This window comes from Leptodactylus fuscus, chromosome 8 (assembly GCF_031893055.1).
Source record: "Leptodactylus fuscus isolate aLepFus1 chromosome 8, aLepFus1.hap2, whole genome shotgun sequence".
In the NCBI taxonomy this organism is placed as follows: Eukaryota; Metazoa; Chordata; class Amphibia; order Anura; family Leptodactylidae; genus Leptodactylus; species Leptodactylus fuscus.
In genome coordinates this window covers 87,832,966-87,977,144 of record NC_134272.1, presented here as the reverse complement: position 1 = coordinate 87,977,144, position 144,179 = coordinate 87,832,966, and the positions used below count along the sequence as shown (strand labels likewise).

Here is a 144,179-nt window from a genome sequence, read left to right as displayed (position 1 = left end):
CTGCGGCAACTGTGTGATGCCATCATGTCAATATGGACCAAAATCTCTGAGGAATGCTTCCAGCACCTTGTTGTATCTATGCCACGAAGAATTGAGGCAGTTCTGAAGGCAAAAGGGGGTCCAACCCGTTACTAGCATGGTGTACCTAATAAAGTGGCCGGTGAGTGTATATAAACATACATATACACATATATACATTCATATACACAGTCCAGTTATTAGATGATCTCAGATCTGATCACAAGAACTACAGGGGGTCCAGGGATCTCGTTCCAGATTATTTGGCAGTGTTCTGAGTTGGAAACAAGTGCTGGATTATCCGATTTTCTGGATTATGAGGTTAATGGGATCTGCCAGTGTTTGGTGACACGGCTTCATCTATTATTGCTGATGTTCTAGTATTATATTGTCATGATAATTGTTGTTCTCCGCTCTTTGTTGTGTGGCCCTCGCCCGCTGCCATGCTATCTGCCCGCTCTTGTGGGCTCTCACCATAGCGATGCATTGTGGTCTGTGTACATGAGGTGTTGAATGTCGCCGTCTGTAGCCGCTGCTTTGTCACCGGTGACTAGTGTAAACACTGCCCTGGAAACAATGTAACTCTTTGTGATTGAGAAGCGTTGGTTGCTACGGGAGATTGTAAACAAAGTCAGGTGGTGGATACAGCCCCGTACAGAGTATGGAGAGGTGTGTATACAGGAGGGGGCACAGCTATAATAAAAATGTGACCCCTTTCAGCAGCTACCTGACACCAACACAAATAACAGGAAGTCCTGATACCTCCAGCCCCGCACTGGCCTCCTCCACTGCTAAATACTATTTGGGTGGGGGTCTGACTGCTGAGACCCCAACCTATTGCCAGAATATGGGACCCCTGTACTACCAGCTAGGAAGAATTTAACTTAACATATGTCACGCCACTCTATTCAAACTACTGAGCATGGGGTCGTCCCCCCCCCCCCCCCCATTATGAGGGTCCCAGCAGTTGTACAACCAATGATCTAGCATTCATCCCTGATCCAGTGAATAGGAGACATGTGTTTTACATAGGAATACCCATATGATGTGGAGAGGGGTGATACTGACCCACCAGTGGGTTAATAGTGGTCCGGGGATTTGGCACCTATTTATTCGAAACAAATCCCAAATTCTTTACAGAGGTCAGAGACACAAAGCTACAAATCCTCTGCTTTCCTTTACATAGCCTTGCAGTTCAAAGAATTTTCCATCCTCATAAGATTTTTAACTAGCGGTTTACATGAGACCATTACGAGACCATGAACAAGGCTGAACAAGGCTCAAATAAAAGGAGCCATTGAGAGAGGCAGAGAGCGGTACATGGAGGAATGGAGAAGCGCAATCAATAACTCCAAGAAACTCACCATGTAAAAGGGACTACACCATGGCCACCTACCTGGAGAGAATACGCCACCCCAAACACAGACAGACCCTGAGCCGGTACAGACTGAGCGCCCACAACCTAGAGATAGAGACGGGGGCGGCACAGGCAGACATACAAGCCACGGGAGAACAGACTGTGCCAGCACTGGGACCAGGGGGCCCTAGAAGACCAGACCCACTTCCTGCTACACTGCACCAAATACTCAGCTGTGAGGGCCATCTACTACCAAAGACTCTCTGCCCACATCCCAGACGAGAAGAGGAAACTCTACATCCTACTGGGAGAAGAAGAGGCCACTGTGGAGATCGTTGCCCAATACGTGTCCAGCTGTCACCAAACAAGAGGAAGATGAGACTCCACGGACTGTTATACCCCAAACCACCCACCCCACCTCCCCATATAGCAGTCACCAACTAAGAGGAAGATGAGACTCCATGGACTGTTATACCCCAAATCACCCCCCCCCCCCCATATAGCGGTCACCAACTAAGAGGAAGATTGTTTGATTGATTTATTGACCATGGTTAGTGTAAGTGGCGAGGCGAGGTGACGCCTAATGTTACTTTACAACAAATTAAATGGGGTTGGACAATCCCTTTAAGTGAGAACAATCAGTCTGCCTACAAATACCTTCAGGCTCAGGGATTTATACAGTCCCTCTGCAATTCAATGGTGAATTCCTATGCAGTGAGCACCCCCTGGTGGCAGCAGAAAGAATTTACTCATTTAATGGAGTAGCTTTAGAAAACGTTTGACATATCACAGTGAGATGTCTGCTTTTCTTTAGTAGGGGTTTGGGTACTAAAACCTCCATTGAACTCTGAAACAGAGGGGCAGAGGCGCTTCGTTTACCTCTTTGCCCTCTTCAGCTGTGTTTAACTCTGCCTGGCTGATCCATAGATGTGAACAGAGCCGTGTACAGACTCATATAAATGTTACACTGCTAACCAAATCAATATGGAGTGTGCTCCCCCTAGTGGTGGCTGGAGGCAGTTAGAATTTTTAATCATTTGAAAGAGTTTTCCAGGACTTACGGTATCTTTTGGTGATGTACCCTTACAATAGGTCATCAATATATGATGGGTCTGACACTCGGGACGTACCAAAGGTCAGCTGGTTGAAGAGACTGCCACCAAGCACAGCGCCATACATTATATAGTGGCCGTATTTGGTATTGAAGCTCAACCATATTCACTTAAATGGGACTGAGCCGTTGCTATATCATGTGACATTAATGGCCTCTTAAAACAGCTGTCCCAGGTGACAGACCCCCTACTGATCACATATTGATGAGCTATTCTAAGGATAAGCTATCAATACGTAAACTCTGGAGAACCCCTTTAATTTCATGTCAGTATGCACTGAGCTCCCTCTAGTGGTGCCTGCAGGCAGGTAGAATTTTATCATTTACATGGGATTTCTGGGACTTATATAGTGATGATCCATCCTATATATGACTATGTGAAAAAAAGCATTGCATTTAGAGCATCAGAATAAGAAAGGGATCTCGGACGTCGACTGTACAAAGATATAAGAATTCCCTTAAAATAATCCACCATACACCCCTGACCTGATTTATTCCAGACTGGAGCAATGGGGCATACCATACCATTAGATAATATGGCCAGGGTGGAAGAAACAACAACAACAAAAACCATCCACAGACTCCTAAGTATGTGACCCCCTAATCTGCCCTAATAAAGAATGGCGCACTTGATTTGTCTACCCTTTATATAAACAAGGCAGAGACGCCGGTTGTCAGGCTGTAGCGGCTGCCATGGGCAGACAATGGCAGCCGCTATGTGACGCTGATAACAATTGTTACTACACTGCCAGACATTTCCTCTATGAGATATATGACAAGTGGCTGCAGATGGATTCATACACTGGATCAGGCCGGGCCCATAGTAAAGTCATATAGGCTAGAGTTCATGTAAGGGGTGACTCTGCAGTCAGTATCATATCTAGGTACAGCGCCATCTTATGTGCAGTGGATGTAGTGCAGGGTCACTGCAGGTGAAGTAAGGAGGGATTTGTATGGGAGCGAGCGCAGAATTAGAGCGAGGTTATTAGAGTTATATTATATATGTTCCATAGGTTATGCAGTCAGATCCATAAGGGCACACACAGCTCATCATCTCATACAGTTACACACATTATACTCCATCCAGCATATTACACTCTGACCTTACTCTGCGGCTCGCTGAGGTCAGATGTACCACCATTATTAACAGGCTCCTAATAATATGGGTGCACACGAGAAGTCCCTGCAAGGTGCTATTAGAGATGAGCGAGTACTGTTGGGATCAGCCGATCCGAACAGCACGCTCCATAGAAATGAATGGATGCACCTGGTACTTCCGCGTTGACGGCGGCCGGCCGCTTAACCCCCCGCGTGCCAGCTACGTCCATTCATTTCTATGTGAGCGTGCTGTTCGGATCGGCTGATCCCAACAGTACTCGCTCATCTCTAGGTGCTATGTATTATGTAGGCCAGTCTGGAGTAGGTAATCTTAGAAATCTCACCCTCCCTGTCTATGTTATAAATAGATACATAGAGAAAAAGGTTCTAGTTTGAGGGACTGAAGCGGCGCCTATCTTGGAATAAAACCAAGATAGATAGATAGGAGATAGATAGATAGTTAGAGAGATAGATAGATAGATAGATAGATAGATAGATAGATAAATAGGAGATAGATAGATAGATAGATAGATAGATAGATAGATAGATAGGAGATAGATAGATAGATAGATAGATAGATAGATAGATAGATACATAGATTGGAGATAGATAGATAGATAGATAGATACATAGATAGGAGATAGATAGATAGATAGATAGATAGATAGATAGGAGATAGAGAGATAGATAGATAGATAGGAGATAGAGAGATAGATAGATAGATAGATAGATAGATAGATAGATAGGCGATACATAGACCAGACAGCTAGCATACATAACACATAATGACCTGTGTCACATCTAATGCACAGAATAAGACTGGCATATAAAATGTTGCTCTTACTGAATGTCCCCCATTATTCTTTATTCCTATAGCGCCATACACTGCCATAGCGAAGTACACAGACAAATGGAAGGTTATGTTACAGGGAGTCATTGATGGTAATTCATTGGATTGTAGTTTATTAATTCACCATTTCATAGAAGCACAATTGTAATTTTCATCAGACTCATACGATCTCTGTGTTATTCCTTCCCTGGAGACTGATCTATTCCCTGCAGGGTTTCACCTCCCACTATAGTTATGGTCACCAGTTTCTTCTTCAGATCACTGTGGTCAATACTTGGGTGTTTGGGCGAGGAACCTTCCTTCGGCTACATCTGAATCCTTCCCCCTTTGCCAGATCACTGAATAACAAGAATATTGAAAAAAAATCTAAATTTTATTTTTAGGCAATTGCCCAGTCCTAGTTACAGGATCCATTCCTAATGAAACCTTATACTTTACATAGAGGTATAGATAGGCTGTGTAACCCCAAGTAAACCACTAGGAGGTGCTGTATGACAGCAAAACAGCTTCCAGTACTGAGTACAGCGATGTCTGCAGCTCTCTATTGACTGATATTTAGTAACATTTCATATCCACTCAATATAGAGCCAACAGAACCAGGAATGTAGTTATAACATGTGCCAAATGCAACAACCATGAGATAGCAGCGGTAGAGCAATCACTCACCTTCTTAGTGTCTCCATACTGTATCTTATTCCACATCTGCATGATTAGGTTTTAGATGTTTAGATTTATAGGACAATTAAGAGTTAAACAATTTCCCAAATAAAATGAATTAAACATTTTGCAGAATTTTATAGATTTTCTCTATCTTAGTGGTGACTTCTCTTGTCTGGATCAGCTGCCAATGGATTTAAACAGGAATGCAGGAACTTTCCATGATCTTGTTAGCAGCCCAGCCATATGATACAGTAAGAAGATACTAAGAATATGCGTGATTTTCAGTTCTGTACGGCGCCTTGGAACACTCTTTGCAATAAGAAGGTACAGCAGTAAGTTGCAAGCTTGCTCCCCGGATGCCCCAAACCATGGCACCGATCAGGGGAGACCCGAAATATTAGGACATTGTGGTCTCGGGGTGGTAGGCAGGCACTAGACGGTAAGTAGGTGTCAAAGTTGCAGGCTGGCGCTATGGATATAGGACTGGTAATGTAGTAGGAGCGTGCAACATATTCTGTTGTAAGGTCTTATGTCTGATATGGAGGCGTCATGGCTGGCAGTAATATGGGGGCACTGCACTTGACTACTATGTGCATCCATAGACAAGACACTGCTATATACCATGCAGGTACACACTGGGGACATGTATATATCCACAGTTTACAAGATAATCCTGTATTCCCTGTCGTCCCTACCAGCGGCACAATGTGGGGTATTTCGTGCCCCTGTGTGCTGGTAGGACAGGCGGAGTTTTAATTAGCCATGTATTAATTTCACATGGCTCGTTCCCTTTAAGAGGGCACAGATACCTCCCCCCTGTGTGTTTTTTTCTGTCCTGTGTAAAGGATCGGACAGGTGGAGAGGACTCTGTGTCCTCCTAAAGAGAAAGAAGGAAGAAGTTTTAAGTTGCAGGTTCTCACCTGTTCAAATCATCTTCAGTGAAGCACTCCGGCCTGCTGGACTTCTGTGTCAGTCCTGCAGGGAGAAGAGGGGTAAGTTTAAAGGCTCCTTTATATCTTCATATATCCCTGCCTCCCTCCCACAATGTTTGCCTCATGTATCCCCGGCAGTCCCATCTTGTTTGGGCTTTGTGGAACCGCGCACTGCTGGCGTGTACGCGCGGCTCCAGGAAGGGGAACTTCCGTTTTTGCAGAACCTTCTCTGTCTAGGAGGTTCCTGGCCGGACGCTCATAGAGGTGACACCGGCACTTCCGGTTTCGGCATCCGCTGCTCCGGGGCCACGCAGACAGCGGTGCAGTGCGGCTATAGAGGCAAGGTATGTGCCAAGGGTCTGTTGGCTAGGGAGGGAGCAACTCATAAGGCCTGAGAGTGCTCTCAGGAGGGCAAGGAACAGAGCTCACATATTTTTTTGTTAAGCCACGCCCCTTTCTGGATACAGGGCTGTAAACAGGGGCATGGCTGCTTCCCTCATTGCCTGCTAGTTTAATCCACTAGCTGGTTCCGTGTTGTGGCTCGTGTTACTGCTTCAACTACACTTGTTCTAGTGCAAACTCGACTGAAGTTTGGTAAGTTGTCTGACTGAAGCTGGGTGAGTCTCCTTATATGGTTCCTTGAACGTACTCCTTTATGTTCCGTATCCTATGCTTAGGTATCACTGAAAGCTAGTTTCTTTGTCATGTCTTCGTCTTCCACCCCTCCGGGGATCAAGTGAGACGGATGAAGTCTTCAAAAGGAGACATCTGGCTTGTATTGAATGTGACGTTCTACTACCTGATAGTAGGTGCGGTCTTTTTCGTCTGCTAATTCTCCCAATGGTGGGAGTATCCTGAATGTCATTTTTTGCCTCTAGGCTATGACTGGTCATGCTGCCAGCAATGCAGGGGACCTCTGCGGGAGGAACCCGTTACCAGTGATATGGTAGCATAGGTCAAGGAGTACATGGTGAGTACGTTAGCCGCTAAAAGGGGTAGGGTCCCCACTGGCTTCTAAGTATCCTTGTTTTTGCAGGATGATTCCTTAAAGGATATCCGTACATCACTGGCTCAGCTCACCAAGAAACAGTGCATGAGAGGCGTTCTGTTTCGCTGCCCTCCCTGGAGTACCTCCAGGTGGAGGATGAGTCCATATCATCGGACGACCAGTCCTCCTGTTCCAGCAGACCCATTTTTTCATCGTGAGAAGACTAACAAGCTGCTGAAGGCCATCTGGTCGTGGGACCAGATTGGCGAGGGGGAAGCCTCTGCGTCCACCTCTGAAAAGCGGAGGGTTTTTCAAGTGGACGCCTCCATGGCCAGTTTAATGGAACTAGAGTGGAAGCAGCCGGAGGAAGCTTATGTCACCACCAGGGCTTTCAAAGCAGTATATCCAATTGATTCCTCCCAGCTGGATCGCTGGGGTCCTCTGCCCAAGGTGGATTTGGCCATCTCAAAGCTCTCCCGTCGCACTGTCGTGCCTATCGATGATGGGTCAAACCTCCAAGATTTGCTCGATAGGAGAGTGGATTCAACACTCAAGAAGGCGTATTCGTCTGCTTCAGCCCAGATGGCAGTGGGCATCGCCTCCACAGAAGTAGCTGATAAGCTTCAAGCCCGGTTGGACCGTCTGGAGCGGGACATCGACTCCGGGGCCAACAGGGATGTCATCCTGGCGTCCATGGGGGAATTCCGTCTCGCTACGGATTTCCTGAGAGAGTGAGCAAGACAGAAGGTGAAACTGGCTTCCAAGACCATGGCTCTGAATACCGCTGCCAGGAGGCCCTTGTGGCTCAATCCTTGGCGGGCTGATGTCACCTCCAAATTTTCTTTATGCTCCCTCCCCTTTCAACCAGGGAAGATTTTCGGCCAGGGGCTGGACGACCTGATGGAGGGGCTGGCTGAAGGTAAAGGCAGGTCGCTACCACAAGCGACCAGAAGAAGAAGGCTTTCCCCTTCTAGGGGTCGAGAGTCTACATCCCAATACAGGCCTCAGCAAGGTAACCAGAGACGCTCCAGATACCGCCCAAAGGGGCGGGGCAAGGGGTCCCCAAGGAAGACCCTAAGAAGAAGGGGTTTTGAGGAGGCTTCGCTCTCTGTGTCCAGCTCTCCCGTAGGAGGGCGCCTTTCCAAATTTTTCCGTGGCGTGGCATCTTCACATTTTGGATCCATGGGCCCTTCAGTTCGTTCAGCGGGGGTACGCAATAGAGTTCTCACACCCTCCTGTGGACCGGTTCATCACTACGCGGGTTTTACCAGCTCTACAACAGGTCTGCCTGGAGGCTTCCGTGGCAGAATATTTTGCAAAGGGGGACCTGGAAAGGGTCCCTCCCTCAGAAGTGGGATAAGGAGTTTATTCACCCGTATTCCTGGTTACAAAGTCCACAGGAGGGTGGCGGATGATTATAGATCTTCGGTTCCTCAACCTTTTCATAAAGGGAAAGCCATTCAGGATGAAGTCCATAGACTCAGTAACCAACTTTCTATTGCGCGACGAGGTCATGGTCACCCTGGACCTGAAGGATGCCTACTTACATATCCCCACCTTCCCGCCACACAAGAAGTATCTACGCATAGCCATTCTTATGGCTGGTCACAGAGAGCACCTACAGTTCACTGCTCTGCCATTCGGCATATCGTCAGCCCCGTACATATTCACCAAGATGGTCGCACCAGTTACCGCCACCCTCAGACTGCAAGGCCTCTTCGTGGTTCCCTACCTCGACGACTGGCTTATAAAAGCTCAGTCTACTTCAATTCTCCATCACCACCTCCAGATAGCCATCTCCTTCCTCCAGGAGTTGGGTTGGCTGATCAATTGGGAGAAGTCAGAAATAGTGCCATCCACCCGGAAGAAATTCCTAGGGTTTATTCTGGATTCCCAGAGCATGCAGATTTTCCTATCCCGTCCAAGGCGAGCGAAAATAGAAGCTTCAGTGCAGGGCCTTTTTCCGGACCCGGCAGGTCACCATCCGCACCGCCATGCGGGTCCTAGGCCTAATGTCGTCTTCAGCCAAGGTGGTCCCTTGGGCTTCATGGCATTTGCGTCCCCTTCAGATGGAGGTGTTGAGAGCCTGGAACAGATCTCCACGGGGACTGCACAGGAAGATCTGCCTTTCTCCCGGTACCCGTCTTTCCCTCAGATGGTGGAGACACCTGAAAGACGGAAGGTCCTCGGTCCAACCTCGTTGGACCCTGTTGACAACAGATGCGTCCCATACGGGATGGGGAGCCCACCTAGACGGCGGGACCGTCCAGGGTCTGTGGAGGAATCCAAAGGTAGGAACCTCCAACCTGAAGGAGCTAAAAGCAGTCTATCTGGTGCTGAAGTACTTTGCCCCTTTTCTCGAAGGGAAGGCAGTCAAGGTCCGGTCAGACAACATGACGACGGTAGTATACTTGAACAAGCAAGGCGGCACCAGGGTTCCAGCCCTACTGAGAGAGGCGAACTTGATTTTCACGTGGGCAGGGAAGAATCTGTCCCACATATCCGCTGTTCACATCAAGGGCTCCCTGAACATAGTAGCGGATCAGTTGAGTCGGGGTATCCCTGTATCAGGAGAATGGTCTCTCAATCAAGACAGATTCCAACAGATTGTCCAAGCATGGGGCCTTCCAGACGTCGACCTCATGGCAACCTGACTCAACGCCAAGGTGGAAACCTTCTGTTCTCTGTACCAGGAGGACAATGCCTTGGCAGTGGATGCCCTGTCCATCCCATGGAGGTTCAGGCTGATATACATTTTCCCTCCAGTTTCCATCATACCCAAGGTATTGATGAAAATCAGACAGGACCAAGTCTCGGGAGTTGCCATAATCCCGTTCTGGCCGAAAAGGACTTGGTTTGCCCAGCTCATGTGGATGAGTCAAGGCAGGTATTGGAGGCTTCCCCCCTCCCAGATCTGGTGACACAAGGAGAGCTGAGACACCACGATCTGAGGAGATTCAATCTGACAGCCTGGAGGTTGACCAGTCCCTATTAAGGAATAGAGGACTGTCTGAAGGCGTCCTAAGGACTTTAGCCAGCGCCAGGGCCAACTCTACCAATAAGAATTACCGTAGGGTCGGTAATATTTTCCAGGCCTGGTGCACGGATCACAAAGTGGACTCCTCCGATCCCCCTGTGAGGGCGATCCTGGATTTCCTTCAGGACGGCCTAGACAGAGGGCTTGCAGCTTCTACCCTGAAGGTACATGTGGCCGCTCTGTCCGCCTATCTGGGGAGGCGGTTGTCTCAAGATCCTTTAGTGAGCACCTTTATCAAAGGGGCAACTAGGCTGAGACCAGCAGTATCTGCTCCTGTCCATCAATGGGACCTCAACATGGTCCTAAAGGCACTTTGTGTTGCTCCATTCGAACCCCTGGAGGAGGTGGATCTAAAGTGGCTGACCTATAAGGTATCTTTTCTCCTCGCTGTCACCTCGGCAAAAAGAGTAGGGGAGCTTCAAGCACTCTCATCGGAAGCTCCTTACATTGCCTTCTTTGAAGACCGTGTTCAGTTAAGATTTCTGCCAGGGTTCAGGCCTAAGGTTTCTTCTAGGGCAAATGTGTGTCAGCTCATTTGCCTGCCAACCTTTTCCAGTACCCACTTCCCCTGAGGAGGAGAGGTGGCATACTCTGGATTTAGTCCAGAACCTGCAGATTTATCTTCAGCGCATGCGCGCTTTCAGGAGATCTGAAAACTTATTAATAAATTATGTAGTTTGCCATAAAGGCCGCAAGGCTTCTAAAGCAACCATCTCCCGCTGGGTGAAGGAAGCAATCAAGTTGGCGTTTGTGAAACAGAACTTACCTCCGCCCACTGTCCTAAGGGCCCACTGGACACGGGCAGTGTCGACCTCTTGGGCGGAAATCAAGGCTCTTGCCTTGGATTAGATTTGTGCAGCAGCATCCTGGTCTTCAGAATCGACTTTTGTGAAGCACTACCGACTTGATCGGTATAGCTCAGAAGCTACTGCCTTCGGGCGCACTGTATTACATTCTGCTTGTGTTTAATGTCCCACCCTTATGGGGATTACTTGCTATTTCCCCACATTGTGCCGCTGGTAGGGACGACAGGGAACGAAGGATTATGTAGATAATCTTGTTTCCCTTAGTCCTAACAGCGGCACAAGGATTCCCCCCCTATTGTTGTTTATTTGAAATGTATGTATTATTACTTGTTATTTACACACAGGGGGGAGGTATCTGTGCCCTCTTAAAGGGAACGAGCCATGTGAAATTAATACATGGCTAATTAAAACTCCGCCTGTCCTACCAGCACACAGGGGCACGAAATACCCCACATTGTGCCGCTGTTAGGACTAAGGGAAACAAGATTATCTACATAATCCTTCGATATCATTGATCTTGGCTTCCTCATCACATGCTCCTAGTTAATCATTAATCGCCCCTCACAGGTCATATTGTGTCCCAGCAAATCCTAGTCAAATATGGCCATTCAAATACTGCTGCAGAATGCCCCTCATTTCCATACAACCTTTATCCTCTCATTGTGGGCGCAGACACCAGAGGAGAATAGCTCGGATTGCAGTCAGGAGCGACAAATGAGGTCACCGCTCTGAGATCTCGTCAAATCCTATAGGACGACGCAGGCAAATTTACGCAGACAGCTGCGGCATTACAGACCGAGCAGGCCAGGTGTGACGTTGACACCTCTGAGCAATGGTGGATTTCTTCTTACATCTGCCTTAGGTGACAGGGACCATCCAAGATGACAGCTGAATAAGCGCCTAATCCAGAGCTGGCTCCCAGTGTTTGCAGGCCCTTGGGTTACACGTAGGCCTCAGGCCTGGCCAAAGCTTGGTCTGATAAGCATCAAGCTTCCATCTGAACCTAAGGGATCGGGCCTAATGTGGCACACGTAAGGGATCATGGGACTTGGAGGATCTATGAGGTAGACATGAGGCCCTAGGGTCTGACACAAATCCAATAACTGTGCACTCTATATATGGCGCCGATACATATACAGCTATACCGGCCCTTTTACAGATTCACAGGGACCATATCTACAAGATATGGTGATGTAAATATGGCTGACATTACTGCTTGCTCTGGAGGTTGCCATGACTAACTGTGCATCCACTTCCTGTCATATGACCTTCACTTATCTATGTATTCATAGAAGTGAGGTCACATGACAGGAAGTCCAGTCCAGCAGTTAGTCTGTTGAGGCTGCCATGGCAACCCCAGAGCAGGCAAAAAAAAAATGTAGGAGACTGCAAATAAAATATAAAATGTATTATCCTGGTATAGATGGGTGAGGGTGCAGTGCCCCAAAGATCCACCACATCCTCATTCTGCACCTCGCTCACCACTTTCTGTGAAACTGGGCGGGAACGTCTTGGCCCAAAATGATTTACTATAAGTCATGTCAGCATACTGGTTCCTGAGTGGCCTAGATATTGAATCTGGTGCACAGTCGTATGCTCGATTTATTAAGATTTTGGAGTCTCACAATGACTTGGTAGCGCTAGATGAACTGTAAGGGGTTAAGTGCCAGCGCGCGTCCACTCCTGGTTCATTCCTATGGAGCCAGGTATTCGAAACTGCAGTTTCGAATACTATTCCCTCATCTCTAGTGGCGACATAAAAATAATGATAGAAATTTGTCATCTCCATAATCGTCCTGACCCATAGATTACAGGTGATGTCTTTTTGGCTGCACAAAGCCCGTAATAAAATCACGCAAATGCAGTTTTTCTCTAATTCTACCTGATTCTGATTTTTTCCCCAGCTTTCCGGGACATTGTATGAAATATTATAGGGTACCATTACAAAGTACAACTTGTCCCACAAAAATGAAGCCCTTATAGGACTATGTACATGGAAAAAATTTAAAAGTTATGTCTTTTGCAAGGAGGGGAGCGAAAAACAAAACAAAAATGGCTGCAGCAGGAAGGGGTTAATTTTACTGTTTGTTGTTTTTTTTTTTTTTTTTTTTTTTTTTTTTAATGACACCCCTTGTAACAGGCCATAACATTTGCCGCCGCTCCTGAAGACACGCGGCGTATATGTCATGGAATATAGGACACGACGGGTTATAATAATCCTTATTACAGTCTCTGAAGGAAGCTTTGTTTAGCTTTACGCAACTTTTTTAGGAGTCGACAGAGGCCAAAGAAAATATTTCACACGTGATGGGGGGAAGGAAAGGGAACCACGGGCAGCTGCCAGGATCCCGAACACACACACACCTCCCCTTATGGCGCACTACAAGGTCAGCCTGTGTATAGCATGAGGCTGCTGTTAGGTTAGTGGGGTCGGGACAAATTTTTGCATTACATTCTCTCCAAGCCCCAAGACCGTAAGACCATGGTGGAATTTATCACGTGCAGAATTTTTGGGATTCCATTTTCATGTAGCCAATGTTGATAAATTTTGTCACAACTTGAAGTTGTTTCTCCAATTCTTACCCCACCCGTGTCCTGGACTGAGATTTCTCCAGAATATTAGCAATTTTTGAAAAAGTTGAAAATACAATAATAAATGTGACCCAAAAAACAAATCGACCCCAGACATTAGCCAGAAAGAATGTGTCGGGCCCTCACCGGCCATCCGCAACTACACTGGTCATGAGGGTCGTCTTCACACTGATGAAGGTATTTGGGGGCCCCCACAGCAAGTGCAGGGGAGAGGCAGAACTAGAGAACCATGACAGCGACCAGCAAGTGAGCGCAGGGTCAGGGCCCTCGGCCCCCTCCGTCTGTAACCTCGCTCTTCCAGTTTCACACCCCTCCCACCTCTCCAAAACCCGGGAAATTTTGTCACACCCAACTTTCTGCAGGTAACAGGGCGTGAACATTTTTACCTTTTGCTTTGCCGGCAGTTCCTGTCCTGTCGGTTAATTTTGAACTGTGGGCGTACATTTCTATTTATAACACATTGAGGGCCGCGGAGGGGAGACTAGGGGCCCGTACATAGTAGATTAGCAGATTTGACTATATTGAGCCTTCCTCCATTGCCCCATGGTCCAGTTCTGATGCCCATGCACCCGCTGTAGGCACTATTACTAGTAGACAGGGGGCAGTATGGACGCTCTGACCAGTTGGCGTATACACGGTCCCATATACCACAATATACACCTTTCTATCACAGCTAGCAGCAACTTTTTCAGCAATTTGCTTGACAGTAATTCTTCTGTTGGATCAGACCCGGCTAGTCTTCGCACATCCATAACTGTTCACTGGCCTGGACCACTTTTGACCCTTTGTAGCACCTGCACCCCACCAGATCAGCCATTTTGGAGATATTCTGACCCATTATTTGGTCCTCCTTCCGCTTGCTCATAATTTCTGCTTCCACATCAGCTTCAAGTACTTGTTCACTTACTAATACCTCCCACCCTGACAGAGGCCATTACCACCAGATAATCCACATCAGTCACTTTTAATGTCTATACATTATATTTATAGGGGAATCCTTCACTCCTCTGCAAAGGCCCCATGAGTGGGCGTGCCCAGGGTGTCCTAGCCCCTCCTCTGCCCCGCCCATCCCCACGTACACCAAGTATAAAGATCATGCTGCAGGCCCTGCCCAGCTTTATGAATATTCCACTCGGTAGGCGTGTCCTCATTCCCTAACCACGCCTTCTACTTGCCTACTTTATTATAATTTCAGCCGCAGGGCGTGGCCACACCTTACAGCTCCTGCTTCGTATCGTTCACACTGCATTGGGTTTATACTCCGCCCATTAGCAGTTTGTTTTCGCAGCTGCGTTCCCTGATTGGTTAACATTGAAGCTAGAAGGCGTGTCTCCATTTACATAGCCCTGCCCCGTCCCAGGCCTCTCGCTGTACAAACACGGCGCAGGCTCCGCCTCTGGGCGTGACGCTTTGGCTCCTGGCGCCGCCCCCTTATATAAGGCTGCTGGCTGCGCAATTGACAGGTCACTTCTTCTCACAGAGATCCGTCACCCAGGCTCCGGTGAGAATTTTACCCACTGCCAGCTTTTTACCCGACCCCCTGCCGCTCCGACAACATGGTGAGTGTGACGAGTCGCCCTGTCCCTTCCCTCTCTCCATGCTGCAGCCTGTTCTATTGCAGAGGTAGTCTTGCCCTTTAATGTTTTTTGGGGGGTGTCCAGCTGCCCCCCTTCTCCTGCCCCTGGCCCTGCTTTTTCTGCAGCTACTGACTATTACTCGTCTGCACTTCTGCAGCCCCTATCATGTCAGTGCCACAAAAATCTCAGATTTGGTAAAACCGACCCCTGGACGGGGCGAGAACTCGCTGGAGGGAAAGATCCGGGGCGACGGAATCATTCGTAAGGTTAATTCTGTTAACCCTTTATAGTCTCGCCAATGAATAGACATTTCCCTAATTTTATTTGCCGCTATGGCCACGTGGTATTTTTTGGGGACTCTCACTATGACTGTGTGATATGTGAGACTGTAGCAGCTGGCGGGATCACGTAGCGCAAGGATCGGCGCCATCACCCCCCAGCAGGCGCTGCAGGATTTCATCATAGCGGGTTACAACACAGCCTGCTACATCCTCTTCTGCTTCTACGTACTGTGTAATGTCAGGGGAGATGTAGCAGAGCTCAGTGTGTCACTTTCATATTTTAGGAGTACGGTATAGTTTTAGCTGGCGCAGATGCCGGGACCCCCGTCTGGACATTATGGTAAAGGGGTGCACGTAGGTCAGAGCTCCATAGGTGCCCCATGTAAAGAATCCCATATATGAGCCAAAGGTGCATCGTGCATAGCCCCTTCGTTCTAGTGACGGTCACACCTATGCCTCTGCCGAATCTTCCAATATGACATAGTGAAGGGACAGGTAACCCGTTGCAATATCATCGAGGCGGTGACAAACTCAGCACTGCTACACAGACGTGTCATTTTACAAGCAGGAAATTCAAATTCCCCTCCTCTCGCTGTGAGACGTTATCTGCAGGGTATATACGCGCCATTTATGGCAGCCTGGGCGTCATCCAGCAGATTTACGGAACTTTCCTCTGTATTAGTGGGTATTCACACGGAGCAGATTCATTGCCGATATTTCATGTAAATCTGCCGTGTGTGAATTATCTTCCAAAATTATTTTAGAAGTCGCATTGCCTTGGCGCCAGTTAAAATTTATTTTCTAGTTGTAGCTAATCCTGGGAAAGCTGGGTGACCAAGATGGCCATCATTAGACATCTCCTTTGGTCTACGCTAGTTAATACGTTTGCAAAGCTGGGTGAATGGAGTCAGATTGGTGCTGTCCAAAGTTGCCAAGTAGCCCCAGCCTAATGGTTACCCTATTGTGGGTCACCCAGCTTTCCTAGAAACAGATGGACCTCAGAAACGACTTTAAAAACCAAAGATGGCTCAATGGTTTATATGGACAAAGTTTGTGTCACTCGTTATTTGCATTGGATCGGATATGATGTCAGCTTTCTGGTTTGTGAAGGGTTAAAGTCCGTGGCCAGGGGGTTCACATTCTGCAGGGTGTCTGTCTGCTGCAGGGTGAGCACTGGATGACACGTGGAGTCACCTGTCACTGAGGGGCTTCTAGGGTCTCACCGCCCAACCCCCTTCCTTAGGGTCCCAGCTGCTGGGGGTCGTCCCAGGATCCTTTCCTAACTAGGTAATTGTAGTAGTGCCCCCGCCGGAGGATTCTTCATGGGGCCTGTTTATCTTTGGCTTGTCACATGGAGAATTCCCAGCACCTGCCGGACACAGATCCTATATATACCCCCTTCCCCCTGACACATCAGGGGAGCGAGGCCCTGGGCAGCACACAGGGGTATCTAGTATCTGCCGCAGTCTGGGAATTTAAAGGGAACCGTTCACCACCTCTGCCAACGTTGCACCCTTTAATAGGTGCCTCTCTACTGATTCCGGTGCAGTTGGAATTTTTTCTCTACCCCCACCGTTCCTGAGCAATCACCTACTGTTAGGTGGGCAGCCCCTGACTATCTACTCCAGCGCAGGACCGCCCATCTGATAGTAAAGAGCCTATTTAGCATATTTGGTACTGAAACTGCGCCAGAATCAGCGTAGGGGCACCTGTTGAAGGAATTGGGGGTGGTGAAAGGTTCTCTTTAAAGGGGTCCTCTTCTATGTAGATGTATTCTGAGTATTTAAAGGGGTTCTCCAACTTGTGGAAAAATTCTAATACACTTTGCACTTCAATTCTGCACCATGGTCAAGATCTCTGTTTGCTGTCAGTGAGTGGGCATCTTCCCATGTACTGTAAATACTGTAATAGCTCTCTGGTTGGTGGGGCCCGACTGCTAGGACCCCCACCCATCAGGAGTACGGGGGTCCCGTGTGCAGCAATGGATCTCCCCTTAGATCTGAATGGAGCAGATGTTTCCCCGGCCGCACCATTCATATGGGGCACATGGTTCCTTGTGACATTGGTGACAATGGTCAAAGCACCCCAATCTTATAAGTAATTCTGGGGGCTGATGGTTTGCCACAATTGTATCCAGTGTAATTGCTGAAACATTTTACCTGCACTGATACATTGTAGCGAACCAGTGACAGATCTCTGGATTTCCAGCCACATCTAAACCTACTCTTGCAGGTGTATTAAATGGACATTCTGTGCTGGTGAATGGAATCTGTTGTCCTCTGTTATCAGCCATTTCAGGCAAGGAATGGGCTGACCCTTGTGATGACTGACAGGTAGTGCAGAGACGGTGACTACAGATACAGTTGCTTATTACACTGCTGCACTACTATAACTTTCTACGAGTTCCCCTTTAACACCAGGACGCCCTGCACATCTGAATTATGTATCCTGTACAATATAAGGTCATGCATGCCTGGACTCCTAAAAACTGTGGGCCGGCGGGCCTCACACCTCATCAGAATGTAAATGAGATGTGGGCACTGGAGCATAGCGCCCTCACCCACCCCGTTCTGGCATTTCAGTTTCGCCAGCCTCTACTCTGACAAGGGGGGGTGAAGACAATCATAGAGGAGACTCCCAGCCTTGTGACATCACCGTTTGGCTTGTTGACTTAAGAAAGGTCAGAATTTCTGTTTTACAAGGAACATTGTCACTTCATTCATCCATGCCTTGCTACGGTTTAAGGGGAACTCCACCCAAAAGTAGAAAAATAAGCTTTAAAAATAATGTCAGCTGGCTGCAAAACCCACTTTATTTTCATATACCCATGGACATACCCTTTAATTAAGCCTATATAATAGCTAGGGCTACTGTATAGGTTTAATGGTAGTGACCTGGAAACTTCTATCCAAATTGTACAAGGACAAGGGACTGTCCCTGTGAATTAATGTGGAGTTGCCCTTTAAGTCGCGGCGAAGCCAGGACTGGCGTTTGTGTAGTCAGCGCTTACACCTGGCAGCAGTGAGTATGCCGTGTCAGAGCACTATATTACGTTATTACGTAGTCAGTCTAATTATATCCCGTAGTGCCGGAATTGGGAGCGGCCGCTGCCCCATCGGTTGCTGATTTCTTATCACGTGTGAAGTTTTTAGAATCTACACGGACTCTGCCTATCTTTATTTGTTCCCTTGATATTGATAAGATTTAAAAAATTCAGTTTATATAAAGCCGGTCATGTCCATAAACCACTCCATCCATAATGTAACTCAAGCTGCACTACCAGATATAGCCATTGACAAGGGTGGCGCTGTTTCTATTGGAAGAGTAGAATGGCATCATTTTCCGAACTCAGAAATCCCCTTTAATACCAGACTGCTGGGAATTCTCGTTTTACTCCAGCAAAGGGCGCATGGCGGACATATCACACCCCCGATTGTCGTCTTCTAAAATACCGGTCACTCTAATGTGACATCTCGTGTTGCGGCACTGGTGCTGTCACAGTTTATTAATAGAGAGTAGGATCATCCCCTGCTCAGTGTCACATGTCCCGGCTTCGGCTAATACTATACTGAATAGAGGAGTTTCTAAATACAGTAAATGAGAACGCGACCGCCAGGCGTGAGCGAAATGTGGGAAGTGAGCGCGATAAATTAAGGAAGGGGGGGGGGGTTTCTGCTGGATAAGAGGGGGCTCTTAAAAAGACAGGGAGGTCACAAACTGAAGGTACATGTTATAAACTGCCCTTCCACAGCAGCACAGAGTATTTAAGGAGACTGACCACTGATGTTAGGCCCTATACATGTGACCATAGTGAGTATGGATCCATATTTAGTATACAGACCCATTCATTCTGTGGCCCCATAAACGCACCCATAGTTTTTACGGATCAGTGACCAGATTGTAGAAACCATTCGCAAAATGTGGAGCCGCTCCTATTCCTGACAGCCATACAAGCCTATGGGATTGGATCTATGAATACGGGTGACATAGGGATGTGCGATGGACATGGTTGTGATATAGGGGTGCACTATGGACATAGCTGAGGGGTGTTAGTCAGGACAGGGATGCATGTTACGAGAGAAGAGTCGATTTAAGATGGGCATCATGGAACCTAATGTGGTACCTATATAAAATGTATGGGCCTGTACTGTGCCTCTTATCTCAGTCACAGGACTCGCCTTGTGGTCGCCTTGTACCTCAGGATTTGAGGCGCTCACAGGACTTGTCTTATGGCCGCCATGTTCTTCAGGTTGTGAGGTGTTCACAGGACTTGTCTTATGGCCACTCTCTACCTCAGGTCTTATGGTCACCCTGTACCTCAGGTTTTGAGGAGCTCACAGGCCTCGTCTTATGGCCGCCCTGTACCTCAGGTCTTATGGCCGCTCTCTACCTCAGGTCTTATGGCCGCTCTGTACCTCAGGCTTTGAAGCTCTCACAGGCCTCATCTTATGGCCGCTCTGTACCTCAGGCTTTGAAGCTCTCACAGGCCTCTGTCTTATGGCCGCCCTGTACTACAGGTCTTATGATCGCCCTGTACCTCAGGTCTTATGGCCGCTCTGTACCTCAGGTTTTGAGGCTCTCACAGACCTCATCTTATGGCCGCCATGTTGTTCAGGTTTTGAGGCTCTCACAGGCCTCATCTTATGGCCGCTCTCTACCTCAGGTCTTATGGCCGCTCTGTACCTCAGGTCTTATGGCCGCTCTGTACCTCAGGTCTTATGGCCGCTCCGTACCTCAGGTCTTATGGCCGCTCCGTACCTCAGGTTTGGAGGCTCTCACAGGCCTCATCTTATGGCCGCCATGTTCTTCAGGTTTTGAGGCTCTCACAGGCCTGGTCTTATGGCCGCCCTGTTCTTCAGGTGTTACCATTATCTTATTTACATAAGAGCGAGGCCGCGCCGCCCTGCATTCCACATGGAGAGATTATTCCTGCTAATCCCGCTGCGCAGAGCAAGGTTATTAAAAGTTCCAAGTCCAAGTGTTTGCTGTGACTATGGCTTCATTCAGTCGGGTGCAATGGCCTCGGCCAGACAGCTCTGCCCGGTCACAGGTCACTGGCGCCAAACTGAAAAGACCTGTAAAGAACTGGTGACCTTTTCATACTAAAACGAAAGGTCCGGGTTCCTAATAAAAAATCTATAAAGACCCCTTATCTGCCATTATGCGTTTACGTCCATCTTTCTTCATCATGGACATATGGACAAGGGTTGTTTTAATAGGACTACCCCTTTAAGGGCAAAGCATCGGATGCCCTAGCAGCAGAATATTACACCTTTTGGGATAGCGCTGCACGGCGACTTCTCTGTGAGTCACGGTAAAATTGTGGCGTCAGCAAACATCTGACCTATAGGTTTCAGTATGGGGAAACGGAGTTCCTTTATGGTGAAATCGATCTGCGTGGAGCCTCACTTAATAGTAGCGCCTACGCAGGTTGTTTTATAGTCTGACCATATGTTTTGCTTTTTCTGATCTTTAGGGCGAGACCTAGAATGGCGGGTGCAATTATCACTGTTGCCCTAAGGAGAGGGTGTGCAGTCTTGTTTTTGCAAGTTTTGCAGGTTTGACATGGAGGTATACCTGTGTCAATAAACCAGCAGGCAATATAAATACTGTATATCACCCATCTATAGATCTCCCTCACTATATGTGTGTGCTCATGTGTGTGTGTGTGTATATATATATATATATATATATATATATATATATATATATATAGTCCAGACTTTGGTAAATTCCTGTCACACGTGCTGCCCTGTGGAATCTTTCATATGTTCTCTGTGGAGCTTAGTAGTTCATGTATTTGAATACTGGTATGTTTCTTCCAGTTTTCTCTTAAAGGGTGTGTCCATCCCTGAGCATAATTTTACTGCTCATACACAAATAATAATCTTCATAAAAGGTACAGTCACTGTGTACATATTGCATTAGTTATCCTGTACTGATCCTGAGTTACATCCTGTATTATACTCCAGAGCTGCGCTCACTATTCTGCTGGTGCAGTCACTGTGTACATACATTACATTACTTATCCTGTATTATACTCCAGAGCTGCGCTCACTATTCTGCTGGTACAGTCACTGTGTACATACATTACATTACTTATCCTGTATTATACTCCAGAGCTGCGCTCACTATTCTGCTGGTGCAGTCACTGTGTACATACATTACATTACTTATCCTGTATTATACTCCAGAGCTGCGCTCACTATTCTGCTGGTGCAGTCACTGTGTACATACATTACATTACTTATCCTGTATTATACTCCAGAGCCGCGCTCACTATTCTGCTGGTACAGTCACTGTGTACATACATTACATTACTTATCCTGTATTATACTCCAGAGCTGCGCTCACTATTCTGCTGGTGCAGTCACTGTGTACATACATTACATTACTTATCCTGTATTATACTCCAGAGCTGCGCTCACTATTCTGCTGGTGCAGTCACTGTGTACATACATTACATTACTTATCCTGTATTATACTCCAGAGGCGCGCTCACTATTCTGCTGGTGCAGTCACTGTGTACATACATTACATTACTTATCCTGTATTATACTCCAGAGCTGTGCTCACTATTCTGCTGGTGCAGTCACTGTGTACATACATTACATTACTTCTCCTGTATTATACTCCAGAGCTGCGCTCACTATTCTGCTGGTACAGTCACTGTGTACATACATTACATTACTTATCCTGTATTATACTCCAGAGCTGCGCTCACTATTCTGCTGGTGCAGTCACTGTGTACATACATTACATTACTTCTCCTGTATTATACTCCAGAGCTGCGCTCACTATTCTGCTGGTACAGTCACTGTGTACATACATTACATTACTTATCCTGTATTATACTCCAGAGCTGCGCTCACTATTCTGCTGGTACAGTCACTATGTACATACATTACTTTACTTATCCTGTATTATACTCCAGAGCTGTACTCACTATTCTGCTGGTGCAGTCACTGTGTACATACATTACATTACTTCTCCTGTATTATACTCCAGAGCTGTGCTCACTATTCTGCTGGTGCAGTCACTGTGTACATACATTACATTACTTCTCCTGTACTGATCCTGAGTTACATCCTTCAGAGCTGTATTTACAGTACACCTCGTTGTTCTAGAAACAGTCAGTATTGTCAGCCACTCCTTGAGAACCTCGTTGCGCTCCTATAATTTAGTGTGAGAGTTTTTCATACATCAGATGACATTTCCCAGAACGTAAATAGATGATTTGTACAAGTCTGAACAAGTGGATTATTCTGGGAGATTTTAGTTCTGAAGATGAAATATAAGAAGTTATTTGCTATCATAAGTCTATTGTCTTCTCTGGGTGTCTTCTGGTTTCTTCACTGTCCATGTTTTTACTGCCCATCCTCCATTTACTGTCTAGTGTAGACCATATGGACTATATGATGGCCATGAAGTGGAGGTCGGCCCTTGTCTTCCACTTTACCAAACGAGTGAGAAATTTCCCCACTGTGGGACTAGTAAAGGATTATCTTATCTTATATGACCCAGAAACTTAGAACTCCTTTCTTAAGATATTTTTCTTTATTTTATAGAGGGAATGCATCTCAGTCCACGTTGGCCAGGCTGGAGTCCAGATGGGCAATGCCTGCTGGGAGTTGTACTGCCTGGAACATGGAATCCAACCAGATGGACAGATGCCCAGTGACAAGACCATCGGTGGAGGAGACGATTCTTTCACTACATTCTTCAGTGAGACGGGGGCTGGAAAACATGTCCCCCGAGCTGTGTTTGTGGACCTGGAGCCCACTGTGATCGGTGAGTATCTTGAGAAGAGCTGCTTCTAAGACATTGTTTCTCATAATTGCTCTTCAGCTTCCAGTTAGATGGGGACCGTAGAAAAACTTAGAGCACTTCATTTGATATTTGACCATTATATACCATCATGGAGCCCTTATATATTGTCCTATTTAGTATCATAGATCTGCTGATCTTGGGTTGCAAAGTTCCCGAGAAATTCACGTTCCAAAGTCTCAATGTCTCCCCTCCTTCTTTCTAGATGAGGTCAGGTCTGGTACCTACCGCCAGCTTTTTCACCCAGAACAGCTTATCAGTGGCAAGGAAGATGCAGCCAACAACTACGCCCGAGGCCATTATACCATAGGCAAGGAGATCATTGACCCTGTTCTGGACAGAATACGCAAGCTGGTGAGTATAGTTCATTGATGGTCATTTTCCTTTCATGCCATTGACCATGCCCAGTGGTTAATCGTGTGTTCTCTATTCCTACAGGCCGATCAGTGCACAGGTTTGCAAGGATTTTTGGTTTTCCACAGTTTCGGTGGTGGCACTGGGTCCGGCTTCACCTCCCTCTTGATGGAACGTCTCTCTGTTGATTATGGCAAGAAGTCCAAACTTGAGTTCTCCATCTATCCAGCACCTCAAGTTTCCACCGCTGTGGTTGAACCATACAACTCCATCCTCACCACACACACCACCCTGGAGCACTCAGACTGCGCCTTCATGGTGGACAATGAGGCCATCTATGACATCTGCCGCAGAAACCTGGACATTGAGCGCCCAACCTACACTAACCTGAACCGACTTATTAGTCAGATCGTGTCCTCCATCACAGCCTCTCTCAGATTTGATGGTGCTCTGAATGTGGACTTGACAGAGTTCCAGACCAACTTGGTGCCCTACCCCCGTATCCACTTCCCCCTGGCCACCTATGCCCCTGTCATCTCTGCAGAGAAGGCTTACCATGAGCAGCTCTCTGTATCTGAGATCACCAACGCTTGCTTTGAGCCGGCCAACCAGATGGTGAAATGTGACCCCAGACATGGCAAGTACATGGCCTGCTGCCTGCTGTACCGTGGTGACGTTGTCCCCAAGGACGTCAATGCCGCTATTGCTGCCATAAAGACCAAGCGCACCATCCAGTTTGTGGACTGGTGTCCAACAGGGTTCAAGGTTGGTATCAATTACCAACCACCAACTGCGGTTCCTGGTGGAGACCTGGCCAAGGTGCAACGCGCTGTGTGCATGCTGAGTAACACCACCGCCATTGCTGAGGCCTGGGCTCGCCTGGACCACAAGTTTGACCTGATGTATGCCAAGCGTGCCTTTGTGCACTGGTATGTGGGCGAGGGTATGGAGGAAGGAGAGTTCTCTGAGGCTCGGGAGGACATGGCCGCCCTGGAGAAGGATTATGAAGAGGTTGGGATAGACTCTTACGAAGATGAGGATGAAGGAGAGGAATGAAAATTGTCCTAGTCCATGTCTGTAAATGTCCCTCAGCAATAAATATCAGTTGAAAAACATCACATTGTAATTCTTATTATTTCACCTTTATTCTCCTTGTTTGGAGACTTTCTTTTTATGCCCCAAAGTCTAAAAATATTCTCACTCTGATGACATGACGTCAGCTACAATGTAAGACCCGAGAACATGGAATCCAGTACACACAGGAGTTAAAGAATTCTATAAGAATTTTTGAGATTTTTTTTTTCTTTTTCTATGGTATCTGTTGTTTCCTGTTATTAGCAATATGAGGCAGGGGCGCGCTCCAAGACCGAGAACCTTCACTATCCATATACTGTATATGAAGGATATTAGCAGCTCAGCTTATAACTTGCCCTTTAAGGGTTAAGAGTGGCCCCTGGGCAGAAGCAAATCCCATAATGTCTTTTAGAGGTCACATATGACAACTAGACGGAAGGAATGTGCAAGGGAAGAATTAAGGGGATATCATCACTCCTTAGGGAGAGACCACCATTTAGGTGTGTGGAGTCTTATTAAGCTCCACTGTGCAAAGGAACATGGGAAGAATATGCAAATCTGTCTTCCATGATGTAATTAGGAAGACAGTGCCTCAGTCATGCAGCCCAATAGAGGGCGCTCCCTTTAACATCATGCCCGACCTTCCCAGAGGCCTTTGCTGCAATGCAATGATGTGGGATTTTACCAAATACAGTCTCAGCTGAGGACAGCTGTTTTGATCTGATTGGATCTCTTCAGCCCGGCGCAGAGAAGACTGACTAGGCAAAGGTGAGAGGCTTGCAGGACAGGTCATTTCTGCAATGGGGTCTTTACATTTGGCTGTAAAATCAGGGTCATCTGCAATGAGATGTAGGTCTGAGGACTGAGAGGTGAGGAGCAGGTGACGGCCCCATCTTAGAGCCTGCGGGGTCTTACAGGGTCTCACCTGCCCGCTCAGATTCCAGGTCATCCAGTAGTAATTGTAGTAGATGTCATTTCAGCTTCCACTACAGTCAGTTGTTGCCTATGGCGGACAGAATTCCACAAATACTCAGCAGAGAGGAATTCAGATTCATTGAGGAACACGGAGATACAAAGGTGAAGGGAAAATATTAGAGATACGTTTTGTTATGCCTAGTGCAGGGCTGTGGTTTGTAATGCACATTGTGGACCATCATTTTGGAATAACATTAAGCCCCAGAATCTGTATGTAATATATTAGAGTTGGTGAACAGGTCAGGACCATCTGCTGCACCAGATCTACTGCACAACCTGCCGGTGCCCGAAGTGTCGTCATAAACCACCATTTCCTGTGTTAGCACAGACAGTTTACTTATATGCTGTTGGTGGATCCTGTCTTGTGTAACCCGAAGACCCTGCGCCCAGATGTACAGTCTCTATTAGGGCCCCCACGTGCTCCTTCCATAGTGGTGCTGTCCCTCTATGGCCACAGGAGCCAATGGACCACGTCAGGCGCTAGGACCCAGGTGCAGTTTAGTCTCTGAACCCTCAGTTATTGCCCTTACCGTGTGGCTCCGAGTCACCAAGCCTGCTCTGAGGATGTGAGGATTCCTAGTTGTGGCACCAAGATGAAATAGAACTCAAGCAGAATAGTGAGCGCAGCTCTGGAGTATAATACAGGATAAGTAATGTAATGTATGTATACAGTGACTGTACCAGCAGAATAGTGAGCGCAGCTCTACAGTATAATACAGGATAAGTAATGTAATGTATGTGCACAGTGACTGTACCAGCAGAATAGTGAGCGCAGCTCTGGAGTATAATACAGGATAAGTAATGTATGTACACAGTGACTGCACCAGCAGAATAGTGAGCGCAGCTCTGGAGTATAATACAGGATAAGTAATGTATGTACACAGTGACTGCACCAGCAGAATAGTGAGCGCAGCTCTGGAGTATAATACAGGATAAGTAATGTAATGTATGTACACAGTGACTGCACCAGCAGAATAGTGAGCGCAGCTCTGGAGTATAATACAGGATAAGTAATGTAATGTATGTACACAGTGACTGCACCAGCAGAATAGTGAGCGCAGCTCTGGAGTATAATACAGGATAAGTAATGTAATGTATGTATACAGTGACTGTACCAGCAGAATAGTGAGCGCAGCTCTACAGTATAATACAGGATAAGTAATGTAATGTATGTGCACAGTGACTGTACCAGCAGAATAGTGAGCGCAGCTCTGGAGTATAATACAGGATAAGTAATGTATGTACACAGTGACTGCACCAGCAGAATAGTGAGCGCAGCTCTGGAGTATAATACAGGATAAGTAATGTAATGTATGTACACAGTGACTGCACCAGCAGAATAGTGAGCGCAGCTCTGGAGTATAATACAGGATAAGTAATGTAATGTATATACAGTGACTGTACCAGCAGAATAGTGAGCGCAGCTCTGGAGTATAATACAGGATAAGTAATGTAATGTATGTACACAGTGACTGCACCAGCAGAATAGTGAGCGCAGCTCTGGAGGTCTCCATTGTTCTGCAGTCTCTGCAGTTCAGGAGTTACTTTGGTGAATCAGATGCCTGCACATTTTTTGGGTGCGCTGGCCCTTTAACAAGGTGATTTCTGCAGCCTTTAATAACATAGATACCGTATTCACACTGCAGTCCCCACCCATGGGGGATTTGTGAACTTTTGCTTTAAGAGTACAGGGTGTGCTCAGTAGGGGAAGAGTCACAACTGTAAAAAAAAGAAAACAGGATGTCGATCAGGTTAAACAGTAAGCGATTGTGGTAAAAGCTTGTGCTGGTCTGTTTGCTTGTTCATGTGTAGCAGCCCCTCTGCTGTGAGAAGTCAGACCTACCCCAGTTATACTTAGACATATGACAGCTGTGCCGCTTGCTCTGGGGAATGACATTTTCTGGGTTGGGGGGGGAGGGGGTCGGCTTTCTATTTGCAGGCACAAGCTGGTAAAACTATTTTAGCTTCCAGCCATGTCCTGTAGGGACTCCTCAGTGACACCGCTGGCCGTGCCTGGAATAGCAACTCACCAATTAATTTTTTTTTTTTTTGCATAATACTGACTACCGATCCTAAACAAATCTACAGCTATGGCCAAGGGGTTATCGGAAATTTCTGATTAATTTACTTTGGCTGGTGGTGTCTTCATGCAGGACCTGGGGGTCCCCAGTTGGTTCCGACCCTGAGGCGAGTGATCAGAACCAGCCCATGTCCCCAGGTATCTACCTGTATTATAAGGGCTGGCCCCCACAGTACAGGTGAATGCCAGAGAAAGCAGGAGAGGAGGGAGGAAGCGGAGTGACCTGGGGGAAAAGGACTGGTTCTGATCACAAGCTTCAGGGTTGGAAACAGCCCGGGACCCCCAGGCCCTGCATGAAACTCTACCGGCCAAAGTTAAAGGGATTGTCCGGAGTTAAGGAGAGTGACAACAGTCCCTTGAATTCATGTACAAAGCCAACTCCAGCGCCCATCATACAGGGCCAGAAATAGAAATCTCCGCTGTATATACACCATCAATGAAGATCAGCACCTCCGTAGAGTTGATGGGTCGGGGTCTTTATCGGCAATCCTAAGGATAATCCATGGAAAGCTTAACCTTGTACAACCCCTTTAAGGGCCCTTTTACATGGTCGTCTTCAGGCCAAGAAATAGGATCCATTTGCATCAAAAGTTGCAATACCAAACCCAACCTGTGGCCAGAGGTGGCGCTGTTTAAATCCCTTTAAATAAATTCACACGAAGAATGATTCAGGGTAATTTCCAGGTAATTGTTCCTTATTAGGTGAGGCCTTTAAGTGAGTTGGCGCAAAGATGATAAAGATTCAGCCATGACAGAGGGGTGGAGGAAGCGATTTCCATAGGTCAGGGCTCCGTGTATCACTGCTATGCTCTATTAACAGGTTAATAATTATGTCCTCCCAAAGAGAGACGCCGGCCCTTTAATTTCCGCTTCAGTGCAGCGATGCAGGCGGCGGTGACACCGATGGCTTTGTGCGTTGCGTCGCTCTTATGATGATGATCATTATAATTACCCAAAGCTCCTTCACTAATAAACTCGGCCGTAAATCTTACAATTAGTCATAAAGCACCAGGAGACCCTCCCTGGTCATGTGAGCGCGTGTTCTGTGTCATCTGAGACAACACCTGCAACGTCTCACAGAACCCGTACCCAGCTGTCAGACAATAAAATATACAGTATGGGGCAAAAGTTTTAGGCAGGTATGGAGAAAATGCTGCAAAGTAAGAAAGGTTTTTGAGATAGAAGGGTTAATAAAGTTTCGTTTTTGTCAATTAGGGAAAATGTAAATCCCATCACTATTTGGTGTGACCTTTGCCCTTTGGAGGAGGAGTCCTGGGAGTGATGATCCGGCCCCCACAGATAGAGCCCTGATCTCATCATCATCCTCCAGTCTGTCTGGTATGACATGAAGAAAGAGACGGATTGGAGCAAGCAACATCCACAGAAGATCTGGGCTTAGTTCTCCAAGATGGCGGCGGGAACAACCTCCCTGCCCAGTCCTGCCAAATACTGTCTGCAAGTACCGAGTAAGGGCAAAGGTCACACCGAATATTGATGAGATTTACATTTTTCTTCATTGTCAAAAACCATTAACCCTTCTATTTCTGAAAGCGTTCTCACTGTGCAGCTCACCTCTGTATGTCTGATCACTTACCCCATACTGTAAATGGGCTGTTTGGGGACTGGCGAGTCAGGTCACTGTAATAATAACAGAGGGAGAGAGGGGGGATGGGTCAACTTAGGTGCCGTTTCTGATCCCACGAATGCAAATTGGAACCAGCCCGGACAGACAATGTGCAGGATTGAAAACTTTTGCCCAGAAAAAGCTGAACCTTAGTCCCTGGACAGCCCCTTTAAAAACCCTCCCAATGTCTTAATATTGGTCTAACAGATGTCAAATTTATAAGAGACGGTTCACAGCGGCCACAAAGTCCATATGGGGAAACACTTAGCTTTCGAGACTATGACATAAATTTACCCCGGGGTACGCAGGGCAGCTAAAAACCACTGAACTATATTACATACTGCACTGTATATAGGAAGCCCCTGCCCCCCACATGGCCTCAGACAGCAGCTTTACTTTACAAGTGATGGCACCCTCAGCCATGGTGATGTATGCAGCTTGTAGGGTCCTTATATAACGGGTTTATAAGTCATTTATAGGAGATTGTTACTTTGGGGGTGCTCAGTTCGGACTTCTTCTAACTAGGGGGTACTTGACTTGAATAGGTTGACAAACACTGGCGTGTACCTTAGAGACCATAGAATTATTATATATTTTTAATGTAGATTATGAGCCCCCTATAGGGATCACAATGTACATTTTTCCTATCAGTATGTCTTTTTTTAGAATGGGAGGAAATTGACACAAACACGGGGAGAACATACAAACTCCTTGCAAATGTTCCTGGCGGGATTCGAACCCAGGACTCCACCGCTGCAAGGCTAACCAATGAGCCACCGTGTTGCCCCCATGGAATTCTATATGTGCAGCAGTTCTCATCAAAGATGTATACAGTGCAATGCCGGTACAGAATGCCAAGGAAGGGTTGCCACAGCCCGGAGGACGCTTTCCATTCCAATCCTCAATTTTAATAATGAAAGCCCCGTACAGATGAGATGACACACGTAACATCTTACACAGCACAATGACAACATGCTCCAGAGGTCAGAGACGCGTCGCTGGCCTGAGATTAGCAGCCTCTGGGGGACAGAAGCGAGGACTCAGCACTAGCACAGTCTGGCAGTAATCGCGGTTAAGGCGGGGAGACGTCGTCTACGTAACCGTCACTTGGGATGAACCTTCAGTTCATGTGTTAAAAAAAAGATTCAGATAAGAATAAGAAATAAACCTGGAATTAAAAACTGATGAGAAGTCCATTACTGAGACAGAAGAAGTCTCATGGTCAGACCGGCGCCGTATAGAACTGTCCTACAGTATGGCGCAGCGGGTTCTGACTGAAGCAGCACTTGAGTGAAGTCGCTTCCTATGATGTCATATCCTCGTGGTGGCTTGCCCGTCTATGATGGGGTGCAGCGCTTCAAGTTGGGTGATTATAGTGGAGATGTGCGGCCGTTCCAGGTGATTTACCACCATCATGGAGGAGAGCAGTGACTGCAATCCTTGGGAGTACCTGAACCGAAAATGCAAAAATCAGAGTTCAGGTATAAAGAGATCCAAAGGAGCCTGGGGGGGGGGGGGGGGGGGGAGTGCAAAACGTCCAGGACAGGGAAACGTCCAGGACACCCGTGAGGATGGAGATCTGATAAGGTAGAATATAAGCTGAGACAAAGTATAGCTTAGTATACATGACTCCCATACATGAGGTATACATGAGCCTCCTTGTGATGGATGTTATGACAAATACCTTCAACTTTAAATGGATTTCCACATGAAACGAGTTCTCCCCATCCATATCAGACCTCCACTGATCAGGAGAGTCGGGGACTTATGTCTCTCCGTTCTGAATGGACAGCAAGCACCAACCCATTCATCTTAAAGGGATTCTACCATTAAAACCTCTTTTTTTGTGGATAAGACGTTGGAATAGCTTTAGAAAGGTTATTCGTCTCTTACCTTTAGATGTGATCTCCGCCGCGGCGTTCCTTAGAAATACCGGGTTTTACCGGTATGTAAATTAGTTCTCTCACAGTGATGGGAGCAGGCCCCAGCGCTGAAAATGCAATGGGGGCGTCCCCACTGCTGCTCGAGAACACGATCCTGCGACACCTCTATCTTCGGCTGGATCCTTCCCTTGTCTGTAGTCTTCCTCCTGCGTCACCTCCGACGCCTGCGCAGTTGGCTCTGCCAGTGAGACACCAGCAGAGCCGAGAACAAATGCCGGCGGCCATTTTTGGGAGGCCGCTCCTGCATTGAACTACAAGAGCAAGAGCGGCCTCCCAAAAATGGCTGCCAGCCAGCATGCGCACTCAGCTCTGCTGGTGTCTCACTGGCAAAGCCAACTGCACAGGCGTCGGAGGTGATTGCAGGAGGAAGACGACAGAGAAGGGGAGGATCCAGCCGAAGATAGAGGCGTTGCAGGATTGTGTTCTTGAGCAGCAGTGGGGACGCCCCCATCGCATTTTCAGCGCTGGGGCCCGCCCCCATCGCTGTGACAGAACTAATTTGAATACCAGTAAAAACCGGTATTTCTAAGGAACGGCGCGGCAGAGATCACGTCTAAATGTAAGACACGAATAGACTTTCTAAAGGCTATTCCGACATCTTATCCACAAAAAAAAGAGGTTTTAATGGTAGAATCCCTTTAATGGTAGAATCCCTTTAATGGTGAGCATTGTACTTTGGCTCTCCCATTACAATGAATGGCGCGGTGCAGACACTGCCTGACGAGACTTCTATGATTACAAGTTATCCCCTATGGATAGGAGCAGCTTGTTTTGATGGAAAACCCCTTTAAGAGGGCAAGCCAATACATTACAGCTTTTATGTCATTCCATGATTGGTAGCCACAAGCTCAAGCCACCATGTGCGAGGTTCATGGCATTCGTATTCTTACCTGTTATTTTCAGGTATGGTGATATTGTTCTGCACAGCCAGAGCTACACTGTCGCCCTTCTGGAAAATCATGTCATAGGGGCCTTCTCCGAACATCATGGAGTACAGCACACAGCCTAGAGACTGGGAGAAAGCACAAGGGCAATCACGTACTGTACAATCACGCCATTGACTGAGCGTTACCTATATGGAGAGAAATCGACGTCCTACCCAGATATCAGTCCGCTCATCGATCACGCAGTTACTGTTCACATTGAAGAGCTCTGGGGCTCGGTAGGAAATGGTGCATCGCTGTGCGGCCCAGTCCTGCGACAGAAGAAAGCGTGGAAAGTACCAGTCAGCTGTAAGCACTACATCTCCCATGTCCTATACAGACACTGAGCCCGCTAACGTCAACTGTACAGCTTGAGAACAGTGGTCAGTGAGCTCTGAATGCAGCTCTGGATGTAACTGGAGTAGAAGGTGTGAACTCAGCATCACATGTAGACATGGAAATGAATAAGCTATGAATTGTTCTCTACCTGCACGGCCATGGCCTGCCTACTGCCGTTCACATCTATACGAGCGTGATTCATCGAGCCTAGATCCATGAGAAGCGGCCGGTCATCGTCCTCTAGTAACACGTTGGTGGGTTTCAGGTCTCTAAAGTGAAGATGATAAAGAGATTGTTAGGACGCATGATTTTTCCAACATGGCTGAAGATGGGTAAGGTACAGGGTATGAGCTGCAATAGGAGACGGGGAACAGAATCAGCCAGAAAATAGGTACCATTTAATCCCTAGAAAGTCCCTGTAACACACACTGGATTATTAATGTGTGTACACGTGTTTTTTTTTTTTTGTAGATTGTGAGCCCTATTTAAGGATCACAATGTACATTTTTTTTGTAGAATGGGAGGAAATCCACGCAAACACAGGGAGAACATACAAACTCCTTGCAGATGTTGTTCCTGGCAGGGTTCGAATCCAGGACTCCAGCGCTGCGAGGCTGCAGTGCTAACCACTGAGCCACCATGTTTCCCAGTGTACACGTGTTTTTACCTGTGAGCGTAGCCCTGGTCATGAATGGCTTTCAGTCCCAGACATATTCCATGTAGTATATACAGGATCTTCTCTTCAGACAGGAAAGCGTTTCTATCTCGTAGAGCCTCCACCTCGTTCCACAACGTTCCCCTCTGAAATCATACGCCATTGCACATAGTTCAGACACTGCATTCAGTAGTCATCGCCTGTTCCCCAAATAAAGCAAGCTTTAGTGTCCCTTTAAAGGTTTGCCAGCACCCTGGTGTTTTTTTTTTCCTATATGGACCACCGATCCATAGGGTCGACCTTCAGTATTGTATAGGTGGGGGTGGGACACCTGGAGCCACGCTGATCAGCTGATCCGGCCTGGGGGGCTGCTCTGCTCCAATGCACAGACATCACCATAGACTGGACGGGGATCCAGCTCTGCACCTATTACTGGAATAGAACCGGAGCGGCTTCCTCTGCCACAGCCATAGCTTACAGAGCTGGGACGTGGCCAGATCAGCTGATCGGTGTGGGGTCCATGTTTTGGACTCCCACAATTGAATACTGATGACCTATGGTGTAGAAATAGAATCTGTATAAAAGAGCAGGGGGGAAGGGGATGAAATTCCGCCAAGGCTCTGTTCACGTCTGATCTGTGAAATTACAACGTAGTGCCGCATCAGTCATACAGCAGATACCGCCAAAAATCCAGAGCCCCTAAGCAGCTGCCCCAGCGGTTTGTCTGCCTCTGATATACTGAAATGAGGGGCTGTGGATAGAAGTAATAGGCACTACTATGCACCAGGACCCTCCTTAACACAACACAGAAGATGCAGCGTTGTAAGGACTCGCCATGTTATCTTAAGACTATTGTACTCCAGCAGGTTAGAAATGTGGTCACGTGATCACTTCTAGGTTGTCACAAAGGATTGCACGTGGCAAAACAAACACCCAACGCACCCCGCCCTGCAGCCCCCGCCATGGGAAACTGAAAAGCGGACAGACTAGGCGCAGACAGGGCCGAGCGGCTCCATTGTGTTTACCTTTACAAAGGGGAGCAGCAGCCAGGCCTCCCACTTGGGTCCCTTCTCCATCATACAGTGCGCCTCCAACCGCAGAATATTGGGGTGACTGAAGAGCCGATGCATCTCCACCTCGTGCTGAGCTTCTTTCCGATCTTCCCGGTCATGGCATAATATACGTTTCAGGGCGTAAAACCGCCCGTCATGGACCCCTTCAACCAGATCTACATAACTGAAACCACTGTATACAAAAAAGTAATTAAAAATTAAAAAAATATTTGACTTTAATCTGTGGGGGGCGCTCACATAGCGAGTATGGGGGGTAATTAGGCACCGAAGGGGTTCCTACTATAGGACTGCCTCTATAAAGAATAGAGTGAGGGCCCAATCACTTTGTCAAGTGCAAGACTGACCCCTAGTGACGCAAAACAGAAGTGCAGGTATAAAACCCGTTCTTAACCCCTTCCTGCTGCAGCTGGTTCTTGTTTGTGCGAGAGTCATATGTGTAATGCTTTCATGTATTACATTAGTGTTACACGTTACGATCTTCTTATATATTTTGTGCCACCCTATTCACACAGCCTTTACATTATTAGATTTCTGTCTGTAAAGTGGGGTAAGAGCCTGTTTTTTGTGGGTTGGGCTGTGGTTTTTATTAGTACTATTTGGGATACATCACTTTTACTTCAATTCTTTGGGGAAGGTAAACAGTAATTCTGGAATTGTGGGGTTTTCTGTTCCCTGGGCAGGGTATATAATGGGATATGTTAACAGATTGGGGATTTCCGGAAGTAATAATGCCGACTAAGGGAGCGTTCACACTACCGTCTGTGTCTGACAGGTAGTGTCCGCTCCTAGTGTTTGTTCAAAATCTGGCACGGACATTAGGAGCGGACACTAGCTGTGTCCGTGACACCTGTCATTTATTTAAATGGCGATCGGGTGCGTTCTTTTGCACTCTGTGCCCTTCCTTCCCTGTCCGCATGTAAAGATGTCCGACTTTTCAAGCGGACAGAAAAACCCGACATGTAGGGTTCTTCTGTGAAACCTCCCCCCTAGACACCTAGATGCCGCAAAGACCCTTATCGCTAAGCATTGGAGGAGCCCTAACCCCCCCCCCCCCCTCTGGCATGAAACGTCTGGCCCCGTATCAAGGATGTGAGGAGCCTTGAATTTTTGACTGCCAGCCTTAATAATACATTGGACGTCTTCCTCTCCATCTGGTCCTCTTGGGAAGCTCGCAGCATATTGCATGGCCTATGACCTAGAACCCCTCGCCCCCTTCTCTTTTCCCCTTCTGTCTCCCCCTGTCTACTGTGGTATATTTTTACCTTACTAATTAGTTTTTTGTTTTTTAATGTAGATTGTGAGCCCCATATAGCAATCACAATGTACATTTTTTTCCCTATCAGGAAATCCACGCAAACACGGGGAGAAGATACAAACGCCTTGCAGATGTTGTTCCTGGCAGGATTCGTACCCAGGACTCCAGTGCTGCAAGGCTGCAGTGCTAACCACTGAGCCACCGTGTTGCCCCCCTTACTAATTTGTTTGATACAAGCTATGGGACTGGCGGCTCGGCCTCTCCCTCATTTATGTCTCTTCTATTGGATTTCTTTTATTCTCTGTTATGTCAAAAATTTTCAATAAAAACTACAGTTGAAAAAAAAAAAAATAAAATAAAAATCTTGGGGTTGCAATAAGAAGGTCTCCTGTAGACTCTCCATTAATTGAAAGGGCTGCCAATTTGGGGACCTTGGGAGAATCTCCGAAGTCTTTTTTTGCAAATCTTAGTGACCCTGTTAAAGGGATTTCAAAGTTTAAAACAAACGTCCACTTTCTTCCAGAAACAGCGCCACCCTTGTACATGGGGTGTGTCTGGTATTGCAGCTCTGCCTAGTTGAAGTGAATGGGGCTGACCTGCAGTTCCACACACAGCCAGTGAACAGGTGGGGGCAGTTATTAGAAGAAAGTAGCTGTTTTGGGGCCACACGGTGGCTCAGTGGTTAGCACTGCAGCCTTGCAGCGCTGGAGTCCTGGTGTTCAAATCCCGCCAAGGGCATAAAACCATCTGCAAGGAGTTTGTATGTTCTCCCCGTGTTTGCGTGGATTTCCATCCCATATTCCAAAAAAGACATACTGATAGGGAAAAATGTACATTGTGAGCTCCATGTGGGGCTCACAATCTACATTAAAAAAAAAAAAAAAGAAAGTAGCTGTTTTTCCTAATCTTGGACTACCCCTTTAGGGTCAGTTCACACAGAGTTTTATGCGGGTAGATTTTGACGCGGTATCTGCCTGAAAAACCGTCTCCCATTCATTTTAATGGGAGTCACTAGCAGTTTTTTTAAGTTTCCAGGTCCATACAGTGTGCTGGAGCATCAAAAAATGTGTCAAAACCCCATTTCCTAATTCCTGAAGCAGATTTTTTCAGCTTGCAAAAACCTCCGTGTAAACTGACCCTAAAGGTGACTATATACAGCCATCAGTCCTCTAGCACCTTCACTGCAGTAGAAGACCCAGCCTGTGGACCCCCCAAAAATGACAGTGAACCGACAAGTGAATGCAGAACATTAATCCCCCCACTGCAGGGTTACTTACCCCTCTCCCAGCTTTTGGATAAAGAGGTACCGCTTGTTTTCAATGGTTAGGACCCCTCGAGAGCAGATACAGAGAGTAGACCCCATTGCGGCTCATACATGCTGCACACACTGCAGAGGAAGAGAAATACAAGATCATAAAGAATTGCAAGACGAGAGAATGGAGCATGCTGGGAATTGTAGTCTCACAACCACTGGAGTGCTGAAGGTTCAGGCCCCAAAATGCCCCAACATACAGCAAATGTCAGGTTTATTATATATACCATTTCACACCATACCCATCGGTTTGGAAATGGTGTAGTGCTATATACGACACCCGCGTGCCATTTTGTTCAGTGCGTTATTTTTGGCAAATTTCTGCGGTGGCGAGGCTGGGGGTGAGGTGCACTGGACAAACTGCTCTGAAGGAAAGCCTACGAACACCTCTGGCATCCATTATTAATCCCGCCCCTGTTACGTGCGGATCAGATGAACAACATCTCTAGTTACACTGTAAGCGCCCAGAATCTGAACAGATCAACAAGGAATCCCGACCAACAGACGAAAACACATCAGGGATCGCAGGAGGATTTACCGTTTAGTCTGATGGCCCTCTAGTGTGGGTGCGTTTTTCTGTACTCTCTTAGAACACACCAGCTTAGCGGCGCTGTCACCTGCGAGATGGAGGAACCCTGAAAGCCAAGTCCTCTCTCATCACAAACAGGTGTTTCTGTCCTGCCCTCCTGCTTTACACTGCAGCTCTGATTGTTTATATTAGCTTTGCTTTAGGAGCTCAGCATGGAGAGAGCAATAAGAAACTGAACACCATAAGAAAACTCCTGCACATAGATTGAGGGGGAGAAACCTGAACAAGTGATTTACTACATATGAGGTCTGCCTTACACGACAGGCCTCATATTGTAAGTTGTCCCGAAAAACGTCACTGCTTGAAAATACACCGAAACACTAAACCACCCACAGATCCTTAGGCCGGGGCCCCACGGGACGTAAATGCCGCGATTTGCCCGCAGCGGAGACGCTGCGGGAAAAATTGTGGCGTTTTACAGTGCAAGCAAAGGGGATGGGATTCATGCGAATCCCATCCCCACTTTGCGGAAAAAAACGCAGTGCTGACACGCTGCGATTTGCAAAGCTGTTGCAGCTTTGCAAATCGGAGCATGTCAATTATATCTACGGAAACGTTGGCGGCTTTCCCGTAGATATAATATTAAAGAGAAAGTCCGCAGAGGAAAACTCTGTGAACTTTCTCTTAAAAGCGCTGCGGAAAGAACCACAATGCGATCACTCCGCGGTTCTTTCTGCAATGCTTTAGCGCTGCGATTACGGCCCATGGGGCCTTAGCCATATGGAGGAATCTTCTTACCCAGCATCTTGTGCAGTGAAGTCGCCACTTTTACTGAACAATCGTACAGGTAGCAACAGCGCTACATATGAGCCAGATCGCACTGGTAACATATATATATAAAATATTTAACGTGGGTGTGGACCGGGCGTTATTTGGGTCCCTAAACCGGTCCATAATGGTCTATGGATTCTTCAGTGTTCCATTTAATGGTCATGAGTCCACTGGGTGATCTGATCTCAACCCCTTAAAGGGGCTGTCCAACTCAGGCTAGGGTCACACTGTTCTTCTGGTCCATCAGCGGACTAGAATAACAGATAGGCGGCCCACTACACCAGAAGTCACCTACAGAGCCCGACAGACCCCATTCACTATAATGAGATCAGTCTATAAGAGTGATACTGCTGGATAGAAACGTCAGATTTGCAACCGTCCGATGACTGTGAACATGCACTGCGACTGAGTCTCCGGCACAGATATGAACGTGGCCTTGTATCCCTATCCTGTACACAGGAGAGAAGTGTCTGACTGTTAGGACCTCACGCGAGGGTGCATGTGTGACCAGCACGGTGTTCTCGGAGGGTCCCTGCGGATCAGACATTGATTCCCCTGGGCCAGATACAGGTTGTTGTTTGCAGTGACCCCTAGAGGTTACGTCTCCCTACAATCTGCCCTCCCCCGCGTTCTGCGATATTCCATGTTACCGTTTATACGGCCATATCATTTTCCACTATGGGTGTGACCACCGCATTGCAAAAAGAAGAAAATAAATCAACTTCTTGACTCCGCAGGACAATCGCCAAGACTCTGCAGCCGACGTATCCGGATTTCGTAACGCTAACCGGATTTCCTCGCTAAGAATCCGCTAGACAACCGTAGGCGCGAGATCACGACGACCGTCAAATAACGTGAAATAAAAGAGAAAAATCGTGCAAATAAAACGCTTTTTTTAATTACATGTAAAACTTAATTTGCGATTTTTAGGCGTCACGTACCGCGCGCTGCGTGCTGGCCTGTGAGGCGACGGTCACCTGACAATGGCAATCTGACCATAAAATAATATTTTTCATTTAATATTTTGCAGATTTGTTATGTCTATTTTCCATTATATTCCTCATAGTAAATATTCAGTGGATGTCTCCATACATTACAGGTACAGACCGGACCGTATACACCCGGCTCACTATGGCTCCGCTATACGTACCGCTATAATGGCGGCCCCCGGCTCCTCTCCTCAGGCTCACCCCGGTGATGCCAACACAGCAACTCCCGGCTCAGCCCGGAACCATAGCTGGAAACAATCAGGAGCAGCGCCGGCTAATGACGTCATGGAAACGCGCCTCCATGCAGAGGAGGTCAGGTGACTGGACGTTACTAGGATACCCAAGCTGAATTTCCTGGTTAGATATCAGAGTGGATTGTCCCCTAGTGGTCAGACCCGGAATAGACGTGTTATATGTATAGCAGCTCCTAACTATCAGTGCTGCCCCCTAGTGATGAGACGGCGACAGGCAGAGAGAATACAACTATACATGAATATATGTCACATGTAACGTCACTGCCATAGACATCACTGTGTGTATTATACTGTACTGTGACATCACTGTGTGTATTATCTCTGTACTGTGACATCACTGTGTGTATTATCCTGTACTGTGACATCACTGTGTGTATTATCCTGTACTGTGACATCACTGTGTGTATTATCCCTGTACTGTGACATCACTGTGTGTATTATCTCTGTACTGTGACATCACTGTGTGTATTATCCCTGTACTGTGACATCACTGTGTGTATTATCCCTGTACTGTGACATCACTGTGTGTATTATCCTGTACTGTGACATCACTGTGTGTATTATCCCTGTACTGTGACATCACTGTGTGTATTATCTCTGTACTGTGACATCACTGTGTGTATTATCCTGTACTGTGACATCACTGTGTGTATTATACTGTACTGTGACATCACTGTGTATTATCTCTGTACTGTGACATCACTGTGTGTATTATCCTGTACTGTGACATCACTGTGTGTATTATACTGTACTGTGACATCACTGTGTATTATCTCTGTACTGTGACATCACTGTGTGTATTATCTCTGTACTGTGACATCACTGTGTGTATTATCCCTGTACTGTGACATCACTGTGTGTATTATCTCTGTACTGTGACATCACTGTGTGTATTATCCTGTACTGTGACATCACTGTGTGTATTATACTGTACTGTGACATCACTGTGTATTATCTCTGTACTGTGACATCACTGTGTGTATTATCCTGTACTGTGACATCACTGTGTGTATTATACTGTACTGTGACATCACTGTGTATTATCTCTGTACTGTGACATCACTGTGTGTATTATACTGTACTGTGACATCACTGTGTATTATCTCTGTACTGTGACATCACTGTGTGTATTATCCCTGTACTGTGACATCACTGTGTGTATTATCTCTGTACTGTGACATCACTGTGTGTATTATCCTGTACTGTGACATCACTGTGTGTATTATCCTGTACTGTGACATCACTGTGTGTATTATCCTGTACTGTGACATCACTGTGTGTATTATCCCTGTACTGTGACATCACTGTGTGTATTATCTCTGTACTGTAACATCACTGTGTGTATTATCCTGTACTGTGACATCACTGTGTGTATTATCCCTGTACTGTGACATCACTGTGTGTATTATCCCTGTACTGTGACATCACTGTGTGTATTATCTCTGTACTGTGACATCACTGTGTGTATTATCCCTGTACTGTGACATCACTGTGTGTATTATCTCTGTACTGTGACATCACTGTGTGTATTATCTCTGTACTGTGACATCACTGTGTGTATTATCTCTGTACTGTGACATCACTGTGTGTATTATCTCTGTACTGTGACATCACTGTGTGTATTATCCCTGTACTGTGACATCACTGTGTATTATCTCTGTACTGTGACATCACTGTGTGTATTATCTCTGTACTGTGACATCACTGTGTGTATTATCTCTGTACTGTGACATCACTGTGTGTATTATCTCTGTACTGTGACATCACTGTGTGTATTATCTCTGTACTGTGACATCACTGTGTGTATTATCCCTGTACTGTGACATCACTGTGTGTATTATCCTGTACTGTGACATCACTGTGTGTATTATCTCTGTACTGTGACATCACTGTGTGTATTATCCTGTAATGTGACATCACTGTGTGTATTATCCTGTACTGTGACATCACTGTGTGTATTATCTCTGTACTGTGACATCACTGTGTGTATTATCTCTGTACTGTGACATCACTGTGTGTATTATCTCTGTACTGTGACATCACTGTGTGTATTATCTCTGTACTGTGACATCACTGTGTGTATTATCCTGTACTGTGACATCACTGTGTGTATTATACTGTACTGTGACATCACTGTGTATTATCTCTGTACTGTGACATCACTGTGTGTATTATCCTGTACTGTGACATCACTGTGTGTATTATACTGTACTGTGACATCACTGTGTATTATCTCTGTACTGTGACATCACTGTGTGTATTATACTGTACTGTGACATCACTGTGTATTATCTCTGTACTGTGACATCACTGTGTGTATTATCCCTGTACTGTGACATCACTGTGTGTATTATCCCTGTACTGTGACATCACTGTGTGTATTATCTCTGTACTGTGACATCACTGTGTGTATTATCCTGTACTGTGACATCACTGTGTGTATTATCCTGTACTGTGACATCACTGTGTGTATTATCCTGTACTGTGACATCACTGTGTGTATTATCCCTGTACTGTGACATCACTGTGTGTATTATCTCTGTACTGTAACATCACTGTGTGTATTATCCTGTACTGTGACATCACTGTGTGTATTATCTCTGTACTGTGACATCACTGTGTGTATTATCCCTGTACTGTGACATCACTGCGTGTATTATCTCTGTACTGTGACATCACTGTGTGTATTATCTCTGTACTGTGACATCACTGTGTGTATTATCCCTGTACTGTGACATCACTGTGTATTATCTCTGTACTGTGACATCACTGTGTGTATTATCTCTGTACTGTGACATCACTGTGTGTATTATCTCTGTACTGTGACATCACTGTGTGTATTATCTCTGTACTGTGACATCACTGTGTGTATTATCTCTGTACTGTGACATCACTGTGTGTATTATCCCTGTACTGTGACATCACTGTGTGTATTATCCTGTACTGTGACATCACTGTGTGTATTATCTCTGTACTGTGACATCACTGTGTGTATTATCCTGTAATGTGACATCACTGTGTGTATTATCCTGTACTGTGACATCACTGTGTGTATTATCTCTGTACTGTGAGATCACTGTGTGTATTATCCTGTACTGTGACATCACTGTGTGTATTATCTCTGTACTGTGACATCACTGTGTGTATTATCCTGTACTGTGACATCACTGTGTGTATTATCCTGTACTGTGACATCACTGTGTGTATTATCTCTGTACTGTGACATCACTGTGTGTATTATCCTGTACTGTGACATCACTGTGTGTATTATCTCTGTACTGTGACATCACTGTGTGTATTATCCCTGTACTGTGACATCACTGTGTGTATTATCTCTGTACTGTGACATCACTGTGTGTATTATCTCTGTACTGTGACTTCACTGTGTGTATTATCCCTGTACTGTGACATCACTGTGTGTATTATCCCTGTACTGTGACATCACTGTGTGTATTATCCTGTACTGTGACATCACTGTGTGTATTATCCTGTACTGTGACATCACTGTGTGTATTATCCCTGTACTGTGACATCACTGTGTATTATCTCTGTACTGTGACATCACTGTGTGTATTATCTCTGTACTGTGACATCACTGTGTGTATTATCCTGTACTGTGACATCACTGTGTGTATTATCCCTGTACTGTGACATCACTGTGTGTATTATCCCTGTACTGTGACATCACTGTGTGTATTATCTCTGTACTGTGACATCACTGTGTGTATTATCTCTGTACTGTGACATCACTGTGTGTATTATCCCTGTACTGTGACATCACTGTGTATTATCTCTGTACTGTGACATCACTGTGTGTATTATCTCTGTACTGTGACATCACTGTGTGTATTATCTCTGTACTGTGACTTCACTGTGTGTATTATCTCTGTACTGTGACATCACTGTGTGTATTATCTCTGTACTGTGACATCACTGTGTGTATTATCCTGTACTGTGACATCACTGTGTGTATTATCTCTGTACTGTGACATCACTGTGTGTATTATCTCTGTACTGTAACATCACTGTGTGTATTATCTCTGTACTGTAACATCACTGTGTGTATTATCTCTGTACTGTGACATCACTGTGTGTATTATCCCTGTACTGTGACATCACTGTGTGTATTATCTCTGTACTGTAACATCACTGTGTGTATTATCTCTGTACTGTAACATCACTGTGTGTATTATCTCTGTACTGTGACATCACTGTGTGTATTATCTCTGTACTGTGACATCACTGTGTGTATTATCTCTGTACTGTGACATCACTGTGTGTATTATCTCTGTACTGTGACATCACTGTGTGTATTATCCCTGTACTGTGACATCACTGTGTGTATTATCCTCTACTGTGACATCACTGTGTGTATTATCCCTGTACTGTGACATCACTGTGTGTATTATCCCTGTACTGTGACATCACTGTGTGTATTATCCTGTACTGTGACATCACTGTGTGTATTATCCCTGTACTGTGACATCGCTGTGTGTATTATCCCTGTACTGTGACATCACTGTGTGTATTATCTCTGTACTGTGACATCACTGTGTGTATTATCCCTGTACTGTGACATCACTGTGTGTATTATCCTGTACTGTGACATCACTGTGTGTATTATCTCTGTACTGTGACATCACTGTGTGTATTATCCTGTACTGTGACATCACTGTGTGTATTATCTCTGTACTGTGACATCACTGTGTGTATTATCCTGTAATGTGACATCACTGTGTGTATTATCCTGTACTGTGACATCACTGTGTGTATTATCTCTGTACTGTGACATCACTGTGTGTATTATCTCTGTACTGTGACATCACTGTGTGTATTATCCTGTACTGTGACATCACTGTGTGTATTATCTCTGTACTGTGACATCACTGTGTGTATTATCCCTGTACTGTGACATCACTGTGTGTATTATCTCTGTACTGTGACATCACTGTGTGTATTATCCTGTACTGTGACATCACTGTGTGTATTATCTCTGTACTGTGACATCACTGTGTGTATTATCTCTGTACTGTGACATCACTGTGTGTATTATCCCTGTACTGTGACATCACTGTGTGTATTATCTCTGTACTGTGACATCACTGTGTGTATTATCTCTGTACTGTGACTTCACTGTGTGTATTATCCCTGTACTGTGACATCACTGTGTGTATTATCCCTGTACTGTGACATCACTGTGTGTATTATCCTGTACTGTGACATCACTGTGTGTATTATCTCTGTACTGTGACATCACTGTGTATTATCTCTGTACTGTGACATCACTGTGTGTATTATCCCTGTACTGTGACATCACTGTGTGTATTATCCTGTACTGTGACATCACTGTGTGTATTATCCTGTACTGTGACATCACTGTGTGTATTATCCCTGTACTGTGACATCACTGTGTATTATCTCTGTACTGTGACATCACTGTGTGTATTATCTCTGTACTGTGACATCACTGTGTGTATTATCTCTGTACTGTGACTTCAGTGTGTGTATTATCTCTGTACTGTGACATCACTGTGTGTATTATCCCTGTACTGTGACATCACTGTGTGTATTATCCCTGTACTGTGACATCACTGTGTGTATTATCTCTGTACTGTGACATCACTGTGTGTATTATCTCTGTACTGTGACATCACTGTGTGTATTATCCCTGTACTGTGACATCACTGTGTATTATCTCTGTACTGTGACATCACTGTGTGTATTATCTCTGTACTGTGACATCACTGTGTGTATTATCTCTGTACTGTGACTTCACTGTGTGTATTATCTCTGTACTGTGACATCACTGTGTGTATTATCTCTGTACTGTGACATCACTGTGTGTATTATCCTGTACTGTGACATCACTGTGTGTATTATCTCTGTACTGTGACATCACTGTGTGTATTATCTCTGTACTGTAACATCACTGTGTGTATTATCTCTGTACTGTGACATCACTGTGTGTATTATCCTGTACTGTGACATCACTGTGTGTATTATCTCTGTACTGTAACATCACTGTGTGTATTATCCCTGTACTGTGACATCACTGTGTGTATTATCCCTGTACTGTGACATCACTGTGTGTATTATCCTCTACTGTGACATCACTGTGTGTATTATCCCTGTACTGTGACATCACTGTGTGTATTATCCCTGTACTGTGACATCACTGTGTGTATTATCTCTGTACTGTGACATCACTGTGTGTATTATCCTGCACTGTGACATCACTGTGTGTATTATCCCTGTACTGTGACATCACTGTGTGTATTATCTCTGTACTGTGACATCACTGTGTGTATTATCCCTGTACTGTGACATCACTGTGTGTATTATCTCTGTACTGTGACATCACTGTGTGTATTATCTCTGTACTGTGACATCACTGTGTGTATTATCTCTGTACTGTGACATCACTGTGTGTATTATCCTGTACTGTGACATCACTGTGTGTATTATCCTGTACTGTGACATCACTGTGTGTATTATCCCTGTACTGTGACATCACTGTGTGTATTATCTCTGTACTGTGACATCACTGTGTGTATTATCCTGTACTGTGACATCACTGTGTGTATTATCCTGTACTGTGACATCACTGTGTGTATTATCCTGTACTGTGACATCACTGTGTGTATTATTCCTGTACTGTGACATCACTGTGTGTATTATCTCTGTACTGTGACATCACTGTGTGTATTATCTCTGTACTGTGACATCACTGTGTGTATTATCTCTGTACTGTGACATCACTGTGTGTATTATCTCTGTACTGTGACATCACTGTGTGTATTATCCCTGTTATGTGACATCACTGTGTGTATTATCTCTGTACTGTGACATCACTGTGTGTATTATCCTGTACTGTGACATCACTGTGTGTATTATCTCTGTACTGTGACATCACTGTGTGTATTATCTCTGTACTGTGACATCACTGTGTGTATTATCTCTGTACTGTGACATCACTGTGTGTATTATCTCTGTACTGTGACATCACTGTGTGTATTATCTCTGTACTGTGACATCACTGTGTGTATTATCTCTGTACTGTGACATCACTGTGTGTATTATCTCTGTACTGTGACATCACTGTGTGTATTATCTCTGTACTGTACCACAATAATACACTTTTTAACTTGCTGGATAAAGTGGTCATGATAGACTGGGTTCCCACTACAAGTACTTGCTATGCCCCTGTCTTTTTGGATACATCTCTCTATAGATTTCAGTATAATAGTAATGTATAGTATGAGAGAATTGCATTGCTTGCAGGAACAGCACATAGGTTCCCTGGACAGGATCATGTGACCCCTCCCCCTATAGGCCGCCATATGACACTATTGGTAAATCTGTGCAGCTCAGCATGTCTGTGCTGGTGTCTGGTCTGCGGGGCCCCCCATAGTTACACCCCTGCCCCTCTGTTATTATCTATATGCCATTGTACTATTGATGTGGACACAATTGTCCTGACATGTATTTGTGCCGGCTCTAGGACCCTGCAGACTCTGGTAGCAGACGCTGATGGTCACATGATGATGATGTTGTGTTCAAGGCGAGAGTCAAGTTTCAAGAAAGGGAAGAAGAAAGAGATGAATTAACCCAGAGCTGAGATCCTGACATCCGGAACAAGGCAGGATCCAGGAGCTGCAGGCGGTGGTCATGGCAGCGGGGGCGCTCTGGTTGGTGCTGGTGGTGGGTTCTCTGTGCCCGCTGGTGAGTATCCGTGTCAAATTCTGCAACTTTGTCATAACCTTTGTGTTTCAGGTCTTAAGAATCTCCAAGATCTTTGTTGTCAGTAAATGGTTATGTTGATGTTCACATTCAGAGGTCCTGGTCGTGTTCGGCCGGATTCGTTGCATTGTGTCTGTCCTATCTCCGTTGGAGCGAGCCGTGCACCTGTGAGAGCAGGAAATGAGCAGGACTCGGGTGCAGCCCCAACGACACTGTGTATAAAACGCTCCCAGATCTATGACCTCAGCCCCGGCGACTGCTGCAGAAAATCCAAATCTGTTGCATTGTGGTCACCGGTCGCTTGCAATTTTTTTTTTTTACCATAGTCACATGTGTTGCGTGACAGTCACTGCACATGGTCATGGGATTGCTGTGTTACTTTTTGGCATGCGACACATGCCACTTTGAAGCCCTAACCTTAGGCTGCACTCACATATACGTCAGAGTCTCCGTCGCAGTGTCAGCCTAAAACACAACAATGGACGCCCAATAGACCCCAATATAATCAATGGGGTCTGTACTTGTTGGTCCATATGTCCGTTGTTCTGGTCATTAGATGGACACCCCGAAACAGATGTGAATGTAGCCTTACCTGTATACAGTGTTGTCACTCACTGCAGGGGGATATGGTTTACTCATTGCAAATAAACTGTTTGCATTTCCTGCAATGGCTGATAACAGGGAACAATAGAGCGCGTTCCACTACATAGATAATGTTGATAGACCTTAGGCTTAATGGGGTTAAACTTTCCTGACTTCTTCCGCTAGTTTCTTCATGCTGGACCCCAGGTCACGTGATCAGACCCTGACCCCTGGGCCTCTCAGCCCCCTCCTTCCTCTCCTAATTTCACAGGATACTAGCAGTGCTATGGGGGACAGCTGACAAGAGTAAAGTCCCAGGTCCAGAATGAAGAAACCGCCGGAGGAGGTCAGGTAAGTCTAAGGCTGCAGTCACATGACCGTGAATACTGGAAGTGTCATCTCCATTTTTTAATAGATGTCACATGTCACCGACCATCAAAATATAGGTCATCTCCTATTTTTGGCTGTTTTCACGGATCCCTCCGTACATTGAACGGTATAGGAGATCCTTGAAAAGAGGTGACCCTCGGGTGCAGGACATCCATTTATCAAGTCCATTTTGCACCTTGGTCATGTGACTCTAGCCGTACTCCCCGGACAATCCCTTAATGACCTTTCATGTCCTCTAACATTGGCCATGTTACACACAGTGCACTGAATTCAGCCGCTTTTTTGGGAAGTGACAATTTCAGATACAAACCTACAGCTAGCCCAAGGTTCCTGAACCTTCCCGAAGACTAGATGGCCCATGGGGCTTTGTCTTCCGTACATGGTCAGAATAGGAGGTTGCATATTATTATATATTATTATTTCATTCCTCTAGAGTCTTATGACGATCACATGACTGTTCTTCTCATAAGGTCTGTGGTTGGTGTCTCATTCACATTGCGGCGGGATTGTAGCATTCATATCACATTTCCAACATTGGGACCCCCCTGGTTTTACTGGCATAGACTTCATTAAACTCCACTTTTGTACTGCTATAAATCAGATATATTGTAGGTTTTTGCAATAGACTGATCTGAACTCTATAGGATCCTATGGTTAGTCCGGGTCAGTGTTAGGGCTCGTTCACATCTTCGCCCGGGACTCCGTTCTGCAGGTTTCCGTTTCCTGCACAAAACAGGACAGGAGATGGAAACCTGTCGGCATCTTTCAAAAATTTCCACCCTGAAATTGTAAGAAATCAGGTTTAGTGTATAAATGATGAATGACTTTAGTGATTTCTATCAGACAATATAGACATGTAATGATTGGCTCTCTGGTTTCCAGGTCTCGGGGGATCCGTCCTTCACTATTGACTACAACAAGAACTGTTTCCTGAAGGACGGCCAATGTTTCCGTTACATCTCGGGCAGTATCCACTATTTCCGGATTCCCTCCAGCTATTGGAAAGACCGACTTCTGAAAATGTATATGACCGGGCTCAACGCCGTTCAAATGTAAGAACATCTACTATTATATACTTCCTATAAGAAATCTACTCATATATACTTCCTATAAGACACAGTTAGGGTATGTTCACACATAGGAATTTGTCTCCCATTGTTTTCCTTAAACATTTAAACACGTAGGAATAGCCTTAAGAAAGGCTATTTGTCTCCTACCTTTAGATGTCTTCTCCGCGCCGCCGTTCACTTGAAATCCCATTTTTCACCGGTATGTAAAGGAAGTCTCTCGCAGCACTGGGGGCGGGCCCCAGCGCTCAAACAGCACTGAGGGCGTCCCCAATGCTGCGAGAGAATCTACAGCACAGCCTCCATCTTCTTCAGGAACGGCCTCTTCATGCGTCTTCTTCCAGGGCTTGGCTTCAAACTACTAGGCCTCAGGCAGAGCCGACTGCGTATGCCCACAGGCCACAAGAAAATGGCCAATTACTTACTGTGTAAGCAGCCATTTTTCTTGTGGCCATGGCCATGCGTATTCGGCTCTGTCCAAGGCCTAGGAGTTTGACCGCCTGCATCGGAAGAAGACGTGTGAAGAGCCCATTCCTGAAGAAGATGGAGGCAGCACTGGAGAGTTCTCTGCCAGCAATGGGGACGCCCCTAGTGCTGTTTGAGTACTGGGGACCGCCCCCCAGTGCTGTGAGAGAACTCATTTGCATACCAGCAAAAAACGGGATTTCAACTGAACAGCGGCACGAAGAAGACATCTAAAGGTAGGAGAAGAATAGCCTTTCTTAAGGCTATTCCGACGTGCCAACCAGAAAAAAATTGTGTTTAAATGGTAAGACCCCTTTAAGAATCTTGCTTTCAAGACCAAGTCCCAAGGGGATATTTCCATCTTATAAAGTGATGGCGTATTGTTAATCTGTCAACCTCTGGGACTCCCGCCAATCCTGAGAATGAGGGGCTGCTGTGCTGATCTAGTGCTCCATCCCCCTCCTGTTCATCTGACTGAGCTGCAGCTGACCCTATAGACCAGAATGGGGCCGTGCTGCTGTTCCCTGTATACCCCAGATGCAGTGCGACACCCGACAGTCTCAGGACTGGGGAAGGTATAAATGGTGCAGATGTATTCCAAAAACAATAGGCAGGAGAGATATTCAGCTGCAGTGCACTCTGCCTGTGCAGTTTGGCTGATCCTAAACCCTCCACTTAGATTCCATTACATATTCTGCTGTACTTGCATATGATTTGCACTTCTATTGGTAGATACATGTCATTCTGGTTGGGGCAGGTCATCCCGTCTTTGCTTTGGGAGTTTCTGGAGGTTGGATTGTGTAATGCTCTTTTTAGAGGCAGTTACATCCCAGGAGCAATTGTGTGTTATTCTCCTGTGTTGCAAACAATTAACATCAGGGGTTGCCCAAGGTCTCCATGATGGGAAGATGGGTACGGTTTAAGGGCTCATACCCACCCTAGTTAGAGGAGGTGCAGTTTGGGCATCTTGCTAGAGAGGAGCGGTGTAGGACTGCAGCAAGGCCTGGTCTTCCTGATATCCAGTATACGTCATTGTGCACTTTTAGTTTAGACATATGCCTGGCCCTGCAGGCCATAGTTGACCCCCTGCGGCCCCCATACCTGGTAATTATTACCTCCTGTCTAGATACGTGCCCTGGAACTTCCATGAGCCGCAGCCCGGGGTCTACAACTTCAGGGGAGACCATGATCTGGAGCATTTCCTGAACCTGACCATGGAGCTGGGCCTTCTGGTCATCATGAGGCCGGGCCCTTATATCTGTGCGGAGTGGGACATGGTGAGTAGCCGGGAATCCGTCACCTCTGGAACATTTCATTTGGCTGAATTCACATTAGTGCAGTCACTAAGTAACAGATACTATGAACATTCTTCTTCATTTTTAACCCTATCCAGTCAGTGGCTTCAGCTGGGTTACTGTCCTGTCTGCTAGGAGAGTGTAAACCAACTCTACCATCTCTGTTCCTTCCACCTTGCTTTACACTGCATCACTGATTATGGAAGCGCTGAGTTATGACAGTTGGACTTGACTCCTACAGCAGCACAGAGAATATAAGGATATGAATGTGTTAATACTTCATTAGAAGGGAAGGGTTTCTAGTTTTTAGTTTCTGGTTCTGCTATTTTTCATGACGGGACTTTCCAAATTTATATTGTTGTGTCCTGAACATCAAGGAATTGCGTTCAGAATTATTTGTCGTGAAAACTTCCTGTTTTATCTTCTCAATTTTGTAAACTTTGCCCCATATTTTTCACCTCCGGGAGTCTGTGCTTTTACTGATTTCTGCGCATGCACACAGAAGTCAATGGGAATAATCAGAGCTGCAGTGTAAAGTATGGCGGAGAGACAGGATGGATGTAACTAGCAGTGACTTGTCCTGGATCCTAGCTGTGTGAGGTAGTTGCGACTTTTAGCTTAGTCATAGAAGGATCTGAACTGCAATACCAGTTTTATCCACATGGGGCAGCACTGAGTAGATGTAAATGATGCCCATGGGTAAGCGATCCATTATTGGCTGTTACAGAAATATTATCCTTGTGATGCAGACAGTATGTGCCGTCATAGATCTCTCTTTACATATCAGGGCGGACTCCCAGCCTGGCTGCTGAATAAGAAGGACATATCTCTGCGCGCCTCCGATCCAGGTAAGCCATATTAACTATTGATTCTTCACCTTGGTTTTGATCATTTGAGCAATAATCAATCACGATCGCCTCTTCCCGTCACGAGCTCCTGAGCTCCCTCTAGTGGCGGCTGCAGGCAGGAAGTATATAATGTGTATGGGAAAATTGGAGATGCCATTCTTGGCCATGGAAATGATTAAACGGGCCGGTGTGTGGGAAAGCTTTATTAAGATTTTTAAATTGCAAGGATACTGAATTAAAGGGGATGTGTCAGGAAGAATAATATAAGATTACACCTATAACCCTATTTCTAAATCCTTTAAGATTTACATTTTATTATAAACATCCAGGTATTCCAGAAATACTTTTAGAATAGCGCCACCTGCTGCTTCTATTGAGCAGTTTTTCTGTGTCCACCTTGGCTATTGTGCAGCGGTGGTCACACATGCTCAGTCTGATCCAGGGGTGTGGTGAGCTGACTGTCTTAGAAGCTGCAGCATCTTCTCCGCTTGTCAGGGGAGATCCTGAGCGAATGATGCGGTGACATTTTGTTACTGCACCCGCTCAGCACCTCCTCCGACAAGCAGAGAAGACGCAGCATCGTCAGAAGGAGCCGGCCCATAACACCGCGCAGATCAGAGAGAAGTAAGGCTGAGCATGTGTGTCCGAGTCTGAGGTGCCCTGCGCTAGTCGGAGCCTTTATTAAGACTGGCATATAAAACACCAGTCTTAATAATTGTGCCCCAATATTCTCCATGGGACATCCCATTTATTAGGTGATCATTTTCAGGAATTAAAGTCCTTTAGTATCTAATAATCTTCTATCCATGGAGACCGGTGTCTAATCCTTCTCTCCTCCAATTCCAGATTACCTGAAAGCCGTGGACTCCTGGCTGTCCGTCCTGCTCCCCAAGTTACGTCCACGTCTGTACAACAATGGGGGGAATATTATCAGCGTCCAGGTAAAGGAGCTCATCTGTACCGTCTGATGTTCTCTGAGACGGCTGCTGTGTGCCCAGCGTCTCCATCGTGCTCCACTTCACCAACTTCTTTGATGTTGCAGGTAGAGAATGAATACGGCAGCTTCCAGGCCTGCGATTACGGTTACATGCGGCACCTTCATACCATGTTCCGCCTCTACCTGGGAGATGACGTGGTCCTCTTCACCACAGATGGGAACGCGGATTACTTTCTGAAGTGTGGCACCTTGCAGGATCTCTACGCTACTGTTGATTTTGGTCCAGGTTAGCAATGTAAATTTCTTCCACAGGTTCAAGGTGTTTTTTGTATCTAGTCTAGGCAATCCTCTCAGCTGATCAGTGGGGTCCCAGTTTCACTGAGGCTGTAGCATGTGGGTTTGCCTGCCAAGCACGGCGTCATACATTGTTTAGTAGCCACGCTTGGCATTGCAGATCATCACATTCATTTAAAGGGGTTGTCCTTTTTTAGATGAGGTCAGGGAAGGAGGAAAAAAATATACCCACCTGCTCCTGGTGCTCCAGGGTCTCACAGCGCAGTCTGGTCTTGTTGCTCTTGATCTTGTTTTGGCAGAAGTCACCACTGCATGTGACTGCTGCGGCCACTGATCGGTCACATGCAGTGGAGATTTCCACCGGAAGAAGACACTGGAGCAGCAACAGGACTGGAGACACTGGAGCACAGGGGACTGCAGAGTATGGGGGTTTGTTTGTTTTTTTTCACCTTCCCCAGCCTCATAAAAAAAAAAAGTTTAGCCCAGACAACCCCTTTAAATGAGACTGAGCTGTGAACAGACCATGTGACTATTGAATGTGACACCCCATGACCTGTGAAACAGAAGGTGCACTGCAAATACTTCACATAGCTGATCCATGAGGGTCCTGGGTGTTGGACCCCTGCTGATCTTCAACTGATGACTATTTCATCTAAGAACCCTAATGTAACCCAGTGCCTTGTTATAGGATCGGTTGCCTGCCTGTCTTGTTTTACTACTAACTTGATATAATGGAAACCAGTGTGCCGGTGTGACTGGAGAGGAGTGTACTGGAGGAATGTTCTGAAGGGAGATTTATAGACGACGCTTTCGCTTTTGTCTTTCAGTGGCCAATGTAACTAAAGCCTTTGAAGCCATGCGCAGATATCAGCCCAGAGGACCCCTGGTAATGTCATTCCTTTTGCACCCAGTGTTAGGAAGTGCTGTTGGTTTACTAGGTTGGGAGTGAGCCCTATTGCATACTGGGCAGCAGTACCTACCACTGTGCAGGGCGCATACAGGCCGAGCCAGCCCTGGGTGAGTCTATCTCATCTCATCTGTCCATATCTCATTTCTGCTGCAGGTGAATTCTGAGTATTACATGGGTTGGCTGGATTACTGGGGGGATAAGCATGCGGTGAGTCCAGCGGACAGAGTGAGTGAGGGTCTGCAGGCCATCCTGGAGAGCGGGGCCAGTGTCAACATGTAAGTACATATCCAGGACCTTGTAATAAGATCGATATCACTCACTATTATAATCTGCCATGGCCTCTGTTCTATTCCAGGTATATGTTTGAGGGCGGCACCAACTTTGGATATTGGAATGGTAAAAATCTAACAATTTGGACTTTCTTTTGTTTACTGCTCTCCCCAGATATTGCAAAGATCTCTGTGTATAAAGAGTAAGGTGAAGTATAGAACTGTATGTGCTAGAAGTAATCGTCCAAGATTGCAGTATGGCGTGTTTAGCAGTGTAGAGAAGCTAAGCTTAGTGCTTGTGCTCCGACTGTCCCCATGTTACATTCATTCCTATGGAAATGGTTCTGTATGTGGGAGAAAATCCGAGCAGACACGGGGAACCTATAAACTGCATGCAGATGTTGTTCTTGGTTGGATATATTATCTATCTATCTATCTATCTATCTATCTATCTATCTATCTATCTATCTATCTATCTATCTATCGATGTATATGTATGTATATGTGATGTGCACATATTATAGACATTTATTTATTGCAGCACTTTTCTTTATCCTCAGGCGCTGATTTTCCTCACGTCTACAAACCCATCACTACCAGCTATGACTACGATGCCCCTCTAACAGAGGCCGGAGACCCCACCGATAAATTATTGGCAATCCGTTCAGTAATTAGTAAGGTAATTGTTCTCATCACGTGCTCCATGTACAAGCCTTACACACCTGAGGCTCTATCCCACAGCGCCGTATTGTGGAGATATTCTACATTGCATCCAGTGGCCCATTAATGGATTTATTATTAATACGACCTACTGATTCATTAAATGACTTGTAATCCAATAACATAAGATGGAGTTTCTTTTCTTATTAGTCTGCAATGTGCCATTCCTCCTAGCAACTTGCAAATAAATTGGCAACTGGGTGTTACCATCTTGTAGTCAAAGAGGCGTGTCCCTATATAGGCTGGCATGTGCAGGGAGACGCCCTCACCAGCGACCTGAGACTAAACTGACCGATGGTCTATGACATAAAGCAGCCATGTTCTTCAATCCTGGACATCCTCTGTAAATTTAATATGTTTTATACTTGTTTTCCCCTTCTAGTTCCAGCCGGTGCCACAAGGACCCATCCCCCCACCTACTCCAAAATTTTTTTACGGTTTGGTGACTTTTAAGAAGGTGAGCTCTGACTATATAGATATCTCACATAGTATGGCCGCCTACAACACAATGAGATCCCTGACGTCACTCCCTGTTTAGGTCGGAGATCTTGCGGATCTATTGGATATGCTGTCACCCACTGACCCCTTTGTGACTCAGTACCCCATCACCTTTGAGGATGCCAAGCAGGTACCATGTACACGTGTGCCGTACCGCTCCTGAGACTTACTCTGCAGGATTCTGCATGTGACTGGTTTGTCTTCTCTTCAGTATTTCGGGTTCATGTTGTACCGGAACCGTCTGACCGGAGACGTCCCTGAGCCGACTCCTCTATCGGCAGTAGTGAGTGGAGTCCATGACCGGGGCTACGTGTCAGTCGGTGGGGTAAGTGAGGAGGAGAAAACAGAGCCCCAAAATTCTATACTATCACCTGCTACAGATGGAGGGACATAATAAGCTCAGTGTGCGTGTGTATCAGGGGAGTTGTACGTGCACACTCGGCATATATGTGTATGGTTTGGCGTCGGGAAGTTAGCGGTCTGCCAGACTAGAGTCCGACCTTCAGTAATCTCAATACATTAATACAAAGTAAATGTAATAAAGCTCATCATGGTCTGTACTTGTTTTCGCAGCAATTTTACGGCGTGCTGGAAAGGGACAGTTTAAAGGATGTAAATGTTACAGGGAAGGAGGGACAATGGCTGGATGTATTAGTGGAAAATATGGGGAGAATCAACTATGGCAGCAACCTCAAAGACTTCAAGGTAAAGGCAGCAGCGGTGTGCTCTGTGACTTCTATCACCACGTGCTTTACTTACAGATATTAATATATTTTACTGACTCCATTAGGGGTTAATAGGTAACCTGACGCTGGGGACCGACATCCTGGAAAACTGGGTGATGTATCCGCTCAACCTGGATGGCCCAATATCCCAAGGATGGCCTCACATTATGGATGACCAGATCCTGAGGGTGCCGAAGGCTGGGAACGGGACAGGTCCAGCCATCTACAGCGGAACCTTTAAGATTAACGACATTGGAGACACGTATCTGAAAATGCACAAATGGACAAAGGTAACTGTAATAACATTATGGCCTGAACAGAGGGGTTCTCTTTAACATTTATTATCAAATAAGGGTTTAACCCTTAACAAACATTACTTATCCTGTACTGATCCTGAGTCACATCCAGTATTATACTCCAGAGCTGCGCTCACTATTCTGCTGGTGCAGTCACTGTGTACATACATTACATTACTTATCCTGTATTATACTCCAGAGCTGCACTCACTATTCTGCTGGTGCAGTCACTGTGTACATACATTACTTATCCTGTATTATACTCCAGAGCTGCGCTCGCTATTCTGCTGGTGCAGTCACTGTGTACATACATTACATTACTTATCCTGTATTATACTCCAGAGCTGCGCTCACTATTCTGCTGGTACAGTCACTGTGTACATACATTACATTACTTATCCTGTATTATACTCCAGAGCTGTGCTCACTATTCTGCTGGTACAATCACTGTGTACATACATTACTTATCCTGTATTATACTCCAGAGCTGCGCTCACTCTTCTGCTGGTGCAGTCACTGTGTACATACATTACATTACTTATCCTGTATTATACTCCAGAGCTGCGCTCACTATTCTGCTGGTACAGTCACTGTGTACATACATTACATTACTTATCCTGTATTATACTCCGGAGCTGCGCTCACTCTTCTGCTGGTGCAGTCACTGTGTACATACATTACATTACTTATCCTGTATTATACTCCAGAGCTGCGCTCGCTATTCTGCTGGTACAGTCACTGTGTACATACATTACATTACTTATCCTGTATTATACTCCAGAGCTGCGCTCGCTATTCTGCTGGTACAGTCACTGTGTACATACATTACATTACTTATCCTGTATTATACTCCAGAGCTGCGCTCGCTATTCTGCTGGTACAGTCACTGTGTACATACATTACATTACTTATCCTGTATTATACTCCAGAGCTGCGCTCGCTATTCTGCTGGTGCAGTCACTGTGTACATACATTACATTACTTATCCTGTATTATACTCCAGAGCTGCGCTCACTATTCTGCTGGTACAGTCACTGTGTACATACATTACATTACTTATCCTTTATTATACTCCAGAGCTGCGCTCGCTATTCTGCTGGTACAGTCACTGTGTACATACATTAAATTACTTATCCTGTATTATACTCCAGAGCTGCGCTCGCTATTCTGCTGGTACAGTCCCTGTGTACATAAATTACATTACTTATCCTGTATTATACTCCAGAGCTGCGCTCGCTATTCTGCTGGTACAGTCACTGTGTACATACATTACATTACTTATCCTGTATTATACTCCAGAGCTGCGCTCGCTATTCTGCTGGTGCTGTCACTGTGTACATACATTACATTACTTATCCTGTATTATACTCCAGAGCTGCGCTCACTATTCTGCTGGTACAGTCACTGTGTACATACATTACATTACTTATCCTGTATTATACTCCAGAGCTGCGCTCACTATTCTGCTGGTACAGTCACTGTGTACATACATTACATTACTTATCCTGTATTATACTCCAGAGCTGCGCTCACTATTCTGCTGGTGCAGTCACTGTGTACATACATTACATTACTTATCCTGTATTATACTCCAGAGCTGCACTCACTATTCTGCTGGTGCAGTCACTGTGTACATACATTACTTATCCTGTATTATACTCCAGAGCTGCGCTCACTCTTCTGCTGGTGCAGTCACTGTGTACATACATTACATTACTTATCCTGTATTATACTCCAGAGCTGCGCTCACTATTCTGCTGGTACAGTCACTGTGTACATACATTACATTACTTATCCTGTATTATACTCCAGAGCTGCGCTCGCTATTCTGCTGGTACAGTCACTGTGTACATACATTACATTACTTATCCTGTATTATACTCCAGAGCTGCGCTCGCTATTCTGCTGGTACAGTCACTGTGTACATACATTACATTACTTATCCTGTATTATACTCCAGAGCTGCGCTCGCTATTCTGCTGGTGCAGTCACTGTGTACATACATTACATTACTTATCCTGTATTATACTCCAGAGCTGCGCTCGCTATTCTGCTGGTGCAGTCACTGTGTACATACATTACATTACTTATCCTGTATTATACTCCAGAGCTGCGCTCGCTATTCTGCTGGTACAGTCACTGTGTACATACATTACATTACTTATCCTTTATTATACTCCAGAGCTGCGCTCGCTATTCTGCTGGTACAGTCACTGTGTACATACATTAAATTACTTATCCTGTATTATACTCCAGAGCTGCGCTCGCTATTCTGCTGGTACAGTCACTGTGTACATACATTACATTACTTATCCTGTATTATACTCCAGAGCTGCGCTCGCTATTCTGCTGGTGCTGTCACTGTGTACATACATTACATTACTTATCCTGTATTATACTCCAGAGCTGCGCTCACTATTCTGCTGGTACAGTCACTGTGTACATACATTACATTACTTATCCTGTATTATACTCCAGAGCTGCGCTCACTATTCTGCTGGTACAGTCACTGTGTACATACATTACATTACTTATCCTGTATTATACTCCAGAGCTGCGCTCACTATTCTGCTGGTACAGTCACTGTGTACATACATTACATTACTTATCCTGTATTATACTCCAGAGCTGCGCTCACTATTCTGCTGGTGCAGTCACTGTGTACATACATTACATTACTTATCCTGTATTATACTCCAGAGCTGCGCTCACTATTCTGCTGGTACAGTCACTGTGTACATACATTACATTACTTATCCTGTATTATACTCCAGAGCTGCGCTCACTATTCTGCTGGTACAGTCACTGTGTACATACATTACATTACTTATCCTGTATTATACTCCAGAGCTGCGCTCACTATTCTGCTGGTACAGTCACTGTGTACATACATTACATTACTTATCCTGTATTATACTCCAGAGCTGCGCTCACTATTCTGCTGGTACAGTCACTGTGTACATACATTACATTACTTATCCTGTATTATACTCCAGAGCTGCACTCACTATTCTGCTGGTACAGTCACTGTGTACATACATTACATTACTTATCCTGTATTATACTCCAGAGCTGCACTCACTATTCTGCTGGTGCAGTCACTGTGTACATACATTACATTACTTATCCTGTATTATACTCCAGAGCTGCGCTCACTATTCTGCTGGTACAGTCACTGTGTACATACATTACATTACTTATCCTGTATTATACTCCAGAGCTGCGCTCACATTACATGACTTATATCCTCCTATATAATTACTTTCCTCTGCAGGGTCAGGTCTGGATAAATGGCTTCAATCTTGGCCGGTATTGGCCTGTCCGTGGACCACAAGTAACCCTTTATGTGCCAGGCACTATTCTAAGCTGTTCGCAGGTGAATAACATCACTGTGCTGGAGCTGGAGAACGCCCCGGACGATCCTCTGGCCATGCTCGTAGACAGGCCTATACTGAATGGGACGTCTACGCGGAAAATGAGCGGCAGCCTGTTGAGGTCACATGAGCAGAGACGGTGGACTCTTATCTAACGCTCTGATACAAGTTTCCTGCCGGGTCCTAACCTTACAGAATAAGGCCTGGGGTGGTGAAGAATCAGTCTGGTTTACATGCAAGGCTGCAGGAACTGAACACGAATCACAAGATACAATCAACACGCCATCATTTCTTCTGCTATTGGTCGTCTGCGCTTTTTTTTTTACCTGATTTGTAATAAGTCGGTCAGTATTGGATCAGGATAATCCCCAATATCATTCACCTCCGCCATTCCTGAATAATGGTGATGTCAGCAAATTAACTTCTCAATCTTTTCTTTAGCTTTATTTTTGCACCAGTGGTTTGGAAACCATCATAAAGCAGGGCAGCCCTGTGTGCATGGGGCCTGAATTATAGGAATGAGGATCTATTAGGTGTTCAGGCCGCCATAGCCCAGGTCAATAGAAGATGGCGCATCACTCTACAACCTCTTATGGGGAAGAAGGAATGGGTTAATAATCTGATATGATTGCTGTAATAAAGATTTACATCCGTCTCTTCACACCAGAGTCATTGATGTCGTGGACAAGGCGCAGCACTGCAACATTAAAGCTCATGTTTAACATTAGGATGACTGAGACTGACGACGACTACAATGGTTTATGATATGAAACAAAAAAATTGGACACAAATTTAAGACCATTGCAAAAAATCTCCCGCAAATATGCACTTGCCTTGGCTGCGCCCCTTTAAGTCAGGGGTGGGCAATTAAATTTCCCATGGGGCTGCATAAGAAATTGAAACTACTCTAGAGGGCCATGTGCAACGTGGCAAATTTAGCTCCACCCACTTCTACGTTGAATCTGCCCATTCCCAATCATCTTTCCATGTGCCCCCACAAAGTATAATCCTCCTACAGTCACCCGTACACTATATGCCCCCACATTATAATGTTTCCTTTCAGCTGCCCCCCCTCTCCTGGTGCCCCAATTTAAACTGGTGGAAACTAGAGGGGACATGAAACTGGGGCAGCTGGAGGGGGGCATTAAACAGTGGGGGTAGTTGGAGGGGGACAATAAATTAATGGCAGCTGGAACAGGACATGAAACTGGGGGCAACTATAGGGGGACATTAAAATCGGGCAGCTGGAAGCAGACAAACTGGGGGCAACTAGAGGCAGACAGGTCCCCCTCCACGGTTTAATGCCCCCTCCAGTTGTCCCCAGTTTAATGTCCCCCCAGTTTAAGTGCCCCCTTCATCTACTCCCAGTTTCATGTCCCCTCTCCATTTCTCCCTCAGTTTCATATCCCCCTTTTCATGTCCCCATCTCCATTTCTCCCTCAGTTTCATATACCCCTTCATCTGCCCCATTTCATGTCCCCCCTCCATCTCTCCCCCAGTTTCACATCCCCCCCTCCATCTGCCATCTCTGCCCCAGTATAACATTCCCCTTCCATCTCTGCCCCTAGTTTACTGAGACACACACACACACTCTCCACCCTGCATCTCACATTCCCCTCCACTCTCAGTACCTTAGGACACACACCACATGTCTCCATCTTCTTACACTGTCCTGCCGGCACAAAGACACGCCTCCCTAGTCAAGCTACGCGGGTCAGACTGAATCAGTCAGAGGGCCGGATATGGCCCGCGGGCCATACATTGACCAGGTCTGCTTTAAGTCTTCCACAGTCCAGGAGTAGAATATATGACCACGCCTGGCCACAGAATGTCATTGACTGGCCACACCTTTCATAGTATAACCGCCCCTGTCTAGTATCTTTGGAGGTGTCATTTAGTCACAGGGTCACCTAAACTTTAGACATAATGCACAGCCCCTGCTCTCTCCTTCCATCTTTCTTTGGCTCTTTTTGTTCAGTAAAGTACAAATTAGGTAAGAAATCACCCAGAGAGCGGCTCCTTATAAAACCTTTATTGATTAGATCTATCTCCTCCATTGTACTGAATAGAATACTAGCCCTTAGTTCATTAAAGGGGGTTTCTGGACCCAAATCGATTTTTCATACTGATGACCTATCCATAGGGTAAGTCATGACTATGTGATAAGTCGGGTCTGACAGCTGGACCCCGCACAGACCAGCAGGAAGTAGCTGATGGATGGGTAGTAAGTAATAAGAGCTGCACTGCAATTCCCTGGACTCTCCACTAGGCAGTGGATGGCGCTGCGGCGCCGCTCCTATTACTGAATTTGCTCCCCTTCCACAAACAGCTTCCTGGACCCGGAGACTCCTGTGGATCTGGGGCCAGAAAACTCCTTCAACCCTATGAAGTAAGTCTGATATAATAATATTACCTGATTATTGGCACTTTATTTTTTGGCCACATTACACTTTGGTCAGATATTACGTATCACAGAATTCAGTCAGTAAGTGGCGGCAGCTTGTTGGGGGTTATAACGGTCCGGATTATATACTGCCACCTGCTGGTAAGGTTATCAATAACCATATAGTGTTTCCTAGTAGCACCCATGATCCCGTGGTCTGTTAGTAGTAGCAGCATACACCTGGTTATGGGCCGCAGAGAAGACGCTGGACCAGGCGGTACCGGTGACCCCGGCAGTATTGCACATACTATTGCGGCTCAGCGGTTACTTCTGGGATTTGGCGGCCTGGCTACGTCGATGCTCTTGTAAACAGCGAGTGGTACAGAAGGAGAATTCAAGGTACTCAAATGGGATTTTTCCTAAAAGGGATTCTCCACATTGCCAGCAACGCCTAAAAGACGAAACAAAATGTCAGACTCTGACTCTGGAGAGAGGCTGCTGAAAAAATGACTGAGACACATGACCAAACGCTTTGGATATCCTCCGAATTACCGCACTGCTCGCTGGTAATAAGATCTGACTTTAGCTTTAGATGTGAATGGAGAAGAAAGCATCATTTAAAGGGATAGACTCCCTTAACTTAGGAAATGCAAGATGCCTTGTATGTCGTGACATAGTTCCGTTTATCAGGACACCAATAACATTTGGGGATACAATGGCTCATTACCTGATAGTCCCCGCCGTTTCATTAGTGAGGTTGATCTGTGCGGCCAATCTGCGCTCCGCGGCAATAGCTCTCTGCAGGAAATAGAAAACTGAAATATCAGCCTAGGTTTTTTCCCCTTCACAATGGGTGTTGCATGGTCTTCTTCTCAGCCGACAAGTCTGTGCAGTTTACCTGCCTTACTCCCATTCTTGTAGCCCCGCTTTCTTTTCCCTATTAGATGCAATATAACCCTGCAAAGAATGGTAAAGTCTATGGTGGTGTCATTGAGGAGGAAGGTCCTGGCAGGGCACTACCTAATCCAGGGGTAGGGAACCTTCGGCCCTCCAGCTGCTGTGAAACTGCAACTCCCAACATGCTCCATTCACTTCCATGGGCGTTCCAAGAACACCAGAGCAAGTATGCATGCTGGGAGTTGTAGTTTTGCAACCGCTGGAGTGCCGAAGGTTCCCTACCCCAGACCTAGCCATTTCCTTGCACAATATTGCACAACGCTGTCGAAGTTCTTTAATATCTCCTCCTCTGTTTTCTATTAACTGCAGTGTGTAGGTGTATACAGCAAAGAATTCTCTGTCACTGTACCCCAGGCGAACGGTCCTGGCAGGGCACTACTTACATATTTCCTATTACAATATTGTGCAATGATTTGCTACTGGCCATACAAACAAATGGTGAGTATTTACATACAGCAATTCATAGAAACATAGCCGAAGATTACTCCATGTAGAGATGAAATTGGAATCGTAGTCACATGGTGCAGTCAAAGCCAAGACTGGATCCGAAAACATGGAAAAGTACACGGGAAAGATGGATACTTCTCTCTTTAACCCCATGCACACGGGCAGATAGGGTCCAGATAATCTAGATCCTATATTGTCCTCATTTCTGGGATTGAATGGGATCAGGAGACCTGGACTCCAGGATCATAGTGATGTTTTATGGGAGGGGTCCCTGCCTGGGGTTCCATTGTCCTGTACATAGTATATGATAACAACGCCACGAGGAGACATCAAAGATCACTTGGATACAAGGAGTCCCCGTCTCCTGAATGGGTTTGGGCTGGAACTATGGTGATGGACGGATCAGATTTTCTGGCCCATTTGCAGGAAGACTATTGGGTCCTGTATTTCCCTGCACGTGTGATCCCAGCCTTGTTATGTAATGCTACAGGCAGACTTCACCTTCTCACGGTCACTCAGAGCTGCAAATCTCTTCTTCTCGGCCTCCTCGGCCTCCCTCCTCAGCCTCTCCTCTTTGTCTTCTTTCTCCTTCTGCTTCCTCTGTGCCCTCTGGATTCGCTTCTTCTCTGCTTTGCGTGCTTCTACCTCTTCAGATATCGGGCCAGGGATCTAAATTCAAGACAAGGGGCTCAATGACTTCACCACTGCCTCAAATATCAAGGAACTGCGGACTCTGGTGGCTGCGGCTACCCACCTGGGACTTGCTGTAGTCGTACTTGTCGGGGTTCTCTTCTTGGTACTTGCGGAAGCTATTCCTGGTACGCTTGTCAGCAGATACTGAATATGGGGTCTGGGCAGACGAGTCCCTGAAAGACATGAAAATTTGTGAGAATCTGCAGCAAAAAAATACAAAAACATACGGAGAGGTGTAGAAGTATCTACAGACCTGAGCGCAGGGTCCCAGCCGGCATCCATCAGCAGGCAGGCTACTGGCCCATGTCCTGCGGCTGCGGCCACGTGGAGCAATGTGCGCCCCTCTACGGGCAGGGGTTCATTCACCAGCTGCTGCACAACCTCAGGGGTGGAGAGTCCAGGACCAGAGGAGTCACCAGAGGAACTGAGAAGAAGAGCTTGTAAGATCTGCTTGGCGGTCTCGGTATCTCCAGTCTTGCAACAAGTGAATAAAACGTTACGAGTCCTGAACAGATCATCACCTGACCGGAAGAATGAAATGTAAGCAGCCATGTCTGAATCATGTCCGTCTCAACTTAGAACAATCCCTACTTATTATAAGGATCTCCTGGACTATAAGCAGATGACAAAGTCTCCATTTCCTGTGGATTCAATGCAAACCTTAGAGTCAGTGCTTCATTTCCCTGCAGCGCCACCACAGGTGATACGAAGCATTACAAATAGTCCATTCAAATAAAGGGGTCTAAGAATCTTATAAAACAATAGCATACCTTTAGGAAATACCTTCTATTTCAGAAAGCGTTCTTACTGTGCAGCATTTTTGTCACATCTGCCTAAAACTTTTGCACCACACTGCATACGTATGTGCATATCAATATAAATGTGACTCTTCTCTGTGGTGTCGATGCTTTACCTTCTAGTACAGATGCGGGGTGATGTCTAGGATTCTCCATTTCCTCTGTGGCTGAATCATCCTCATGATCGTGCGTCATCCTCTGAGATGTGACACTAGGACCGGCCGCCCCGTCATCTTGTGTGGGCTCTATCATTGGAAAAACATTCTAATCAATGTTACATATAAAGCGATATAAAGTTATATTCATTATAGAAGTGCATAGAAACTTCCGGGGAACACTGAGCTTGCATGTTTACTAAAGGAGGATAAGTGGCTGCCAGATGGCGCTTATCTCCATTGTGAACGACACATCAGATGTGATCAATTCATCACTGGAGACATTCTGCTTTCCTTATAGACCTTGGATATTCTAAGTATCAGAGTCTATAAGTCTCCTGGCTTCTCAATAGTGCACCCTATTTCTCCCGCACACATACGATATATATGTCTGGTTGCGTAGCCCTCTGATGGCGGCCGGCACCATCACTATTCATATACAATACACCTACTTGTTCCCTCCTTTTTCTTCCTCTTCTTTCTTTTCCTCTTTGGCTGCACTTCATACTCCCTTAGATCCAGCGTGCTTATGGTCAGCTCTTCCTCCACGTATTCCTCAGGCGGGGGAGTCTCCTCTTCCGATACTTCTGCGGCATCTAGAATAAAAAGAAATAACTCTACAGTATATTCCACATACAAGATTCTCTGCAATATTCCATTATTTTACATTATAGATTTACCAATCTTCTCTTCTTGCTTTTCTGTTCGTCCAGTTCTTCTTGGCCGTATAGATTTCTCTCGTATTCCACTGACCAGTGACAAGGAGGCGTCCTGCTCTGTGTTATTAGGTGATAGATAGCAAGAGAGAAAGCCCCTTAATATATAAATATACACCCCTAGATCTCCATGTACAGGATAAGTAATGTAATGTATGTACACAGTGACTGCACCAGCAGAATAGTGAGCGCAGCTCTGGAGTATAATACAGGATAAGTAATGTAATGTATGTACACAGTGACTGCACCAGCAGAATAGTGAGCGCAGCTCTGGAGTATAATACAGGATAAGTAATGTAATGTATGTACACAGTGACTGTACCAGCAGAATAGTGAGCGCAGCTCTGGAGTATAATACAGGATAAGTAATGTAATGTATATACACAGTGACTGCACCAGCAGAATAGTGAGTGCAGCTCTGGAGTATAATACAGGATAAGTAATGTAATGTATGTACACAGTGACTGCACCAGCAGAATAGTGAGCGCAGCTCTGGAGTATAATACAGGATAAGTAATGTAATGTATGTACACAGTGACTGTACCAGCAGAATAGTGAGCGCAGCTCTGGAGTATAATACAGGATAAGTAATGTAATGTATGTACACAGTGACTGCACCAGCAGAATAGTGAGCGCAGCTCTGGAGTATAATACAGGATAAGTAATGTAATGTATGTACACAGTGACTGTACCAGCAGAATAGTGAGCGCAGCTCTGGAGTATAATACAGGATATGTAATGTATGTACACAGTGACTGCACCAGCAGAATAGTGAGCGCAGCTCTGGAGTATAATACAGGATAAGTAATGTAATGTATGTACACAGTGACTGCACCAGCAGAATAGTGAGTGCAGCTCTGGAGTATAATACAGGATAAGTAATGTAATGTATGTACACAGTGACTGCACCAGCAGAATACTGAGCGTAGCTCTGGAGTATAATACAGGATAAGTAATGTAATGTATGTACACAGTGACTGTACCAGCAGAATAGTGAGTGCTGCTCTGGAGTATAATACAGGATAAGTAATGTAATGTATGTACACAGTGACTGTACCAGCAGAATAGTGAGCGCAGCTCTGGAGTATAATACAGGATAAGTAATGTAATGTATGTACACAGTGACTGCACCAGCAGAATAGTGAGCGCAGCTCTGGAGTATAATACAGGATAAGTAATGTAATGTATGTACACAGTGACTGCACCAGCAGAATAGTGAGCGCAGCTCTGGAGTATAATACAGGATAAGTAATGTATGTACACAGTGACTGCACCAGCAGAATAGTGAGCGCAGCTCTGGAGTATAATACAGGATAAGTAATGTAATGTATGTACACAGTGACTGCACCAGCAGAATAGTGAGCGCAGCTCTGGAGTATAATACAGGATAAATAATGCCAACAATTAATCCCTGCACTCGCACCCAGCGGTGTTACCAATGCTTTAGTTGGGCCTCCTTAAATAAAAATGTTTGTACATGTCTACATTGTACCCAAGCCTCCTTACCGTAGAGCTGCAGATTGAAGAGTTGAGTGTGCACCCTATGGACCTCCCTGAAGGTGGCTCTCCTTGTGCAGAAAGGAATTCCAAAAACTCTCGGGTCTTTCCTTGTTATGGGAGAATTACGTCCCAAGAAAAGAGCCTTATCAGAACGAGGAGCCCTGAGGAATATTCCTTGAGCTTCTTGTATATGTTCTGCCCAGCTCTGTAATAACTGGTTGATGTCCTGTAAGTGACAGTAATATTATTACCTAGGACTTGTATGGAGTCTTCTTATGAGCACAATATGAATAAGATGTAGACGTCTCACCGTCATCAGAGCAGCCTGGTTGTATCTCCTCAGAGCAGCTCCGGCAGACTTAGCCATGTGACCGCGGTTCTGGGCATCGTGGACGGATTGTGCGCTCCCTCTTTTGGCTCTCACTGTGTATCGATGGAAGGTCTTGTGCTTTACTGCCTCCTTTCTGTAAAAACGATAAGCGCATAGATAAGTGCCAAGGACAGGATCCTAGTCACATAATGCCTAAAAAACCATGTAATTAAGGGAACATGGCATCCTCTGTAGCTGTAACTCTTCACAAATCTAGTGCTATAGTAGAATAGAGGGGGGAGGGAGATGCAGCTGCAGCTATTCAGTGTGACCCCAAAAACATAGCATTAAACCCCATCACATAAAGAAAAAAAGAAACGTACCCCTTATAGACAGCTCCGGCAAAATGACCTCCACCAGCCATGAGTATCACCACCACCGGATTCTCCTGCAGGCGCTTCACGCAAGTCAGCAAGTGATCCGGTGTCACATCTGTGTCCTGCAGCAGGATACAAACATGTTATACGTATGGGGTCACCACTGGTTAAATAGGGAAGTAATAGACGTCTTATACTTATGGGGTCACCACTGATACAGGGCAGTAATAGACGTCTTATACTTATGGGGTCACCACTGGCTAAATAGGGCAGTAATAGACGTCTTATACTTATGGGGTCCCCGCTGGTTATACAGGGCAGTAGTAGACGTCTTATACTTCTGGGGTCCCCGCTGGTTATACAGGGCAGTAGTAGACGTCTTATACTTCTGGGGTCACCGCTGGTTATACAGGGCAGTAGTAGATGTCTTACCTTCGCTGCCCCCAGCACACAGCGGTAGACAGATAGCAGCCGCTGCTCTCCATTCCTAAATAAGACGCTCTGTGTCCGGCTGGGCTGAGCAGCGATAGGAGCTGCATCATTATCAGGCTCCGAGGTCGGTCCTGACTCCAACTCATCCGAGCTCTCCGAGTCTGAACCAGAAATACTGGAGACGTCCCCTGGAAGAGATTGGTAAGACTTCTGAAACATGGAGAATTAGAAATACAGAACTGATGCAGGAGGCCGGGGAAGGTGAAACATAAAGGCAAAAACAAGCAAACCCATACTCACCTGTCCCTGGCACACTGCTGTCCCCACCACTGTCTGGTTTAGCGGCGTCAGGAGGCTTTTGCAGTGGAAGTCCTTGCTGAACGGGGCCTCAGAGGTCACATGACAAGACCTGAGACGTCACTCAGAAACACGTTGGGCAAGGACTTCCGCTGGAATAAGTCCGCAGTCATCACAGGACTGGACAGTGGTAGGGGACACTGGAGTGCCAGGAACAGGAGAGTATGGGTTTGGGGTTTTCTTAAGTTTCACCTTCCCCAGCCCCAGTTCTGTATTTCCTGGACAACCCTTTTCACAGAAGGTCCTTACATATGCTGTTGGTGTCTTCTCCCTCAACCCTGAACCAGTCTTTGTCTTTTCCTTCAAACATGTCTGTCCAGATCTTCTCACTTGTCCCTCTACCCTTAAAACCCCCAAATCTCATTTCTGAACCTCTCACTAGTTCATGTCTCATCCTTCAACTCTTCTCCTGCCATAGTCTTGTCCCTCAATCCTTCATCATCTATGTCTTGTCCCTTGCCCGTGTCCACATCTTTCCTCAGCCATTTACCTTTCCATGTCTTGTCCCTCTACCAGATGCTCAACTAAAGGATGACATCTGTACATGGACATCTTATAGCCTAAGGGGGCGCAATGGCTCCTCCTCTCTATACACATTTCCCAATATTACAAACCGGTGCGATTTAGCATCTCTTTTACATACACTTCCCCTAAACCCTCACCTGCCCGTGTCTTGTCCTGGAAATCCTCTTCACTTATTGCAGCCGCTCCTTTGATTCTCCTCTTCAGGTTAAACCGATGCCAGTCCAAAGTGTAATGTTCTTTCTGTAACACAGAAGTCAAAGTTCAGCTATAAGGCTATGTCCACACAGGACAGGTATCAGGTGGATTTACAGCAGTGGAAGTACAGGAGGAAAGTCGGCAGCACTTAGAATAGATGCAACATGGATGAGATTTCACCAAATATTGTCCACACGCTGCAGATAAAGATCCATGAGAAATCTGATCAGAAACTGACCTACGGTGTGGTCTGAAATCTGTAGTGAGTCAATATGTGCTGCAGATTTAACCCTACACATTCTGTAAATATGCAGCACAGGGTAGGGGATAAGACAAGTCTACTGAAGGTCTCAGCACCGAGACCACGACCGATCACAGGAGGGGGATCCCTGAGAGTCTTATGTGATAATACCACGTATGACCGCTGCTCCATCCACTTCTATGGGAGTTCTGAACAGCGACCTTTGTCGGCCCTATAAATGTGAAGGGTGACATCTTCTCATAAGCAGTAATGATTTCTTCCCTGCTTTTTACTGCAACTCCTCTTGTTCCAACTCCCTGCTCTTTACACACAAAAGCTTATCAGGAAGCCAATAGATGGAGAGACTATTTCCATTATAGCAATGATAGAACAATTCTAAACTATATAGGACATGATGTGAGATACAGTAGACACAACGTACCTGCTCCTCCCGGGAATCGAATGTGCACTGACAGGTTGAACAGGTCATCCGGTCAGAAATTTCTAAGATATTTGGTAATTTTGCTTCTAAGTCCTTCATTTCTAGGGAAAAATAATCGGAAATAGCAATTACTAAAAATAATAAAATATCGAATTTTTGTTTATAAAAGATTTAAAAAAAACATTAAAATAATCATATGTTAGGCTTGTGTGCACCACCCACCCCAATAGGCTATTAAAGGGATTGTCCTGTTATGGACACTTATTCCCTATCCACAGGACAGAGGATAAGTGTCCGATGGTTGGGGACCTATTCCCTGGGTCCAGTGGTGATCAGGAGGGTAAGGGACTGAATGCCCCTAAAGCAGGGATACGGAACGTACGGCTCTCCAGCTGTTGCAAAACTACAACTCCCAGCATGCATACTGGCTCTGCTGTTCTTGGAACTCCTATGGAAGTGAATGGAGCATGTTGGGGGTTGTAGTTTCACAGTAGCTGGAGAGACGAAGGTTCCTTACCCCTGTCCTAAAGCCTCCTTGTGAATGGAGCAGCAGTGCACTTGTGTGACCGGCGCTCTATTCACTTCTAGGTGGCGGGAGACGCTACCAGAGGTCACACAAGTGCACCAATGGACTTTCGGTCCTCCATTCTCCTGATGTCTGTTCCCCAGTGATCAGACACTAATCCTCTGTCCTGTGCATAGGGAATAAGTGTCCATAACAGCTCCACCCCTTTAAGGCTCTTCAATATAATGAAATCGTATCATAAATCTCAATTAATATTGTAGTTGTTACTTAGTATTTATCTTTAGCGTAGACAGCATTGCTTGTTGTTACATGGACACCGTCATAAAGCTGCTGTTGTTGGATCTTTCATTCCTATTAGTCTCCCTATTCAGTACTCTGAATGCTCTCCATTAGAGATGAGCGAGTACTGTTGGGATCAGCCGATCCGAACAGCACGCTCCATAGAAATGAATGGATGCACCTGGTACTTCCGCTTTGACGGCGGCTGGCCGTTTAACCCCCCGCGTGCCGGCTACGTCCATTCATTTCTATGCGAGCGTGCTGTTCGGTTCGGCTGATCCCAACAGTACTCGCTCATCTCTACTCTCCATGCTTCATGATCTTGTACCTGGAGGTTTCGTTCTCTCTTCTGAAGAATCGTCTCTTCCATTGCTGCTTTTATTCAGGGAAAGATCTGACAACACCGGGCTCAATGGATTCAGATCAAACAAACTGATCGCCTGAAGGCCAGGAGACCTGAGGAGATAAAATAGAGGTCAGCTTGAATGAAATGATAGCCGTGTGAAAAAACTGTGCCAGGAAGCTGCTGCTAAAGCAAAGGGATTTATAGGATCCGAACATTTTTTGATCCCAATGACCTATTCACAGGTTAGGTCATCGGTCATCAGTATCAGATAGGTCAGGGGTCCAACACCTAAACCGATCAGCTAATGCGCCTGCTGGAATCAGCTCTCTCCTATTCTGGTAAATTGGAGCTATGATGTCCTGTGTGTACTGACATCTTTCCGTCATCGTCAGCGGGGATTTTTTTCAGCAATTTGCTCTTCTGTGGGATCAGACCAGACAAGATAGCCTTCACTCCCTTCATATATCAATTCGTCTTGGCACCCATGACCATCGCCAGTTCACCGTTTATCCTTCCTTGGAGCGCTATTTGGTTAGGACCTACTAAGCACTACGTCCCAGGAACACCCCATAAGACCGGCCATTCTGGAGACACTGCGATCCACATCTAAAGCCGGTACTTGTCACTGTCACTCACATCCTTACACCATATGGGGCCGTGCAGATACTAAATAAACCCTTCAAGCTGTAGCCTTGTAGCACATATGGCATCAATATTACCGCACAGCCCTGAGGAGACTTCCAAAAAACTTGTAACGTCACAGTACGTCTGTTAGAACAGCCACAGAAGACGCACAGTCAGTATAATAAGTATAATGTGAATGAGTCCTTACCCCTCCATGCTGCTCACACGTGACCCGGCTGTCACTTCTCTTCCTCATGTGACGTCACTTCCGCCCACCCCTCCAGCGACACAGCAAGAGCTTCTCACGCTGGACCAAAACAAAACCTGGACACGCCCCCCCCGCGCAGCTATTGGTCAAAGCGTTGTGAGGTCTCTCTGTGATTGGTCCCTCGAGCACTCACAGACTTGATCCTTCTCTGTGATTGGCTGACGGTCGTGTCAAGTGTTCCTAGTGACGGGGCCGGGCCAGGCTGCTGTGCTATAGGAGCGGCCGTGGAGACTGTCTGGTAACTGGGGCGACAGAGGCGCCACCTAACGGGTAATAAAAGGGGCACAATGGGGTGAAGGGCCGGGCACAGCCTGATAGCAGCAGCTTACTGACGTGTTATATATAGTGTTGTATCACGACATGACGATATGGGGCAGTATAGAGGCTATTGGGGTCAGGTCAGTATATCATATACATATAGTAGCTGTGATATGGTGATATTTATATTATGTCTCCCTATATCTATCTATATACTTCTATATCTATGACGTTATTTATCTATAGGACAGATATGGCGTAACGCGCTACCGTATCCGCATCGTATCCGCTATAACACCATATATATGACATAGAACCGGTGATACGTGGCGATATTTTATCACCGCCGGTTATACGGTTATATTATACTTTCTGTACGACAGGCCACACCCCTTTAACAAATAAAAACGTACGTTTGTCAGAAGTGTCAGCAAAACGCACATTACGTTTTTGCAGAGCGATCTGGTAATTGCGTATACTGGACAGGGACGGGGAATTTTAGAAAATTTCAACACCATGGACAGCGGAAGAGTCTGAATGTCGTCTTATCCATCATGTCTGTATCTGTGTACTATGGGGCGGTGATAGTATGTGTTACTACATGCGTGTGTCTATGTTATTACACGGATAGAGGATATACAGTGCTGGCCAAAAGTATTGGCCCCCTGCAGTCCTGTCAGATAATCCTCGGTGTCTCCCAGACAATGATTACACAGCACAGACTCTTATATAGTATATAAGTGACACAGGGTATATACAGTATAAGTATCGCCCCCTGCAGTCCTGTCAGATAATCCTCGGTGTCCCCCAGATAATGATTACAAGCACAAACTCTTTGGTAATATCTTCATTTATTTTGCTTGCAATGAAAAAACACAAAAGCAAATTTAAAAAAAAGTCACATCATTGATCATTTTACACAAAACTCCAAAACTGGTGCGGACAGAAGTATTGGCGCCCTCAGCCTAATACTTGGTCGCACAACCTTTAGACACAATAACTGCGCACAACCGCTTCTGCTAACCAGCAATGAGTTTCTTACAAGGCTCTGCTGGAATCTTAGACCCTTCTTCTTTGGCAAACTGCTCGCGGTCCCCCCTGAGATGTGAAGGGGGCCTTCTCCAAACTGCCACCAAGAGATCTCTCCCCCTCCCCCACAGGTGTTCTATGGGATTCAGGGCTGGACTCATTGCTGCCACTTTACAAGTCTCCAGGGCTTTCTCTCACCACCATTTTCTAGTGCTGACCTGAAGTGTGTTTTGGGTCCTTGTCCTGCTGGAAGAGCCCTGACCTCTGAGGGAGACCCAGCTTTCTCACACGGGGCCCTACATGATGCTGCACAATGTGTTGGTCGTCTTCAGACTTCATAATGCCATGCACACGGTCAAGCAGTCCAGTGCCAGAGGCAGCAAAGCAACCCCAAACCATCAGGGACCTCCGCCATGTCTGACTGTAGGGGGCGTCTTCTTCTCTTTGAAGGCCTCTTTTTTTCCCTGTAATCTCTATGTTGAGGCCTTTTCCTACTTTTGTCTCCTCTGACCAGAGAACATTCTCCCAGAACGGTTTTGGCTTTCTCAGGTAAGTTTTGGCAAACTCCAGCCTGGCTTCTGTCTGTGGGTAAGAAGTGGGGTCTTCCTGGGTCTCCTACCATACAGTCCCTTCTCATTCAGACGCTGACACTGGATAGTACGGGGTGACACTGTTGTACCCTCGGACTGCAGGGCAGCTTGGACTTGTTTGGATGTTAGTCGAGGTTCTTTATCCGCCATCCGCACAATCTTGCGGTGAAATCTCTCGTCAATGTTTCTTTTGCGTCCACATCTAGGGAGGTTAGCCACAGGGCCATGGGCTTTACACTTGATGACACTGCGCACGGTAGACACAGGAACATTCAGGTCTTTGGAGATGGACTTGTAGCCTTGAGATTGCTCATGCGTCCTCACAATTTTGCTTCTCAAGTCCTCAGACAGTTCTTTGGTCTTCTTTCTTTTCTCCATGCTCAATGTGGTCACACAAGGACACAGGACAGAGGTGGAGTCAACTTTAATCCATTTCAACTGGCTGCAAGTGTGATTTAGTTATTGCCACCACCTGTTAGGTGCCCCAGGTAAGTAACAGGTGCTGTTAATTACACAAATTAGAGAAGCATCACATGATTTTTCAAACGGTGCCAATACTTTTGTCCACCCCCTTTTTATGTTTGGTGTGGAATTATATCCAATTTGGCTTTTTGACAATTATTTTTGTGGTTTTCCATTGAAGACAAATTAAATGAAGATAATACCAAAGAGTTTGTGATTGCAATCATTTTCTGGAAGAAACAGAGTATTATCTGACAGAATTGCAGGGGTGCCAATACTTTTGGCCAACACTGTAATTACCAATGGCTAACACGTTCCAGTAATTACTTGGCTGCTTAAAGGGGTTTTCCATGAACATAACCCTATGTAACTGTATAGGTATTGAAAAGATAAACATTTTTACAAATATAAGAAATTCAAAATTTTGCAGCGTTTTATAGATTTTCTCCAACTAACTTAGTGGTGACATCTGTTGTCATGATCGGTTATCAATAGATATCACCACAAAGGCAGGAACTTCTATGATCTGTGACTTGTCAGAAACCCAGCCACTATGTCTTATTGTGGTCGGGTTATCTTCTCATACATGTAGTGTCCTCCTGATAACCTGACCACAATAAGGACATCATGGCTGGTTATCTTCTCATACATGTAGTGTCCCCTCCTGATAACCAGCCATGATGTCCTTATTGTGGTCGGGTTATCTTCTCATACATGTAGTGTCCTCCTGATAACCAGCCATGATATCCTTATTGTGGTCAGGTTATCTTCTCATACATGTAGTGTCCTCCTGATAACCAGCCATGATGTCCTTATTGTGGTCAGGTTATCTTCTCATACATGTAGTGTCCTCCTGATAACCAGCCATGATGTCCTTATTGTGGTCAGGTTATCTTCTTATACATGTAGTGTCCTCCTGATAACCAGCCATGATGTCCTTATTGTGGTTGGGTTATCTTCTCATACATGTAGTGTCCTCCTGATAACCAGCCATGATGTCCTTATTGTGGTCGGGTTATCTTCTCATACATGTAGTGTCCTCCTGATAACCAGCCATGATGTCCATATTGTGGTCAGGTTATCTTCTCATACATGTAGTGTCCTCCTGATAACCAGCCATGATGTCCTTATTGTGGTCAGGTTATCTTCTCATACATGTAGTGTCCTCCTGATAACCAGCCATGATGTCCTTATTGTGGTCAGGTTATCTTCTCATACATGTAGTGTCCTCCTGATAACCAGCCATGATGTCCTTATTGTGGTTGGGTTATCTTCTCATACATGTAGTGTCCTCCTGATAACCAGCCATGATGTCCTTATTGTGGTCGGGTTATCTTCTCATACATGTAGTGTCCTCCTGATAACCAGCCATGATGTCCATATTGTGGTCAGGTTATCTTCTCATACATGTAGTGTCCTCCTGATAACCAGCCATGATGTCTTTATTGTGGTCAGGTTATCTTCTCATACATGTAGTGTCTCCTCCTGATTTCCAGCCATGATGTCCTTATTGTGGTCAGGTTATCTTCTCATACATGTAGTGTCCTCCTGATAACCAGCCATGATGTCCTTATTGTGGTCGGGTTATCTTCTCATACATGTAGTGTCCCCTCCTGATAACCAGCCATGATGTCCTTATTGTGGTCGGGTTATCTTCTCATACATGTAGTGTCCTCCTGATAACCAGCCATGATGTCCTTATTGTGGTCAGGTTATCTTCTCATACATGTAGTGTCCTCCTGATAACCAGCCATGATGTCCTTATTGTGGTCGGGTTATCTTCTCATACATGTAGTGTCCTCCAGATAACCAGCCATGATGTCCTTATTGTGGTCGGGTTATCTTCTCATACATGTAGTGTCCTCCTGATAACCAGCCATGATGTCCTTATTGTGGTCAGGTTATCTTCTCATACATGTAGTGTCCTCCTGATAACCAGCCATGATGTCCTTATTGTGGTCGGGTTATCTTCTCATACATGTAGTGTCCTCCTGATAACCAGCCATGATGTCTTTATTGTGGTCAGGTTATCTTCTCATACATGTAGTGTCCTCCTGATAACCAGCCATGATGTCCTTATTGTGGTCAGGTTATCTTCTCATATGTGTAGTGTCCTCCTGATAACCAGCCATGATGTCCTTATTATGGTCGGGTTATCTTCTCATACATGTAGTGTCCTCCTGATAACCAGCCATGATGTCCTTATTGTGGTCGGGTTATCTTCTCATACATGTAGTGTCCTCTCCTGATAACCAGCCATGATGTCCTTATTGTGGTCGGGTTATCTTCTCATACATGTAGTGTCCTCCTGATAAGACATTTCCAGAGAGGTGAGGGTTTCTCTTTAATTAAAGGGAGTCTTCTTTTGACTTTTTTAGATGCCTTATCTTGAGGTTTGGGGCTGTCTTTGAACCCAGGTTACATGATAGGTACCTGCACTTGACCCTCAGGTCCCTTTGTCTCCTTGCTGCTTCTTTGTTCACCATTGCATGCCCCTGATCACTGCTCTGGGTGACAAATCCCTGGTATTACATATGTGTAACCGATATTAAACGCTCCTCTTAAAACTCCAGCACCGTTAGGGTAGTGGCCCTTTAAGACTGCACTGGAAATAGCTGACATGAACTGGGCGCAACACCTGTGACTCAGACAAGTTACATATTAGTTTCGTTATGTCGGTCTGCAGCCCTGATATGTCAAAAGCCGAGGGAGGGAGGCTAAGATACAGCTAAAGGCGCAGGAGGACCCGGGAGCGCACTCTGTAAGTATGTCTGCAGATATGAAACCCACTGCTATGAGTAGGAGCTGTGCACACTGAGAGCGTATACAGTATATACTACACAGTGGTTGTATTGACATAACAATGTCTTTCTATAGAGGTCACTATATAATACTCAACTCAAGTGACATGTGTGGTTACTTTCAGTTTAAAGGGATCTTATCATTCAATCACTTATTTTTCTAACACGTCGGAAGCAAGAAAGACTATTCGTCTCCTGCCTTTCATTGTCCTCTCCACGCCGCCGTTCGCCTAAAATCCCGGTTTTTCTTGGTATGTAAATGAGTTCTTTCGCAATACTGGGGGCGGGCCCCAGCGCTCAGACAGCACTGGGGGGCCCCAATGCTGCGAGAGAAATCCTCTTCTTCTGCAAATAGGTCTTCACCGCGTCTTCTTCCAGTGGCGGCTTGTAACTTCTAGGCCTCGGGCCTAGGGCAAACCGACTGCGCATTCTTGTACATAGGGGGTACTATTATAGTAGTTATATTCTTGTATATAGGAAGTAGTATTATAGTAGTTATATTCTTGTACATAGGAGTAGTATTATAGTAGTTATATTCTTGTACATAGGAGTAGTATTATAGTAGTTATATTCTTGTACATAGGAGCAGTATTATAGTAGTTATATTCTTGTACATAGGAGTAGTATTATAGTAGTTATATTCTTGTACATAGGAGTAGTATTATAGTAGTTATATTCTTGTACATAGGAGCAGTATTATAGTAGTTATAGTCTTGAATATAAAATTTTTTATTGTATTATTTTTCAGACTCTGCAGTATAGAGATATGTAGAAGTAAATCCAACGGCTTCTAAAGATTTGTCATATTACCGCATCCAGGGAAATGATACTAGAAAAGTTGAGAATTCTGTGGAGCCTGCAAACCGTGTCTTTATGTAAGTAGCTATGATTACTCATATGGACTGTTATACTCTGTACTACACAGCAAAGGAGACCTGACAGATCCTGTATATTAACAGTGCTATCAGACGGACACCATTCTCCTGACTCAAATATTATCTTACAGAGGGACCTGTCCTCTCTCCTGTGTGGTTTAGTATATAGGGGACCTGTCCTCTCTATAATAACACTGTATTTCCACGACTATTCACATACAATAAGTGGTTTTGAATTGGCACTGAATATTGACACTTACCTGGATAGAGGGTAACTCTATCCAGGTAAGTGTCAATATTCAGTGCCAATTCAAAACCACTTATTGTATGTGAATAGTCGTGGAAATACAGTGTTATTATAGAGAGGACAGGTCCCCTATATACTAAACCACACAGGAGAGAGGACAGATCCTCTATATACTACACCACACAGGACAGATCCTCTATATACTACTCTCCAGTAGCCATTGCAGATAGACTGTACAAGATTATATCAATGTTAATGTGACATTAACATCTGCCATTTTCCTATATTCAGTGTTTGAATTGATGCATATGGGGTAAATCTGTCTTTTCTCCATCCAGCACGTCATCCTCCATTTTGAAGGCTGAGATCTTGATGTGAAGCCGGGAGACATGGCTGTGTTTGATACACCCTACCAGAGGCTGGAGGCCTCGTACACGGACTCACCTCTGGGGGAAGATGACCTCTTGGTTCATGTGCCAGAGGGCAGTAAATGTGAGTACTGCAATGTGTCCTCATAGAGCTCACCTACCAATAATGTATCTGCTTATATTGCTTGCTAGTCAGTGCTGAAGTTTATGACCCAGATCATACATAGATGATAAGGCCTTTCCTGAATAGCATTGCCTAATGTGACCTTTGGTGATTGTTCCTTTTTCCTTGTATGATATGACAGTTTATTTGCAGAATGTTGTAGATTTTATATAACACCTACACAGTCCTGTGACCCTCATCCTGCAGAGGAGAATGGGAGTATTAATAATTTTTATGAGCAGCATAAAGATGTATAGTTACATGAACTATATAGGACTACGACACCCAGTAGGAGGGCGCCTGTGATGCATAACAGAAGACTTTGCCACCAAAGGCTTCTCACTTTTTTGCAAGGTGTTATACAAAGCAAGATAATACAGTTCCTAAAGAGTCTTGTTCTACTCTTCATTTACTGATCCTGCATTACATTTTGTATTATACTCCAGAGCTGCACTCACTGTTCTGCTGATACAGTCACTGTGTACATACATTACATTACATTACTTCTGTATTATACTCCAGAGCTGCGCTCACTATTCTGCTGGTGCAGTCACTGTGTACATACATTACATTACTTATCCTGTATTATACTCCAGAGCTGCGCTCACTATTCTGCTGGTACAGTCACTGTGTACATACATTACATTACTTATCCTGTATTATACTCCAGAGCTGCGCTCACCATTCTGCTGGTACAGTCACTGTGTACATACATTACATTACTTATCCTGTATTATACTCCAGAGCTGCGCTCACTATTCTGCTGGTGCAGTCACTGTGTACATACATTACATAACTTATCCTGTATTATACTCCAGAGCTGCGCTCACTATTCTGCTGGTGCAGTCACTGTGTACATACATTACATTACTTATCCTGTATTATACTCCAGAGCTGCACTCACTATTCTGCTGGTACAGTCACTGTGTACATACATTACACTACTTATCCTGTATTATACTCCAGAGCAGCGCTCACTATTCTGCTGGTACAGTCACTGTGTACATACATTACATTACTTATCCTGTATTATACTCCAGAGCTGCGCTCACTATTCTGCTGGTGCAGTCACTGTATACATACATTACATTACATTAGTTATCCTGTATTATACTCCAGAGCTGCGCTCACTATTCTGCTGGTGCAGTCACTGTGTACATACATTACATTACTTATCCTGTATTATACTCCAGAGCTGCGCTCACTATTCTGCTGGTGCAGTCACTGTGTACATACATTACATTACTTATCCTGTATTATACTCCAGAGCTGCGCTCACTATTCTGCTGGTGCAGTCACTGTGTACATACATTACATTACTTATCCTGTATTATACTCCAGAGCTGCGCTCACTATTCTGCTGGTGTAGTCACTGTGTATATACATTATATTACTTATCCTGTATTATACTCCAGAGCTGCGCTCACTATTCTGCTGGTACAGTCACTGTGTACATACATTACATTACTTATCCTGTATTATACTCCAGAGCTGCGCTCACTATTCTGCTGGTACAGTCAGTGTATATACATTACATTACTTATCCTGTATTATACTCCAGAGCTGTGCTCACTATTCTGCTGGTACAGTCACTGTGTACATACATTACATTACTTATCCTGTATTATACTCCAGAGCTGCGCTCACTATTCTGCTGGTACAGTCAGTGTATATACATTACAATGTATCTGCCCCCTGTATTCTCGGGTCTCCACTAAGCTGTTAGAGATCTGTCTGGACATAAGGATATAGTGGGAGACTTGTATAAGATTAGAGTTATAGGATTAGTAGTCTTCCTTTATCACATGTGACACTTTTCTCTTTTCTCTCTGCAGCTCCTTGGAATCACATTGAGAATCTCGATCTCTTCTTCTCCAGAGTATCCTTTCATCTTCCTACTTCTGCAGTTTATGGCTCGGCTTTTTGTTACTTTGTACTTTCTTTCAGTTCTATGTTGATAACTTTTGTTTGAAAACAGAAACTTCACCTCTTACGGCAGGTTCACACGAGCGCCACGGTCTCTACAAGGGACCCCGAACACTGGAGAAGCAGACGGCTAAAACCGCAGTCACACGGGGACACAACTGACGGTGACGGAGTCCGCTGGCTTCAAACTGAAAGTGGTGGAGAGAAAAGACTTCCGTGCAGGACTTTTCTTTCTGACAATTTTCAGCAGTTTCTGCACTGGAGTCTTCAACTAAGACTCCAGCACAGATGTGAGCTCGGCCTTACATGGGTGACAAGTTGTCCTGCTGCGGTTTGTTACAGTGTATCAGCGCAGGCAGACATGATCTGCCTGGAGTCAGGACAGGAGAGAGGTTTTGTTCATTGTAGTTTGATTTTCCAACACATCGATACCAGTTTTCTGCCGCAGATGAGTGATATTGTGGCACCTACATGGACCACATCTCCCGCCCTGCACCTTGCTCAGCATACGTATTCTATCTCATGTCAGCTTTGTATTGTGAGTTATCCAGAAGATTTACACCAGATCCCGAGGGGCGTAGATATGCGCTTCGGCTTGGATCCTCCTCTGCTTTGTGCCTGTGGCCCTTTTTGTACCCCAATCTTAATAAATCTGCCCCAATGTGTCAGTGTAGGCAAGAACCTGTACATCGCCTTCTCCTCCTCTGATTCCTAATCATCTCTATAGAGTGTTCCTTGATGCAGACCCTTCAGGTATACAACCTGCACCAGAAGAATGGATTCACCTGCATGCTGATTGGAGAAATCTTCGAGTTGTTGTAAGTCTGTTTAACCCCCTAGTGACCGACGAGTCGCCTTTTTACATCGGTCATTGATGGACCTAATGGCTGCACAGACAATGGTGTGGCTACAGTTTGGGGTCCCCTCTGCATTGGTGCCCTGTATCTATAACTAAACTTATTGACGTCACTATAAGATAATCCTTTAATAGTCCCACAATGGGACTATTAAAGTGCTGTGTCCTGTTCTGTACTCTAAACCATCAGCAGGGGGCAGAAGTACAGTATGGGGGTATTAATCTGTCTTGTTTTAGCTTCCTCTGGCAGTTCTATGTGTTTTCAGATTGTTATTTTACTGCACTTTGCTTTACGGCCTTTACCGATCCTTTGCAGGCAGTTCATCTTCGTGGTCAGCTTCACCACCTTCCTGGTGAGCTGTGTGGATTATGACATCCTTTTTGCAAACAAGATGGTGAATCACAGTCAGAGCGAGAACAACAAAGTGACCCTGCCAGATGCCTTCCTGCCCCCGGGAGTCTGCAGAGATCGGTCAGTATCTGATTCCTTCCTTTCTTTGATCCACTAAAACACAAAGGACATACGAAAGTTGCAGACGGTTTCAGTGATCAAGGTATAACATTCCTTTAAATTAAAGGGATTTAGTGAGATCAGGCAGCGCGACTCCTATCCAGTGGCTGGGTCAGGTATTGCAGCTCATCCCTATATAAGTGACACAAGCTGATGTATTTGCAGTAAGCTCTTCCCTTTCCTATACACAATGTTATAGAAGGATTTTCTTTTTTGTCTTCCAGGATTCAGGAGAATTACTTCCTTATGGTCCTTCTGGTCATCGCCGGCGTCTTCTGGATCCACAGACTGATCAAATTTATATATAATGTCTGCTGCTACTGGGAGATCTACAACTTTTACATCCAAGCGCTGCGGATCCCTATGGTGTGTACCGACTATACATCCCCAAACATGTTTTAGAAAATCCCTTCACTCATTACTTTGACCCTGAGAAATCTATAAAGATGTCTGTGTGTCCCAGGAGTTTCGCCATGTCCGTCCTTCTCCTGGAGGAGGAAGCCTTATATATTCTCTTCCCTTCACACAGTTAAACAATATAGTTTTGCCTGCCTGCAGTTACCACTAGGGGGCGCACACTGCACTTTATTATAGAGTACAATGTATAACTGTATATAGCATGCACCCCCTAGTGGTGGCTGTATGCAGTCAGAATTTGACTATTTAAAGGGGTTTTCCTGGACTGAACTGTTCTTAGGATAGGTTATCCTTTGCAGGTCAGTGGAGTTCAGTCCCAGGACCCCTACCCTGCAGCTGTTTGATAGGGCTGATGCTATGGGGGAAGGGGGTGGTTGCAGTAGCACAAGGCAGGGGTCCATTACAGATTTTGCACTGGGTCCCGGGAGGTTCAAGTGCTGCGGCCTCTTCACTGAATACCCAGCACAGCGCCGTACATTGTGTAGTGGTTGGGCTTGGTATTACCGCTCCAGCTGTACCATGTGAATGATTAATGTGAAGCAGCTGATCTGTGGTGGTCCTGGGTGTTGCACCCTCACTAATCAGAAATTAATAAGTTATCAATATTTTACTCTTCCAACCCCCTTTACGTCTATGCCAGGGCAGGGGCTTCGGAGCTTTGTATCAGAATAAGAGGTCCAACCACTATAAAGATATTTTCTAACATGGTTTAATACAGAAATTTAGGATTATTTCTAATTAAAAATATGCATAAGGGTCAAAATTCCCATTGGCAAGGTTTATGGGGCAACCCACTTTTAACCCCTTCTTCTCCTTGCAGGCAGATCTTCCCTATTACACCTGGGAGGAAATCCAGAGCAGAATCGTCCAGATCCAGAAGGAGCACCAGATCTGCATCCACAAGAAGGAGTTGTCAGAATTGGACGTCTCCCATAGAATCTTGCGCTTCAAAAACTACATGGTCGCCATGGTCAACAAGAACCTTCTGCCACTTCAGCATCGGCTCCCCCTGCTGGGAGATACAGTTTTTTACACCCGAGGCCTCAAATACAACTTCCAGCTCATTTTCTTCTGGGGTCCTGGATGCCTTTTCCAGAATGAATGGAGTTTAAAGCCTGAGTACAAGCGAGCGGGAGCGCGCCTGGAGCTGGCGGACAGGCTGTCTCAACGCATTCTCTGGATAGGCCTCGCCAACCTGGTGCTCTGCCCGCTTGTCCTGGTCTGGCAGATCCTCTATGCCTTCTTCAGCTATACAGAAGTTCTGCGCAGAGAACCCGGAAGCCTCGGAGCCAGATGCTGGTCCCTGTATGGCCGCTGCTATCTCCGCCACTTCAATGAGCTGGATCATCAGCTGCAAGCGAGGCTGAGCCGAGCCTACAAGCCGGCAAGCAAATACATGAACTGCTTCCTGTCCCCGCTCCTGGCTGTGGCTGCTAAACATTTAGGATTCCTGGCGGGGTCTGTCCTGGCGGTGCTGATAGCGCTCACTGTCTATGATGAAGACGTGCTGGCGGTGGAGCATGTGCTGAGTGCGGTGACACTGCTCGGGGTGGTGGTGACTGTCTGCAGGTCAGCACGAAGTATAGGTGACGGTTAGGGGTGACCTAACTTAAAGGTTCTTAAAGGGGCTTACTGGGACTGGCATAGTGATGACCTGTACTTAGGATAAGTCATCAGTATGTGATTGTTGGGACACCCAGATGCCCTGCCAAACAGTTTGAAGAGACTGCGCACTATGCGGTTTACAGGTTTGTATACTAAGGGCTAGTTCACACGTGAACTGCCCGCGCGGGTTTTGACACAGAGAGAGACGCGGCGAGCCGCGTCTCTCTCTTGTCAAAACCCGCCCGCCGCGACCATCGCTGTCGCGGCTTAACCCTCTGCTGTCGGCTCAAATGAATGAGCCGACATAGGAGGGAGCTGCCGGGGGCGGAAGCCGCGCGGCTGAGCCTGCGCGGCTTCCGCCTGAAGAAAGGACATGTCCTTTCTTTTCTCCGCTAGCAGCAGCTCGCCACTAGCGGAGAACAGAAGCCCGGCGGTCTCCATAGACCACCATTATAAGGGGAGGTTTTGGAAGCAAAATCCGCTGTCAAAAACCTCCCCTTATACTCACGTGTGAACTAGCCCTTATGCAACCATTGTTTTCAGTGCTACATTGTATCTTTGTTTCATTGTGCACATAAAGCCAGGAAATGCGCCAAACCATTGTATGTTTGTGTCTCCCTTTCAGAGCTTTGAGCCCTTGCGGTTACAGTAATACAGACAAACCCTGTGTAATCTTCTCCTATACTCCTGTATTAGGCTGGTCTTACACGGCCGTAATGTAGGTCTGCACATTATATTCAATATGGCCTCTTACACCACCGGATATTTTATCCGTGGTGTGGCCGGGCTGCAACCGTGGTCCACAATTTATAGGACATGGCCGTGAATTACGGCACTGCATGGACTCGCCCATAGAACTCTATGGGCGAGTGCGGCAGGACACGGACATCTGCAGAGTCTATGGTGCCAATCAGCGACTTGTGGACCGTACATTCAATACGGTCGTGTAAGAGCAGCCTTACTCCAGATACCACAGGATCAGACTACACTTGGGGTTTCGGCGTAGTCTGTAACCATAGAGACACATAGATCTGTATACAGAAAAAAGTCAGGTTTTCAATCAAGAGTATTTGCAATTATTTTTTTTTACATTAGAAAAATAAAATGGTTGCAAAAGTCTACATATCCTTTTTATATCCTCCTATACTTACTATGTTATATAATTATATTGAAGTAGCATGTGCCCCCTACCTGGACTCTACCCACCCCCCACCCCACCCCCATCATGCTCCTGTCCCCCGGTACGCGCTCCCGCGCCCATGCCGCTTTTTCTCCCGCACGCCTGCCCGCGCCTATGCCCCTCCTTCCTTTGTGGTGCAACTGCAGCCACCCACTTGCATGCTTCCCCACCTCCCCATGGCACTGGCCCCTGCCAGTTACCCCTCCCTTGGAGGCCCCCCAAACAACCCCCCCCCCCCAAACTCCCCCCAGCACCCCCCAACCCCCTCATGCCCCCAAACCCCCCTCACCACCACCAAACCCCTCAACAAACCTACCCCTATATCGTGTGTCGGCACTGCTACATCACAGCCTATGCCGCGCAGCAGGACCAGACACGGCCCAGGCTGAGCAGCACCTGGTCCCGGTGAACTCACCAAAGAAGTCTAGGCGATCCAGTTCTGTTGCTGCCTATGCCGGCATGTACAGTCTTTGGCCAAGCTTGCATGGCCGCAAGCTAAGCCGGCATGTGCGATCCAGTCCTGCACGTGTGTCGGCCAGCTATTAGCGAAGCCGGACTGTGCGCTGCACAGCCGAACGTGTGCCGAGACACCATCGTGTTCAGCTTGGAGTCCGGCAAATAGCTCCACCAACACAGTCGGCCCAGCCAATTGGGGAACGGCTCAAAGATCTGGGATGACAAATTTTCTTTAGCGGTGGCAAAGTGCGGGCGTGCAGGGGGCTACTATGTAGCCTATGTTTCAAACCGGGACCCAATGTATGTGTGTGTAAAATTCCAGCCAAATCCATGCGGCCGTTTTGCTGTGATTGAGGAACAAAACTCCAAACCCACAAAGTTTCTAGGATTAGGATATAAAATAAAAATAAATTCCAGTCTCTGACAAGTGTACTTTAAAATAATTGCTGCCCTCTACTGGTACAAGGTAGTACTGCACAAGTAGATGCAGTTTTCGGTTTACTACGTTGTGTTTGTATAATACAATAACCTATAATATATATATATAACCTATAATAGTTGCCTTCTCTGCTCCTTAGGTCGTTCATTCCTGACCAGCACTTGGTTTTCTGCCCGGAGCAGCTCCTGAGGGTCATCTTGGCTCATATTCACTACATGCCCGACCATTGGCAGCGCAGCGCTCACCGAGCAGAGACTCGCGGAGAATTTGCACAACTTTTCCAGTACAAAGCAGTAAGTGTTTTCTGTGTAGAAGAACAACCACTGCTCTCGGCTGCTGTATCCTATATACCTGCTGGTGGGGATAGAAGGAGCCTCATCTCTCATAGTCATGCAGACTCCACACTGTACACTAGCGAGGGTTAATCACTACACAATTACTTGTGTACATAAAGCTACTCCCATTCAGTCCATTCAGTATCTTATGAATTTTGGTAATCAATTCTCCCATGACTTGTTATGTGCAGGTCTTTATACTGGAGGAGCTCCTGAGTCCGCTGCTGACGCCTCTTGTACTGATCTTCCGACTGCGTCCAAAGTCCTTGGAGATCATCGACTTTTTTCGAAACTTCACGGTCGAAGTGGTAGGCGTCGGGGATACCTGTTCTTTTGCACAAATGGATGTGCGTCAGCACGGCAATCCTGCGGTAAGTACATAGGGCTATAATATAGTAACCAGACAGCGCTGCAGAAACATCCAGTGTTAGGGCCCAAAAGTAAAGAGTGTCTCCTCTGCTGCAGGGTAAAATTACTGATAACAGAGAACAGTAGGAGATAAAACTCAACCACTAATGGTTCCTGGTGAAATTACGGTATTATTGTAAATCATTCACCACTTCAGTGTTTCCCTATAAGTTAAACGACACCCTGAAATATTGCAAAAAAACTGTAATGTAGTCCAGCGATTGGGAAGACGGGTGAACCAAAGTAACGTCACCCTAAAGCCTCCCTGTGAATGGAGCGCCAGTGCGATGGTGTTACTAGCATTTCATTCACTTTGCTGGAGCTGCTGGAGATTAAAGTCCCTGGGGCTCCATTCACAAGGAGGTTTTAGGGGGACTTTTGGTCCCCCGTCCTCCTGATCACTAGGTAACCTGGCAGCCAGGCCCCCATCGATTGGACACTTATCCCTTATACATAGGACAGGGGACAAATTTCGATAACACAATCCTGTAATTTTATCACCAGGGTGGTGCCCTGGCCATGTCCCCATTCATATATGGTAGTAATTTCAACAAGCCCCACAAAATAGCTCCCCCTGCTGGTTATTGGGTCTGCTGCTTATCTTGCAGCTGGGTCTTCTTCTAGACCAGGGGTAGGGAACATATGGCTCTCCAGCTGTTGCAAAACTGCAACTCCCAGCATGCATACTGGCTCTTCTGTTCTTGGAACTCCCATGGATGTGAATGGAGCATGTTGGGAGTTGTAGTTTCACAGCAGCTGGAGAGCCGAAGGTTCCCTATCCCTGTTCTAGACCATCTATAGCTAATCCTTGTGTCCATCTTCTTCTCTTACAGTGGATGTCTGCTGGAAAGACTGAAGCTTCGGTTTATCAGCAGGCGGAGGACGGTAAGACTGAGCTGTCACTTATGCACTTCGCCATCACAAATCCCCGCTGGCAGCCTCCTCGGGAATGTTCTGCGTTCCTGACACACCTGCGAGAGCGAGTCCAGAAAGACAGTGGCGGAACGACTCCAAAAAACGCCCCCGGACTGGGACACCATTACTCTGGATTATCTCTGCACTCTGACTCTGAGGTGCGCATGTGGTCAGTGATCACTTCCATCCTGATTCCCAGGCCCCGTACTGCCATGACGGTCTTGATTGAGGGCGCCCCCACCTGTATAACTGCTCAGATGCCACAGTCACTATTAACTGCAACATCTGAGGGGTTAAACGTCCAGGATGAGAGGTGTAACATAGCCAGTACTCATCTATTGTGGACTGGATTTAGCTCTGGAGCCTGCGCTGTCATGTCCCCGCCATACATGAACAGTAGATGTCGCTAGAGGGTTAACAACAAAACCCTGTATACAGCTCCAGTGCAGACCTATGCGATGACATACAACCCCTTTAATCCGGCACTCAGAGGTTACTCCACTCACTTCTTGTTCTGTGTTTTAGCCCCACAGTCTGATGGCGAACATGTTCCACGCGATGTCACCGGCAGCCATTCCTCCACACAATGATGTGCTCTGCTCTCCGCACGTGTCTGCTGTATCAGAGGTGGCGTCAGCGCTGCGTTCCCTGTCACCGCAGCAGTCCTGTCACATGGCTCAAAACCAAAGCGGGTGAGGAAACTGAGTACAGACCTCTGAAACTTTCTTTAACTTTGGGGGACAGTGACGCACACACACGCGTGGACTCTTGTCCTGTCCTGGACACCTCTATGTATACAAATGGATGGGCTCTTAATTTTGGTTCTACACGAGGTCTTAAAAGGACACCTTTAAATGAGCAATAATCCAATGGTCCGCAAATAATTAACCCCCTATGGGCTGATAAAGAAATCAATAGTGTATCAGATTGAAGTCTAGGTATTGCGAGCCCTTCAGTGGATGTTATGTCTGTGTTACAGCCTTGAATTTAGGAATGGCAGCTTTGGAAGCAGTTTATGGGAGGGCCCTATGACCAGTGGGCCCCTGTCTGAATACGCCTCTATGGAGATGAGTCTGCACGCATTATACATGCACGAAGTAAGTGGTTATATCATCTGTATACTGCAAAATACTAGTCATGCTATTAAACTACTGCAACAACAGTAATGAAGCTACTATAGTACCAAGCTATAAGCTATTGCTATAACACTGCGGCTGCTACAGTAGTAAACTGATCACACTACTGTACTATAAATGCTACAATACTATGAGTACACTACACTGCGACACTACATCTACTACAATCCATTACAGCTGCACTGCTGAGACTTCTAGTGCAGATTATTACTGACGCTCCTGTTCTCTGCCAGTTACATCAGCAGCACACTCGCATGGCACCAGGCCGACATATATGGCACAGACAGGAGAGCGATGAGAGTGGAGAGAGCGTGTCAGGGGACGGACCCATGAACACTACATCCAACATTCCCACCTCTGCCAGCTGCCCATCGCCGTCTTCAATGCTGCGCGAGGATAGGATGCCACCCATCAGTGCACATAGGTTCAGTGCCAGCACAGGTAGGCATCCTGTATATTGTAGGCCTCAAACTCTGCTGAGTAAATGGACCGTAAATAGAATTTAAAGATGACAGGCTGTACTCCTTACTTGGGTCCCATACAATAAAATGGCCCCAACCAGTAAAATGTTCCCCATACAATGCCTGGTCCGTCATGAAGGCCTCCATACAATGATGATTATTAATCCAGTACTTGCCTCGCTGCACCCTGGCCGTTCTCTTCCTCTGCTCCAGGTGCACTGCTGTGATCTTACCCGTCTCCTTATTATGCATCCCTCCATAATGCAAAGGTCACCCCATAGTAAGGCCCTGCGTGATGGGTCTTGCTCACTCTTCCTTTTTGCTTTTCTTTCCCCCAGATTTTGGATCAGTACATAGAGCCCCATCTAACTTAGCCCGGCAGCCCATGGGTGGGTGGAGTGAAGATACTCCGAGCACCCGTCACCCCGAAACTGTGCCAGAGGAAGGGTCTGAAGATGAACTTCCACCTCAGACTCAGAAGGTTTGTGTGTCTTTCACTCTCCTCCTATTACAGGGTTACAAAAACATGGCTGCTTTCTTCTAGTGGTGAGTCTGGTATTGCAGATCAGCTCCATTGAATTGGGCTAAGCTTTACAGGGGTCGTCCAGGGCTCTCTACTTGTTCTTCTCGGGGCGTGACATCACATCCATGTCAGCTCCAGACATGTCACTTCCTGAGAGAAGGAAGTGGAGCTTAATATTAGAAGTTTCAAACTGCGGTGCAAAATGCCCCATTTCTTGTGATAAGCAGATTACCCCCCATTCTGTGGCTTGTTGTGACCAGGGTGCCCCTTTAAACGGGAAGTGCACCTATTATTTTGTGTGTATTTAACATAAAATGTCCTTTTAACTTTTTTTTTTCTTTCCTTTAGGTGTAAAGTTTCTTCTCCACATTTCCAGAATTGACCTTTCCTCCCCTTGACATTTCTTGGGAGAGTGAATCTGTCCATAGTCTGTGTGTATGTGAGTCTGACTCTATATCCCCCTTTGTGTATGTATATACCTCTGTATATATGGATATTATGGTCTTGCCTACTTGCTCTTGAATATTGGATTTGCACTGGACGATCAGAATGTGTGTGTGTTGCTGTGAACATGGAGACGATGCAGCGTGGCATCTACGTGGGACAAATGTTACTGCCGATCCTACCGATCCTTCATTGTATACTTCTCTTCTGTATCTGCCATCATAAAGGGAATATTATCACTCCTACATCGGACAAACCTTCCATCATCTATACCATAGTAGAGACCAACTAAATTCCAGGACACTTAAGCCCCACCCCTGTGACAACCCTTTCTGCCTTCTTTATGGGTGGCCACGCCCCTTCCTACCCAGCTCCTGGGACTGTCGGCCACTATGTGTGAATATAAAGGGTATGTATACTTTTGCAACATTTTTTATTTCTCCAAAAGATTTTAAATGAAGCAACTTTGCAAATAATCTTGATTAAAAATATTGCACCATTCTGTGTCTGCAGCTCCTATGCGGACCTATGTTACACATTAGTCCGGTCCTGTACGTGTCTCTACACTCACTTTGTCCTTTTTTTCTAACCAATCTACTAACAGTAGCTGACGGGGTCGAGTAACACATGACTGCAGGATCAGACTACGCCCTGATTGTTTGTAGTCTGTAGCTGTATACCTAAAACGATACATTGTTTTTAATCAAAACGATCAACAACGTTGCTTCACTTTGTGTTGTAGATGTGATGGAGAAGTACAATGGAGTTGCAGTGGTCTAGAGAGTGAGTCTATGACGTAAAACAGGATCTATGGGTTCACATGGGTTCATTGTCCTGGCATATAGTGCACCACTAACCTGTCTGCAATGTTTTGTATAGAAATGTATATTGCATCTTTTTGTACGATTGTATAATTCTAAATAAAACGAATTATCTGTAATGTGAAAACTCCTCTGTCACGTTTATTCTAGAGCGGCGAGACAACCCGGTAAGCCTTGTTAAAACTTAGCAGTACCGAGGAGCAATCCTTCCATCTCTGATCGTCGGTAGAGGGTGGGGCTTAGATAAGGGGGTGGGGCATGGTCTTGCTGGGTTTCCACCGTCCACAGAAGAGGTTTTCGCTAAAATCTAAACGCCTCCTTCCAAAAATATCCGGGGGATTCGCTATGCTGAGGCCTGAGCGGCCGGGGGCTAAAGTAGGGCCTGGCCCTCCAAAAGAGGGACATGGGAGGTATAAGTGACAAAGTGATTGCATGAGGGGGCCCAAAGTCTTCTACATATGAAATCACCAATATTATACGGCTGACAAATCTGTACAACTACCGACCGCGAAAATCTACGTGAAAATGGAGAAAGGTAAATATTAATTTTCACTTTTGTGAAGTTTTTGTTTCTTCTGCCATCAGATGATGAATTGTAGAAGAAACTAAACTCCTGAGTCACCCGAGTTACACAACACACATCACATGATGAGCTGTCACTGCGATCCCTCCAGGCTTCCGTACATTTGGGTGTACCAACATGGCCGCTTAGTCCCGCCTCCTCCTTTGACGGACAGCTGTGGGCAGCCAATGGCTGACTGGCGCTGCGAGGAAGCTTGCGGTCTCCAGAGTAACGGGGCGGATGTGACGTCATGTCCGGTGTCTGAGCCGCAGGCTGGGTGCTGGTGAGTAGTGTCGGGTGTAGTCGCCTTATATCGGGCTGTGACAGTGACGTAGGAGATTGTAATATACCCGGGATACGTCCTGTATACGGACTGTACGCGGTGTGTGGGGTGACCTGCGCCTTGTGGTGCTCTCTATAGGGTGAGGCCTTATAGAGGGGGGGAGGGGCAGTCACTGGTCTGTCAGCAGAGCTCTTAAAGGGATTGTCCACTTCAGGTTCAGTCCTTGTACAATAAAGTTCTGCAACTTTGTTTCAATTTCTCATATTCAGGATCCAAAGACCTGACACTATCCAACAGCTGAGGGTTTGTTACAGTGTGTCCTGCCCAGACAAAGCTTAAAGGGGTTGTCCAGGAATTAAAGGAACCTCAGGGGCGTCCAGCGTGGCTGTAAAATAAGCAAAAGTCACACGTGACCATCTCCAGTGCCTCATTGTACAGTCCGAGGCCCCTTCCCCTCCCGTACAGGGACTCGCTGGGGCAGAGACGTCAATCATTGGTGACTGGGCTCAGTGGTCATGTCAGTCTCCTCACTTCTGGCCCAGTGAGTCCCACTATGGGACCGGGACTGTACAGCGGAGCCTTGGGGAAAGGTAATATGACTTTTGTTTATTTTACAGCAACCCCAGAGTTTCCAATAACTCCTGGACATCCCCTTTAATTTGCATTAATTATAGAAAAAAAAAAATCACTTGCCCTGTAATGAGGATGTTGGAAATTATTCATCCGCCATCATTTCCTGCTCTCCATAATGGACTATAATGGCGTCTGCTGTTTACTGACTCCCTTTAGGGTATCTAACCTTTCCATAAGCTTTGTATACAGAGGAGAGCTGCTGTATATAGAGTGCTGGTGTGTATACAGAGGAGAGCTGCTGTATATAGAGTGCAGGTGTGTATACAGAGGAGTGCTGGTGTATATAGAGTGCTGGTGTGTATACAGAGGAGTGCTGGTGTATATAGAGTGCTGGTGTGTATACAGAGGATAGCTGGTGTATATAGAGTGCTGGTGTGTATACAGAGGAGAGCTGCTGTATATAGAGTGCAGGTGTGTATACAGAGGAGTGCTGGTGTATATAGAGTGCTGGTGTGTATACAGAGGAGTGCTGGTGTATATAGAGTGCTGGTGTGTATACAGAGGATAGCTGGTGTATATAGAGTGCTGGTGTGTATACAGAGGAGAGCTGCTGTATATAGAGTGCTGGTGTGTATACAGAGGAGAGCTGCTGTATATAGAGTGCAGGTGTGTATACAGAGGAGTGCTGGTGTATATAGAGTGCTGGTGTGTATACAGAGGAGAGCTGCTGTATATAGAGTGCTGGTGTGTATACAGAGGAGTGCTGGTGTATATAGAGTGCTGGTGTGTATACAGAGGAGTGCTGGTGTATATAGAGTGCTGGTGTGTATACAGAGGATAGCTGGTGTATATAGAGTGCTGGTGTGTATACAGAGGAGAGCTGCTGTATATAGAGTGCTGGTGTGTATACAGAGGAGAGCTGCTGTATATAGAGTGCAGGTGTGTATACAGAGGAGTGCTGGTGTATATAGAGTGCAGGTGTGTATACAGAGGATAGCTGGTGTGTATACAGAGGAGTGCTGGTGTATATAGAGTGCTGGTGTGTATACAGAGGAGAGCTGCTGTATATAGAGTGCAGGTGTGTATACAGAGGGGTGCTGGTGTATATAGAGTGCTGGTGTGTATACAGAGGATAGCTGCTGTATATAGAGTGCTGGTGTGTATACAGAGGGGTGCTGGTGTATATACAGAGGATAGCTGGTGTATAAGGAGTGCTGGTGTGTATACAGAGGAGAGCTGCTGTATATAGAGTGCTGGTGTATATACAGAGGATAGCTGCTGTATATAGAGTGCTGGTGTGTATACAGAGGATAGCTGCTGTATATAGAGTGCTGGTGTATATACAGAGGATAGCTGGTGTATAAGGAGTGCTGGTGTGTATACAGAGGAGAGCTGCTGTATATAGAGTGCTGCTGTATACATGTGATGAGTTCTGGTTACACCAATCTTTCAGTCCATTCTATTCCGTATATTATTAGCCATTCTCCCCTCTGCGGGTTCTCTCTATAAGTTCTAGTTCTCCCTGATGTTCCCCATACACTGCACATGGAGAAAACAGGATTATGTATCAGTGACAGCACCATATAGAAGATTCTAGAGAAGTCCTGACCTACATGGGGGTAAATAAAGCTCTTGGGTTGAGATAGAAACTGACTATTAGCTGCAACCTGTTTTCCTTGCTCAGCTCCTGCTCACTCTCCCTTCTCCATATGCTTCTATGTAATCTCTTGTCAAAATAGATTCAGCAGAATGTCAGTTTAGGGAGAAGCCTGTTACGTGGGGAAAGAAGCATTTTTCTCTCTGTAGCTCTATTACAACTTTCCTATAATCTTTATGTAAAGTCTATTGAGAAGTTACTGACCGGATAGAAGTATTTGTCGCCATTAATACATAGTCTGATCTGAGCAGATTTATCAGCCTGTACCCGCCAGTATTTTGGGCGGACGCCATATTTATGAAGCTGCTGCATCCCCTGACAAGCTCAGTGTCCTGGTTATTGACTGGAGTCAAGTCATGGCAGGAGACGCAGCACCTGGTGGAATAGATCAGTCAGGACTACAATCCCCAGCATGCCCCGAGCTGTCAGGAATGCTGGGAGTTGTAGTTTTACATCAAGCGAAGAGCCACAAGACGGGGAATACTGGGGTAAATGGACGGAGGCTGAGTTGTCCCCCTCATTGCATCAGAGCATGTGACTTGGGGGCAACGTAACCCAAAAATCCCTTTAAGGTTTATCAAAAGTGGAGCAGTTCCCATATTAACCAAGGATGTCATTGCTTTATGAGCAAACATCTGATTGGCTACCGGGGAGAACTACCTGAACCTCAGCTGGGCCCTGGCATTAATGTCCGCCATCAGAGAGGGAACTTGAGGGGCCATTTTTTAAAGGGGTGTTCTTATCTTATGGCCCCCATGATTGCTGGGTAGGCGTGGCTAGTCATGGTCACAGTGAGTCCTCATTGCTGAGCCTCTCCACCTATAGGTTGTGTCCTGTGACGTGGCCACCCTCATTCCGTTGCTCCTTGTCCCCACATCTCCTTGTACTCACACTGTATCTTCTCGCTCTCGTCACTTCCAGGCAGCCCTCACCTCCTTGTATATTACCGCCATGGAGTTCCCGGACCTGGGGAAGCATTGTTCAGAACCGACTTGCAAGCAGCTGGGTAAGGACTGTCCCTGAATCCGAATCCTATTCACTAGCCAGGAAGAACTATAGGAGTAACATCATCCCTCTCCTCTCACAGATTTTCTACCTCTCAAATGTGACGCTTGTGAGCAGATTTTCTGCAAAGACCACATAACATACGCCCTCCATAGCTGCAGCTCCGCGTATAAGAAGGTAACACCATGTGACTAGTTGCTCTGGAGGTATTTGGGTGGTTTTTATGGGGACGTCCTCTCTGACACTGTCATCTACTTTCTTACAGGATGTGCAGGTTCCGGTTTGCCCCCTGTGTAACATCCCAATCCCTGTTAAAAGAGGCCAGACCCCAGACATCGTCGTCGGGGAACACATCGATCGTGACTGCAAGTCTGACCCGGCTCAGCAGAAGCGCAAGGTGCGGAGAGGACGGGATTGCTGGTTTAGGCCGGGGCCCCATGGGCCGGAAACGCCGCAGGAAAAATCGCGGCGTTATACAGTACTTGCAAAGTGGATGATATTCATGCAAATCCCATGCCCACTTTGCAGAAGAAATCGCAGCACGGACATGCTACAATTTCCAAAACCGTTGCGGTTTTGGAAATCGCAGCATGTCAGTTATATCTACGGAAACAGCGGCGGCTTTCCCGTAGATATAATGGTAAGAGATAGTCTGCGGAGGAAAACTCTGTGAAGTTTCTCTTCAAAGCGCTGCAGAAAGAACCGCAATGTGTTCATGGCCCATGGGGCCTCAGCCTTAAAGGGGTTTTCTGACCTAACTATTTGATGATCGATCGTTAGAATAGTTTGCGACACCCGGCACCCCTGTGGATCAGCTGTTTGCAGCTCCTCGGGCTATGGGATGTTCTGTTTATCGGTGACGTCCTCCGTGCAGTTCAGTTCCAGTCCAGGGAATGGTCTGAGCTGCAATACCAAGCACAACCACTATACAAGTGTTTGGCACTGTGCTTGGTGAAGACGTCTCGGCACTCACCGGTACATTGCAGTCTCTTTAAGCAGCTCCTTGGCTGGGGCCCCTCCTGTCCCATCAACCTTAAATTGGGGCCTATTCTAAGGATAGATCATCAATGATTAAGTCTGGAGAACTTCTTAAGGTGAATGGTGAGCTACAATATCAGACACAACCCGTAGATGAGAGGGGAGTATTTCTGCTAGTCTTGCAGTTTTGCAGATGACCGAGTTCCCAGTGTCCCCGCCGCCCTTCTGTCTCGCGGTGAGGTTCATGACTGTCGCTTTCTGTGTCTCTCCTTAGATATTCACTAATAAATGTGGGAAGCCGGGCTGTAAGCAGAAAGAGCTCATGAAGGTGATATGTGAAGACTGCCATGGAAACTTCTGCCTCAAGCATAGACATCCACTTGACCATGAGTGTAAAGGAAAGAGCGCCCCCATCTCCCGGGCAGGGTGAGTTGTCTTGTATCCTCACTGATTCCCCTCCCCCAACTCCGGTGCTTACTGTGTCCCTATTGATCTCTACTTAGTGGCCCTGTCCTGACGCAGCTCAGTCAGTCATTAGCCACAGCGGTGACTTGTCTCAGCCAGTGATTGGCCGCCAGGGCCTTTCCTGCGTGTCGGGACTGAAACGGGATCTAGAGACCAGCAGGGACTTGGAAAGCATCAGAATGGCGAATGATCTTAGTGACGCGATTTACAGTTTTTCAATTTAGTTGGACAACTCCTTTTGTTTTTTAACCCTAACCGCTCTGGTTTTGGTAACTCTCCATTTCTGTTCCAGGCATGCTGCAGTGCTCCGCTCTCAGGCCTCCTCCTCTTCTTCCAAAGCCCCGGCCTCCTCTAGTCACACAGCAGCCAAGCCAGCGCCACAAACGCAACGCAGCAGGTATCGGGGAAAAACCTTTGTTGTATTGTACTGTATTGTATTGTATGACACATTAGACGACTTGGCTAGGATTTTTTTTTTCTATGGCCTCTTCTTAGGATTGGCAATACATATCTGATATTGGAGGGGGGATGAAAGTTGACCCCTGGACAGATCAGCTGTCTATGGCCGCTCCTGACTCCTGTACTATACACAGTACAAGACTAGAAGCAGTTAGCGCTCTGCATATTGGTCAGTATATTTCCTTAAAGGATCAGCACAGTAACCCAACTGCGGAAACTACTCAGAAACCCCAAATCCAAGTCCCGGGGCCGGTCTGGTCTCCTTACCCTGCAGCATCTACTCCTGGGTCTGTGCAGTGACTTGGTTCGCTCAGTAGTCACAGGGTCACATGATGTCTCTGCTGGTGCTTGTGCAGCCTTGTTCCCCGTTTAGTACTTGTGAGAGTCCAACCGATGGGCCAACCATGATCTGACTTCTGTCTAGTAGATCTATACAGTTATATTGTGTGTTCTGTGTTTTTTCAGACCAAGTGTCCCGAGTGCTCAGCCCCCTGCCGCAGCCGCCCTACAGAATGGATTAGTAAGTGCAGACCCAACTTCTTAACACCTTGCTTCTATTTTGCACCAACCAGACCCCAGCACCATAAACAAGAACTACATCTGATAACACTGTGGGGCTCCAGCATCATTTCTTTGTTCTTTCCTTAAAGGGATTTTCCGGGCTTAAAATATTGATGATCTCTCCTAAAGATAGGCTATCAATATCCGATCAGGGGGGTCCAACCATCAGCACTCCCACTGATCAGCAGTGGATGAACAGAGAATGGAACAGGAAGCAGATAACGCCGTTCTTTGTAGTGGCCAGACCAGGTACTGCAGATCAACTCCCATTCACTTGAATAGGGACTGTGTAATGGCGGCTGATCGGTGTCGGTTTCAGGAGTCGGACCCCCTCTGATCTGATACAAATGATTTATCCTTAAGATAGGTTATCAATACTTTTAGCCCACAAACCCTTGTGTAGAAATGGTTGCTGTAAGTTGCTTCTCCAACTATTATTTGGAATTTTTTTGACTTTTGTTCCCTGTATGGTTTTATTTCACTTCTAGACAGAAGAAGAAGCTTTACAGAGGGCTCTGGAAATGTCACTTGCAGAATCAGCACAGAATGCCGTTCCGCAGCACAGGTATGGCCATGATAATGGCGTCTAGGAGCCGCAGTCACCTTATTCATGCCGGCGGATCAGCTTTTTGTGTCCTGTCTCGTTGGCCATATTGGTTGTCCCATAGATTAAGGAAGGTTTCTTTGGGGGATTTTCTCCACGTCGCTTATTCTGCGCCTTCTGGTTTTCCGTCTTGCGGCTTCTTCTAATGAATATTTTCTCCTCTCTCAGCTCTCAGGAAGACGAGGATTTGGCTTTAGCTCGAGCTCTCTCTGCCAGCGAAGAAGAATACAGACGGCAGCAGGCAGTGAGTAGAAAGCGGCCGGGTTAGCAATGGCAGGCGGCAGCTTATTGGAGGGATCTAACATGTGCATGGTGATATATGGACCAGAATCTGGGACACTTACAGGGACACCATCGTCAGATAATTGCATCCTCTAAATCATTATAAAAACACAAAATACCAATTTTTTTGTATATTTTATTTATTCAATATGGCCGTTTATTTAACCCCTGACAATATTCCGTTTTGCATGGGTCACTACGGGGTTATTTTATGTTGGAGCCCGGCACACAAGTTCTATTTCAGGTGAAGCTGGTGCTCCGCTATATACACAGGCATTGGCAGGCCTGGCATCTGCTGTTAGGCCCAGAATGGGAATAACTCTGACCCCGAGCATTTAACCCTTTAGATGCCACCGTCAATAGCGTCAGTCCTTGATCACTTTTGCAGATAATATCCGATCGCAGTAAATATCAATAGCAAAACGTCCTGTGATCCGATTAATTTCAGGGGTGGACGACCACCTTAAAGGGGTTTTCCCATCCTATACCTAGGATAAAGATAACTGTTAGATCAGTGGGGGTTTGAGCGTTAAGACCCCGCTAATCAGGAAATCGAGGTTCTGAATGGAGCGAGGATCGGCCGCTCTTACAATGATCCATTCAGTTCAGTGGAAGTGATGGTGTACCCAATGACCACCGCTCCAGAACAGGGGGTCAGAAGTCCTCCGTCCTCCTGACTTACGGGGTCTGATGGGTGGGATCCCCCACTGACCTTCACTGACTGCGATGGTAAACACCTTATATCCTCTGTATGTATTAATGGTGTCCGTGTCCTTACGTGTCCGCTCTGCCATGTAACATGCATGCAGCTGGATATGACACAATGTACAAGGTACCAATAGACCAACACTCCTCAAAAAAGAAAAAAAAAATCACAATTCTACAAAAGAAATACATTTTTCTTCCAAATATTTTTCCCTTCAGCGCCCTGACCGACACACTTAGGATTTTGCATGCGTCGTAGCACAGCATTGTGCACACAGGTAAGTCCAAAGATTATTCTTCTCCCTTCCTTGGCGTGTTACTCTATTGTACCTTGTATGTTACATACTATGTTACTGCTATTGTATTGAGCTTATTACAGTCCTGTGCCAAATAACCTTATACTATCTAAATTCAGGCGCAGGGGAGTCGCAATGCCAAACAGAGCACCTGCAATATGTGCTAGCGTCACACGGACCCGCCATCACTCAGCACAGATACAGGGATACAAGAAGAATCGGGACCCAATCAAAGCCGCGGCGCATCCCCGGCCTTCCAAGATGGGAGAGATGGACTGTGTCTTGCATGCATCGATATCTTCACAGTATGTTTTTGGCAGTTTGGCCATTAACTTGGGAATCACTTTCTGGTTCATGACCTTCGTAGGGGGGCGCCTGATCATTAGGCGGGCCGATGCCACCTGCGTTTTATTGCCTTAGGTTTGTAAGCTGCACAACTACGGCCTGCGAATTGTAGTCAAGATGTTGCAAATGGTTGCATAGGTCCAGTCCATGCTCTTAAAGGGGTTGTCCCATGAACAAAACAAATGTCTGATCACAGGGTTCCCCATTGGAAGTTGATTGGATTGGAAGTTCCCCCATTTGAACAGTATGGCGGTCACACGTGCTCTGACAATCCACGAACTGTAAGGGACCGAGCGCTGAACCTAATCGTCTTTGGCAGGCCTAAACAATTGAGTCTGGGAAACCCCTTTAAGACGATAAATGGCATGCGCCTCATATGGAGCCATGATAGGACACACGGTGTAAGCACGCCGCTCATTTAGACACGTATACACGTGTCCGAGCGCGGCGCTTCAAAACAGAGTGTCCGATATACGCGCGCTTCCCATTGAAATCAATGGACTCTGTTTTGAAGCGCCACGCTCGGACACGTGTATACGTGTCTAAATGAGCGGCGCACTTACGCTGTGTGAAGGGGCCCTTAGAGTACGTTTACATGTAGCAAAATTTTTCCACTGCACACGTGGCATGCCGAGTTTTGGACTATTCTCCATTTTGGATCTGCACTACATATCTGCTGTATGTGAACATGGGCTTACAATTCATGTCTATGGCAGTCGTGGCTGGAATTGGTCTTGGAGAATATATAACATTTTCAAGGTGCGCTCTGGAGATCCGTGTAGGAGGCCGAAGGTCTGTGACCACCGATCAGTTTCATTAATTCCAAAGAAATGTTGTGTCCACTTATCAGACATGCCTTTAATTCTGTTTGTCCGGCTCGTATTCACACTTATCCATTCCTGGAGCAGTCCAGATAAGAGCGCTGTGCTTAGTGCAAGGTCTGAGGGGGCGGAGCATGACCTAGGAATCTATTTGGACTGTCATTGTCATGCCCCGCCCCCTCAGACCCTGCACTAGACGTAACACCCGAGTGCTCCTTTAATATACACTAGATCTGTGTTTGCATTTGCAGCCTAAAATGGCTCCAAGTCTCGGCACGCTTCACACCAACACGATATCTGGGAGCTGTGTAAGAAATCTACGAGGTGCTAAGATTTACCCGCTTTATATCTGATATGGAAGCCGTAACGGGTGGGACGTAGAATTAAAGGGGATCTCCAGTCTCCTGTAAATAAAGCTCAGTCACTATATAATAAATTATTCAGTAACTTTCTAATACACCTCGTGTGTCAGCTCACCGTTTCCCAGATCTCTGCTTGCTTTGGGTGAATAGAAACCCGTTCACCTTCACAGGTCTGACCTGGTCCCGCTCACACAGCAGCAGTTTGGTACAATGTATCTATGTTAGCACAATACAGCAGCACAAATATCTTTTACTGTACGAGACTCTAAACAGTCACTGATACATTGTAACAAACTGCAGCTGTGAGCAGATAAGTGTGGAGATTTCATTGTACTGATTGATTAAAGGGGCTTTCCCAGGATCACCTATACACAGAATAAGGGCTAGGTGTCTGTATGGTGAGGGTCTGGCAGCTGAGACCCCGACTGATCAGGAGACTGGGGGTCCCCCATTTAAATATTGAAGGTCTATGGGGCTGCCGGAGGAGGCCGAGCGTTATATTCTGTCCCATAGAAGTTGATTGGATTTGCTCCATTCATGCGGAGGACAACGGACCCCCATTCTCATGATCGATGGAGGTGTGAGCGCTCAGACCCTTACCCATCACACATTTACCCCCTATCCTACATGTATATATCTATGTTATCAGTATGTGAGCGATGGTTTCCAACACCCGGGACCCCCACAGATCAGTTATATGAAGAGGCCACAATGCTGTAGTGATGATATCACGTTCCTACGATACAGCAGCAGCTCAGTCCCATCCAAGTGAATGGGACTGAACTGTAATCTCAAGCACAGCCCTTGTGTTATAGTATTCAGCGCTCTCCCAAACACTGGTGGTTATCCCAGGTGTTAGACCCCCCACCAATCTCATACTGATGACCTGTCCTAGGGATATACAAGTCCTATAAACCCCCCTGTAAGCTTTACATACATATGACTGGACAATCCCGTTACACGGTGACTGAACATGTGAAGGTAAATGTTACGCCAATGTCTGGCTGATTGTAAAACCTCTTTCTATCCCTTTCTGAGCTGTTCATGTAGATGGGACCTGTCTATGGCAGATATCTGGCTTCTCTTGTACGATTCTGCACTCACATCATAACCGCATTTACAATTCTGTTTGCTGCCTGTCAGACGCCCCCTGCTGGTTCAGTGTCAGTACTGAATACACTTATGTGCTGGACACAGCGGGGGGCCGCGCTTACCAGACACTGCGCAGCGGCTTTATGTGGAGGAATCAGCAAAACCTTCCAGAGATGCAGCAGGCGCTGTTACATTATGGGATCTCTGAGGTGTTTGATGCGTCCATCCACCGAATCCTAAATCCATTGCGGCGTGTGAGCGGAATAGAAGACATGTTACATCGAAATGTAAATGAGAAGGTACATCGAGGTGAGCGGACACTTTAAAGGGATATTCCAGGACTTACATATCCTTAGGATAGATCAGATCGTAGGGGTCCGACACCCAGGACCCCCCATAGATCAGCTGTGGCGTTTGGGTTTGCGACCTCTACACTGTATATTAAGCACAGCGCCTTATATACAAGTAGTCTGAGCGATAAGGGGCCACATCTTGGATCCCACCTTTATATGCACCGATCTATAGTAATCCATTAGTCCATATACGAAGCTTTCATTACTTTATATCGCAGGGTTCCGATATCGTCTTCTACTGCCTATAATAGACTTCTATATGTTTAAGAGGATTTATCTCAATTGTACGGGGGCTAAAACATACAATTTGGTAATTTTTAGCTAGGATTTTCCTACATGTAACCGAACGTCTTCATGATCATGATTCTCTGCAATATGGTGGATTTATTGTACGGTGACTCCGGTGTTGTCAGGACGGGGTGACACTCTTGGGATTTAGTCACGTGGCTGATTTTTTTTACCAGTCCGCTAAACCGGACCATCAAATAAACATAAAATTGATTTGTTTTATTGCAGTCACTGGGGCAGATTTATTATGACTGGCGTTTTGTACACCCCGACAGGCGCAGGACACGGCTGATTTAGGAAGATCTACACTAGTCAGGAACTAGGCCTGAGACCCGAGATACCTGAATGTTCTGGCGAGGTGAGGCAGGATTTAGGATAGTAGCTTCTTCCCTTATTACATGGAGATTTTTCTATAATTTCGGATTATTATAGCAGAGACCAGAAGTCTCGTCTCTGTAATCCCCATGACAGCAATGTCCTCAGGGTCTGTAAGTGCCGACAAGAGGAGGTTTTATCGATACTGTGACAATTTGTATGTTCTGCGTCTCCTCCGATTATTACTCTAATTTATAAACCAAATAAATTATGAATGTACATTCATGGAGAACGTGTTGTGTGTCTTTCTTGTAAAGGGTTTATTAAAATTATTATGAACTAGCATCTGCCCGTGACTTCGTCCACGGGTTGGCGTTGAGTCATGTACATTTATTCAATTGATTTTGGTTGCGATCTGCCCCCACCCCCGCGGTGGCTACTCCCGTGGCACCCCCCTTTCCTGCGGGAGCCCAGCCTGACCCTGCGTTTCTTTTCCCCGCCACCCTCTCCCGCCAAAACCACGGCCCCCAACTCCTGCAGCTCCCCCCGCACCCACATCCCTCCACAGGACCCCTCTTCACGCGGAACCCCCGCTCCCATGGCCCCACTGCACACATCCCTCTCGTGGCCTCCCACCCCCCTGGCCCCCAGTCTCCTCTCGTCCACATGACCCCCCCCCCTCCAGGTGCTCCTCAGTGTGCCACCCGCAACCAACGTCCATGGCCCCGGGCTTCTGCGCTCTGCCACATAGTGTTGCGGCACTGCTTCAGTGAAGTGTCCGCTGATCTATGGAGGCAGCAGCATATACGGGCCAGACTGAGCCGGGCAGCAGCGCTTCCCGAACATGTGCAGCCGATGGTGTCCTGGCACGGCTGCCTGTCTACTGGTGTCCTAAGTAAGGCTGCATGTTGGCGGCTCTCGCAAGCGTGAGTGCCGCCGTGTTCTTCATTTTTCACCCAGGCCGATGGCTCCACTCACGCAGCAGCCAATCGGGTGGCAATGACGTCATTTCAGGTCCTTGAATGTCACAGGAACGGAACTTTTCTGGTCGTGGTCAGGCAGCTCGGGAGTGTAGGCGAAAAAGAAGTAGCCTATATTTCAATCCTGCTGCCAATGTATGTTTGTAGAAAATTTCAGGCAAATCAATGCGGACGTGTGGCCGTGATTGAGGAACAAACATCCAAACTTTCACATAGGATATTATAGAACGTGATGGGACTGAGCACATGGAGGGCTTCCTGTGATATGTTACATGGTCAATCCCATGGTGGGGGGTAGTCATGGGGCCAAAAAATAAGAATAATATAATATATAATAATATGCAAGGAGGAGTAATAACCAGGTCTGAAAAGCCCGATGCCATCCATCATCTGATCGGCGCTGTGACCCTGAGCATTGTGGTGCTTTGTTTATCCAAATCTGCTCAGCTATTCCACAGATATAAGCCCTTTTAGTGATAGTGCAGATTAGTGAGTAGTAACGCTGCATGAAATGTATCACACACAAAAACCACAGTGTTAACGCCCACTTGACTAATAGACACTATTTTGTATCAACATTAAAAGGCCCTATATCTTTGGAATAGCAGAACAGATTTGGCTAAAAAGAACCATCAAATTGTTCAGGGTGACCGCGCCGATCAGATGATGGATGTCTATGGGCTTTTCAACTTTGAGCTCAAAGACTGGTTGTACACGAGGATGATCTAACACTTGTGATACTGTTTTCCGGGAAGATCATACTCGGGGAATCGTAAGTGAAAGTTGTCACAAGGGTTTTCCCTGAAGAGATCGAACAGCATAAGATTATTAGCAAACAGAAAACACCTTGTTGCGACCAGAGCCGAGTCCAGATGCATATTACCCTGAGATACGAGTAATACCAGGCCAATAAGGATTAGGAATGGATCCAACCATGGATCCTGCGCAGGTAATGGAAAGTCTTATCGTGGAAAATCCCCAAAACTTTACAAATGAGAAGATGAAGATTTGTTATTGTCCATGAGGGGAAAACAAGAAAGAAAGAAAGTTCTGCTGAGCGAGTGAAGATGAAAGAAAACAGGCCGAGGAAAGAAAAGAGCAGACCCTACAAGTCTTATCTAATGTTCTGAAGAAGAAGAAGGAAAGTCTGGTGGAAGATCCCAAGGAGTTTGGAGACCAGAAGATGATTACTGTCCATTCATCACCACAGATCTGATGCGGGAACTAGAGAAAGGCAAAGTGGCTCCTGACAGCCATGATGGCTTCCTTAATGATTGGGCAGAGGGCTTTGTTCAATAAGAGAACTGTGCAAGGCAGCGTCCATTGGCGGCCTGGATACAGCAGCTATGGCGCCCTCTGCTGGTACTGGCAAGTGGACCCTTCCCCTCTGACCCCTACCCCAGCAGCCCCCAAACAGACAAGTAATCTGCTCCTCTGCGGACCACAATATCTTATTAACTATAGAAAGGCCAAGAGACTCTGCCATTTTTGGTTGGGTGGGATCGGTCACAGCTTTATTAACACCTGTAGATTAACACTATAACGTCCGTACCCGTAGAACCCAAACAGCATAAGAAACTTCTCCCCTGGTCCCCACTGAACGCCACCTATGGTAGTCAGCATTGTACAATTGGAAAAATCCCCAACAAACAGGGGAGGATCAGTGGGTGTTACTTTCACCATATCAGACGGTAAAGACAACCCGCAAAAGCTCTTATATCATGGCAGCCCCTGTCCACTGGAAACAAAGCAATTTTTTACAGATACCGTTGTGTCCCCCTCCTGCCCTCCTAACCCTTCCCTATCCCCTGCCCTCGCTGGCCCTTTCATTATACATTTTCTCACTTTGTCCTATTAACATTGGCTCGTGTCTCCATTAGATCTTCCTTGGTCTGTTTAATCCTGGCCAGTGTCTCCTCCAGATCAGTCCGTGTCTTCTGCAGATCTCCCGAGGTGTTCACCGTACCAGTCTTTTTCTTCACAACCTTGGTCTTTGTCTGTAACATGGCGGTCTTTCTTCTTAACAGGGTGATGTGAATTTTCATCAGAATGGTCTGCTTGTCCAGAAAGAGTCTCGTGTGTCTCCAACAAAATGGCCCCCACACGTCCCAGTTCATTATATCATTACAGATGTCATTAGTGCCGAAGTACAACTATCACTAACACAATGGCCATTGTCACCCCCGCCATTACTACAAGCAGGCTCTTGTCCATCATCAACAACCCGGTCTCTCTCCTCGCCCGCACATCGGTGTCTTTCTCCAGCAGAGATTTTTGTCTACGCAGATGATTTATCCTCCGCAACAACCTGGTCAATAAAAAACTAGAATTTCAATCATTTCATTAATGTCATTTTCACTGTACTTATCACCAGGAATCTTATCTCGCTGAGAACTTGTCTTGTGCTGGATTTTCCTTACATGTCCGCCAGTTCCTCTCCTAACCTCTTTCCTCTGTAGCCCTTAGTAGTAGTTATATGGCAGCCATGTTTATTGGCTATGGAGCCAGCATTTAGTCACCGGTCAGAATCCTGGACAATCCCTTTAATCTCTCCGTGACCCTAGACCTTCAGTTAGGTATATACCTGGTGCTTAGTATTAACCCCTTCACTATGATACAACTTTAGGGTTACAGTGATCTCCCAGCACAGGGCCATGGCATCCATTGTGCAGACCTACCCAAGAGCAGCTACTCGGCATTGTAAACCACTGGAGCGCCCTGCACTGACCGTACAGAGAACATAACAGATGTCCATCTCTTATCTGGCCATGACAGGACACTGCCGTTCTCATCTATGGTAAACTTGTACAAATATAAAAATAAAGGGATATAGTTCTGGGTAAATCCTACAGGACGGAAGTCCCATCCTTAACCATGGCATTGCCTTATCCTGTTTTTATTGCATTAATAACGTTGCAAGACATCACATTCATTATTCAGCCCCTACCTCAGATCTTCTGCCATCTTGGATTTCTCACACACGGTGTCCCGGGAGGTTTCTCCACAGCAGGAGTAGGAGCCATCTCTATAGGTTCCTGGGTGATCCATATCATATGTGACGGCTAAATCTACTGAGATGGCAGTCAGAGGATATAACATAGACTGTGGGGACTTCTGGACTCTGTCACTGTTCTCCTGGACTGTATGACCATATCCAAGAAAATGGGAGACCTCGTGGATAATTGTTCCTTGTCGGGATCGAGATTCTTCAGTCCAAAACAATGGACATAGATAGATGGTTCTGTCCTCAGAGCCGGGGTAGACATAGGCAATGGTTTTGGTGTCATGTTCAGGTTTTGTATTTTTTGCAAATGTCACCTTCTCTAGTTCCCGGATCAGATCCTTCACCAGATCTGTGGTGACCAATGGAAAATATTTATCCTCCATCTTCTGGTCTCCAAACTCTTTAGGATTTTCCACAAGGAGACTTTTCTTCTTCTTCAGAGCGTCAACTAAGAGTTGTAGGGTTCGTTCTTTCGCTTCCTTGGCCTGTTTTCCTTCATCTTCATTCAGTAGAACTTTCTTTCTTGTTTTATCCTCAGATGTCCTAGAGTTTTTCGATCGCCAGAAGAACATCATCCTCTCTACAGATGGTCTTTACCTTTCTGAACAATCTCTTCTGCCGTCTCCTTTATATTTTGTGACGATAAGAAGTCAGAAAGTCCCCGCACAGCTTTCACTTTCATTCTAGTTATTGTTTATTACACAATGATATAACAAAGTTCACAGATTGTTCTGGTTCTATTGAATTTCTGGAAAAGGAGATCCAGCTCACTAGTTTAACCCTTTTATGACACAGTGTTTTAGGCCTGATGCGGCCCATAACATGGCGAAGAGGCATCTGGAGAAGAATATGGAGGCGACACTGGAGAGTCTTCGGAGGGCACAGAAGACGCCCCCTGTGCTTTTTGATCAAAGGGGGAACAGCACTGGGGGCATCCCCAGTGCTGCGAGAAAACTCATTCGCATACCAATGAAAACCAAGATATCTACGGAACAGCGGCGCGGAGAAGACATCTAAAGGTAGGAGAAAAATAGCCTTTCTTAAGGCTATTCGTACATGTTAGGGAGAAAATAAAATCAGTTTTAAACTGCTCTTGGCAGCAGGCTGAAAAAGCCAGGTCTGGTATCTCTCTATGTAAATACTCAGCTAACCCTCAGTGGATTCTGTACACACATCTGCATATTATCTGATCTGCTCCAGGCAGTGCTGACACACTGGATTGGAAAACACCTTTAATCCAAATTGGAAGTTTGCTGCTACTTTTGAACATGCCGAGAAAAAGAAAATCTAATTTGTCGCAAAATTCTCAAACGAGACCTATGAAGGAAGCCAGAAGTCACGGAGTTCTCCTCAAGTGGAGCTGACGGAGATCATCAATGCCAACAACACGCTCATTATATGGTGTCTCAGCGAGCTGCTGAGATATCGGAACAATCACAGGCTCGGCGTGAGGACTGAGTTCAACAGGAGGAAGCTTAAAAGCTGCCGAAATGCTGGCGCAGGCAAACCATCGATGGCAGCAATTTGCTGAATATAGGCGGATCATCCACTCCAACAACCTGCAGATGAAGCCGCGGGCAGCGGCTAGTACATCTATATATCTGATGGCAGAAGACATTGTACAAGGTGAGACTTCTGGTTTAAACTTCTAGGCGCGGTGGGGCTAAGGAAGAGACCATGAATAATGTAGGATTGCTGCGTGAGGTTGAGGATGAAACCTCCCAGGACACCGTACGTGAGAAATCCAGGATAGCAAAGAAGCTGAGGTAGGTGCGGTATATTTTATGTATGGTATTATCTTGCAGAAATGTAGGTAGATGAAAATTTGGAAGTGAATTTGAAATGGAATCTGTGTCAAAATCAGCTCCAAATTCTACCGTGTGAATGACCCCGTCTACAAGAATGGAAAACCTCTTCCTTCATTAGGTTAAAACGTATATGTGTTTCTTTTCTTGTTGCCATGCTTGTTGTACCCCATGTATGCCCCATATATTCTGTGCACCGGTTAACCCTTGTGTGGTAATAGTCTGACAAGATAATGGCTAGTTATGACTGTTATTAGTAAGGGGATGTCCAGGCGGTTTGTTGCCAGAAACTTGGATTAATAATTCTTGTTTTTCGAATTGGAGCCAGGCCTCGCTATAACTGGAGTGAAAGTGAAAGCTGTGCGGGGACTTTTTGACTCCTGCGTATAAGAGAATCAGCAGAAAAAATTGTACACACATGAAAAAACACTGGCAGAGACGACAATGCTCTCCTGGATATTCGGATTATTTATGGGAACAACCGAGGATGAAACAAGAAAGACAAAAGAAAAGGCCAAGAGTCAAAATGAAGGAAGATGGAACAAGGAAGACAAAGAACGAACCACAAATAATCCGCGTCTGCTGAGTGCAGAGGAAGGAAAACAGGCCAAGGAGGCAAAAGAACAAACCCAACAAATCTTATCTGATGTTCTGAAGAAGAAGGAAAGTCTCCTGGTGGAAGATCCCAAGGAGTTTGAACACTGCAAGAAAAAGAATGATTTTTGTCCATTACTCACCACAGATCTGGTGAAGGATCTGATGCAGGAACTAGTGAAGGTGACATTTGCTAAAAACACAGATCCTGTACAAGATATCAGAGTCAATGCCTATGTCTACCCCGGCTCTGAGGACAGAACCATCTATCTATGTGCACTATTTTGGGAAATAGAACCAGAATCTCGATCCCGACAACGAACAATTATCCACGAGGTCTCCCATTTTCTTGGATATGGTCATACAGTCCAGGAGAACAGCGACAGAGTCCAGAAGTCACCACAGTCCATGTTATGTCCTCTGGACTCTTACAAGCTAGCTTTAGCCTTTACATATTATATGGATCACCCAGGAACCTATAGAGATGGCTCCTACTCCTGCTGTGGAGAAACCTCCCGGGACACCGTGTGTGAGAAATCCAAGATGGCAGAGAAACTGAGGTAAGCTGAATAAAGAACATCCTGTCCTGTCCTAGTAATAGTTACTACTATAATATGAGGCAGGAATAAGTCCATGAAATATATTAAGTGTCTAAAAGCCCAACACTAAGCCTGACAGTCATTTCTCCCATTAGTAGTAACATCTGCGTAGTATCTTCTGATAACGATTTGCTGGTTAGAATGGAGGCCACATTTGGAGTTATACAGTATACAGACCCAGCATATCACCCCAGCCCTGCAGATAGATAGGTTAGTGTCACCAGTACCAGCATATCACCCCAGCCCTGCAGATAGATAGGTTACTGTCACCAGACCCAGCATATCACCCCAGTCCTGCAGATAGATAGGTTACTGTCACCAGAACCAGTATATCACCCCAGTCCTGCAGATAGATAGGTTACTGTCACCAGTACCAGCATATCACCCCAGCCCTGCAGATAGATAGGTTAGTGTCACCAGTACCAGCATATCACCCCAGCCCTGCAGATAGATAGGTTAGTGTCACCAGACCCAGCATATCACCCCAGTCCTGCAGATAGATAGGTTACTGTCACCAGAACCAGTATATCACCCCAGCCCTGCAGATAGATAGGTTAGTGTCACCAGACCCAGCATATCACCCCAGTCCTGCAGATAGATAGGTTACTGTCACCAGTACCAGCATATCACCCCAGCCCTGCAGATAGATAGGTTACTGTCACCAGACCCAGCATATCACCCCAGCCCTGCAGATAGATAGGTTACTGTCACCAGAACCAGTATATCACCCCAGTCCTGCAGATAGATAGGTTACTGTCACCAGCACCAGCATATCACCCCAACCCTGCAGATAGATAGGTTACTGTCACCAGACCCAGCATATCACCCCAGCCCTGCAGATAGATAGGTTACTGTCACCAGACCCAGCATATCACCCCAGCCCTGCAGATAGATAGGTTACTGTCACCAGAACCAACATATCACCCCAGTCCTGCAGATAGATAGGTTACTGTCACCAGAACCAGCATATCACCCTAACCCTGCAGATAGATAGGTTACTGTCACCAGACCCAGCATATCACCCCAGCCCTGCAGATAGATAGGTTACTGTCACCAGACCCAGCATATCACCCCAGCCCTGCAGATAGATAGGTTACTGTCACCAGACCCAGCATATCACCCCAGTCCTGCAGATAGATAGGTTACTGTCACCAGACCCAGCATATCACCCCAGCCCTGCAGATAGATAGGTTACTGTCACCAGAACCAGCATATCACCCCAGCCCTGCAGATAGATAGGTTACTGTCACCAGAACCAACATATCACCCCAGTCCTGCAGATAGATAGGTTACTGTCACCAGAACCAGCATATCACCCCAGCCCTGCAGATAGATAGGTTACTGTCACCAGAACCAGCATATCACCCCAGCCCTGCAGATAGATAGGTTACTGCCACCAGAACCAGCATATCACCCCAGCCCTGCAGATAGATAGGTTACTGTCACCAGAACCAGCATATCACCCCAGCCCTGCAGATAGATAGGTTACTGTCACCAGAACCAGCATATCACCCCAGCCCTGCAGATAGATAGGTTACTGCCACCAGAACCAGCATATCACCCCAGCCCTGCAGATAGATAGGTTAGTGTCACCAGACTCAGCATATCGCCCCAGCCCTGCAGATAGATAGGAAAGTGTCAACAGAACCAGCATATCACCCCAGCCCTGCAGATAGATAGGTTACTGTCACCAGAACCAGCATATCACCCCAGCCCTGCAGATAGATAGGTTACTGTCACCAGAACCAGCATATCACCCCAGCCCTGCAGATAGATAGGTTACTGTCACCAGACCCAGCATATCACCCCAGCCCTGCAGATAGATAGGTTACTGTCACCAGACCCAGCATATCACCCCAGCCCTGCAGATAGATAGGTTACTGTCACCAGAACCAGCATATCACCCCAGCCCTGCAGATAGATAGGTTACTGTCACCAGAACCAGCATATCACTCCAGCCCTGCAGATAGATAGGTTACTGTCACCAGAACCAGCATATCACCTCAGCCCTGCAGATAGATAGGTTACTGTAACCAGACCCAGCATATCACCCCAGCCCTGCAGATAGGTTAGGGTCATCTGAATCAAATGGTGTTGCTCCTTGTGAATCACTGCCTCCATTGCTGAGATATCACTGTTCTTGTCAATATGCAAATGAGCTCTTTGGATCAACTAGGGCACTGCCCTTGCTCCAAAGAGCTCATTTGCATATTGACAAAAAGATTTTATCTCAGCAATGGGGCAGCAATTCACAAGGAGAAAGACTGTTTGATTTAGGTGACACTAACCTTCTATACTGTATATCTAACACTATGTGCGTCTATAGGTGACTCAGTGACTAAATGATATCTCTGTATTTGATAAACATGGCTGCTATATTCTAGCTACTATAAGATAAGTTACTTATGATGTCTATCCTGAAGTTCACGTTATATATATATTTTTTTATTTATCAGGTTGTTGCGCAAAATGATACCAAGAATCTATGGTCCTGAAGAGGACACAGACAGTGCTATAGAGATGTGCTCTAGTTTTGAAGAGTCAGATGAAGAGGTGGATACTGCTGTGCTGGAGAAGAAACTCAAACGTCCGGTGAAAAGACAGACAGATTCTATGAAGACGAAGACCAATTTGCAGAAGACACAGATCCATCAGGAGAAGACACGGGCCAATTGGCAGAAGGCACTGGCCAATTGGGGGAAGGCACTGGCCAATCGGGGGAAGGCACTGGCCAATCGGGAGAAGGCACTGGCCAATCGGGAGAAGGCACTGGCCAATCGGGAGAAGGCACTGGCCAATCGGGAGAAGGCACTGGCCAATCGGGAGAAGGCACTGGCCAATTGGGGGAAGGCACTGGCCAATTGGGAGAAGGCACTGGCCAATTGGGAGAAGGCACTGGCCAATCGGGAGAAGGCACTGGCCAATTGGGAGAAGGCACTGGCCAATCGGGAGAAGGCACTGGCCAATTTGTAGGAGGCACTGATCAAATTGGAGAAACACAATAGAGTGGAAACACAAGTCAGTGATTTACATCCAATTTCAGACCCAGTTTGAGAACACAGAAATTAAAATAGTGTCCCGACATATGAAAATGTACTGCCCTATAGAATAACTTTAGGAGTATTTAGATTACATATATCTATGATCATGCCTCAATTATTACCATATCAATCAATTATAATCCATATATTGTTTCTTTTCACTGTGTACAGCAGAGTAAAGTCACTTACTAACTGGAAACCATCAACAAGTTGCCCTTGACAAATGTAACAATTAATTGTGTATCTATACCTAGCACAGAATATTTTCCTGCTGTGACTGGACCTGATTTGCTATGTGATTATTACTAACATATTAATACGTATAATAGTAATGAGTTTTTGGATCTTCATTGTTAACAAGCTCAGAAATCTCCAATATTGGTTACACACAAAACAATCAGCAGACTACACGATGACGATTTTCACGAAAATTTAGCAAACTGACCATTGTAATTATCATTTTAATGTGTACTCCAAATAAATTATGAAACTCCATCTGCCACTCTGAATTTCCTTTGTAAAGCGGAATAAAATTCAGCAATATAGGCTGCAGTTCTACTGATATGTGTCCAAATTTGCAATGTGGTCACCTTATGTGGCACGATGGCCCGGACATTGTTGTGACATTTGTATTCATTTCCATAATTTTGGAAGACAAATACGGTCAGAAATTAGAGGCACCAATGATGCCATTGACTTGGTTTCCACCATAAATGTTTCCATTCTTAGTGGTGGATTGGAAAATGTTGCATGCGGTTTTTTATCTAATATTAATGGAGTCCCATGGACCCATCGATGGCCGCCCATCTCATTGTGTATATTGTCAAAATCTACAATGAAATACTTTACTGGTGGAGAAATGGATCTCCTTCCATCTAAAAATGGATGAAAATATTGTTGACACCTGGTGACAACTTTAGTTTCTTGTATCTTTCATCCCATCAATGATGATATAACATGGAGGACACAACCTAAAAGGATGGATCACTATAGGCAATACACACAGACCCATCAGCTCAGTTTGTGTGGCCTCCCGTTGGCTTTCGCTCTGCTCTTCGAAGAGAAGGACAACAATGAGGCTTATTAAATAGTCTAAGTAGTACATTTTCACCAGATCCAGTCTCATTATGGCGGTATTTAGAACAACTCCACCTCCAGACACTGAGTATTATGGTGATAAATCTCGTATATAATGAGACGATTGATAACAGGGAACAACACACACCACATTTATGTATTGCTACTTTCTTTTTCCATTACATTTTGGGATAGACATAAAGATTAGATCCCCTTTATACTATTCCGAGGATCACTTTATATAGTAGATATTGTAAGCAGTAGTGGCCATGTTCTTTGGTTGACTGTGCCATATCTAAACTACACTTGGATAGCCAGGTTTCCATTACAATATAATATCTTCTTCCATCCAGTTTTGTACTTCCATTCTTACGTTACCTCTGATTTGGTCTCATGGCCATTTTGTCTTCACCTGCCAATCTTCTGACCTACTTTCTGTCTCTGTGACCACTCTATAAGCACATTGGCATACCTCCCAACCGTCCCGATTTCCGCGGGACAGTCACGATTTGGGTGACATGTCCCGCGGTCCCGGTTGGAGGGAGGTATGTCCCGATGTCAACTCAGATCTGAGTTGCACACATTTGTGGCTGAAGCAAGGAGCTGACACAGGTCAGCTCCTCGCTTCGCCGCTGCCGCCGGTCTCGCTGACACATATGCGGCTGAAGCGAGGAGCTGACCAGCTCCTCGCTTCAGCCGCATATGTGTCAGCGAGACCGGCGGCGAAGCGAGGAGCTGGTCAGCTCCTCGCTTCAGCCGCATATGTGTCAGCGAGACCGGCGCGCAGAGAGCGGCGAGGGAGCGGAGGAGAAGGTAAGTTTAATGTGGAGGTGGAACGTGAAACTGGGGGCAGATGAAGGAGAGGACGGCATGACACTGGGGGCAGTGATGGAGAGGACGGCATGACACTGGGGGCAGAGATGGAGAGGACGGCATGACACTGGGGGCAGTGATGGAGAGGACGGCATGACACTGGGGGCAGAGATGGAGAGGACGGCATGACACTGGGGGCAGAGATGGGGGACATGAATCTGGGTGCAGATGAAGGGTGTATATGAAACTGGGGGAGAGATAGAGGGGGGACATATAATTTACGGGTGACTGTAGGAGGATTATACTGTGTGCGGGCACATGAAAAATTATCGAGTGGGCGGAGTCAACACGAAAGTGGGCGGGGCTAAATTTTCCACGCCGCACATTTTGTCCCTCTTTCAGTTCTTCAAAAGTTGGGAGGTATGCATTGGTGGTCACCAGGGATTACCCTTTGCAGTATAATGGATAGACCCATGGTGCAGACAAGTACTCCTATTGCTGGATGTGGGGCTTTCTTAATATCTGTTTATGACAATTTTTCTTTTGCTCTTTTTCCTTCTCTGTTTTGCTTTTTCTTTGTTATCTTGAGACAATAGTTTATTGCGTGTGTATTCCTTATGCTGAACTGTAAAGACTCTTCATGTTATATGTTATTGTGTATGTGACATCACTTTCATAAATAGATATACTGTATATATATATATATATATATATATATATATATATATATATATATTGCACACTGTTATGTGCCTAGATTTATTTTAATGCTGCTGACTAAAATGAAAGTGAAATCAGTGCAGGGACTTTCTGGACTTTCTGAACTTTCTGCTCCTTTATTTACATGAAGTATAGACAGTGATAGACCTTATACAGAAAGGCAATACACCTGTGGAGATGACAATGTTCTCAAGACTTTAGGATAAAACAAGAAAATACCAATGAAGCCAAAGAACGGAACATGAATGATCCGCGTCTGCTGAGTGAAGATGAGAAAAAACAGGCCAAAGAAGCGAAAGAACGGACCAGACGAATCTTATCTGATACAATAAAGAAAAGAAAAAGTCTCCTGGTGGAAGATCCCAAGGAGTTTGAAGACCAGAAGATAAAAGATTGTTATTGTCCATTGCTCACCACAGATCTGGTGAAGGATCTGATGCAGGAACTAGTGAAGGTGACATTTGCTAAAAACACAGACCCTAAGGAAGATATCGGAGCCAATGCCTATGTCTACCCCGGCTCTGAGGACAGAACCATCTATCTATGTGCACCATTTTGGAAAATGGATCCAGAATCTCGATCACAGCAAGGAACAATAATCCACGAGGTCTCCCATTTTCTTGGATATGGTCATACAGTCCAGGAGAACAGTGACAGAGTCCAGAAGTCCCCACAGTCTATGTTATTTCCTCTGACCTCGTACAAAGTCGCTTCAGCCTTTACAAAGTTTTTGGATCACCCTGGGACCTATAGAAATGGCTCCTACTCCTGCTGTGGTGAAACCTCCCGGGACACCGTGTGTGAGAAATCCATGATGGCTAAGCATTTAAGGTAGGGGCCGTATAGAGAACCTCAATAATTTATTAAGAATTACGATAATGTACAGACATGCCCCACAGTGTGTACAGATAACTAACTATATCTAATTTTGCAGTAGTGTAACTAAAATCATAGGGGCCCCGGTGCAATCTTTGACTGGGGCTCTACCCCTCAGTATAGTGTATTCTTGATAGCAACAGTTATGGGCACTGCAGCGGCATCTCAGGTACTCGAAGGGGATATAACTGTAGATCGCACAACTGTGGTTATCAAAAATATGGTGAGTGAGCAGCGCAGGGGCTGGCATGTAAACAATACTGGAAGCTATGTGCTGTGGGAAACAGCTGATCTGCAGGGTCCTAATAGTCTAAGACATCTAAGATCAGTGGAGGTCCAACACCCAGGGCTCCTGCTGATCAACTGTTTGAAGGGACCATGGTGCTTTTACACATGCCATGACCCCATTCACTATTTACATTGTGCAGGATACTTTTTGTAGTGACTGAAATGTAATTACTGTCTGTAATAATAATAATGCACAACTGCTATAAAACAGATAGCGTGTGATGTAAATATTGAAGGGACCCAAATGTTATAAAATGCTCCACAGTGGCCCACACAGTATAGTATGCTCCACAGTGGCCCACACAGTATAATATGCTCCACAGTGGTCCACACAGTATAGTATGCTCCACAGTGGTCCACACAGTATAATATGCTCCACAGTGGCCCACACAGTATAATATGCTCCACAGTGGCCCACACAGTGTAATATGCTCCACAGTGGTCCCACACAGTATAATATGCTCCACAGTGGTCCACACAGTATAATATGCTCCACAGTGGCCCACACAGTGTAATATGCTCCACAGTGGTCCCACACAGTATAATATGCTCCACAGTGGTCCACACAGTATAATATGCTCCACAGTGGCCCACACAGTATAGTATGCTCCACAGTGGTCCACACAGTATAATATGCTCCACAGTGGTCCACACAGTATAATATGCTCCACAGTGGCCCACACAGTATAGTATGCTCCACAGTGGTCCACACAGTATAGTATGCTCCACAGTGGTCCACACAGTATAATATGCTCCACAGTGGTCCACACAGTATAGTATGCTCCACAGTGGTCCACACAGTATAATATGCTCCACAGTGGCCCACACAATATAATATGCTCCATAGTGGTCCCACACAGTATAATATGCTCCACAGTGGCCCACACAGTATAATATGCTCCACAGTGGTCCACACAGTATAATATGCTCCACAGTGGTCCACACAGTATGATATGCTCCACAGTGGCCCACACAGTATAGTATGCTCCACAGTGGTCCACACAGTATAATATGCTCCACAGTGGTCCACACAGTATGATATGCTCCACAGTGGTCCACACAGTATAATATGCTCCACAGTGGTCCACACAGTATAGTATGCTCCACAGTGGTCCACACAGTATAATATGCTCCACAGTGGCCCACACAATATAATATGCTCCATAGTGGTCCCACACAGTATAATATGCTCCACAGTGGCCCACACAGTATAATATGCTCCACAGTGGTCCACACAGTATAATATGCTCCACAGTGGTCCACACAGTATGATATGCTCCACAGTGGTCCACACAGTATGATATGCTCCACAGTGGTCCACACTGTATAATATGCTCTACAGTGGTCCATACTGTATAGTATGCTCCACAGTGGTCCACACAGTATAATATGATCTACACAGTATAATGTGTACCACAGAGCCTCCCACAGTAAAGTATGCTCCACATTGGCCGACCCAGTATTATATACTCCAAGCTCGAGCTGTTTCAAACGAACCCCATGAAATGTGTTCCTATGAATATTCATGAATTGCGGCTTCGTAGTATGTTTTGGTGCTATTATTATACATTGGGGTCTCCTCAGATCTCAGAGTATAATAATCAGAGGCTCAGGAGAGGTGAGTAAAAATAACAAACACTTATATTCACCTTCACTCACCTCTCTTGGGCATCCTCACTCCATTTGGCTCTCTTTAGCATCTTCTTTGGGCCTTTCCTGCCTGCGAGTCGCAGGCCTGAAGAGCTGCAGGGCCCCAGTCATCTCCAGCTGGCCTCTGGGCCTGGTCACAGTCACTCCCCCTGAGGCCACCATCATTACACCACTGTAATTTTATCAAGAAACGCAGTTCACCGAGATAAGACACAACACATTCTGTACAAAAATAATAGAAAATGCAATTGTACTTATTGTAATGTATTTTGTATTTACCAGGACAATGCGCAAAGTAGATTATCTATGGAGACAACTATCACTGGTGCAAGGAGGTACTACTGGTGAGGAGACAGCAACGACTTGTGAAGAGACAGATGGGTCTGATATAGAGATCGACTGGTCTGATGAGGACTCAGATATATCTGATGAAGAGACCTATAGTTCTGGAGAAGAGGTGGTCAGTACTGGAAAAGAGGAGGACAGTTCTGGAGAAGAGGTGGTCAGTTCTGGAGAAGAGGTGGTCAGTTCTGGAGAAGAGGTGGCCAGTGCTGGAAAAGAGGTGGTCAGTGCTGGAGAAGAGGTGGTCAGTGCTGGAGAAGAGGTGGTCAGTGCTGGAGAAGAGGTGGTCAGTTCTGGAGAAGAGGTGGCCAGTGCTGGAAAAGAGGTGGTCAGTGCTGGAGAAGAGGTGGTCAGTGCTGGAGAAGAGGTGGTCAGTGCTGGAGAAGAGGTGGTCAGTGCTGGAGCAGAGGTGGTCAGTTCTGGAGAAGAGGTGGTCAGTGCTGGAGAAGAGGTGGTCAGTGCTGGAAAAGAGTCAGATACTTTTGGTATAGAAACAGACTATTCTTTTGAAGATATGGATACCTCTGATGAAGAGAAATATACGGCAATGGAGCAAATGGATATTGTTAAATTGGAGAAAAAATGGATAGCACTGATGACGAGACAGATAAATCGATTGAAACGAAAGACCAGTTTGGAAAAGACAAAGATCTACATGCTGAAGTCAAACACAAAACAGTTGAAGAAGCAGACCAACCTTTTGAAGAAGCAGACCAATCTGTTGAAGAAGCAAACCCATCGTTTGAAGAGGCAGACCAATCTGTTGAAGACGCAGGATTATGTGGTGGAGTCACAAGCTGACTTGGTGGAGACACTGGCCAATATGATGGAGACACAGACCATGCTTTTGAAGATACAGACCAGTTTGTTGAAGATGCAGACCGCTCTGTTGAAGGTGCAGACAAATCTGTTGAAAAAGCAGACCAAACTGTTGAAGAAGCAGGATTATATGGTGAAGAGGGTGGGTGATGTGGCCAAGACTAAGGTGAATATGAAAGTCACAAGAATTGATATGTTGGAGACACTGATCGATATGAAGGAAACACAGTCTGATATGGAAGAGACAGAAGCCAACATGGAAGTGACACAGGCGGACATGCTGGAGGTACAGGCTGATGCTTTAGACCAAGTATAGGTATAAAGAAATATAAATAGGGGTTCTACATAGAAAGAAGACCTTCTATACTTTCAGAAAGAAGACCTCCTCCACTAGCGACCTTCCTATGCTAGAAAAAAATTCTTCCTTACCTCAAGTCTCTCCCCATTCTATTAATCTCCAGGATGGGCAGAAAAATGACCCTAAAACGTATGTCCTCCCACAATTGCTTTTTGTTTTGTGACCACTTCTTGTTGGTTCACTACGACAGGTCTTCTCCAGATTCCTAGAAATCAAGTTCTCCACTTCCAAGAATCCAGGGCTCCTGTATTGGCTGCTAATACTAAAAACTTGCCCTGGAGCCATGATGTACTTTCCCGATCCTGAATCTTACTACCAAGCAGTTCACCTAAACAAAATAGATTGCCTTAACTAGGGTGCAAGATTCAACTTCAGATCTGGAGACACATAGATATCTGCCCAAGCTTTCATAGAAGAGTCCCTATGGTACCCTCATGGAGCGGAGGAAGGTTAGGCTGTTCTTCCCACAATTTTTTTTCCTCTTCTAGAAATCTTTTTATTAAACCCGCCAGACCCATGTTTGTTATCCTTGGACAAACTCAGTCCCTCTTACCTAAGAGAGGTCACTAGTAAGAAAGCTTTAATGGACAGTCAAGTCCCTTCTCTTACTATGTTGTTGAAGGACCCGACTGCCAAGTCTCCCACTTTCCTACGTACCAAGGATTTACAGGGATCTGTAGGGAATTTCTAACTAAGTTCCCCAACACAGGCGAGCCATTCTCAGTCCGGCTACTACAGTGTTCCCCAAAGAGGCCACTACTAAGGACTTTACTGTTTTGTTATAATGAGACATGTCTGCACTATTTTATACTGTTCTTGGGGTTGGACTTTCTCCTCGTAGCTGCGATGGGGTCCCCGTTGCTTTTTTTTTTAATTGACCATTACTTGCTGGATTACTCCGTCAGATAGTGGCAGGTACCTCTGAGTGGCCTCCTCCTGTGTGTGTATGGGGGGTAGAGGGGTAGTGAAGGGGATGTTATACCATGTGATGGTCGGGGGTCAGAGAACTAAGGAAGGGGTGCGGAGCAATAGCCACTGCTGTCCGTGTGCTCAATGTATACGGCACTCCCTACACATATTAAATGTTATCCCTAGTTTTATCCTTCATGTATCTTTCCATCATTTCACCTATATACACCCCACCTTTTCTTATTATTATTTATTTCATGTCCCCTGTATACACTGCTGCTTCCTTTACATTTTGATTCTCTTTTATATCCAATTTATTCACTATTGTAATCGATATCCCCACTTCCACTTCTGTAATTCATATCCGTCTCCATAGAGCCCCACTTCTGGTCATATTTAGCTTTTCGCTTCATTATAAGTAAGTGATGGTGATCTCATATTTCGCAAGATTTCTGTCACTGCTATAGATTACCGACGCCATATACGGTATTCCCCTCGCTCCACGGCATAGCACCCTGCTTTTCTGGCCCCTGCACAGCATAACATTGTAATTACACACTATAATGTCCCTTAGTGGTCCCTGAACACTGTATAATGTCCCAAACCGGCCCCTCCACACAATATAATGTCCCACAGTGGACACTGCACACAGTATAGCGCCCCATAGTGGCCCCTCCTCACAGTATTATGTTGGGTTCAGCAGAAGCCGAAATTTGGGGTTGTACACCACCCACGAGCTATTATTATACTCTGGGGTCTATTCAGACACCAGAGTATAATGATCAGAGGCCCAAGGGAGGTGAAAAACATAAAAACACGACTGTTACTCACCTCTCCTGCGCTCCGGCACGATTCTCCGCTGTTTTCAGTCCTCTTCAATGACATCACAGACGTGGTTTACATTGCCGTCAATATGCATCGCAACGCCAGCTTGACCCACGTAATGTATGTGACAGAAGACTGAAGACAGTATGGAGTCATGCCAGAGCACAAGAGTGGTGAGTAACAGTGGTTTTTATGTATACTCACCTCCCCTGGGCCTCCAGACATTATACTCTGGCATCTGGAGAGACTCTAATGTATAATGGTAGCAGTATTTATTCACGATATGGGACGCACAGGGCCCCCTGGTGGGCAGAAGGGGGCAAAGAGCAGGAGCGGGGATCGGTAATGTAAATAGGGCCTGTTACCTGCTGGGCCTATTTAAATAAAAAAATGTAGCAGCATCCCCCTAAGGTGACAGGCCCTGTGCACTTCCGCCATTGTATAGGTGTGATTTTGTAAGAGATATATATATATATATATATATATATATATATATATATATACTCACTTTGGTAGTGATTGGCACGATTTAGTATTTATCTGTGCTCTTTGTAGAGTCTCAGGAAGGTGACATGACTGACACAAATACGTCATGTAACTCCTAATTGCTCTACATTGGTCACTACTTGGTACTATGAAGTCCTTTTTACTACTTGTGTGTACAGAGCCCTACGTGTGGAATCTGCTGCTGGGGATTAATGGCGCAGATTCATTAAGACTATTGTAGTTGCCCATAGCAACCAATCACAGCGCAGCTTTCATTTTGTATTTTGCTCCTGACAAATGAAAGCTGCTCTGTGATTGGTTGGTATGGGAAACCAAGACTGACTTTCTTTTAGATTATGTTACTGAAGGTGCCTCCATGTTCCTTTGTATCTGGATGGAATGGCCAAGTAGACTGAGCCGTCAGCTACACCAGTCTCAACTACCTTCTGTCTCCTATGCTTCATTCACACCTAACGCCAGGGTCACCCCGAAACGCTATCAAATAGCAAGGACGGCTCCAGGGGACCCTATACCGTCACCTCATTGTGACTATGTTATCACTCTGTAGGCTTAAGGCCTGTAAGAGAATTTGATGCTAAAAGCCACCATGACCTGTGAGACCGCCATCTTGGCCTATCTCCACAGTACTGAGCATCAGGAGGGGTTTGACAGCTGGGGCCCCTGAAGATCAGCAGTTTGAAGAGGCTGCACCATTGGGTGACCTCTTTATTACCAAACACAGTGTCATAAATTCATATTGAATGGGACTGAGCTATGTCACCACTGAGTGGGACACCACATGGCCTGTGAAATGGAAGTGACACTTATGGCTTCCAACAACTTCGGAGATCTTGAGGTCGGACCCCACTGATCTTCAATTGACGACCTATCCAAAGTATAGGTCAAGTAATAAGTCCCGGACTTCACCTTTAAGACATTCACTAGATGGGTCAGACTTTTAACCATTCAACACTTGCTAACACTTCAACACTCACAAGGGAGACATAAGATAAGATAAGATAATCCTTATGACATGACCCATATGTGGTGGATCTGCCCCGGTATCCAAGCGTTATGGATCGATAGAGCTAACATTATCACAAGGATTACTAATACAACCAAAACCCTAAACCCATTCTCCTCGGGAAACTTTGTCCATCCCAAAAGAAATAATTTAGTCACCCTCGATTTCAGCAGCCAAGTTGTTGATCCCAATGTTATGGAGATCCCTCTCCTCTCTCTGCCATCCCTCCAGTGTCTTCTGTGTTTGCCCCAAGTTTCTCCAAGATGAGTTCCAGGATTCCAGGGCTTCACAATTATGTCATCCAATGTGTCATATGTCATATTTGGTAAAGGACTTTCCATTCTCTACCAAGTTGTGACTAGATCTGTATCTGTATTTTATAGTAATTGTTATTACTATTTCTGGTTCTTGTGAGAAGTTTGTGCATAGTTGTGTAGTTCATTGTGTTATGTTCATATCCTAAATGTTTTGGATTGCAACGATTACCAATGTTCGACTTCTATATTGGGTCCTGCATGACCTTCAAGTCCAAATGCCTATGCTAAATCTGTACCGACGTGTGTATCTGGTTAGTCATTTCTCAATAAAATGAGATTTGTAAAAAATTATTTATAAGGAAGAGAAGAGGTTAATGTCACTAATAGTGGATGGGCCAGTCCACCAAAATGATCTACGACGGAGGCAGCGAAATAATCTCAGACGTGCTGTGATGGAGTAGGTATTGAGGGCTCTATGAAGCCTCCTGTGCTGTCATGGACCACTTAGTTGTTGTGAAGGTTCTTAAAGGTAAGTAGTCTGGGTGATTGGGGTTGTATATGTTATCAGTGTGGCTGAGGCTGAGTATTTTGTACTCTTTTTGGGACTGGAAGTCACGGTCACAACATACTAGGGGACGCAATGCAACTCCTTTCACCAACATTAGTTGCAGTGCGACCCAACAATCTTTGGTTGTATGAGAGGGACCCCCTAATTAAAATTGTTGACCATGACCCCTCTTTACCAGAATCCACCACCTCATTTGCAGATCAAAAAAATTGGCCAACGCACAGTATAACTCCCCCTTTACTGGCCCTCAAAGTATATTACCCCCTTCACTAACCAACAGACAGAATAATCCCCAGATTACTGTCCCCCACTTTGTATTATCCCCTAAATTGTCCCCCACTCAGTATAATGCCCCCATTACCAGCCCCCACAGTGTATTACTTCCTAATTTGGCCTCCACACAGTATATTGTACCTTATTAAGCCCCCATACATAATATGATCCTTTTTTTCTGACCCCTAGAACAATGACAAGTACATAGGGATGAATGGGCCAAATGGGATCAATGTGTATTTGAGCCAAATTTCCCAAAATTTTCAAGCTCTGCCTGAGCCCAAAATGTTTGGGGTTCGTCACCCACCAAACGTACACAGTATGCAGACCATAGCCCACACATGATGGTCTTCCACAACAGACACCCCACTGACAAAGGTCTGCTGTGAAACATTTGGGTTCTGTTGCATTCTATTGCTGATCCATGAACTGACCAATTGCTACTTAGTGAACGGATTTGAACATTATGTTTCAAATGAAGATTTTTTGATACAAGAATTTTTGCGAGATCTTAATTGCTGATGTATTATTTTTCAAATGACCCCAACCTATGTAACTGCTGGGTTGACTTTCTATGTTAGGTTTCGGTGACAGGTTCCCTTTAAAGTTTATGTGAGATATTTTATGGTGATTATATTTTTACCCCAGGCCTGTAATGGTGGATCAGTTTTCATCATGGAGAGCAGCCTCTTATGTCTTACCTGTTTCTGTAAGAGTTGCCCAGACTTAGAAAAGCATGGCCACTTTATTCCAGTAACAGCACCACCCCTGAGCTGCTAGGGCTCCATGGAACTCAATGAGGCCGAGCTACAATACTTCATATAACCTGTAGACACATGGGGGGGGGGGGGGGGGGGGGGTGATTTCGGACACTTAATCCCTTAAAAATTGTGAACTCCTTCATGGAGGAGCAAAGGAAAATTTCAAAGTTTTTCTTTACATTATGCGGGCTCTTCTTGGAAATGGGAGTCTGTTGCCAACCAAGTTGCATTGGAACTCCTTTTCTCGGAAAATGATACTACGATGAAAATCTGTGTACTTAGTTTTATCATCTAATAAGGCAGGATTACGGTGAAAGTGAAAGCAGCGCAGGGACTTTCTGATACAGCACAAGATATAAAGTGACCAGGACAGGACAGCAGAAGACATCGCATAAACAAACCCATCTGCAGACAGGACAATGTTCTCAAGATTCTTGTCGTTTTTGGGGGGTAGTGAGGAAGAAAGAACGATGAATGAGTCAAAAGAACGGCCCATAAATAACCCATGTTTGCTGAAAGAAGAGGAGAGTAAACAGGCCAAGGAAGCGAAAGAACGGACCCTGCGAATCTTATCTGATGCTCTGAAGAAAAAGGAAAGTCTCCTGGTGGAAGATCCCAAGGAGTTTGGTGACCAGAAGATGAAAAAGCATTATTCATTACTCACTACAGATCTGGTGAAGGATCTGATCCAAGAACTAGAGAAAGTGGAATTTGCAAAAAATACAATTCTGTTACAAGAGATTACAGCCAATGCCTATGTCTACCCCGGCTCTGAGGACAGAACCATCTATCTATGTGCACCATTTTGGGAAATGGATCCAGAATCTCGATCCCGACAAGGAACAATAATCCACGAGGTCTCCCATTTTCTTGGATATGGTCACAGAGTCCAGGAGAACAGTGACAGAGTCCAGAAGTCCCCACAGTCCATGTTATGTCCTCTGACTGCTATCTCAGTAGCTTCAGCACTGACATTGCATATGGATCACCTTGGAACCTATAGAGATGGCTCCTACTCCTGCTGTGGAGAAACCTCCCGGGACACCGTGTGTGAGAAATCCTGGATGGCAGAAGTACTGAGGTAGGGGACAGACATTACTATCTGTTAGGAAACAGTTAGGCTTGGAACTGGATGACTTGCAGAAGGGCCGGTTCCTAGGGATGTTCTGTTCTTCACAGGTAGGCATCCTTCGTTAGATGATTTGCGACCTGTTCCCTCAACATATCTCTGCCCTAATCTCCTGATATTTCCCCAAAAAAGTCCACAACTTGCCCCCTCCATGCAGCCTTTATCACCGAATATCTCCCATCATGTAGGGTAGATTTATCAAGGCCATTATTTTGTACTTTGTATTTTGTACTCTGGTCTTGATAATCCCTTTTCTGATGAAGGATTCCTGTGATTTATGATCAGGAAAGTGGTGTAAATGATACTCAATGTGATGGGGCCAATGGAAGGGGCGAGGGCGGTGCAGAAACACCATTTCTGAGACATTTTTAACCACTTTTCTGGTGTAGGGACGTAATAAACCTGCCCCTATAATCTCTGGTCCACAACATGTCTTCTTCATACATCTCTGATATCTCTCCACATATAATCTCTGGTCCACAATTTGTCCTTTCCAAACATTTCTGCTTAATCTCCCCCTAACTCCTTACATGTAATCTTGGGTCCACCACGCATCCCCAATATACATATCTGCCCTCTTCTGCTACCCTCCTAAAATTTTTACAACCTGTCCCTTCTTTAGATTTCCGCCATATTATCCTAAAACTTCTCCTCACACTAGTTCACAATCTGTTCCACTTATACATGTGATGACTTGACTCACCCCTTGTCATCTCCAGTCTCCAGTAAATCTCTGACGAATGTCTTACTACCGCCTCCAGACATCTTGGAGCTTTCCAAAAAATTGCAAACAGTGACAAGGTTTGGTGGAGCGAATAGTGGTGTGGACCTGAGGACTGCTGCAATCTTCTACACCACCATGCTCGGTTCAGGGGGTAATGGAGAGAGGAAGGACATATCTTTTATAACATGTAATAAAAAATCCATATCATTCTTAAAGTGTAAGAGCTACAAAATATAAAACACAAAAATCCCTTCCAAAGAGACTTTACCTTTAAGGGGCATGTCTATGTATTCTCACTATTTGTTTGTCTCAGTGTATCAAAGTTGGGACGTTACAAAATCTTTCAACTAGTGTTAAATAAAGATTATCTATCGTATTGTGCCTACAGCTCCTGGTAGCCGATATGTGTAACCCTGCTGTCAGAGCAGACCAGAGGCATTCTCTCTACATCACTGGCTAAACTAGTATGTGTAGTATAAAGTAGGGAATAAATAGAAGGAAATGTCACAGTATCAGACTACTTCCATATAGATGAAGGTATAAGAGCTGTACACACCAAACAATACAACATTTATAATTATAACCTATTGCAAAGTTACTTGTATTCTGTAATAATGTCATCAAAATATCTCTTGTCTTATCAGATCATTAAGGACAGGAAGAGATAAGAACAAGATCAGTGATCTAAATCTATATGTATACTACAGCAACATGTGAGTATAAATATCACGACAAACTGAGGAATCAAGGATGTGAAAATACATATAGGAGCAGTATTATAGTAGTTATATTCTTGTACATAGGAGCAGTATTATAGCAGTTATATTCTTGTACATAGGAGGTAGTATTATAGTAGTTATATTCTTGTACATAGGAGTAGTATTATAGTAGATATATTCTTGTACATAGGAGTAGTATTATAGTAGTTATATTCTTGTACATAGGAGCAGTATTATAGTAGTTATATTCTTGTACATAGGAGGTAGTATTATAGTAGTTATATTCTTGTACATAGGAGTAGTATTATAGTAGTTATATTCTTGTACATAGGAGTAGTATTATAGTAGTTATATTCTTGTACATAGGAGGCAGTATTATAGTAGTTATATTCTTGTACATAGGAGTAGTATTATAGTAGTTATATTCTTGTACATAGGAGCAGTATTATAGTAGTTATATTCTTGTACATAGGAGTAGTATTATAGTAGTTATATTCTTGTACATAGGAGTAGTATTATAGTAGTTATATTCTTGTACATAGGAGCAGTATTATAGTAGTTATATTCTTGTACATAGGAGTAGTATTATAGTAGATATATTCTTGTACATAGGAGTAGTATTATAGTAGTTATATTCTTGTACATAGGAGCAGTATTATAGTAGTTATATTCTTGTACATAGGAGTAGTATTATAGTAGTTATATTCTTGTACATAGGAGTAGTATTATAGTAGTTATATTCTTGTACATAGGAGTAGTATTATAGTAGTTATATTCTTGTACATAGGAGCAGTATTATAGTAGTTATATTCTTGTACATAGGAGGTAGTATTATAGTAGTTATATTCTTGTACATAGGAGCAGTATTATAGTAGTTATATTCTTGTTCATAGGAGGTAGTATTATAGTAGTTATATTCTTGTACATAGGAGGTAGTATTATAGTAGTTATATTCTTGTTCATAGGAGCAGTATTATAGTAGTTATATTCTTGTACATAGGAGTAGTATTATAGTAGTTATATTCTTGTACATAGGAGTAGTATTATAGTAGTTATATTCTTGTACATAGGAGCAGTATTATAGTAGTTATATTCTTGTACATAGGAGTAGTATTATAGTAGTTATATTCTTGTACATAGGAGTAGTATTATAGTAGTTATATTCTTGTACATAGGAGCAGTATTATAGTAGTTATATTCTTGTACATAGGAGTAGTATTATAGTAGTTATATTCTTGTACATAGGAGTAGTATTATAGTAGTTATATTCTTGTACATAGGAGTAGTATTATAGTAGTTATATTCTTGTACATAGGAGCAGTATTATAGTAGTTATATTCTTGTACATAGGAGGTAGTATTATAGTAGTTATATTCTTGTACATAGGAGCAGTATTATAGTAGTTATATTCTTGTTCATAGGAGGTAGTATTATAGTAGTTATATTCTTGTACATAGGAGGTAGTATTATAGTAGTTATATTCTTGTTCATAGGAGCAGTATTATAGTAGTTATATTCTTGTACATAGGAGTAGTATTATAGTAGTTATATTCTTGTACATAGGAGTAGTATTATAGTAGTTATATTCTTGTACATAGGAGGTAGTATTATAGTAGTTATATTCTTGTTCATAGGAGGTAGTATTATAGTAGTTATATTCTTGTACATAGGAGGTAGTATTATAGTAGTTATATTCTTGTTCATAGGAGCAGTATTATAGTAGTTATATTCTTGTACATAGGAGTAGTATTATAGTAGTTATATTCTTGTACATAGGAGGTAGTATTATAGTAGTTATATTCTTGTTCATAGGAGCAGTATTATAGTAGTTATATTCTTGTACATAGGAGTAGTATTATAGTAGTTATATTCTTGTACATAGGAGCAGTATTATAGTAGTTATATTCTTGTACATAGGAGTAGTATTATAGTAGTTATATTCTTGTTCATAGGAGGTAGTATTATAGTAGTTATATTCTTGTACATAGGAGGTAGTAGTATAGTAGTTATATTCTTGTTCATAGGAGCAGTATTATAGTAGTTATATTCTTGTACATAGGAGTAGTATTATAGTAGTTATATTCTTGTACATAGGAGGTAGTATTATAGTAGTTATATTCTTGTTCATAGGAGCAGTATTATAGTAGTTATATTCTTGTACATAGGAGTAGTATTATAGTAGTTATATTCTTGTACATAGGAGCAGTATTATAGTAGTTATATTCTTGTACATAGGAGTAGTATTATAGTAGTTATATTCTTGTACATAGGAGTAGTATTATAGTAGTTATATTCTTGTTCATAGGAGCAGTATTATAGTAGTTATATTCTTGTACATAGGAGTAGTATTATAGTAGTTATATTCTTGTACATAGGAGTAGTATTATAGTAGTTATATTATAGTAGTTATATTCTTGTACATAGGAGTAGTATTATAGTAGTTATATTCTTGTATATAGGAGGTAGTATTATAGTAGTTATATTCTTGTACATAGGAGTAGTATTATAGTAGTTATATTCTTGTACATAGGAGGTAGTATTATAGTAGTTATATTCTTGTACATAGGAGTAGTATTATAGTAGTTATATTCTTGTACATAGGAGCAGTATTATAGTAGTTATATTCTTGTACATAGGAGTAGTATTATAGTAGTTATATTCTTGTACATAGGAGTAGTATTATAGTAGTTATATTCTTGTACATAGGAGGCAGTATTATAGTAGTTATATTCTTGTACATAGGAGTAGTATTATAGTAGTTATATTCTTGTACATAGGAGTAGTATTATAGTAGTTATATTCTTGTACATAGGAGTAGTATTATAGTAGTTATATTCTTGTACATAGGAGCAGTATTATAGTAGTTATATTCTTGTACATAGGAGCAGTATTATAGTAGTTATATTCTTGTACATAGGAGCAGTATTATAGTAGTTATATTCTTGTACATAGGAGCAGTATTATAGTAGTTATATTCTTGTACATAGGAGGTAGTATTATAGTAGTTATATTCTTGTACATAGGAGTAGTATTATAGTAGTTATATTCTTGTACATAGGAGTAGTATTATAGTAGTTATATTCTTGTACATAGGAGGTAGTATTATAGTAGTTATATTCTTGTACATAGGAGTAGTATTATAGTAGTTATATCCTTGTACATAGGAGTAGTATTATAGTAGTTATATTCTTGTACATAGGAGTAGTATTATAGTAGTTATATTCTTGTACATAGGAGGTAGTATTATAGTAGTTATATTCTTGTACATAGGAGCAGTATTATAGTAGTTATATTCTTGTACATAGGAGTAGTATTATAGTAGTTATATTCTTGTACATAGGAGTAGTATTATAGTAGTTATATTCTTGTACATAGGAGGCAGTATTATAGTAGTTATATTCTTGTACATAGGAGTAGTATTATAGTAGTTATATTCTTGTACATAGGAGTAGTATTATAGTAGTTATATTCTTGTACATAGGAGTAGTATTATAGTAGTTATATTCTTGTACATAGGAGCAGTATTATAGTAGTTATATTCTTGTACATAGGAGCAGTATTATAGTAGTTATATTCTTGTACATAGGAGCAGTATTATAGTAGTTATATTCTTGTACATAGGAGCAGTATTATAGTAGTTATATTCTTGTACATAGGAGTAGTATTATAGTAGTTATATTCTTGTACATAGGAGTAGTATTATAGTAGTTATATTCTTGTACATAGGAGCAGTATTATAAACAAAGTTATTCTAAAAATTACATGACCACAACACTTAAGAATAAATACTATGTGTCTGTTACTTATGATTGGATTGTTCAGTATTTGTAATTATGTAAATATGTTTTAGGGTAACAAAAAATAAAAGTGATCTGGATCTAGTTAACTCTTTGCTTCTTCTGTACCGGTGAGTTAAACCTTTACATGTATTTTTGTAACACTTGTATAAGATGACTATGGATACTATATTGCGGTGTTACATTAATGAACAGTTTGCACTTTTATAACATGTTTTTGCCTTTTTTTTAGTGTTAGGAACTTTAATTTTGGATTGTACCATTGTAGCTGGAGTAAAGCAGATGTGACCTCTTTTGGATTTACCTTACATCTCAGTAGGAGGGGGGTCTAATACAAGGTGTATCCTGGTTGGGGGGGGGGGGGGCACTGCTACCACCAACTCCTACACTGCTAGCAACTTCTTCACTGCACCAGCCTTGGGAATTGTAAGAGGTTTTGGTAGAGAGAAGCCTAGACATTGTAAATCTAACCATGACAGACTACTACTACTCCCATGATCCTCTCCTCGCTCCTCCACAGACTTTCTGCACATTCAGGCCTCATTCACAATGTGGTAGATTTGCAGCAGATTTTTTGTTGGGGGGGGGGGGGGGGTGTTTGCTGCTGATGGAGTTTTACTGCAGATTTCACTTTTTGCAATGCAAAGCGCATAATCCATGAACACCTGTGCGTTACACTTGTAGATATTGTCATGAAAAATCCCCTAAAATAAAAAACCCTTGTGGACTCACCGACTCACCCTGAAAGGGGTTTTCCAGTTATAGCAAGTGATGACATGTCAGGTGGACAAGCTATGACTTGTATTGTGGAGACTTGATTCCTGAGTTTCCGAGGGGGCTGAGACACACAATGGAGCACAAGGACGCTTTCTGAAATTTCCTTGCACAGCTCTGCACCTGTCCGGGTATTTTAAGTGCAAATTCATTGAATAATCTGTTTTTTGCGGATTGGACTGGGGTCTGAATCAACTTTGGTGTTATATAAGCAACATAAATAATGGGAAATCCATAGAATCCCTGCTGTATATGACGTGTGTATGTTCTGCATCTTGTATACACAGCCTGGAAGTTATGACTGATCTGCTGACTGGACATCTGTCGGACATCTTGGCCCCTGATTTTCTTGGTACCGATTTCCCACATCTTGAATTGGATAAGGAAGCAAAACCAACAGAGAACAATAACTCAACGTACAAGATCACCACTGACCGGGCGCGGTTCACTACTTCTGGGCCTTGTCTACCAGATATGTATTAGTTATTCTCTAGGGCTGCCCCAACAGAGCAATCCATAGGACAGGGGATAACTTGCAGATCAGCGGGGGTGGGGTGGGGGGTAGGTTGGACAGCCCAGACCCCACTGATCAGCCCCAGCCCTGACTAGAGCGGTGTCTGGACAGATCCATTCATTGCAGTGGGAGCGCCAGAGATTACCGAAAGTCCATTCTCCTGATCCCCTGAGGTCTGAGCAGTCCGATCCTCAGTGACCTGCAAGTTATAGGATAGGGGATAATATGCTTTGGAGGGAAAACCCCTTTAAGAAGTATGAGTAGGAATAAGAACAAGTCTGGGGTGTCTTTAATTCTGTTCTGTCTTTGGGCTCTTTATAGGATATTTATAATTTACCAATTTTTTTCAAAGAAATAAATGGAACAAACAAAACACAGAAGAGAAAGAAAAGTCTCCCCATATTCACTTTCACATTGAAATAAATCAACAATGATGGATAGAAATGGGAAGTCTTCTGCTTGTATCCGCCCATCTGGCATTTTATGTCCATTGCTCTGGTCCTATGACAAATCAGAACAAGAAACCTAAAGACAGTGCTGTAATGCCACAATAGGGGAAATGACACTGTGCCCAAATACGTAAGATAAGAGAAGTGGTAGTGTGCAGTGCAGATACTGTATATGTAGTGCTACTGTGTCATATCCATGTATTTCAGATACAAGAAATAGAAAACCATGAGAAATTGATACAGAAAGTGAATTGGAGAATCGAATAACATTCCATTATGTAAACAATAAGATTTATTTCCTGAAACTGGACGATCCCTTTAAGCAAAATTTATGAGGGCTCAGTAAGGAGACTTGTAATTCCTAGGAAAACTGGACACGTTGCTATTGCTCCCATCTACCCTAGTAAATAATGTAATATAAAAGAAATGATAATATATATATATATGCGAAAATAAGATGTAATAAATAAGTAATATAATCAATAAGATAAGATAAATGTATCTGCAACCAATATGAAGAAGCAGACGGCAAATATTTCTGTACCTGAGATGATCCTAGAATTTTGGATAATTACTTACAATAATTTCATATTTTTCTAATTCTTTCTATGATTGTTGTGAATAAATTCTGCCACAATAAAATAATAATTTTGAGGCTTGGTTTGTGTTCATTGAAGTCTATTATATCCATTACTAGAGCTGCAGTGTGCAAATGTGGGATCAACTCCTCATTGTTCTCAAGAGCTCTGCATGTAAGAGTCGCTGTTATATCTGTCACAGACCCACTTTTATCTCCCTACATATATACTATTAGTGAGAGGTAAGATACTATATATATATCATAGTGATCACAAGTGGGATATAGTCTGTTACTGGCAGCGACACAATACACATAGAGACATCTTGTACTGTGACATCACTGTGTGTATTATCTCTGTACTGTGACATCACTGTGTGTATTATCCCTGTACTGTGACATCACTGTGTGTATTATCTCTGTACTGTGACATCACTGTGTATTATCCCTGTACTGTGACATCACTGTGTATTATACTGTACTGTGACATCACTGTGTGTATTATCCCTGTACTGTGACATCACTGTGTGTATTATCCTGTACTGTGACATCACTGTGTGTATTATCCTGTACTGTGACATCACTGTGTGTATTATCTCTGTACTGTGACATCACTGTGTGTATTATCTCTGTACTGTGACATCACTGTGTGTATTATCCCTGTACTGTGACATCACTGTGTGTATTATCTCTGTACTGTGACATCACTGTGTATTATCCCTGTACTGTGACATCACTGTGTATTATACTGTACTGTGACATCACTGTGTGTATTATCCCTGTACTGTGACATCACTGTGTGTATTATCCCTGTACTGTGACATCACTGTGTGTATTATCCTGTACTGTGACATCACTGTGTGTATTATCTCTGTACTGTGACATCACTGTGTGTATTATCCCTGTACTGTGACATCACTGTGTGTATTATCCCTGTACTGTGACATCACTGTGTGTATTATCCTGTACTGTGACATCACTGTGTGTATTATCTCTGTACTGTGACATCACTGTGTGTATTATCCTGTACTGTGACATCACTGTGTGTATTATCTCTCTACTGTGACATCACTGTGTGTATTATCCTGTACTGTGACATCACTGTGTGTATTATCCCTGTACTGTGACATCACTGTGTGTATTATCCCTGTACTGTGACATCACTGTGTGTATTATCCCTGTACTGTGACATCACTGTGTGTATTATCTCTGTACTGTGACATCACTGTGTGTATTATCCTGTACTGTGACATCACTGTGTGTATTATCTCTGTACTGTGACATCACTGTGTGTATTATCTCTGTACTGTGACATCACTGTGTGTATTATCTCTGTACTGTGACATCACTGTGTGTATTATCCCTGTACTGTGACATCACTGTGTGTATTATCCCTGTACTGTGACATCACTGTGTGTATTATCCTGTACTGTGAAATCACTGTGTGTATTATCTCTGTACTGTGACATCACTGTGTGTATTATCTCTGTACTGTGACATCACTGTGTATTATCCCTGTACTGTGACATCACTGTGTGTATTATCTCTGTACTGTGACATCACTGTGTGTATTATCTCTGTACTGTGACATCACTGTGTGTATTATCTCTGTACTGTGACATCACTGTGTGTATTATCTCTGTACTGTGACATCACTGTGTGTATTATCCTGTACTGTGACATCACTGTGTGTATTATCTCTGTACTGTGACATCACTGTGTGTATTATCCTGTACTGTGACATCACTGTGTGTATTATCTCTGTACTGTGACATCACTGTGTGTATTATCCTGTACTGTGACATCACTGTATTATCCCTGTACTGTGACATCACTGTGTGTATTATCCTGTACTGTGACATCACTGTGTGTATTATCTCTGTACTGTGACATCACTGTGTGTATTATCCTGTACTGTGACATCACTGTGTGTATTATCTCTGTACTGTGACATCACTGTGTGTATTATCCCTGTACTGTGACATCACTGTGTGTATTATCCCTGTACTGTGACATCACTGTGTGTATTATCTCTGTACTGTGACATCACTGTGTGTATTATCCTGTACTGTGACATCACTGTGTGTATTATCTCTGTACTGTGACATCACTGTGTGTATTATCCTGTACTGTGACATCACTGTGTGTATTATCTATGTAATGTGACATCACTGTGTGTATTATCTCTGTACTGTGACATCACTGTGTGTATTATCCCTGTACTGTGACATCACTGTGTGTATTATCTCTGTACTGTGACATCACTGTGTGTATTATCCTGTACTGTGACATCACTGTGTGTATTATCTCTGTACTGTGACATCACTGTGTGTATTATCTATGTAATGTGACATCACTGTGTATTATCTCTGTACTGTGACATCACTGTGTGTATTATCCCTGTACTGTGACATCACTGTGTGTATTATCTCTGTACTGTGACATCACTGTGTGTATTATCCCTGTACTGTGACATCACTGTGTGTATTATCCCTGTACTGTGACATCACTGTGTGTATTATCCCTGTACTGTGACATCACTGTGTGTATTATCCCTGTACTGTGACATCACTGTGTGTATTATCCTGTACTGTGACATCACTGTGTGTATTATCTCTGTACTGTGACATCACTGTGTGTATTATCTCTGTACTGTGACATCACTGTGTGTATTATCCCTGTACTGTGACATCACTGTGTGTATTATCCTGTACTGTGACATCACTGTGTGTATTATCTCTGTACTGTGACATCACTGTGTGTATTATCTCTGTACTGTGACATCACTGTCTGTATTATCTCTGTACTGTGACATCACTGTGTGTATTATCTCTGTACTGTGACATCACTGTGTGTATTATCTCTGTACTGTGACATCACTGTGTGTATTATCTCTGTACTGTGACATCACTGTGTGTATTATCTCTGTACTGTGACATCACTGTGTGTATTATCCCTGTACTGTGACATCACTGTGTGTATTATCTCTGTACTGTGACATCACTGTGTGTATTATCCCTGTACTGTGACATCACTGTGTGTATTATCTCTGTACTGTGACATCACTGTGTGTATTATCCCTGTACTGTGACATCACTGTGTGTATTATCCCTGTACTGTGACATCACTGTGTGTATTATCTCTGTACTGTGACATCACTGTGTGTATTATCCCTGTACTGTGACATCACTGTGTGTATTATCCTGTACTGTGACGTCACTGTGTGTATTATCCTGTACTGTGACGTCACTGTGTGTATTATCTCTGTACTGTGACATCACTGTGTGTATTATCTCTGTACTGTGACATCACTGTGTGTATTATCTCTGTACTGTGACATCACTGTGTGTATTATCTCTGTACTGTGACATCACTGTGTGTATTATCTCTGTACTGTGACATCACTGTGTGTATTATCTCTGTACTGTGACATCACTGTGTGTATTATCCCTGTACTGTGACATCACTGTGTGTATTATCTCTGTACTGTGACATCACTGTGTGTATTATCCCTGTACTGTGACATCACTGTGTGTATTATCTCTGTACTGTGACATCACTGTGTGTATTATCCCTGTACTGTGACATCACTGTGTGTATTATCCCTGTACTGTGACATCACTGTGTGTATTATCTCTGTACTGTGACATCACTGTGTGTATTATCCCTGTACTGTGACATCACTGTGTGTATTATCCTGTACTGTGACGTCACTGTGTGTATTATCCTGTACTGTGACGTCACTGTGTGTATTATCTCTGTACTGTGACATCACTGTGTGTATTATCCCTGTACTGTGACATCACTGTGTGTATTATCTCTGTACTGTGACATCACTGTGTGTATTATCTCTGTACTGTGACATCACTGTGTGTATTATCCCTGTACTGTGACATCACTGTGTGTATTATCCTGTACTGTGACATCACTGTGTGTATTATCCTGTACTGTGACATCACTGTGTGTATTATCCTGTACTGTGACATCACTGTGTGTATTATCCCTGTACTGTGACATCACTGTGTATTATCTATGTACTGTGACATCACTGTGTGTATTATCCTGTACTGTGACATCACTGTGTGTATTATCTCTGTACTGTGACATCACTGTGTGTATTATACTGTACTGTGACATCACTGTGTGTATTATCTCTGTACTGTGACATCACTGTGTGTATTATCTCTGTACTGTGACATCACTGTGTGTATTATCCTGTACTGTGACATCACTGTGTGTATTATCTCTGTACTGTGACATCACTGTGTGTATTATCCTGTACTGTGACATCACTGTGTGTATTATCCTGTACTGTGACATCACTGTGTGTATTATCCTGTACTGTGACATCACTGTGTGTATTATCTCTGTACTGTGACATCACTGTGTGTATTATCTCTGTACTGTGACATCACTGTGTGTATTATCCTGTACTGTGACATCACTGTGTGTATTATCTCTGTACTGTGACATCACTATGTGTATTATCCTGTACTGTGACATCACTGTGTGTATTATCTCTGTACTGTGACATCACTGTGTGTATTATCTCTGTACTGTGACATCACTGTGTGTATTATCTCTGTACTGTGACATCACTGTGTGTATTATCTCTGTACTGTGACATCACTGTGTGTATTATCCCTGTACTGTGACATCACTGTGTGTATTATCTCTGTACTGTGACATCACTGTGTGTATTATCCCTGTACTGTGACATCACTGTGTGTATTATCTCTGTACTGTGACATCACTGTGTGTATTATCCCTGTACTGTGACATCACTGTGTGTATTATCCCTGTACTGTGACATCACTGTGTGTATTATCTCTGTACTGTGACATCACTGTGTGTATTATCCCTGTACTGTGACATCACTGTGTGTATTATCCTGTACTGTGACGTCACTGTGTGTATTATCCTGTACTGTGACGTCACTGTGTGTATTATCTCTGTACTGTGACATCACTGTGTGTATTATCTCTGTACTGTGACATCACTGTGTGTATTATCCTGTACTGTGACATCACTGTGTGTATTATCTCTGTACTGTGACATCACTGTGTGTATTATCTCTGTACTGTGACATCACTGTGTGTATTATCCCTGTACTGTGACATCACTGTGTGTATTATCCTGTACTGTGACATCACTGTGTGTATTATCCTGTACTGTGACATCACTGTGTGTATTATCCTGTACTGTGACATCACTGTGTGTATTATCCCTGTACTGTGACATCACTGTGTATTATCTATGTACTGTGACATCACTGTGTGTATTATCCTGTACTGTGACATCACTGTGTGTATTATCTCTGTACTGTGACATCACTGTGTGTATTATCTCTGTACTGTGACATCACTGTGTGTATTATACTGTACTGTGACATCACTGTGTGTATTATCTCTGTACTGTGACATCACTGTGTGTATTATCTCTGTACTGTGACATCACTGTGTGTATTATCCTGTACTGTGACATCACTGTGTGTATTATCTCTGTACTGTGACATCACTGTGTGTATTATCCTGTACTGTGACATCACTGTGTGTATTATCCTGTACTGTGACATCACTGTGTGTATTATCCTGTACTGTGACATCACTGTGTGTATTATCTCTGTACTGTGACATCACTGTGTGTATTATCTCTGTACTGTGACATCACTGTGTGTATTATCCTGTACTGTGACATCACTGTGTGTATTATCTCTGTACTGTGACATCACTATGTGTATTATCCTGTACTGTGACATCACTGTGTGTATTATCCTGTACTGTGACATCACTGTGTGTATTATCCTGTACTGTGACATCACTGTGTGTATTATCTCTGTACTGTGACATCACTGTGTGTATTATCCCTGTACTGTGACATCACTGTGTGTATTTCCTGTACTGTGACATCACTGTGTGTATTATCTCTGTACTGTGACATCACTGTGTGTTATCTCTGTACTGTGACATCACTGTGTGTATTATGTCTGTACTGTGACATCACTGTGTGTATTATCCCTGTGCTGTGACATCACTGTGTGTATTATCTCTGTACTGTGACATCACTGTGTGTATTATCTCTGTACTGTGACATCACTGTGTATATTATCCTGTACTGTGACATCACTGTGTGTATTATCCCTGTACTGTGACATCACTGTGTGTATTATCCTGTACTGTGACATCACTGTGTGTATTATCCTGTACTGTGACATCACTGTGTGTATTATCCCTGTACTGTGACATCACTGTGTGTATTATCTCTGTACTGTGACATCACTGTGTGTATTATCTCTGTACTGTGACATCACTGTGTGTATTATCCTGTACTGTGACATCACTGTGTGTATTATCTCTGTACTGTGACATCACTGTGTGTATTATCTCTGTACTGTGACATCACTGTGTATATTATCCTGTACTGTGACATCACTGTGTGTATTATCCCTGTACTGTGACATCACTGTGTGTATTATCCTGTACTGTGACATCACTGTGTGTATTATCCTGTACTGTGACATCACTGTGTGTATTATCCTGTACTGTGACATCACTGTGTGTATTATCCTGTACTGTGACATCACTGTGTGTATTATCCTGTACTGTGACATCACTGTGTGTATTATCCTGTACTGTGACATCACTGTGTGTATTATCTCTGTACTGTGACATCACTGTGTGTATTATCCTGTACTGTGACATTACTGTGTGTATTATCTCTGTACTGTGACATCACTGTGTGTATTATCCTGTACTGTGACATCACTGTGTGTATTATCTCTGTACTGTGACATCACTGTGTATTATCTCTGTACTGTGACATCACTGTGTGTATTATCTCTGTACTGTGACATCACTGTGTGTATTATGTCTGTACTGTGACATCACTGTGTGTATTATCTCTGTACTGTGACATCACTGTGTGTATTATCTCTGTACTGTGACATCACTGTGTGTATTATCCTGTACTGTGACATCACTGTGTGTATTATCTCTGTACTGTGACATCACTGTGTGTATTATCCCTGTACTGTGACATCACTGTGTGTATTATCCCTGTACTGTGACATCACTGTGTGTATTATCCCTGTACTGTGACATCACTGTGTGTATTATCCTGTACTGTGACATCACTGTGTGTATTATCCCTGTACTGTGACATCACTGTGTGTATTATCTCTGTACTGTGACATCACTGTGTGTATTATCCCTGTACTGTGACATCACTGTGTGTATTATCTCTGTACTGTGACATCACTGTGTGTATTATCTCTGTACTGTGACATCACTGTGTGTATTATCTCTGTACTGTGACATCACTGTGTGTATTATCCCTGTACTGTGACATCACTGTGTGTATTATCCCTGTACTGTGACATCACTGTGCGTATTATCTCTGTACTGTGACATCACTGTGTGTATTATCTCTGTACTGTGACATCACTGTGTGTATTATCCCTGTACTGTGACATCACTGTGTGTATTATCCCTGTACTGTGACATCACTGTGTGTATTATCTCTGTACTGTGACATCACTGTGTGTATTATCTCTGTACTGTGACATCACTGTGTGTATTATCCCTGTACTGTGACATCACTGTGTGTATTATCCCTGTACTGTGACATCTCTGTGTGTATTATCTCTGTACTGTGACATCACTGTGTGTATTATCCTGTACTCTGACATCACTGTGTGTATTATCCTGTACTGTGCCATCACTGTGTGTATTATCCCTGTACTGTGACATCACTGTGTGTATTATCCCTGTACTGTGACATCACTGTGTGTATTATCCTGTACTGTGACATCACTGTGTGTATTATCCTGTACTGTGACATCACTGTGTGTATTATCCTGTACTGTGACGTCACTGTGTGTATTATCCTGTACTGTGACATCACTGTGTGTATTATCCTGTACTGTGACATCACTGTGTGTATTATCTCTGTACTGTGACATCACTGTGTGTATTATCTCTGTACTGTGACATCACTGTGTGTATTATCCTGTACTGTGACATCACTGTGTGTTATCTCTGTACTGTGACATCACTGTGTGTATTATCCTGTACTGTGACATCACTGTGTGTATTATCTCTGTACTGTGACATCACTGTGTGTATTATCCCTGTACTGTGACATCACTGTGTGTATTATCCTGTACTGTGACATCACTGTGTGTATTATCCCTGTACTGTGACATCACTGTGTGTATTATCTCTGTACTGTGACATCACTGTGTGTATTATCTCTGTACTGTGACATCACTGTGTGTATTATCCTGTACTGTGACATCACTGTGTGTTATCTCTGTACTGTGACATCACTGTGTGTATTATCCTGTACTGTGACATCACTGTGTGTATTATCCCTGTACTGTGACATCACTGTGTGTATTATCCTGTACTGTGACATCACTGTGTGTATTATCCTGTACTGTGACATCACTGTGTGTATTATCTCTGTACTGTGACATCACTGTGTGTATTATCTCTGTACTGTGACATCACTGTGTGTATTATACTGTACTGTGACATCACTGTGTGTATTATCTCTGTACTGTGACATCACTGTGTGTATTATCTCTGTACTGTGACATCACTATGTGTATTATCCTGTACTGTGACATCACTGTGTGTATTATCCTGTACTGTGACATCACTGTGTGTATTATCCTGTACTGTGACATCACTGTGTGTATTATCCCTGTACTGTGACATCACTGTGTGTATTATCCCTGTACTGTGACATCACTGTGTGTATTATCCTGTACTGTGACATCACTGTGTGTATTATCTCTGTACTGTGACATCACTGTGTGTATTATCCCTGTACTGTGACATCACTGTGTGTATTATCTCTGTACTGTGACATCACTGTGTGTATTATCCCTGTACTGTGACATCACTGTGTGTATTATCTCTGTACTGTGACATCACTGTGTGTATTATCTCTGTACTGTGACATCACTGTGTGTATTATCCCTGTACTGTGACATCACTGTGTGTATTATCTCTGTACTGTGACATCACTGTGTGTATTATCTCTGTACTGTGACATCACTGTGTGTATTATGTCTGTACTGTGACATCACTGTGTGTATTATCTCTGTACTGTGACATCACTGTGTGTATTATCTCTGTACTGTGACATCACTGTGTGTATTATGTCTGTACTGTGACATCACTGTGTGTATTATCCCTGTACTGTGACATCACTGTGTGTATTATCCTGTACTGTGACATCACTGTGTGTATTATGTCTGTACTGTGACATCACTGTGTGTATTATCTCTGTACTGTGACATCACTGTGTGTATTATCCCTGTACTGTGACATCACTGTGTGTATTATCTCTGTACTGTGACATCACTGTGTGTATTATCCCTGTACTGTGACATCACTGTGTGTATTATCTCTGTACTGTGACATCACTGTGTGTATTATCCCTGTACTGTGACATCACTGTGTGTATTATCTCTGTACTGTGACATCACTGTGTGTATTATCCCTGTACTGTGACATCACTGTGTGTATTATCCTGTACTGTGACATCACTGTGTGTTATCTCTGTACTGTGACATCACTGTGTGTATTATCTCTGTACTGTGACATCACTGTGTGTATTATCCTGTACTGTGACATCACTGTGTGTATTATCCTGTACTGTGACATCACTGTGTGTATTATCCTGTACTGTGACATCACTGTGTGTATTATCCCTGTACTGTGACATCACTGTGTATTATCTCTGTACTGTGACATCACTGTGTGTATTATCCTGTACTGTGACATCACTGTGTGTATTATCTCTGTACTGTGACATCACTGTGTGTATTATCTCTGTACTGTGACATCACTGTGTGTATTAT

The 144,179-nt window shown here is 44.8% G+C and overlaps 8 protein-coding genes across 14 annotated transcripts in view; 5 read left to right on the top strand and 3 right to left on the bottom strand.

Annotated features, from left to right (window-relative positions):
- The window catches only part of LOC142216633 (tubulin alpha-1A chain-like), a 10,792-nt gene extending 4,460 nt beyond the window's left edge, over positions 1-6,332 (bottom strand). The window contains exons 1-3 of one of the 2 annotated variants that reach the window (XM_075284615.1): positions 6,147-6,332; positions 6,015-6,069; positions 4,559-4,772 (exon numbers count right to left, since the gene is read on the bottom strand). In XM_075284615.1, coding sequence (XP_075140716.1) covers positions 4,559-4,561 — 3 coding nt within the window. In that variant the 5' untranslated portion in view covers positions 4,562-4,772; positions 6,015-6,069; positions 6,147-6,332. Of the gene's footprint in view, positions 1-4,558; positions 4,773-6,014 lie in introns of both variants that reach the window. The other variant, XM_075284614.1, reaches the window with a different exon arrangement.
- TUBA4A (tubulin alpha 4a) lies at positions 6,009-24,603 on the top strand. Of its 3 annotated transcripts, none has more exons than XM_075284623.1 (4): positions 6,009-6,086; positions 22,876-23,098; positions 23,340-23,488; positions 23,573-24,603. In XM_075284623.1, exons 2-4 carry the CDS (start codon positions 22,918-22,920, stop codon positions 24,542-24,544), a joined length of 1,302 nt encoding a protein of 433 aa, XP_075140724.1. In that variant the 5' UTR covers positions 6,009-6,086; positions 22,876-22,917; the 3' UTR covers positions 24,545-24,603. The 3 variants fall into 3 exon arrangements, with proteins under 3 accessions (XP_075140724.1, XP_075140723.1, XP_075140722.1); XM_075284622.1 differs by lacking the exon at positions 6,009-6,086 and adding an exon at positions 6,288-6,370; XM_075284621.1 differs by lacking the exon at positions 6,009-6,086 and adding an exon at positions 14,874-15,008.
- A 5,524-nt stretch (positions 24,604-30,127) lies between these two features.
- Positions 30,128-39,386, bottom strand: STK16 (serine/threonine kinase 16). Its single transcript, XM_075285681.1, has 8 exons — positions 39,252-39,386; positions 36,707-36,816; positions 34,127-34,346; positions 33,114-33,247; positions 32,595-32,715; positions 32,284-32,379; positions 32,075-32,196; positions 30,128-30,691 (listed from the first exon to the last, which is right to left on the bottom strand). Exons 2-8 carry the CDS (start codon positions 36,790-36,792, stop codon positions 30,553-30,555), a joined length of 918 nt encoding a protein of 305 aa, XP_075141782.1. The 5' UTR covers positions 36,793-36,816; positions 39,252-39,386; the 3' UTR covers positions 30,128-30,552.
- Positions 39,387-46,877: 7,491 nt separating this feature from the next.
- Positions 46,878-60,403, top strand: GLB1L (galactosidase beta 1 like). The gene is made up of 16 exons (XM_075284573.1): positions 46,878-47,066; positions 48,939-49,108; positions 50,715-50,865; positions 51,671-51,731; positions 52,578-52,672; positions 52,774-52,954; positions 53,790-53,848; positions 54,026-54,147; positions 54,228-54,268; positions 54,702-54,820; positions 55,244-55,318; positions 55,400-55,489; positions 55,571-55,684; positions 55,933-56,064; positions 56,150-56,374; positions 59,655-60,403. The coding sequence occupies exons 1-16, from the start codon at positions 47,013-47,015 to the stop codon at positions 59,907-59,909; spliced, it is 1,944 nt and encodes a 647-aa protein (XP_075140674.1). The 5' UTR covers positions 46,878-47,012; the 3' UTR covers positions 59,910-60,403.
- Positions 60,404-61,789: 1,386 nt separating this feature from the next.
- Positions 61,790-72,298, bottom strand: ANKZF1 (ankyrin repeat and zinc finger peptidyl tRNA hydrolase 1). Its single transcript, XM_075285680.1, has 16 exons — positions 72,265-72,298; positions 71,415-71,542; positions 70,282-70,382; positions 69,541-69,643; positions 68,522-68,709; positions 68,096-68,211; positions 67,713-67,866; positions 67,409-67,628; positions 65,867-65,962; positions 65,639-65,782; positions 65,148-65,276; positions 64,488-64,755; positions 64,296-64,407; positions 64,043-64,210; positions 62,865-62,935; positions 61,790-62,588 (listed from the first exon to the last, which is right to left on the bottom strand). The coding sequence occupies exons 1-16, from the start codon at positions 72,270-72,272 to the stop codon at positions 62,462-62,464; spliced, it is 2,133 nt and encodes a 710-aa protein (XP_075141781.1). The 5' UTR covers positions 72,273-72,298; the 3' UTR covers positions 61,790-62,461.
- Positions 72,299-72,511: 213 nt separating this feature from the next.
- On the top strand, positions 72,512-91,670 carry ATG9A (autophagy related 9A). 3 transcript variants are annotated; one of them, XM_075284571.1, is made up of 17 exons: positions 72,536-72,594; positions 77,350-77,424; positions 78,213-78,339; positions 78,925-79,078; positions 80,953-80,996; positions 81,797-81,861; positions 82,216-82,371; positions 82,635-82,776; positions 83,648-84,396; positions 86,647-86,800; positions 87,034-87,213; positions 88,084-88,323; positions 88,691-88,857; positions 89,145-89,262; positions 89,535-89,742; positions 90,101-90,243; positions 90,634-91,670. In XM_075284571.1, the coding sequence occupies exons 4-17, from the start codon at positions 78,976-78,978 to the stop codon at positions 90,637-90,639; spliced, it is 2,475 nt and encodes an 824-aa protein (XP_075140672.1). In that variant the 5' UTR covers positions 72,536-72,594; positions 77,350-77,424; positions 78,213-78,339; positions 78,925-78,975; the 3' UTR covers positions 90,640-91,670. The 3 variants fall into 3 exon arrangements, with proteins under 3 accessions (XP_075140671.1, XP_075140672.1, XP_075140673.1); XM_075284570.1 differs by lacking the exon at positions 77,350-77,424 and having other exon boundaries at positions 72,512-72,594; XM_075284572.1 differs by lacking the exons at positions 72,536-72,594; positions 77,350-77,424 and adding an exon at positions 72,705-72,722.
- A 684-nt stretch (positions 91,671-92,354) lies between these two features.
- ZFAND2B (zinc finger AN1-type containing 2B) lies at positions 92,355-103,848 on the top strand. Of its 2 annotated transcripts, XM_075284635.1 has the most exons (10): positions 92,355-92,395; positions 95,547-95,631; positions 95,713-95,807; positions 95,896-96,027; positions 96,883-97,034; positions 97,366-97,470; positions 97,998-98,052; positions 98,582-98,658; positions 98,866-98,941; positions 100,100-103,848. In XM_075284635.1, exons 2-10 carry the CDS (start codon positions 95,577-95,579, stop codon positions 100,145-100,147), a joined length of 795 nt encoding a protein of 264 aa, XP_075140736.1. In that variant the 5' UTR covers positions 92,355-92,395; positions 95,547-95,576; the 3' UTR covers positions 100,148-103,848. The 2 variants fall into 2 exon arrangements, with proteins under 2 accessions (XP_075140736.1, XP_075140737.1); XM_075284636.1 differs by lacking the exons at positions 97,366-97,470; positions 97,998-98,052; positions 98,582-98,658; positions 98,866-98,941; positions 100,100-103,848 and having other exon boundaries at positions 96,883-97,038.
- A 5,892-nt stretch (positions 103,849-109,740) lies between these two features.
- CCDC70 (coiled-coil domain containing 70) lies at positions 109,741-114,038 on the top strand. Its single transcript, XM_075285679.1, has 2 exons — positions 109,741-110,499; positions 112,995-114,038. The coding sequence occupies exons 1-2, from the start codon at positions 109,790-109,792 to the stop codon at positions 113,509-113,511; spliced, it is 1,227 nt and encodes a 408-aa protein (XP_075141780.1). The 5' UTR covers positions 109,741-109,789; the 3' UTR covers positions 113,512-114,038.
- Positions 114,039-144,179: the final 30,141 nt, after the last annotated feature.

Bases quoted from the DNA above. Each gene is read 5' to 3' on its own strand.
- ATG9A (XM_075284570.1), top strand. From the start codon at position 78,976: ATGGCTGTGTTTGATACACCCTACCAGAGGCTGGAGGCCTCGTACACG. The intron at 86,801-87,033 runs GTAAGTGTTTTC...TGTTATGTGCAG, and splicing joins AACTTTTCCAGTACAAAGCA to GTCTTTATACTGGAGGAGCT. The intron at 88,324-88,690 runs GTGCGCATGTGG...TCTGTGTTTTAG, and splicing joins CTCTGCACTCTGACTCTGAG to CCCCACAGTCTGATGGCGAA.
- CCDC70 (XM_075285679.1), top strand. From the start codon at position 109,790: ATGCTCTCCTGGATATTCGGATTATTTATGGGAACAACCGAGGATGAA. The intron at 110,500-112,994 runs GTAAGCTGAATA...TTTATTTATCAG, and splicing joins AAGATGGCAGAGAAACTGAG to GTTGTTGCGCAAAATGATAC.
- ZFAND2B (XM_075284635.1), top strand. From the start codon at position 95,577: ATGGAGTTCCCGGACCTGGGGAAGCATTGTTCAGAACCGACTTGCAAG. The intron at 98,659-98,865 runs GTATGGCCATGA...CTCCTCTCTCAG, and splicing joins AATGCCGTTCCGCAGCACAG to CTCTCAGGAAGACGAGGATT. The intron at 98,942-100,099 runs GTGAGTAGAAAG...ATCTAAATTCAG, and splicing joins AATACAGACGGCAGCAGGCA to GCGCAGGGGAGTCGCAATGC.
- ANKZF1 (XM_075285680.1), bottom strand. The intron at 69,644-70,281 runs GTACGTTGTGTC...TCTGTGTTACAG, and splicing joins TCGATTCCCGGGAGGAGCAG to AAAGAACATTACACTTTGGA. The intron at 65,783-65,866 runs GTAAATCTATAA...TTTTTATTCTAG, and splicing joins AAAGCAAGAAGAGAAGATTG to ATGCCGCAGAAGTATCGGAA.
- GLB1L (XM_075284573.1), top strand. From the start codon at position 47,013: ATGGCAGCGGGGGCGCTCTGGTTGGTGCTGGTGGTGGGTTCTCTGTGC. The intron at 54,269-54,701 runs GTAAAAATCTAA...CTTTATCCTCAG, and splicing joins CAACTTTGGATATTGGAATG to GCGCTGATTTTCCTCACGTC. The intron at 56,065-56,149 runs GTAAAGGCAGCA...TGACTCCATTAG, and splicing joins GCAACCTCAAAGACTTCAAG to GGGTTAATAGGTAACCTGAC.
- STK16 (XM_075285681.1), bottom strand. From the start codon at position 36,792: ATGGGGTCTACTCTCTGTATCTGCTCTCGAGGGGTCCTAACCATTGAA. The intron at 33,248-34,126 runs GTAAACACAATG...GTATGATTTCAG, and splicing joins TGCTGCTCCCCTTTGTAAAG to AGGGGAACGTTGTGGAACGA. The intron at 32,716-33,113 runs GTAAAAACACGT...TCTTCACTTTAG, and splicing joins GACCAGGGCTACGCTCACAG to AGACCTGAAACCCACCAACG.
- TUBA4A (XM_075284621.1), top strand. The intron at 23,099-23,339 runs GTGAGTATCTTG...CCTTCTTTCTAG, and splicing joins CCTGGAGCCCACTGTGATCG to ATGAGGTCAGGTCTGGTACC. The intron at 23,489-23,572 runs GTGAGTATAGTT...CTATTCCTACAG, and splicing joins TGGACAGAATACGCAAGCTG to GCCGATCAGTGCACAGGTTT.